We start from the raw sequence: 133,828 nt of genomic DNA, 5'->3' as shown, positions 1-133,828 counted from the left end.
TGACACCGCGGCGAGGCTGAATTAGATCAAACCCCTCTTTGATCCGCCGTGACTGTATCTGACTGTTTCAGGTGACGTGTGCTCCCCGGCGCTCGGCGTCCAGTAATGAAATAAAAACAGCGATAGATGAAACACAGCGGCGCCGCGCGAGACTCCCACGGCCATGGAAGTCAGCGCAGGAGGAAAACAAGTCAGGACGTTTGTGGGTTCAGTTTGGCGGAAGTCAAGCAGCGTGTCCCGTGGAGCCTGCGGGGAACTGCGGATGGTTAGGGTCAGGGCTGGGGGTCAAAGGTCGTCCTCCATAGCCGTCGTTTTAGGTCTGCAACGCACTGGCTGTGCTTCCCATCTTGTGCTCAAATCCGTGCGGCGACTTGGGGCCAGAGACGGGTGTAGTGTTTAGGCAAGGGGCCAAAATATCAACTACAGATTGGAGGTTGTTTACGCTACTCGCTCTGACTGGTTTCCAGCCAACAAAGCAACGTCACCTGCCTCTCAAGTCACATCAAAGGCACCTGACATCCTGATCCGGGCTCATCCTTCTGATCAGGCTCTACATTTATTTCCTTCCACAAACCTTACAGACCAAACGGAGCAGTTACACTGGAAACCATGGGGGGCAGTGTTGCTGTGACTCCCCGATACATACCTCTAATGAGACACAAAAAAGACATAACAATGGCGGGAATTCTCCGTCCTCAGTCCTGATATATTTAACAGCCTCGCTGACCGCCACCTCCGACAACGCTGCCTCTGTTTCATATTTCATATTTCAATACTGACTCCACAGTCGCCATCTTTGTTTTTGACTGAGGGCTGCTCCCCCTGGTGGATATACAGGTGAACAGCAGCACCAACGTAATGGAAGCATGTGACCACACCAGAGAAATGTAATGAGCGGCTGCCGTAGGATAAATAAAAAATATTTCAGCGACATTTCTCTCTCTAAACAAAACAGAAGCGACAGAATGAGTAATTTTCTCCGAAAGCTTTTGGGAAAAGATGATGACACCAGCTGTGTGATTTTCAGAGGGAACAGTTTGAAACATGCTGCCATATGGACGCAATTACATCCAGGCAATTAAAAAAAAGTGGAATCATTTGATAAAAAAAACAGTGGTTTTTTTCTGCTTCCAAAAGCTTTTGCTGGAGAGATTTACGAGCGATCGGCAGCTCTGGAGCTGGAATACGAGGTAGAAAACCTGCGTGAGCCGCGACACAGGTGAGGGACGTGGATGCTGGGAGATTTGTGTCACTGTAGCTGCTGTTGGAGCTTTGCATCGTGGCGATGTCTCCACGTGCTGTCAGCCGGGACGCAGAGGTTCAGTGAAAGAGCGGCGTGTTGGTGTGTTCTCTGGGCAGACTGAGGGACCAAATATGAGCTCTGCTCTTTGAATCATTTCAAACTGAAGAAGGGGACTGTTGCAGGCTTTGGATCAGTAGGATGGTTCAACCTGGCTGCGTCATCTAAGTCTGAGGTCGGCAATTCCATTTCCTAGGGGTCCAGGTTATGTACTGTGACCGTTGAAAGGGGCTGTCAAAAAAGAAAGGAGGGTAACAGGAAATTCAAAATAAAAATCAAGGGATCACATGAAATCGCCCTTAAAAATGCCCAGAAAATGTCAGCTTGTTGTGTTTTATTTAATTTAAACCACATTCCATTTAAAGATTCTCGATGTGTCTCATATGTTTCAAAATCTACTTTCAATTCTGATGTATTTTAAGGGACAAGAAATACTCCAGAAAAACAAACAATTATAGAAAATAATCAAACGAGAAAGTTATGTTTCAGTTGCATCTTAATGAACAAAAAACAATGCACAAGACAAAAATATCAGAGACAAGTTCAGTTTTACAGTTTGACTCTGACTCCAGGAGGGCCACATAAATACAGCCAAAGGGCCGCATTTGCCCAGGTCTGACCTAAGTGGACCCCCAACCATAAAGGCGTCATCACGAGGCCCTCAGGGTCCTGCACCTCTCGCCCAGCCTGCGTTTGCCAGGCACTAGGGGCCATAAACAGCTGAGGGACACTCACCAACCGCTTGAACCTGACCACCAGTATTGCTTCCCAGAATGTCAGAGTCGCATGAGAAAGGACACGAGACGTTGTGGGGGACCATGGACCAGGCGCCAGAACCCCTCGCTCATATTCTCAGAACTAGAGCATCAACCCTTGTCCATCATCTCTCAGGAAGAAGGCTCAGGATTGGAATCCAGCTCTGGACTGTTCTGGATGGAGTTTGCATGTTCTCCCTGTACCTGCGTTGGTTTTTCTCCAATTTCTTCCCACGGCTCTCAAAGTAAATTGGGCATTGCCTATCACCCAATGCCACCCAGGACAGGACCAAGCGCTGGTTCGCCGAGGGCTTCTAGACTGGACTGGTTTTCCCAGCTAGCCAGGTTCACATGGGTCTGTGGCCCAGATTTGTTTGTTTTGGACCATGACACTGAGACGTGCTCCCCGGCTAGCTAGCGCCACTGCCCTGGACAGGTCCCTGGATCAGCAACCAGGAGAGTCTTTAAAGAGAGTCCAAATGTTAGTTCAGGCCCACATTCCTTGTGGGTTAATATCACCACGTCTGGTGAATAATTGATGTTCATCTCTGTGAGATTCTGCTGTTTAATTCAATGAAGCAGTTGGGTTTAATCAACACATCTGAATTATTAAGCTCATTCACTGCAGCCTCGCTGGGAAAAAAAAAAAAACCTGAAACAAAACCGCTTCTAGTTTCGAGCACGGTTCATCAGCAGGTCAAAGCTTTGAGTCTCTTTCCAGCGTTTCACTCGGATTTTAGAGATGATCATCGACCTGCTGTTAACCAGAGCAGCGAGGGCTGTTGACCTGTCTGTCGCTCTGACAAGACACGACTCGACTCCTGGAATCCTCCTGCATCGGTTCAAGTCAGCCGCTTCTTTTCCCGCAGCTCGAGTCCCTCAGCAAGAGAATTGCTCGTGAGGACGGAGTCACGCCTGCTGAGACTCAGGTTTAAGAGCCATTCTGACTGGATAAAAGTCAAAAGTAAATGCAGAAGAAGTGAAGAGTCAGTAGGGGGCGCAACAACTAGAGGCGCCCGTGCTCAGTCCATGCCTCTGGATGTGGGAACACGAGAGATTTTACGATTCCTGCGAGACCACAGGTGGTTCTGACCTTCATTCGCAGGGTTCTGCTGCAGCTGGTGTTGGGTCACACCATGCAGAGAGGTGCCAGGTCTCGGTCTGAGGAGCAGGTGGCGCATCCAGGAGTCGACTGGACTGTGATCCACCTTGAATCCTTTCCATGTCTTCTCTGGTTTGATCCTGGACCCAGGACAGTGGCGCGGTCTGTTCTGGGACACAGAACTAGAACAGTGTGAGAGGTGAGAGGACGAGCTGGAGACCTGGAGAGTGAAGCCTCACCTGATCCAGCCGAGGTGTATTTCAGGTCGTCGGATCCATATTTCACTGCGTGAACGAGTGAAGCACAGACCGACTTCATCCACCATTAGACTGAGCTGCGTGTGATTTATTTACTGTATTGCGCCTCTGAACAATGTAGAAAACACCGTTACAGAGAAGCCAAGTGACGGCACGCATCGCCATCTGGAGCAAGTCCAGCCGCGGAAATGGCGCGCGGTCACCTGTGTGTGACGCTCCTGGTGCCGCTGGTGATTAAATATGGATGTTCATTAGCTGGTTAAGAATGGGACGTGAGGCCCAACCTGAGCGTCTCCGGAGACTCGGCGAAACTGGGAGTCAGAGCCTGTTTTCTTATGTTATTTTGGCTGTGGTATAAATTATTCACCGAGCATTGCCTTGCATTTATCTGAGATGTTCTCCGGCTGCTGAGCTCCCTCCTCCTGACTCCATCTGTCTCTGGCTTCCACAGCAGCTCCGTTCAAACAGAAGATAAGATCAGTCTTTAGCTGCTCTCAGGGGGACCTTGGCAGGGCCTCTCAGGAATATTGATCATGACACGTGCGTGTGGCGGCGCCGGCAGGATCTTCATGTTCTGAGCTCGAGGGCCCGCGAAACAAGGGAGAAAAGCCCGAACAGAGTCGCCGCATCATCTGTGGGGTTTGGGCGGATTTGTCCCGGAGACGTGAAGCCGCTGAATTATTAAGCTGCGCTGCAGCCTGCCTCGACCTGAGCTGAACATTCAGGCTGATGTCGACTCTGCGCCCGCGTCACTTCTGAACCGACTCTTTTGATGAAGTAACCTGTAATTACGGGACGCTCTCGCACGAGGCACTTACTCTCATTAGGCATTTCCAGCTTTTCCTCTCCTCCCACGTCTTCAGGGAACAAGACGTTTGGTTGTTTACAAGAGGGACTCTTTCAAATGAAAACAACCGCAGGTCCAAAGCGCGGCCTGGGGACCCCTCTCTCTCTCTGACTGTATTATTCGTGGCCCCTCTGTGATGTTTAGGGGCCGTTGTTGGACCCAAGTGTGAAAAACACACTATGTAATTCACTTCCTGTTTGAGAGATCCAGAATCCTCTGTTCCTGGCTCCACAGTCAGCAGCACATTAACATATGTTGAGTTATCTGCAGACAGACAGAGGGTCACATGACCTCCTTGGCAGTGGGTTTAGTGGGTTCCACTCTCTTCAGGACCTCCGGGCGATCCTTCAGGAAAGCGTGTGAACTTGCCGGTGGCAGCGGAGGTACTGGATTATATGAAGAGGCTGAGAGAAATGGTTTCCTTTCCTGGACACATTCTGGCTCCCCATGTGCACCTGGAGCTTCAGGTTGCTGCAGAGTCTTACTTAGAACCCGTGCAATCCCGACATGGTGGAGACCTTCAGAGCTTGTGGGTCTGCTGCATCTCTCCATAAGCGGTTGGGGATAGACCCAGGTGGAGTCCAAACTGGGGACGGGTGGTGTCGGACTCCACAGCCTGGAGACAGCAGCTTCAAACTGAGCTGACATCTGGGCCACTCCCCTCCTTCCTCCGAGGAACAAAGTCTCTGAAGCTTCTCGAGCGCATCATGAAAGTGTTCTGTCGGAGCGCGAGTCCCGTCGGGAGTTCTGAGCTTCATCTGGACGAATCAAGGACCGAAGAGTTGACTGGACAGGTTTTGATTCTGACACTCGACCCACAAATGTGGCGCCCAGCGGCCAGCCGGCCCCCAGATGGGAGCCCCAGCTTTGAAGTCAGCAGAGCCACGCGCAGAAGAACATGCCAGCTCAGCAAACACACTTGAAGCAAAGTTCAAGCCAGTTCATCGTGTGACAATCTGTGCTCCCTCACCGCCTCTCGCTCTTCAAACGGAAATAAAAAACAAAGATCCAAAAAATGTGAAAAAAGTGGCCTAAAAAAACGAAATGAAAGGTATAATATATCCATAAAGCCAATGGTAGAAACAAATAAACATACATCTAAAAAGCTGATGCCATTAAAAAGTCAATTACAGAGTAGGAAAACGTTCACCGCAGAAGATAAATGCTGAAAAAACCCAAGTAAACTGGTGCTTAACAGGCTGAAAAATACCACAGTAGAAAAAAAGAACTGCATAAAAACAAATAGATGTTTTTAAATAATAATCATTCACAGATCCACTGTGAAAATAAGTGCATTTTGCCAAAAACCCAAGAAGAAAAAACAAACAAAAATCACTGAAATCTTCAGTGGATGTCACTATGATCCGAGGAGGGTCTGGTGTGTTAGAACAAACTGGCTGAAGAATGTCTTAGGCTGGTGAGGCTTCATGAAACAGTGTCCATGTTTTCAGAGCCCACTAGAGGGCAGTGTAGGTTTAGAATTGTTGTGAGGTTTCATTGAAACGGTTGTTCACTTCCTCATTTTTCTGGGCAGAGAGATTCCATTCTCTCTGAGGACACTGTTTCATGAAGCCTCATCTGCCCATCAGTTGTCACAACTTCAGTCTCCTGCACGCTGCCAAGGAAAGTCCTCCTGAGTTATTTTTGAGTTTGGGTCGAAGCCACGTGTCTGTGCTCAGGGCCCCGGGTCGGCAGCCTGCTCCACCCAGGATGCACTGCGGTGCAGGCAGCCACGGCAGGCCAGTGGCGACCGTCCAGACCGGGGCTGTTCAGATGGGTCGCCGCGGGAGGTGATGAGAACCTTTGAGCCTCTCAGTGTGACGCAGACCAGGTTCATTTATCAGCGCTGACAAAAGTGTAAAAACGCTCGCTTCCATTTGAGCAAGTGAAATGATAAAGCGGGATGAAAGGCTCCACGGACGTCTAATTCCAACCCGTCCTGGCGCTTGCCGTCGCAGCTGCTGCGGCGTGAAGCGACCGCCTCTCGTGAGGAACCTGCGATTATCCAGGGAGCTTGTTTGGCTCCCGCCGACACCACACGGCTGTTAGGGAAATACACAAACACGTGGGCCGGGTGTGAAAAACGCAATCTCCTCGGCTGAGCAAGGGAAATGACACTCAATACTCCCCAGTGTTCCTGATGAACAGCGTGATCTGGCAGGATCATAAATACTTGTTCATGACGGGAGGGAGGGCCTCACGGGGGCGCCGCTGAGACTCGACGGGACCTCAAGTCCTGTGCTGAAGAATGATGCAGGGCGGAATCAAACAATTACGTCCAACTTTGTCCTCTAATCCAGGTCACGGGGGCAGCAGTCTAAGGGAAGAAGCCCAGATTCCCTCGTCCTCTTGGAGGAGCCGCGGGGCTACGCTGCTGGATGACTGGGCTCCTGTCCCTGCTGAGGGAACCAGCAGCTCTGGATGTCCTTCCAGCAGAGACCACGCTTCAAAACACAGCCGACCCAGGAGTGAAGAATGACTCGTAAAAATGAAGGTGAGGAGGAGGTAAAGAGAAAGACAGCTACAGACGGAACATCTCAAGGTGACCGGGGGGTCGGTGCGTCTCAGGTCAAAGCCGAAGGTCTCAGTGGGAACTGAGCCAGAGACAGAGCAACACCAGAGTTGCACGGTCGAGACCAAGACTGGGGGCCACAGGCAGCCCAGTGGTTTTGTAACCGGGTCCGCGGTGACAAATGTTCCGCAACTTCACCACACTTCAACTCACCACGCTTGTTAGCTTTGTACTTCATTCATCTCAGTTAATAACATTTTGACTGAATTTCAGATGAGTTTCACATGAAGTGAGAAGTGAGGTTGTGCCCGTGATCGATCCGGTGACGTGTAACCCTTCACTACAACAAGATGACAGGACAACGTGCTTGGTGTTTCTGAACCTGAATTTCCTCTTACTTCACCCATGGATGTTCCCTCTCTGACGCCATGATCTGATCCACCATCCGAAAACCTGATTGATGTTTTCAAACAAATCTCCAAACAAGACAAAATGAATGAGTCACAGCACCAGCCTCAACTGAAACTGGTGATGGGCTGAAGAGACTTCATGAAACCATGTTTTCAGAGCCCACTGGAGGTCAGTCTTGGTTTTAAATCGCTGCGTGGCTTCATTGAAACAGAAAGATTTTTGGACAGACGGCGCCATCTGGTGGCCTCTCATCATGAGGACACTGTTTCATGAAGCCTCATCGGCCCGCCGCCAACTGAACCGTGCACCAGGCACCACTGTCTACTGAAGTATTGCATACATTTTTAGCTGAAGAGCAAGGACAAATGACGCCTTCAGGTGCAGTCTGTAACATACAGTACTGTATATTCAAGGGATTTTAAAGAAGCCTGCAGATGTAACATCAAAATACAAGGTTAAGTAGTAGACATTGGAAAAACTGTGGGCCAACAGCTTCACACTGAAGAGAGCAACTGTATCATTGGTTTACTGCAGTAATTATTATTACTGTTACCGTAACACGACCAGCAATGCTTTGATGTCCCTTGTTCGAACGTGTCGGCGACAGAGAGGCCTGGAGCTCCTCAGCACCTGCTTCATCCAACATGAACCGGATAACTGCAGGATGATGTCAGGACTGAGCAGCAGATTATAGGAGGCATAATCGGACTGAGACGGCGGAGAGTTCCTTTCTATCCTCAAATGAAAGTGACATCAGCCTCGGCAGAGACACATGGAACGTGACGAGGAGGACGTGACTATCACAGGCTTGATGTCCGTTTCGTGGAGAGTCTCGGGGGAAGGCAGCGCTCCTCCGGGAGCTGAGCCCAACGTGGTTTCCTGCGGCGAACGCTCCTCCGGAACAGGTCGTCACGACATTCACTTGGACCCTCCAGACCCCACCGTCTGTGGGCGGCGGTGACAGGTGTTGAACGCATGATGTATCGCCCCTGCGAGTCATTACAACCCAGACCGCATTCATCCAGCCGCCGGCATTGATTCCCAATTAGTCGCGGCTAGTTTCGCGTGCCGCTCTTTCTTTACGTCCACCAGTCTTTTGTCGCAGTCCCCCGAGGTCTTCGCACGACACACCTTCATTACCGCAGAGGCGACGGAGAGTCATGGAGCCGACAGGAGAAGTGTGTAGAGGGGACACATCACTGGCTCCGTCACCGCCGGGACACCTTCATTTTCAAGACCGAGTCTCTCCAGATATTGAAGTGACGTGACACAGAGCAGACGAGATTCAAGCCTAAGATTTTGGGGCGCTGGGATCGAAAGGGTGAGACTGAGCCAGAAGATTCATGGTGTCGTTCTAAGCTAAAACTTCTGACTTTGTGGTTCGTCCTGAGGCGCCGCTGCTGTTGTCGATACCTGCTGTGGCGGGTGGCGGCGCCCCCACCTTCCTGAGGTGGTTTTAGCAAACCCTGACTGGGAAGACAGATGACTTTGACTAAGGCAGTCTAATGTAAAAGTGTGAGGCGTAACGTGGCGAGGCAGATAAGCCGCGGCCGGCCCTTCCTCTCTGGCTGAGTCCCAGTCGCCGGCCTTAAATCACCGGTTATCTCCTGCAGCCGCAGTCTAATGGTCATCACAGCCGGCCGGAGCTGGCAGGCCTCAGCGCGGCGGACGACCTTCCACCTGCCGAGGCTGTGGCTCCACACCGACTCGCAGCTCCTCTGACAGGAAGATTAGTCATTAGTACAGTGGGAATAGATTAAGGTTTGTAATCCCGCCGCTTGTGGAATAACGTGTCCTTTGATTCGCCGCGGAGCTGAACGTGCAGAGACAGTGAGGGGATGTTTGGAACCAGGTCAGGTTTGTCCTTCAAGGTGGACTCCTGAAAAGGACTGGAGAGGCTCCCTCCAGCTGAGGCGGGTTCAGCATGGCGCTGCAGAGGGGGAGCATGTGGAGGTCCAGGTCCTTGGTAGACGCGACCAAGCAGGGAGTCTGGACTTCAGCGCAGAGCTCGCTCATCCAGGAGAGACTCCAACACCTTCAACATCACCAGTGGCTTGAACATCTTGTCAGCCTGTTTGCAGGTACTCAGCTGGGAGGAGGCCCCGATCACGCCAGAACTGACCTGGGAACTCCTCAGAAGTTGTGGTGTTGTGGTGTCACGACCCAACCTCAGAGAAGATGGGTTCCTGGGAAGCATCAAGGAAAAGTCAGGGCACTCAGATCAGCTCCAAAACCTAAGCACCACCCGCCCCAAAACACTCCATCATACCATGGTGGAATTGTTGAGAAGTGTCTCACACTGTCTTCCACGTTTTTCCTGACGGCATTACGCCACCTACAGGCCCAACGTGGGCACTACATCAGTTCGTCGGACACTTGGAGCAGCTCCATTTTTTGAGGGGCACTGCTTTCAAAAGTGGATGGGGAAAAAAGTGTTTTTCAGTGGACACAATCTACTAGCTAGTTCACACGTTGGCGGGTATTTTCTATGAACAAATATCCAGCTACACAATGCTTCTACTCTGCTCCTCCCTGGACAGCTGACGGCTCTCAGAAAGTGCCCGCACCAGGGTGCTGCTCTGAGGATCTGTGACTGACATCACCACGTACTATTGCAAATGAAAAGTCACTTTAAGATCCAGAGGAATAAGTCAGCGTTGAAAGGCTGGCGCCAAACCGCGATGATCTCTCTGTTCAGTAGCGACGCAAACAGTGAGTTCACCACAGACGCAGCACTGTTGGATCAGGGTTCACTGTGGAGGCCAGGACAGGAGCCAGGCCGAACATTCCTCCAGCGATCAGGTCAATGATCAAGTCAGCTCCTCGCACGAGTCAATAGGATCAGAAGAAGATCGCCGGCTTCTGAAGCCTGCCAGGTGCTGAGGCGGTTACCATGGCGCTGCCGCTCCCACAGCGAGAAGCCACTTCCACTGCGTTCTCTTTTTCATGAGTCAGTGGAAATTAATTCAGCGGCTCCGTTTAAAGTTGGTATCTCAGAGTTTAATATGAATTCCATCAGTTACAGAGCCGCGTGAAATCTGCGCCCGCGCTCGTCGAGAATGTATCTGTCGCTCGTCAGCAGGACCGAGTCGCTATCGGAGTCTTTTGTCGAGTCCCTGCCGGAGTCAGACACGTCCGAAACATGCGAGGGGCCAACATGAGGAGTCCGGTCCAGGTGGAGGCCGAGCACGATTCAAGCGTACGGACACGACGTGATATGAATCACTGGATTAGCCAGGGAGGCTAGTTTTAGCATGATTTGTTCAGCTCTTTTCATCAGCATTTTCTGAATTTTCAAGATGAATTGTCAACATTTTAAATCTCGTTGTTACACTGCAAACAGCTGCTGTCTGTGAGGGTCACAACCGTTAGGTCATGAGGTCATTTTGGCTACACTTCACATCCCAACTGAGTTTGTGCTAACATCATGAATTTCATGCTCAGGTGGGCCACAAAAAGGACCTGGCAGGCGGGATTTGGCCCCCGGGCCTTGAGTTTGACATCAGCTCTACAGCAACAGATTAGGCTAAGGGTTAGCTACGAGTCACTCAGATAATAGAACCTCGGCGGCAGCTGAAAGACGATTCTCTTTATTCACATTCGGGGCTCAAGTCCTGACTAAAATGATACGACGTCCTTCAGTCGCCGAGCACCACGAGCTGGAGCTTGAATTTTTGACTCAACAAACCGTTTCGCCAGGAGCCACATGATCCGACAGTGTGTCGAAGATCCACAACGTTCTGAAAACATTCTGGTGTCATAGCCTCAGTCTTTCACCCCATAAGTCGTCGCTCCACAGTAGCAGTGACGGCCCACAGGCTCACAATATACTCACTTACCCACCAAGATCTGCTCACAGATCCACTCCAAAAACAAAGCACCACCCGCCCCAGGACACTCTGCATTGTCTTCGTGGAGTTGTTGTGAAGTGAGACCCACAGCTCCTTGTGAGTTTCACCACAGACAGTGTTTCAGTGATTCGACGCCTGAAAGGGCTCCATTTTTGGTGGCACTTTTTTTGGAAACAGTAGAAAAGAAGCAGCCAGTGACTGACTCCACTGAGGACAGGCCCTGGAAGAGAAGGTCTCCTGGCCACCGGAGGAACCTCCCATCAGGAGCCTCCTAAACACTGAGCCAAGCATGAATCACTCCCATCAAAAGGAGCACGGAATCAAACCGGCAGCCAGGTACGTCCAGGTCGGAGTGGAGAGGAGCGGCGCTGCGGCAGGAAGGCGCCATTCTACCTCTGGAGCACAGACGGAGAAGCTGGAGCAGGAACGGCCGCCAATTAGGGGACTAATTAACAGAGCTAACGTCTCTCTTAAACAAGCGTTACGGGTAGGTTCATTAAAGTGCCCTCCAGTTAGCACGCCGCTGAGGCCGGCGAGGGACAGAGACGTCGGGCGAACTGCGCCAACACTTGGTCAGTGTGGATTAAATTGGCTGCAGATTGTTGTCAGGCGCGGAGAGAGGAGCAATAAAACTATTACTCTTCCTCAGCGCGGCGAGAAGCTCATCCCACTGCGTGTGCAGCGCCTTCCCTTATGGGCGTCCAACGGAGCGGCGCCGGAATTAAAGAGCGATCTGTAATGAAACCCCCGGAAAGTAACAAGGGAGTCCATAAATAAGATGCACACGGGTGAGTGTGCTGGAACAAGAGGGGCGATCTGTGCTCCCAGTGAGGGGCGGGGAGCGGGCGAGGGGCGCCACTGACCACGGCTAGCGCGTGATGGCTGTGTTTGCTACGTTGGTGCTGCCATTGTGGGGACATCTGTGCAAGAGGCATGTTGTTTGAGTGGTGTCTGTCCAGGTGTGAGCTCAGAGGCTACAGTTGTTAGTGTGTGTTCGTTCATGAAGTCGTCTGCAGACTCAACCTCTGTGAGGTCTCCTTCTGTGGTCCAGACCAGAACACAAGGGCCAGGACTACATCTCTGTTAGGGTCACATTCTGGTTCCAGGCAACATGTTTGTTGGAATCATTCTCTGGTCCTGGACGACATCTTAGTGTGGGTCGTCCTCTGGTCCTGGACGACCTCTTTGTTTGGGTCGTCCTCTGGTCCTGGACGACCTCTTTGTTTGGGTCGTCCTCTGGTCCTGGACGACCTCTTTGTTTGGGTCGTCCTCTGGTCCTGGACGACATCTTTGTTTGGGTCGTCCTCTGGTCCTGGACGACCTCTTTGTTTGGATCGTCCTCTGGTTCCAGACGACATCGTTGTTTTGGTCGTCCTCTGGTTCCAGACGACCTCTTTGTTTGGGTCGTCCTCTGGTCCTGGACGACATCTTTGTTTGGGTAGTCCTGGACGACCTCTTTGTTTGGGTCGTCCTCTGGTTCCGGACGACATCTTTGTTTGGGTCATCCTCTGGTCCTGGGTGACATCTTTGTTTGGGTCGTCCTCTGGTCCTGGGTGACATCTTTGTTTGGGTCATCCTCTGGTCCCTGACGTCTCTCTCGTGCTGCTGAGCACTGAAGGCAGCAGTGATCCCTGACTCAATAAGAAATCAATTTTGCAATTGGGATTGATTCAAAGATTAACTTCAGTGACGTCTTTCAAGAGATAAAGATATTCTTCAGTGGGTGGTAATTACAGTTTTAGCCATTTTGTCTTCAGCGATTGTCGGCTCCGTGAACACTCGGCCCTGCTGCGAGCTGTGTTGTGTGTTTCACTGCCACAAACACTGGAGACGAGGCAAGTGTGTTGTGGGGCTGCGGATCCACTCCCCGACTCTGTGCGAGTGTGTGTGAGTCTCAGTTACACCACAGAGCTGTGTATATTAAAACAGATGTGGCTGCTGCTACAGAAGCTGTGTGTCTTAATGACCCAGCGTGGGAACTGTGTGTGCGAACACTGAAACCATTATAGAGGTTTAAGTCTAGTGAAGAGCGTTGTCTGTGTATGACACAGACAGGTGTGTGCGTGTGTGTGTGAGGCTAGAGCCAGAGAAGTGTGCAGTCAGGAGACGCGTCCGCTCCAGTGATCTGATCCAGTTGTGGGAGTTTTTAGTAACAATGCAGCAAAGCTGCTAGTTACTGCAGCAGGTGTGCTGAGTGTGTGGTGTGTTGCCCTCCATGTGAGGGAGTCCCAGGTGTGTTACTGGGATGAAGGTGTGTTTTTACGTGCTGGAAGTAGCGATGGGCTGATGAGGCTTCATGAAACAAGTCTTCAGGGTCCACTAGAGGGCAGCCTTGGTTTGAAACTGATGTGAGGTTTCATTGAACCGGTGGTTGTTCAGTTCCTCAGATTGTCGCCCAGAGCGCCCTGTAGTGGGCGCTGAAGAGGAGGACACTGTTTCATGAAGCCTCATCATCAATAGCTTGTGTGGGAATCTTTGACTGTATGTGTGTACTTGTTTACCCTGCCTTGTGGGGAACAATGGTCGACAAAATGCTTCCTTGTGGGGACCTTATTGCTTTGTGGGGGCCATTTACCTCAACTCCGTAACTCCAAGCCTCAGTTTGAGGATGAAGACTTCAAATGGGGTGAGGCAGTTACGGTGCCTGTTAAGTTCAGCCATTTTGGACGGTTAGGTTTAAGGCCCATTGATGCTCATCTCTCCACACTGATCCTGACGGATCCTTCTGCCCGTGCGCTGGGTTCATTTCCGTCCACAAAACTTAGGGATAGGGGCCAAACGGAGCAGTACCACCAGAAACCATGGGGGGCAGTGTTGCAGTTACTGCCCGATACATAGATCTAATGAGACAAGAAGGAGACATAACAATGGTGGTAATTCTCCATCCACCAGTTGCGATAAATTTAACATCCTCACTGACCACCACCTCCACGCTATCTCCGTTGGTGATCGATACTTCTTTCACCGTCGCCATGTTTGTTTAGCAGTTTGTTGTTGTCATAACCTTTTGAGTAAGGGCTGCTCCCCCTGGTGGAGATATTGGTGAACAGCAATACCGACCTGAAGAACGCAGGGCTGCATGTGATGAGCAACATTTTTGTCCGTAACCGGGGCATGAACTGACCATTAGGGTGAGAGGCTGAGGAGAGCATGATGCAATGTGCGGTCCCCACAAAGTCAGAGACACAAACGTGCCTGTGTTTGTACCTAAGAGCTGGCACTTCCATCTCGTGCGCTGTGTGAGATCTGGATACATCGGTGTGCGTCTCTCTGAGAGGTGGTGGCGCCATAGCGTCAGACTGATGCTGTGCGTCAGCCGGACGGACACGCGAGGCCCGCGGGTCTGTTGGGGCTCAGCAGCAGGAACAGCAGGTGAGGCTGTTGGTTTCTGGAGTTTATTTGTGGTGGTTATCAAAGACAATGCCCAAAAACATAAGTTATGAAATGATGGCGTGGAGTGGAGTTGGTGACGACCAATGGTCCAACCGAAGACTTGCTCTGCTGGTAAACCAGCGGCGGGACCCACCCAACGCCTGGGCCGGACGTGCTCGTCGCTTGTGGACCACAAACTCCACAGTTCACCGGAGATCATCAAGTGCTAAGTGAGGGGGAGGGAGGGGGGTTGGAGTGTGGACGGACCCGCCCCCCCCACCGGCTGCCGGGCTCCCGCTGGGCACAGAAACACTATTTTCAGTCAGGAGGAGTAAAAAGCGCCCCCTTTCTCACGCTACAGTACGACGCACCAGTCAATTTAAAAACACTCCATAAAAGCACGACGTGGTTTAAAAAAAGAAATAAAAAAAAGTAATTGCACATGAGACAGATGAGGAAGCACGGTGAGGAGGGGGGGCAGGGGTGGGGGGGCGTGGCAAGAGAAGCGTACAGTACATTCAGTAACAAAACAGGAGAAATAAAAGGCAAAAATCATTAAATTAATTATTTTTGATTCGACGCTCAAGTCTGGAAAGAGTTTCTTCCTTTTTTTGTTTAAAACCGATGATTCTCTACAGGCTGCTGGGGAGGAGGGGGCGGGGGTGAGGGGTCCAGTCGTCCGTGACCAACGCCACACGACCTCGGTGCAGCTTTTTTTTTTTTCTTCTTCTTCTTCTGGTGGGCTCCACGAAGGCGTCTGTACAAAAGCAGCCTCGGTCAGGAGGTTCCCTCCTTTGGCGAAAATGTTCCTTCACTTTCCTGGAGTTCACTTCTTCTGCGCGCTCAGCAGTTTGTCGGCTTCGGGGTAGGTGGGGTACTTCACCGTCTCGATCTTCTCCTTCACCTTGTAGGACGGGTAGAGGCCGGTGCGGCCCATCTTGCGGTTGATGCCTTTGGAGTAGCCGTCCCAGTGGTTGCCGGCCACGCCGATCACGTCGCCCGGCTCCAGCGGGATGTCCTCGCTGTTGCGCGGCTGGTGCGGGTACACGGCGATCTGGTTGTGCGCGTTCTGGCCCCCAAAGTAGTAGATGTCGTCCAGGGAGTAGAAGCACGACGAGGCGTCCGGGTGCAGTGTCTGCATGATCTCGTAAGCCACGCGGCAGACCTGAGACACACAAGCACAGCCTTGCTTCAGAGCGCGACCTCCATCTCTGAGGCTCGCTATGCTAGCACATATGTTAGCACCTATGCTAGCGCCTATGCTAGTGCCTATGCTAGCAGGAAAACAACATCACACATGACACACTACCAACTCTTAAACTGAATTTAAGATCGCCTGAACACTCGCATTCAAAACTGGGATTGCAACCCACAACTTCCTGTTGCATGGCAGTTAACCAGCCTCAAAATGTTGCGTACACGCTCGCACACACACACATATATACACACACACACGCTCATGTCTAAACGATGAGTTAGACACAACGCACAAGTGAAAGGCACACACTGATTTTCACACAAAAATGTCATCACATAAAAAAATAATCTGTCTGCCCACACTGAACTTTGTATTGCTATCCTTGTGGGCACCTCTCATTGTCCTAACCCTTTCCTCCCCTCCTAAACCATACCCTCCAAAACACATGACTCATCTGAACCAGGACTCGGAACCAAACTGAAACCCAATTATAATGACCCAGTTATGTTTAAGCTTTGATCCTGAAACTGAGGTTTAACCTTGTGGGGTCCAGTCAAACGGTCCCCACAAAAACACAAGGTCCAAACTAGGAGGTGTCTTGTCAAACATTTGACCCCACAAAGCAGGATAAACAAGAGCACACACACGTTTGTTTCACTATTTTTGTGGGGACCTCTCATTGCCCTAAACCCTTGAACCTAACCCTCCAAAACACATGGCTCACCTGAACCAGGACTCGGCACCAAACTTGACTTCAATAATAATGACCCAGTTATTTAGACATTTTCACCCTCAAAACTCTATTTGGACCGGCCAAAATGTCCTCACAAAGCAAACTGCCCACCAAGATCAGTGTCTCGTCAACGATTGGTCCACACAAGAATATTAATGCATGTACAGCCGTCCACACACACACACACAAAGGCTGCACGGATGGTTGCACACGCACAGAGAAAAACAACTCGAGTGTAATAAACAAGGCAAAGTGAAGAGCTGCTCACGCACACACACACGCGCGCAGTGACGCACACACCTACACGCACGCAGACAAATGAAGAGGCACAGACAGTGACAGACAACTGCAGCATTGTGCGCCGACGCACAGAGACTCGCACACTCTCTCCCACACAGGCACGGCGCTGCAGGTTGGGCACAGAAGTCAGAACCGTCCTGTCACATGACGCGGTCGCGCAGCGGAGCCTCCTCCTGATTCCGAAGTAATTAACCTCGGAGACACGACGGCTGGATTCTGCCTCCGACTCTCAGCAACACTTCAAACTGACTCTCCGTTAATTAACTGGTCATGCGTTCGTCGGCTCGCGAGAGGCTTTTGTTGCAGAGACCACTTGAACTGCAATAAAGTTCTTAAGCAGATTACGTTCCAAGAGGGAGCGCGTGGGACTGCGGAACAGCAGTCTCCTCCGGAAGGAGATTGGAAGTTCGCCGCCTTCACCGAACGGCTGGTCCCTACAGGGTACACACACGCGACGAGTGACTCCACCGATGAAAACCTGCGAGCTAAGTTGCTAAGCAAGTGCTGAAACAACAGGGTCCTGTTAGCATGGGGCTAATCTAAGGGGCTTAGACGAGTGTCATGCTAATATGCTAACATAAGCAGATACGTTCACACTTCCTGGCTCCTGGCTAACGGTAGCGTACATAGAGTACAGCTCCCTATAGACGCGCGAGGGCTAACGCTAATTCTTCCGCTCAATAGTTCTCAGGGCGACTGAGGGAGCACCAACCTGTGAGGAGAAGGTGCAGACCAGGAAGTCGGTCTGGGACAGGAAGTGGATGTCCAAGATCACGCCCCTCAGCGAGTTCTCCGTGTAGCGGTTGTGGAGGCCGGCTGACCACGAGATGGAGTTGTCGCTGATGAACTCGTAGTCTGGGTACCTGCGGAGGAAACCCAGCGTTACACAGCGAACGCGCTCGGACCACCAACACCCGATCCTGGGCACAGACTTGGTCTTGGCCTCCTGCAGCAGCGAAGGGTCGTCGGTGGCCAGGTAGACCCGCTTCTTGTCGACGTGCATCCTGCGGGCGAGGTGCTGGTACTGCTCCTCCACGTGGACCATGTACTCCTCGATGGGGTGGAAGGCCGCCTCCGTCCCCACCTTGTCCGTCCGCCTCACGTGAACCCTGAGGGAGAAGCGGAGCATCAGACGCTGGAACGTGGAGCCGCGGCTTTGTGACAATGGCGGTGAGAAGAGAACAAAGGAATGGTTTCCCCTCCTGACACGCCGGCATCTCTCAAACTGATGGATTCTGAAAAACAATTTTATTCCTCCACAAACTATTAAATTACAGAAGCAGCCAGCCTCAGCGGCTCCTGGCCTCTCGGAAAACAGGATTTCTGGCCGACTCTTCGCCACCTGAGGGCAACCCAGGACACCAGAACCATCCACACGTCTGGACCACTCTTAGGTTCGCACGACGGTCCAGCAGAGGGCACCTTCCTGACTGGAGCGCTCGGGTCTCCCCGGAGTCTCTCCCACGCTGCTGCCGCCGCCACAATAATTCAATTCATTTCTCTCTATTCATTCGACGTGTGGCGGCAGCGGGAGCCAATCCCGGCGGTGGGTGTGGGAGCGAGCATTAAACACGCGGCACACACTTGACAGCGAGTGCTGATGGAGGCAGTCGCCGACAATGAATACAGAGCAAATCAATTATTTATTAGATGTGACATCAGCAGTCTGGCAGCCTGACGGATGAACGCGCCGTCACCGGGCCACTCGTCTCTCAGCCTGTCATGTTTGAACGCGCGGTAAACAAGGTCATGTCACGTTATATCGGAACACGACGTGTGGAGCGTCTGCACGTACCGCCGTGCCAAGTCTTTGTTTTCACCTTCATCTCACGGAACCAACACTAAACCCTGAGCTTCGACGTTTGCCGCACGCTCTCTTCTACTTTGTGGAAACAGCTTCCAAAACCTTCAACAACCAACAAGAGTGTAAATACAACATATACAGTGGCAACAGTGTCTTCAACAGCCTCGAGTTGCACCTTCAAGTCCTAGTGACTTGCTGGTGAGGCTTCATGAAACTGCGTCCATGTTTTCAGAGCCCACTAGAGGGCAGTGTTGGTTTAAAATTAAAGTGAGGTTTCATTGAAACGGCTGTTCACTTCCTCAGATTTTAGAGCAGATGAGAGCTGAAAACACTGACACATTTCATGTAAACATGAAACCTCACCAGCCCATCACTACCAAGTCCTCATCTTCATCATTCTTGATCCTACACTCCCTCCTCGGACAGGAAGAAGACAATAACGATGAAAGCTGGAGGAGCTCTGGGACGAGTAGCTCGGGTCATCTGAACTATCATCGTCACTACAGACTGCAGAAATGTGTCAGGAGCTGCAGTCCTCCTCTTGTTTCCATGAACACAGGTGTGATGTTGTGAAATCGCCACCAGATGGAGCAGGCACTGGCCACAAATGAGGTTAGTGGGTCGGAGCTGCAGCGGTATCTGGGTCCACCATCGAACCCCAGTCACCTAAAATGCTCTTCACCCAAAGGAAGCAAAGAGTCCTGACCCCGTCCAGAATTACTCAGTCCAACCATAAATAGTGCGGGAGGAAACCAGAGTCTGAAGAGGAGCAGAATTGACGTAGCCTCTCATCTGTCCACCTCCTCCTCCATTACCAATCACTTAGTGGTCCAATGATGGAGCTCTTACTCTCACAGCTCTCGTCCTCGGGGAGAGGTGATGGCTGGAGGTGGGGAGGTGGTAATGACAGGGGAAGTCACCCCGCTGGTGGCATATTACCCTCACCCTTCCTGCCGCCTCCCAGCGGAGCTGCCACCAGGTCAAGGCTTGCGTGTGCTGTACGGAGCTATAACCACTGCGTGGGACCAGGGGTCCTCTCCTCTGGTCAGGGTTAGAATCCCAGCGAGGACAGCAGGGTGGAGCTCCAGGCCTGGCCACTGGTGCCACTTCCTGATCCAGTACTCATGAAATGACCTGATGTGACCTAATGTCAAAGTTTGCGTGGAAAGTAAGGAGGAGCCAGGAAAGAACCTTGATGATCCCCAAGATGAAGAGAGCAAGATCCAGAAGAAGACGAGTGGGAAAGTGAGGGGATGGGAGAGAGAGCGATTGATCCAAGCTCTCAGATGCTTCAGCGACTCGACGAGTGCAGACAAGGAAAAGACAACTTTGTTCTGCTCATCATTTAGTTTCAACAACTTTCCCTGGAGCAGCCGAAAATGAGGGGGACGGCGGGAAGAGCCGTCGCAGAGATGTGTGGCGAGAGAAGAGGCGTCGTCGTGAGCAGAGCGGGGAGTGGAGTGCGACGAATCAAAGTTTCCACGATCACAGCGAGCCAGGAAGAGCTGGGAAGGAAACCAATGAGGCAGGGAAGAGGAGAAGACAACGGGCGGAGGGGACGGCCTGATGAAACCAGGAGGGGAGCAAGAGAGGACGGTGAGGGGAGTGAGGGAACCACGGCAGAAGCCATTGGAAAATAAGAGCTAGTTACTGGGAGGAGCAGGGGCGGGGGGAATTGAACCCATAACTTCATGTATAACAGCAGTGAATGGACGGAGTTGGACTCTCCTCCCTGCTGCAGACTTGTGTATTATCTCATTTCACGCAGCTCCAGTCTAAACGAATTACCTGTGAATCATTTATTCTCCTCCCTGGAGCTGCCGGCTCCTGGTGCTGAAGCCCATCCGTCCTAGATGACCACCCACGCTAAATTATTTTGGCACAGTCCTATTTAATCTAGATTTAATGCGCCGCTCAAAGACAGATGAAATTATTTACGAGTCAGGCGGCGTGTGGACGCTCCTCCGCCGAGCAGCTGACAGGCGAACAAATGAGTAAATAAACACCTAAACATGTCCGACTCCTTTCCACAGTGGTGGGACTTTGCCGAGGGGGGGTGGTGGGATAGGACCGTCCCAAGAGACTCGGCGCTGAATCAAAGCCCATATCAAGCACTTAAGTGAGACCTCGTCGTCTGCGCTGCGACTTGTCACCGCAGCATTTAGGATTATCAAGGTGCTCGGAGACGGAACAGCAGGTTCACGTCCCGCCGTCTGAGGAAGCGTCTGAACGGCACGGCGGCGCTTTCATCACGCACATCCCGTCAAAGTCTGAGTCGTCGCGTTGAAGGCAAAAATACTTTCTCTTATGACATTTAACATCAGAGACGACAGTCGTTTGAACAAGAGCGCCACCTTGGCCTGCTGAGACACCTGAAACAATCATGTCACATTGTTCCTTTTTTTATATCGACATAGAGCAGTGCAGGGGGGCCCAAGTTTTGGGTGCAAGTTCTCTGGAACCCAACAGCTCTTTAACAGGACTGTGAGAATGAATGTAAACAGAACACAAAGACACGCGGCAGCAGCTGAAGGAGAGAGAAGACCAGACCTTCCTCCTGTTCTCTCAACTCAGAGACTTCCCGGGTCTGGCCTGGGGCCTCCACCCAGTGCCCACCTCTCTGTGGGGAAGACACCCTGAGAGCAGCCACCTCAACTGGGCTCTCTTGGAGGACCAAGTGGTTCTTATTGCAGTCTATCCTGGATGAGAATGATGCACAAAACTAACACCAGTATTGTTGCGGCAGGATATTAGCAAAGTCAGACCGACCAGGCTGGTGGGGGCGTTGAAGCTCATACCTAAATATTGATTTCATTTTTCTATTGAGCAGCAATAGGGGCGGAGTCTGTCTCAAATGTTCTATCAAAGAGCAAACCAAACCCGGAAGCTGTGAACTGGGTGTATTTCACTGAGAGCTCATGAAAGGCCACACCCAGAGACCCCCTAAAAACCTGGCTTCACAGGGACCACTGGAAGCTCTGTGGACCTCCTGCTCCCTGCTGTGGAGCAAACTAACACATTTTGTTTTCTAATTTCCATCACCGTATGAATCATTAATGACCATACAAGTCCTTGCACCTGACGGAACATGCGATGACTCAGCAGTATTTTTCAATTATGATTTCAGTACCTCGTGATTATTAGAAGCTGCAGCAGCGAATTCTGCTAATTCGCCGGAGCACGAGTCGAACACGTCTGAAACAGCGCAGCAATAAAAATGCTAATCCGTCCAAATGAAATTAAAGCAAACAAACAAACAGAGGCGGCCGGCGTTCACCTCGCATTAAATCGGCCCCCGGCTCTGGCGCTTTATTGCTTCTGTAGCTGCCATTACGACCGCCGGCTTCTCTTACCCGATGATGGGGTGTTTGAAGCCCAGCTTGGCCGTGCTCTGTTGGATCTCCTTCTCCAGCCAGGACTGAGGTCGGACCAGGTACTTGACGAACTGAGAGACCCACCAGACGGACGGGTCGCCGTGGAGACGGTGCAGGCGCGGGGCCAGGTCTTCAGGGATGGCCAGGGGCAGGTAGGGGGGTCGGGGGTGGAGGCTGTCCACGATGGGCAGCTCCACCACCTGCACGTCTTTGTCGTGGGCTTCACCTGCAGAAGTGAGTTCACAATGTCAGTTACTGCACCATCGGACTGACAAGCCCATGTGCTAACAATGCTAAAGACGGAGCTCCGTCAGAACATCTCTGGAACAACCACCCTCCTCAACCTTCTGCCTCATCCTCTCCTCCTCCATCACGAACCTCATCTTCACCTCCAACATTCCTGGTCCCGCAATGCCTCCTCTCCACAAACCATCGAACCTTCTTAACTCCTCCAAACTCCAACTGACTCCTGAGTCTCTAAACATCATGGCAGTGACCTCTGCTGTCCTGCAAAGCTTCACTTTCCAGTCCGCCGGAGTTTATTTGCTGAGTGGCCATAATCTCATGAAGCCATAACCTCCACTGTCTCGCTGCTTTCTTCCTGAACAAGGACAGCGTTCTCCTTGGCAGGACCTGCGGCTCAATCTCAAACACCCAGAAGAGTTTCATTCGCTGCGGTGGAACCGGAGCGAATGGAGGAGCATCATTTGTTTTGGGCGCTTGATCGATTAGATTAGCTTCGACCCAACACAGGCTGGCAGGAAACATGCTTCTCTTTAGCAGAGCGGTCCAAATATTGTGCTTACAACATGAGCCCTGGAGAAACTTTTAAAGACAATAAGTATTGCTTCACTTTATGACAGTTTGTGACCTCATTTTGCTTCTCACTCCAACACCGCAACATCAAATACATTTCTAGTGAAAACAGAAAAAAGTATCATTACTATCAAGTGCGGAGTTTTATAACACACCAAAGTGTTGCATGGTTTAAAGCAATATTAAAGAAAACAGTAATAATCTTAGTGACGACTGAGTAAAAAAACAACAAAAAACTACTTCTGGACAAAGTTGAGTCATTATACAGTATATAAGGTCCTTCTTGTGTAGAGATGGGCTCACGAAGCTTCATGAAACAGTGTCCTCATTTTCAGAACCCACTAGATGAATGCTATCTGCTTGAACTGGAGCAGGATGAGGATCAGCTCCTCTGTGTCTGATCCCACAGTAGTAGTAGTAGTAGAAGGAAAAGTATGAAATGTCTGGTCCAGATTGGAGACGAGAAATCCTTGCGAGGAGTCGATCGGTCGAGGTGGGTCACAAGAGGAAGCGCTCGAGTCCTACAGTAGCCACAAGGTGGTGCCACAAAGACCTGGACCCACAGATAGGAATAAGATTCCCCTACAGAATGTAAGGACTCTCTCGGTCTGAGACTCAAAGTACAGCCACTGTCCCTGCAAATGAATCAGTGCAGGTATCAGGTGTCCAACTAGGAGGCGCCCAGCTACACAGACGTCTCAGTCGAACACCTCCGTATTCCAAGCGGAGCAAAGGTTTGCATTTCAGCTTCTCAGTTCCAAGTCGACTCGGCTGCGGGGCTCCGACTGGCCCCTCCAGGCAGAGTCCTGTCTGGCAGCCGCTCGGGTCAGGAGCTTTGCTCTGGCCCGCTCTGAAGGCCGAGTCTCTGGACGGCTAGCATCCTGGCCGTCCTGCCAACTCGCCTCCACGACACACACACTTGTGCCGCGAGAAACAAACACTGGTTGGCAGCAGGGGAACAGGTGGCTCGGCAGGGATGACGAATAGGGATGTAAATAACCCAATAATAAAGAGGTTTGCACAAGGACACGCACTAATCTCATCTCACCAGCAGGGAAATGCCTGGCAGTCACAACCTCCCTCTCGCTGGCTCTTAAAAACCCAGCCGAGAGTGTAAACCGCAGATTAGCGTGAAAATAAGTTTGTCTGACTGGATGTTATTTTGAAGACGGCCTCCTCACTGTGCACTTCCACGCCGTCGCTGCGTTTAACATAAAAACAATAGCAGAGTGAGAGCAGGAGCTGCATTCAAATGGGAAGAGGCATTAAATATTGAGCAGAAAAAAATATTCCCAGGCATGTCTTTGCTTATATAACGGCGCCGGCGTGATCCGCAGAAGGGGAACGGGCATATTTTGGAGGCTTGCTCTTCTTGGCACCAGCCAGGAGACGTCTTCCTCCCACAGCTACTTAATTAGATCACAAAGCTGCACTAAATTTCATCTCTGCAACTCTGAAAAAGCCTGCGCATACATTTCCTGGACGCTGGGAGACTGGAGGCATATAGATCTCCTCGCCGTAGTTAAGTCTCCACCCGCACTGATGAATATTTCATGAGATTAACGGAGTGAGGAACCCACAACGACGTCGTCGAGACTAAACGACACGTTTAGAATTAAAACAATCTTCCACTCGCTCCTCAAGTTAATGTGGACTTTGACCTGTGAGTCACACGAAGGCTTCCACGCTGACTCAGACAGTAGTGAGGCAAGTCAGGCGCACGCGATTCCAGCATGCATGTGAGTTAACTCCAACAATTCACCAGACCAGGTCTATCATTGAGTCTGAATCACGTGTTAGCAGTCGCAGTCACAGGGACTCCCCCAGACGTGTGGGACTCACCTGGAGAATGAGTCTACAACTGGGTATATTGTGAGTAATGGGGTGACACAAAGATGTGGCGGATGATCAGACTCCATCAGAGGGGTAGGATTCAGTTATTGAGTCACAACGACTCACTCAGCTGTATCAGACTTTACATGAGTCAGAATTACTCGCAAACTACCTCCAAGTGACTCACACTGATTTGTAAAATTCAGTTATAAAAGGCTCCAGAAAAACATTGTTACACATCATGACTCACAAGGACTCACTCAGGCGTGTAGCATTCAGTGTTTTATGCTCATGAACTTATGGATCTCACTGAGAAGTGTAGGAGATGGACGTCACGCTCTACTATCCTGAGGCACTGGGACTCACTCGTGTGTAGGACTCAGTGTTGACATGAGGAAGAACCAAGGCATTAGGTCCCACTGAGACGTATAGGATTACCTGGGCCAGGACCACTTCTCAACCAGAGACATGGGGACTCACTCAGATGTGTAGGATTCAGCAATGAATTACAAGCAAGTCGAGTCACACATGACTTGACAACAAACACAAGCTTGAGTCAGACTCACATGGCACTCATGAATCACGGGTTTAAGTGAGCGAAACAGAGTCTGATCCTTGCCGCGGCCACTGACTGTACCCCCTCTGGTGCGCTCAACCTTATTCAGATTTTAATGTGAAAATTCTTGTTTTTGTTTCCATTTTCAAAACACAGAAAGGAAATCATCGGATCCCATAATGACTTGTTCTCCATCTTTGATTCAGCCCCCCGAGCCCTGCGTTCCCCGACAGAATACCGAGTCACAGATGCACACCGCTGTTTTATTTTCTCCGACTGGCGGAGTCCTGAGGGGAACACTTAGCGAGCGAGAGCTAAGCACACAGATCGACGAGGAAGGGTGGGAGCTCTGAGCACAGCCTTCACACGGAATACGAAAACACACAAAAGTACATGGGTTTGAGTCCCTGCAGGACACAACGGCAGCGAAACGTTCATGAAAGATTCATCCAAACACACCTTCCAAGTTGGTCCAACAACTGCAAATACAGTTTGAGTCTTATCATTGGTCACGAGGAGAAGGACTCGCTTCCTTTTTGAATTCTCCTATTGTGCATCTACTTCAAATCAGATTCAATACCATTATAAAATAGCCAAGTCTATGCATAAATAATGACTACAGAGAGATACATTTTAATTATCATTAAAAATGGCTTCAAATCCAATGTGAGACCATAAAGAATCACAAACAAAATAAAATAAAATAATAAAACAAATGTTGAATTTTGTGTTATGCATGAGTACTTATTTTTATTTTGTAAAAATATTAATATTTAGGGAATGAAAATCCAGTGAAATTATTATTTATTTGTACCTTTTCATTGAATTTACTCTCAATATTATTCAATTAAAATTGTTTTTGTTAATTCTTTTACATTAATTTAAAATCAGATTTTTGTTGTTCATTTGTTTTTGTTATATCTGGCGTCACCCACAGCAGTTTCATATTCCTGCTGAACACGTGGTTACACACGCCGGACCGTCGGAGCACCTGCAAGGCTGCGGCTCGCCCGAGAGAACAACTACTCGCCGCGCAGCCCTTTATGAGACTTTTAAAGGCAGCGCTGAGCTGCTGTAAACAGGCGGCGCAGCCAGATGGCATGTATGGATCTATAGGAGGCAGCAGATACGAGATTGCGAGGACACATGAAAGGCGGCGCAGGAGAAGGCGACGGGAGAGTCGGAGATAAGACGGGAGGGACCCAGGAGAGGGGAGCAAAGCGAAGGACAAGAAGGAGCGTTGAAAGGAAGCAGCAGCAAGACAAAGAGGGAGGGACAGCTGATAGCGGAGCGCTCGCTCTGAATACAGAGGTTTGTCAGCTGGGATAAGGAGCGCTGGTGCCGAGGCGGTGAAACTGGGCCGCAGACCGTGAGGCCACGACGAGGACTCGGGGGTCAGGCGGACTCTGGACCTGGGCCAAGACAGCAGCTACCACTTCATGTGCAGTCAAAACGGCATGGTATCACAAGTGGAAAAAAACACTAGCACTCTGCCTCCTGCAGTTTTGACTGCAACAGAGAGGTTTTTCTTCCACAAAATTTTATTATCATTATTTTTTCTATTGAGGGCAATTTTATCATACTGTTGACTCAGTTCTACAAGATTCTCATTATTTTTTAACAACTGACTTTTCCAAAGTAAGTTTTTGTATTTTTATAGACCAAAAAATCCTTTTTTTATCCTTATTCAATTTAGTTAGGCACCAAATTATTTTTGAGCCTATTTATTGGTCAATATTTCATTTCCAACCTTTTTTTTCTTCTGTCAGGCAATAATCTTTTTTTCCTTTTGGTTAATTAGTTTTCCCCATTGGTTCTGACTGCCATGAACGGTTTATTTATCACTTCTTTCTAAAGCTCACGGGGTTTATATTGGCAGTTTATTTTTCCTGAAAATTCAGAAATTATTTCTCTTTATTTTTCTCTGTTTTTTTCTTCAGCCAGCTTGAGACCAATTGACATTTTCATTTCACCGAAATGAAGTTTTTTCTATTTTTAATGCGGCTTAAAGAGACCTCATTTGGAGTTCAAAGTTTCTGTATAACTACTTAGATCACCTTTATTATGGGTAGATAAAGACTGGATTTGACCTTGAACTGTGACGCAGCAGTATCTTTGATAACGGCAAAATAAAAAATGAGTTTCTGATCTGGACTAATCCTCTGGGCGCCGCGTTTTTTTCAATGAAATGCCACCTTGATATCACCATTTCAAACGGCTGTAACTTTTATAGTGATTCTCAACTCTCAAGCAACAATGATGACTGGATCACAGTGTTTTTCAACCTTTTTCTGGCCACGGCAGCGTTGGTTCATTGAAAAAAATCCCGGGTCACACTTGTGCTGAAAGTCCTATAGAAAATCCCAATTCATTCGTGAAAAACTGTAGCTGCTGACACTCGGCTGTTATTTTGCCAGGCTATTTGCAGAAGCAAACTGCAGAAAATGGATTTCAAATGTGTTTCAAATGTGTCCAGAAAGGGGCAGCAACATGGCAAAATATATCATCATTCATTTATGAATTTACTTACTTTAAATAACTGTTTCAATTGTATCACTTCTCATTTGCATGATTTTATTGTAGTTTTGAGTTTCCAGACAAATCCTCTTTGCCTGAACTTGCTTCATAAAATCAATTATTCTTTCTCTCTTCACATTTTGGAGCACATTTATTTTGTTGTGCATTTAGTTTTTCGCCAACTTTTAAACCACAGAGCAAACTTTGACAGTCCATGAGTATCAATAAAGTTTTGAAGTGAGACGTCACGTTAGCCGTTCTGCGGTGCAGACAGTCTTTGGTGTTGTGGCTCCAACAAGGATCCCTCCCTCCCTCCATGGTTCTGTGGTGAAAATGTGCCTCACCTGACCAGTGTCCAGTGGAGGCGCCGGAGCGGTCGGTGCAGCTGTTGCTGACGGGCAGGAAGACGGTCTCCCAGCCGCCGGGGGCGTAGCGCCAGTTGTGCGACTCCAGGATGAGCGTGCGCTGCGTGCCGTAGGCGATCATGAAGCAGTAGACCACGTGGTGCAGCTGGCAGCCATAGCCGCAGCCCTTGTTGATGTTGCACACCAGCTTCCTGGCCTTGCTGCAGTCGCTCGGGTTCTGGGGGGAGGAGAGGACGACTGCGTGAGAACAGCAACGCGTCAAACCCGCGATGCGAAAGCTCTGATCTGTTTTGGAGATTCAGAAGTGGCATGAACCAAGCACACACACACACCATTATAGCAACCAAACAAGACAATACAGCGCAGACCTCTGCCAAGCAGCTTGCCACCGGGATTCAGACCTGTGAGCAGCAGTCCTGCCAATCTAAGATCCAGTTCAGAAAGCAACAATACTCTGTCTCCAGCTCTGTTTCCACTGCAGCGACTGTGAATCTGGAGCAGACGGGAAACAAACAAGGACTTAAACCCAGAATCTTCTGGGCTCCAACAGCAGCGACTGTGAGGGATAATTCGCCGGAGACGCGAGCAGGAGTGCGACTAACCCACTTTTGAAATTTCCTCTTTTCATGGAATTTCTTGACAATAAAACTATCTCCTCTTCTCCCTCCACTTTCATCCTTTTCATGTGGCTGTGCTCTCCTTTGTGGCGCAGTATCCCCCTCAATCTTATTATTCCTCCCCACTGGCTGACCTTCTTATTTTCCATCGGCTGTACGTCCTGCTCTTCTTTGTGATTTCCCCGCCGCCTCTTCCATAAATTAGCTTTGATATTACTGCTCTTCACATTCCGCAGGAGGAACCTGCCGAGAGCGTCGCGGTGATGCGGCGTGGCCTTGGAATTGGCCCAGCAGCGGCTTGCTTCCGTGTCGCACGTGCGACCCAGCTTCCTAAACAGCAATTATCATCTGATGGGAGAGTTTTCCTCATTAGACTGCTGCAGCTGGATCCTCGGAAATCAGGCCTCCCACCGGCCGAGGGTGCCGATCAGGCTCCGCGGGGGGCGGGAGGGGAGGAGGATGATGATCAGGAGCCTCACACAAACGTCACAAGTGCCCTGACGCCGTCGATGCCGACGCCACGGCGCTGACCCCGCAGTTGACCTCCGGTTATTCAGCTCCAGTTGGCTCTTTACAGGACGCCAAGCAGGACTCAAAGATATGATGGACCCGCAGATGTGGGCGGAGCAGGCGCATGGGCCACCTCCGGCCCTTCCTCTGCACCAGCACGGCCATGGTGAGGTCAGTCAGCCCAACAAATATGAGACAAATGCTTTCGATTTACCATGCACCGTATTCAATGAAATATATATATTTATCGTGTTTATTTTGATATGATGATATACATACTGTACATACATATATATATATAGTTTCTGTAAGTATTATGAAGATTTTTCATTGTAATGTCCATCCATTTATATTTCATTTCTACAAAAGAACAATCATTTAATTATCTAAGTAAATTAATTAAACGCGAGAGCATAATTTATCACTCCATACTAAATATTTTACGGTATTATCAAACTCAAACAAGTATTTTTTGTACCATCCAGATCCTTTGACTAGTGTCTTTTATTGATAAATAAATAAATAAATAAAATAAATAAAACTAATTTTTTTCCCGAACTTCACCAAATTTCTTTATCTTAACTTTGGAAGTTTTTTTTAATATACATATTTGGAACCATTAATGGGGGGGAAAAATAAAGAGCATAACATAAGAGCACAGCAGAAACAAAATGTAAAGATATTTATATTCGACATCTTTTAAATAAAATATAAGATTGCATGTCCTTCTAATCTTATAATGTATTAGATTTCTAATATTTATATTGGAAAAAATTGAAATAAATGACACAATTTTGTGCATTAAGTTTGTAAAGTTTTAAATCTTGTGTGTAAAAGGAATGAATAACGCACAATGAAAAAAAAGTTTTTCTTTCTCTTCACTCAAAAGTAGCGTGTACAGATACTGCATGTGAGGAGTTTGCCGTTGCTCCCAGGGTGTCCAGTGCCCCCCACCCTGAGTAACTGGGACAGACTCCGCCCTCTGAGACGCCTCCCCGTGGTAGAAAATGAATAAGAGAATTCTCGTCCTCATGACAGTCAGGTAGACAAAACCCCAGTGAACAGATAAGTGAGTTCAGAGTCTTATTTCAGGCTGTCGCCACCATCAGAGGTTGGACCCTGGAAGAGACTGGGAGGATAAGTAGCGTGAGCGAGGGAGTCGCCTCAGAGGTTAAGTGGTGTTTAAAACACTTTCCACTGCGAGCGCTTCGCCTCTTCGCTGCTGGTTCTGGGGACATCAGCTGAGCAGGGAAGTGGGAAATGCAGTGTGAAGTTCAGGTAATTATTCACTGTGATTCCCGGAGCCGAACCGAGCGCCAAGGTTCTAAGTGAGACTTCATTGTACAAGTACAGTAAAGCGGATTCACTCTGACAGGCCGATACTTCGCATGTGGACCCAGCTCTCAGCTCATTAAAGTTTCCGGAAGAATCAACTTAGAGCAGAAGCGTCTGCGAACAAATCCACGCTGGCAGGAGCGCTTCAAGTGCCCTCGCTCGCTGCGGAGGAAAGACCTTTGCATCCTGACGTGGCTGTCAACAGGAAAAGCCCCACCAGGAGGACTGGCTCACGTGAGACTCATGTCCTGTTCACTGGTTTCATGTCATGAGACACTGCCTGGAGCCGGAAACCAACCACTATGATGATTTTAAAAAAGGAGGAGGTCCCATCATGTTTGTCTGAGTATTCAGCAAATATGACAAATAAATCAGATATTTCAATCAGATAAATATAAATAACAACCAAAATCAACAAATAAATTAGTCGCCGTCGGGTTCACTAGTTGACTCGTCGTGTTGTTGTAATTTTCATAGCAAAAGTCGTAGTAAGAAAGATCAAAGGACACAAACTTTCACAACACATTATGAGCTACAAAATTCAAATATTACGTTTTGAAACATTTAATATTATACAAGTGTTCACAACAATTTAGATTATATGGCCTGTATTTACTTACATTTTTTTAAATGTACATTGATTTATACTCTATATACAACACTACAATCTTGTTGCTGTGTGCTTCACACATAATATGCTGACTAGTCGACTTATCATTAAGGTAGTCTGTGACTCGTCAACTATCAAAATAAACATTAGCTGCAGCCCTAAAATATTTAGACAGATATTAGAAACAGCGACAAAAAAAGGCGACATTTCTACTTTCATTCTACGGAGGTGATGGGTGGGCTGGTTGTATCCCAGCTACAGCGGCAGACACCTTGTGGTGACATGAAGATGGACCGACTGGCATGTTGAATTAAATGTATGTCTCACAACTGTGGGAGGAAACTAGAGTTCCAGGCGTAACCTCCACAAAATAGCAGCTAAATTTGGCCGGAGAGTTGCCTCTGGCTGGAATTGAACCATCCATCTCCTGGTGAGGCTGCCACACTGACCACAACCAAACCGATACCAGAGAACGTGGTGAAGAAACCCCATCTGAGGCACGGTAATTGTTCCCCTGCTTGTGGCGCCCGGCGCCGTCTCCTCGCGTGCCGCCGGTCGTCGTTCAGATTGGGCCGAAAACAGATGAATTTGCGATTTTGCCTCGTCGTGGCAAATTAAAAAGTCGCCTCCATCAGCAACCTGAGGCTGCGGCGTCACCGGCTTTAATCCAATTTGCACAGGCAATTTTCTGCAAAGCTGAAGCGGCAATAAACACCAGATTTAACCCGGGCGTAGGTGGCGGGGGGCCGGGGTGGGCGGCGGTTAGTTACAATCAGGCTGGTGGGTAGTCGGCGTGACGCTCGTGTCAGAATTAGTTTGGAATTAAAGCTGAATTATGCAAACATTTCCAAAGTGACGGCGGCTAACAGTGAAAGTGACACCAGCGAGCACTAATTGCTGATGTGGGTGAGCCGAGGCCGGTTCTGGCCGAGCGAGGAAAAGATTGGAAATTTCACATTGAAATGGAAAAAATCTCTCTCTCTCTCTACACATGTATTTTTAAAACCTGGTGCCATTTCATACAGAAAAGTTTCAATTATCTATTTAAATGAAAAGAAACAAATGAATTCCATAATACCAAATCCAATATCCAAATATAGATATAAATAACACCTAAAAAAATCAATTTAATATTATTTTCTTTACAAAAAATTTAAATGTATGTATGTAAATAACCCAAGAAAATAATACCAATTATGCCAAACAAATCTGATGGATCCCTGTCTAACTCAGTGACGGCATTTTTTTACTTCATTATTCTAAAGACTAAAATACAATCTGATATAATATATGAAACACACATGGTGAAATAATAAAATACACATATCTAAGTTAATAAATGTAATATAAACTCAATGAAGCTCTCACCTGCTTAGAGGAAACGCTACACTAGATCATGTGAACAAGCCCCAGTACGTCCAGAGCTCAGGAAAACAAGGAGACACTTGATCCAGAGTTTTGGTGCCCTGAAGGGCGACAGAAGTCGTGGGATCACACGGCTTCTCTCCGCTGCTGGCCATTAACTGAATCATGTTTTTGGAAAGTTCCAATTTAACAGATGGAGACGCAATCTGTGTGAGCGCCGCAGAGTTTATCAGGAAGGAAATCAGGCTGTTTGAAGCAGAGCGCAGAAACTTGAACGGAGGAAGAGGAGGAGAGTGAAGCGGCGGCTGATGCTGCGTGGACATCTGGAGCCGCCGTGGTGATGAAGTTAGTTACAGGAGGAACGGGGCGAGGGGTCGGCGTGGGGGGGCGACACATGTCACGTCACCTGGGGTCTCCACATCCACGCACACACTTTGTGAGTCGGTGCATAAAAACGGCGCTGCGCAGGTGATTTTGGCGAGGAATTGGCGGCGGCAGCTGGTGGAGCGGCGTGATCCCTCAGCGGAGGTGACAGCAGCTGTTAGCGCTGCATCCCCGCCCCGCCAGACTGACGTGGCGCTCTTCATCAAACACACCGGCTCATTAATGCTGCGTGTCCGGCCCACGCGCCCAGCGGAGGGGCAGGAGAGTGTTCCAGAACACCAACACTCACCATGTGCTCCTGAACACTCACTCACTCTCCTCAACTTTAGACCGTTCGGAGGGGTTTCAACTGAAGAACTGAACCTGGGATCAGACTGCGGACCACCAGGATCCACTTCCTCTCAGTAGTGTTGTAAATACTTGCTCATGATAAAGTGAATCATGATTGTGTTGGTACCTGCAGGTAGGTGATCCGGTTCTGGACCAGGTCCGACAGGTCTTTGGCTTCCTTGATCCTCCACTCGCCCACGCCGTCCGCCTGACTGAGGTAGTACAAGTCCGTCATGATCGACCTGCAAACACACACTGGGTGAACATCGGAAACTCTGACAACACATGGATCTTCCGTCCATTGAGGCAGTTTTCTTCTGCGAACTTTGTCTCCTGATCAACTCTCACTCCCACTTTCCACCGACTACGCAAGTGGTGGGGAGGTGGAGCTAAAGGTTTGTCAAACAATATTTCACTCTGTCCATTTCCGCTGGTTACCACAGTTCTGTTTTTGCTGAGCTCCACACAGCACCGAGGCGGGGAGACCTGTTTCATTTTCATTCATTTTGAAGGTCGAAGGTCGGCCCATTCTTTAAGACACTCGTCAGAAACTCTGCATTGCCTCATTCCAACTGCGAAGTACAATTCTCAAGTGGATGAATTGAAAACTCTACTGCAGTTCTGCGCCAACTGCGTGTTCCCTCTGCCGCTGTATCGGGTGGCACTTCAGAGTGACTGAACCCGTCAAATTAAAACCCTGAGGTCCTTCCACACGTCACAACAAAAACTGAGCTGCGCTTGGCTCAAGGTCAAACTTATTCTTCCACCAAAGAAAAGTGGCCAAATATTAATTTTGCCATTATAGTGTCGTGTTGCTAACAGCTAAGTCAGAGAGACTCCCTTTTAACTGATTGATTTGACTGTATACATGCTGTACATGAGGATAATACTGAGTGTTTATCGGCGCTGTAATGAAGTGTAACTTTCTCACTGGAATCTGAAAAATTATACTGCAGACACTTCATGATATCTGTCATGGGGATCTAGTTAAAGAAGAGGTAGAAAGACAGAGCAAGAGGAAGAGAAGTGAAAAGGGGAGAGGAGAGAGTGTGGGGGAGAAGAAGAATAAAGAAAAAAACAAGGAGGGCCAGTCAGTGAGAGAGTGAGAAATAGAATAAGAAAGGAGATTGCTTTGAAGATGAAGGAATAGAAAACGCATGAGGGCAACAATGAGAATTTAAACTAGCAGAAGACAAAAACAAGACAAAGAGGAAGCTAGGAAAAGGATAAAAACAGAAAAAGCAGAAGAAGAGAAGGAGAACTCTGTAATCTAGCTTGGGAATGTCTCAGTGGCCATTTGAATCCAGTATCGTGGACACTGACTGGTTCTGCCAAGTCACATGACTGAGCCGCCATTTCAGGACGCAGCATCCCGACTTGTCGCCAGGACGGTGATGCACCTCAACTTGTTTAAGGAAAGCACGCGTGGGAAAGGTGAAAGAGTGTCTGAAGTAGAGGTGACCAAAGTGCAGCACAGGGCCACATGTGGTCCTTCGCCTGTATTTCGTGGTCCTCATGAGGTCACGACAAAAGTACAAAAGATATTGATAGATACTAAAGCTAGAGTTCTGTCACCAAGACATGTACAAAATGAAATTACATATCTCAAGCATATAACGACATGCTACAGACGTATACCTAGTTTCTCCTTATGTGACATTCAAAACTCTAGTTCTCCAGTTGTGGCCCTTCCAAGAGCTCACAGTATGTGACCCCTAAGGAAATTTAATTGCCCACCTCAGGTCAAATATCCCAATAAAAATATAGGGTTTCTACTTTCACTGCCATCATTAGCAGCCGCCAGAAAATTTGAGAGATGGTACTTTTCACTCGTGCAACTCAATTAGTGCTGGCGAAAGACGTCTACGAGGAACCAGTCCTCACGTCGCCCTCCTCCACACTGATGCTGCTGGGACAGGCTTCAACCCTGCAGAGGCAGAAATGGAGCGAGACGATTGGCTGACGCTTTAGGTGGTGTCTTACAACCTCCATGCCCTGTTTAGTGGCGCCACTTCCTGTATTATGGAGACGGAGCTGGAGAAACGCAGCAAGTTTCTGGCCGGAGTTTAATCCCGAGGCGTTCAATATTAGACGGATCTTTGATCATAAAGTTGTTTTCCTGTCTGAAATTAAAAAGTTCCATTTGCATCTAAAAAAAGAGGAACATGAGTTCTGGACTCAATTGCAAACATCTGGATTTGTTTCTCGACAAAGCGCTTCAAACAAAACTGCCTTTCATCATCACTCCAGGAATTTCTGTCCTCCTCCTCTCTGGCTGCTGCTGGTGGATAAAAATATCTCCCCGTCGGCATATTTGTGAAAAGATTACTGTGTATTGTAGGTGTTTGTTAAAATGATAAGAAGTTTAGCTCCCGGATTTTGTGACAGCGAAGTTGTGTAACCGCCAAATATCATGACTTGTTCACTTAGGAAAGTGACCAAGAGCTGTGATATACACAGCTGAGAGACAGCCACACACACACATACACACACACACACATTTGTGCAAGCTTAATTTATTGCTCACTACTTTGACCTAAATCAGTCACTTCCTGCCACTGAAGGATTTGGTGCAGATATTCCAACGCATGCATGCACCGACAGTTGCTGTGTGGTGGAAGAAAACAGATTTGAATTTTCCTGAATCAGCTCAGTGGCATAGAAGATCCTATTATTTAGCTAATTTATTCACTCAGTCGCTAATTCAGCTGTAAATACGAGGGTAAAAAAACGAAACAAAACAAACAACAAACAAAAAAATCTAATTAAGCTGTCCTGGAACAAAATGTTGCAGGGTAAAATACTTGTAAAAATAGAAGTGGAAGATAAGAAGCAGAAGAAACACAGGATGTGCGCCACTGAAGGGCAGAATATTTTAATCAGAGGCCATGGTTCTCGGGAGGTCCTGTCCAGATTGGAGAGGAGATAGAATAAGAAAAAACAAAAAAGGAAGCACAAACAAAAGAAAGAAGGATGGAGAAGAACTGAAACTAAAGAAACAGAGCAAGAGAAAAAGAATAGAAAGAAGAGTAAAAAGTGAAGAAGAGAGAGGGGGAAGAAGAAAAACTGAGCAGAGGAAGAGCTAGTCAGTGGTACAAAGACAGTCAGAAAAAGAAAAAGAAAGAAGAATGCAAAGAAGATGAAGGAACAGAAAAAGAATGAGGACAATAATGAGAGTTAAAACAGGCAGAAGACAGACAAAAAGAAGAGGAAGAGGAAGCTATGAAAAAAGATAAAAGAAGATGAAAAAAGACAGAGAAAGAAAAGCAGAAAAGGGAGAACTGGGCACTCTAGCTTGGGAATGTCTCGGTGCAGCCATGCATCTTCACCAGGAAACAGATGAGCCAGTCGCAGCGAAGGGGATCATGAAACTCCTCTTCAGAAGAACTGACCGCGGAGGAAAGAAACCAGCTCACAGTAGCTTCATCAAGCTTCCTTTCAAGCGTCCTCCGTCTCATCTGCGTCCTTATTAGAGGTCGACGCCGCCACTGATGTCGGCTTCAATCACGAGCCTCGGCTTCACAGTCTGCTCGCTGGGCTGTGATGTTTGTCAGCGTTCTCCGGCTCCGATACTTCAGCGGTCACGTGATCCACCACTGAACCCCCAGCTGCAGCGCAGGTCGCCCCGAAGGTTGCGCTCCGCCGCCTGATTCTAATATAGTTGTCTCAGCTGATGACTTTTTTGGACAGAGAGCAGTCGTGAGTTGAAGAGGAAAATCTCACACCGGTTACTGAAAGTGGCCCGACTGTTGTGTTGCCAGGAAACAGACGGATCCACGAGTCTGACAAGTTCATGCCGAACATGACCTAAGCTCTGATGTCTTAAAAACGCACATCTTTGTGAGCGACACAATGATTCTGTTACAGCAATACAAAGTGCAATAACACACTACAAACACGCACCACACTCTGGAGCACCACATCTCAGCCAGCTGCAGCGCCACCTATCGCCCGCCATCTTCAGACCCAGACTTTGTTTGTCAATGGGGCGGTGGTTCTCGTTTGAGTGTCTCCCAGATGGCCGAGCTTCTCACTGACCTCAGAGTGGAGCTCCTTTCCAACTCCAGTCAGGGTGATGGGGGCAGCAGCCAGAGCAAAGAGGTCCACCCTTCCCTCCCCCTCCGGGGGAATACGGGGGTTTTCCCAGCGTGTCCAGGCTCTGCCCTGGAGCCTCCTAACCTCCAACCATGCCCGGAGGCGCCCGGGATGCTCTGCATGCTCTTTGAAAACAATCCGACACACAGGAATAATGAAACTGTAATTCCGTGCTAATAGCAGGACGCCAGTTTCCGAGCTAATTACCCCACATATACGTTTGATCTATAACCTAACGAGCTGCAACCAACAATTATTTCCATCTGTGTTTATGTTCTCTTTCTTGCGTAATTTGTTATTGTATCGATCTCCCGAAGCCTGCGGGGCATTTTAAGCACATTCATTTGTTAACCCGAGAAACTGAGAGGGAGTAATTATTTATCCTGACCGCTAATTTGCTCCCGACCGCTCTGATCCTTCCTAGCATGTGTTCCTCGCCTGTAGAAGAACAATGCACACAAACACTTTGGAGATGAGGAGGTTCAAGGGGTCAGACACTGAGGGCAGCTGCGTGCTGCCCCACAGAACCACGAGCTCATCCTCACCTCCCTGGCTCTCTGTGTCAGAGTCTACAGTTGTGAGACAGTGGCAAGCGCATCGTCCCCAAAGTGTTCCCAGGTCAACTGAGCCATTTTCACCCTTGGTCTGTCCCGGGGCCTCCTCCCAGCCAGGGTTAGGGTGAGCCTACTCGGAGCAGCTCTGCTGAGTACAACAGAACAAAAAGTGATGACACAGCGATGTCACCGGGCCGGACGCCCTCTCTACCCATAATCCTTATGGACCACTCCCCCTCCATCATACCTCCAGCAAATGCCATCAAATTCTGTTTTGTTTGCAGGGTCAGCGGATCATTTTTCCTCCTCGCTTTATTAGACCCGGGACAACCATTCTAAGCCTCATAAATAAGTATAAAAGTCGAACCTCTTGTTACGCCTTTCCTCACCTCCGCTCATCACTTGACCTCTGACAGAAGCATTTCAAAAGAAGGAGCTCTTCCACCTCTGCTGTGTGTGCGAGTCTTTGCAAAGCTGCTTAGGCGGCGATGAGTAAGACAATGGCTCCTCTAAGCCACTTCAGCAGGATTACAATGAAACACTTGGTGAAGTGACACCAAGCCCTTTCCTCCTCTGCGCTGTGAGCACGTCTGCCTGCCACACATCAGACGGGGCGTGGCCCTGCCCTTTGACCTCAGCAAACACAGACAGTCTGCACTCGTGGGTCCTCACTCTGACGTCTGACGTGAGTGAAAGGAAAGCTCTGCGACTTCCATAAGACGGGTCAGTGAGCTGCATGTCATAAGACCTCATGATTCTAAAGGTTAACTGAATCTTCCTACTTTCAGACTTCAAATGAATGGACTGCATATTTACACAAGCAGCTACAGAACAGGAGCATGATTTCAGAAATCTATTTAAAAATTCATGATTGTATTGACCTCTGAGTCACGAGTCTCCTTTTGCAGAGACTCAGAATCAGAGTATTTCTGTGAGATGAGACATATTATTATTGAGGTCTGCAGTGACTGAGGTGGCCACCAGAGGGATGAAAAGAAAGTAGCTAATTTCACTGCTACTCAAAAATCCAAAAGCTGAACAGTGAGTTAGTGTAGTCTGAGATGTTAGCGAGAAAATGAATCACTGAGTGAGTCCTGTGAGTCAGTCACAGTACAGCCAGACTCAACTTCCTCAGACAAACGTGGCAGATGGAGACAGCAGCAGTTACAGCATGGCTCATCGTAAAACTAACAGCAATGATCCATTCATGAACAATTATACGTAGGGACGTCCTGATACCAGTGTCGGTACTCACTCTGATACTGACTCGCTCCGCTTGTAATCAGCACTGGTTCCATTTTTGCACGGCACACGGTGTCCTTCTGACAGCCAGTGAAAAGTGAATCGGACATTATTCTCATTTCACTGTAAAAGCGCTAAATCTAAGCGTCTGCCCTGATGAGACTGCGGTGTCTTTGCACAGCTGATTTCTGACCCACTTCACCTCTGCTGCGAGAGAAATGACTCAGCTCCGTGATCGTGTTTAATTCAAGAAAACGCAGAATAACTTAGGTGTCAGTCCCATGACATTAGCACTTACAGAGACTTTGACTTCATCTGATGCTCTGCGATAAATACTGAATGTAACCGCAGTTCAATGAATATGTGTGTACCGCTGTAATGTTAGAGGGCTGAGCACATATAGTATGACATTGAACCAGGGCCACATGAAGGTTCTGATGCTTCCCTCCATTGCAGCACTTCAACTACTGCGTCTGGTTCCGGAACGTAACCGATAAACCAAGGGACACTGGACAAGTAAACCAGTATGCAAAACCAGGATCTTATAAATTTCATAACAGCATATACATAGACTGCCCAGTGTAAACTTGAAATGTTCAAGCGAAATCTGTGGTTATTATTAAGTAAACGTATCAGTACTCAGTAAGTGGTATAGGGAGTTTCCTAAATAAGTCGCATTGGAACTTCATGATTTTACCCTCATCTGTGTTCAATAATTCCAGTTAATATTTAACGGACATCTCATCTGATCTAGCATGATGCGCAGCAGCAATAGATGTAAAAGAACCAGTAAGTACCTGGTGTTGAAAGCAACTGGGGCTGAAAATGGGGAAACAACTCGTTTCAATTATTGGATTATTAAAATGGAGTGTTACCACCAATAAAATTAGAAAAAAAAAAAACAAAACACGTCTGCTCGTGGAAAAACTCCTCCAGTCCAGAACACAGTGAAAAGAAAAGGTTCCTCGCACCATAAAAAGCTCTTGGTGAGCCGGGGAGGTGATAAAACACTTGTTGTGTTTGATTAACAGTAGGCTGGTTTAACCGCAGCGCGGTTATGACCGCCTTCAGGTGGCAGTTAAAGTCGCATGCAGCAGCAGTTGGAGGCTTTATGAATGCGCGTTATTGTTTTAGACATATTCAGGAGACGCTTCGCCGTCCACCTCCAGGCAACCTGATGCCAATGACGGAATAAAAGAGGAAACACGCTTTAATAACCACAATTCTACTTTTTCAAGTGAGAGACGTTCTCTAATCCAGTCTTTATGGATTACTCAAACCGCAACCACGGTGTGTCGCTGCTGAGACAAGGCCAGGATGAGAATCTTGGATTCTTCAAAAGCCTGGGAGCAAGGTCCTTCCTCACCACCTATCACCCAGATGGCTTGAGTAAATAGACCCTGAGGTCTAAGTGGGCAACTTCTCGCTGGTGCTAATCGAGGGGCGGGACGTTGTCTGGGGTTGTTTGTTCTACCACAACACAAGCCAGATGGGGCATCTGCACCAGTGTTTGCCCCCAGGGGTGTAGTGGCAGACTGAACCTAGATGTGTGGCAGCCTCAGGACCTGTGGCTGGTCCAGAGGCAGCTCATCCGGTGCCATTGTTTGATATGGAGACGCAGAGAGTAAGAAGTGTCCTCATTGGTTGGACTACAGGGAACTTGGTTGTCTTGAAAAATGCATCATGTATGTATCATAAATGAATCCATGCAGCAAAAGGCTGTCGCAAGTGCCCCAGTTTGTGGGGCCAGAGGGCTGTCGTCGGAGCTATGCGGTTCAGCGGACATCATGTCTTGGTTTTTAACAGCTTTTCTGACAGGTTTCCGTTTGTCTCTCTACTGCTCGGGGTGCACAGATGAGTAGCTGGATTGGGAGATATTCCAAAACAAAAGTAAAGCTCATTTATACATTTTGATCCTCAGCGGAATATTAAACGAACAGACGAGAAATCCTGAAGTGATGCTTAATTCATTAAATGTTGCTAATTTTGCAGTGCAATTAAGTCACAGGAAATCCCAGAGACTGATAAAACATTCATTCACACAATCAGACCCTGCAGCGGTTTTCGGATTTGTAAACTAGCGCAGGGATCGAGAGAGAACCGAGCGGGAAGGCGAGGAGGTGCAAACATGCAGACCCGGCTCACTGTGTTGGTCAGGAAAACAACCTCCTCCCTCCTGATGGAACTCACCTCTCCTGGTTTCCCAGATCCTGCAGCAAAGTGTCGGCATACTTCTGCCTCTCGCTCGTCTCCATGTTGGCCAGCTTCTTCACCTCGCTGCGGACAAAGTACCAAAACTCCTTCACGCCGTTTTCAACCCTCCGTCGCAGCTCCTCTTGAGTTGGCCCTGGTCCTGCAGAAGGGACAGACACCATTGGTGGTTACTGACTGGGTGGTGTGAAGATCGTCCAAGTTAAAATGGGCAAAATGTTTGCGCTCATCTATCAAGGCACGTTGCATTTTTACGAGAACACTGGTCACGACCCTCTTCAATCTCTCTTTCCTCCCTGTCTACTTATTGTTTCTGTTTCAAATTGTGCGAGGACGTCTCATCCAAAGCTGCCAGAGCATAACATGCCTGCGTTGAACGGGTCAGCTCTACTTCCAACATTCCATTCTTCCATTTGACTCTACAAATTCTCTAGTCTTTCCAGGGTCCTCCAATGATTTTTTTTCCCAGCAAGAGGTGTCGGAGTCGGTATTCAGTGGAATAACCAGTCTAGACCTGGTGATTTTTTCTCAATCACAAATGTCCGCCCGCCCGTCCGTCCATCTTATTGCGTGGTATTGTGGAGGCGTTGTGTGGTCACCCATGCGATCGAGCTTAAAGGACAGGTCATATCAACCCATCTTTCAACAATTCCGGCAGAAGTCTTAAGAGTCAGAGATGAGGATACTGAGGCACTGAAATAAAAAAAAAATGAGTATATGTGCGAGTAAAACGTGCAACCATTTTGGAGTTAGGAAGATGGCGGTGGCAATGGTTGTGCAGAGGAGAGACCGTGTTGGTCCAAGAATTTTGGCTATGAAGAGGAGCAGTAAAAGTGACGAGGCTCATGTGGTGAACGAGGACAAGAGATGGAGGACTTGCTCTATGGGAAACCAAGACTTTAAGATATAGACAAGTCATATCAAACTGAGACACCTGGCATGTACTTGCATGAGTTGAGGTACTGGCAGGGCTCACATCCTTGTTTGACCCCATGAGTGAGCTGTGAACTGTAGAACAGATGCTGCTGTGATTTGGTATCACTTCTGTTTGCTCAACACCTACGTGTCAGACAGAATTGAAGAAGGGCTGAGGAACCAGGTCGTCCTCCACAGGTCTAACCTAGCTGGTTCTGCGACATTGAGGTGAGCTAGAGGAAGAGACGGAGGCCAGGAGAAAGTCTTCTCCACAGCGTGCGAAGACACTTTGGACTGAGAAATGTGTTTGAAAATTTAAAAGCCTTTGACTCCAAAAGAATAAAATATTACTGAAGCTACCGGACGTTTGGAGTCCAGCACATGGGCTTTGTTAACAAGCAGGAAAAAACTTTGATGCGATGAGCATTGTCTCCTCCGACCCCGGGACTTTCCTTGACCTCATTAGCACGCACTTGATCACTGCTTTTTGTGGTTCTCTCACCGCTCTAACAACGGGAAGGAACTCTAAACTCCACCCGAGACAAACAATGTGGAGGAACCCACAGCTGCCTGCTCTGGTTTCTGAGGTGGGGGCAGCCTGAAGCAGAAGCTATTTTTCACCTCCCCATCCAGCTCTCCCGCGCTCCCCTCACTGAGTGGAAGAAAAAAATCTGCAGGGTATTTTTAGCTTTTTCTTCTCCTGCGGCAAGATTGAAAGACTGACCCTGCGCTGCCCTTCACGCTCGCATGTCCTTTATTTTCTCACCGTCTGTCTTTCTTCCCTCTCTTCTCACCTCCGTTCTGCTATTAAACTGCTTCCACTTCATTCACAAATTCCCCACTCACCCGATACCTTCCCCGACCTTCTGACCGCTGTGAACACACACACACAGACCTGCCCTCGCTTTACACCTGCGGCTACATCCTGCTCGAGTGCAACAGGTCAGAGGATTTACACCTCTGAATCACCCTCAGTTGAACTCATCAGGTCCTTCCTTGGTAACTGGGTTACTGTAACATACATAGCTCATACCTGGATCACCTTACAAGCTCACGTGACCCGTCATGATGACCCACTTGAGAGATAGGACATGTGCTTCAGTACACAATTCATAGTGTTTTGGCTACATGGACCAATATAGGAGACCTGAATTGAAACATGGGTCACGATTCATTGCACGTTTAAGACACAGGTCATGACTCAAGTTTAGCTTGAGATGTGCCACAATAAAGAGGCCCAGACGGGGAATACCAAAGTGAAAAACAGCATTTCCTGGGTCTGCCCCGAGTCTTCCTCCCAGTTAAACCCCTCATTAGGGAGGCGTGGAGGTGACAAACATGGGTCATGATTCCGTTCTATCGTGAAACGTGGACCATGATTCAGTACAAGCTGAAGACACGGGTGATGAGTCAGTACTAGCTCTAGATATGAGTCTGTAATAGCACGAGACATGAGTTGTGATCCAAGACATGGGTCTTGATTCAGTTGTAACATGTGACACAGGGGACGAGTCAGTTCTAGCTTGCGGTACGGGTCACAATTGAATACCAACGTGTTCGCAGGTCACATGAGTGACACCATTTCGCCAGCATGTCAGGGTCTGCCCCAGGTCTTCCTCCCACAGCCATATCAACACGGTGGTTCCTGTTTGAGCCAGCTACGAAAGGTTCAAGTGAGAATTGAAGGTGCTGTTCTGACAGTGCCAGCAGAAGCATCAATCATCTGTGAATAGCAGGGATGCGATCCTAAGGTGACCAAAACAGAGTCCTCTCTCACCCTGGCTGCACCAAATCACTCAAGTAAGAGGTTTTGCAGTGGGATGAGGAAAAAAAGAAAAACATTCCAAAGTCGGTTTAGTGAAAGGGAGCAGCACCAGAATAGAAGCTTGTACTTTTCAACTCTGACAACGTACCGTCTCCAGTGAGTTTCTGGAAGCTGTGGATCTTCTGCTTGGCTCTGGTGAGTTGGTCCTCCAGGGAACGTAGTCTCTCTGCAGCCAGGGTGCCGGCGTCTGCCTGACCCTCGGGTATCCTGCAGGGGGAGGAAACACGAGTCCTGTCAGCATCTCTGTCTTAGCTTCTCCGTCAGCATGAATGACTCCACTGAAACAAGCTGAGACGATGATGCCGTAAGTGCTCTCACAATATTGACAAGCCGAGCGAACGTCTTCATTTACAGCCACCTCCTCCCACAAACATTCACGCAGATAAACAGTCAGTTTTTTAACATCCTCTCTGTTTCTCTTTGTTGACACAGTTTTAAAGTTTGCTGGTTTCACTCGAGCTGAGTCGCTTTATCATCAATGCGCCTCGATCATCTCATTCTCCGTCCATCCTTCCATTCTTCTTCCTCTCCTTTCTCACCCATCAGACCCTTTACTCTTCATATCTTTCACCTCTTTCCCTGCCCAACTCTATCCTCCCTTCCGTTCACACACCCTGCTAGATTGACACCTCAATTTTCCCTTTCATCCCTTTCTTTTTTGTTTCCTCCCCAGTACATCCTTCCTTTCTTTCCTTACATTCATATTGCGTTGTAGGGCTCACTTCTGCTTATCCCCCCTTCCTTTTTGTCTCCTTTCTGATTCCACCTCTTTTGCTCTCCTCCTTCCCATACATCCTGCATTCACGCCTTCCTTCCAGCCATGGATGCTTCTTCAACACAACACTCTTCTACCTCCTTCTGAATCCAAACATCATCCATCTTCTTAGCCAGACTTCTTGCTTCCTTCGTTTTAAACACCTTCTTCATTCCTGTTGTACGTCCTTTGAACACCCTTGCCTCATCCTTTCTTCCCTGCTTTCTTCCTTCTCTTTCCACACTTTACATCCTCCATACATCTTAACCTATATCCCTCTCTTCATCATCAACGATATTAAGCGACAAATTACATTCTATCAGTCAAAGAATCGCTATCTATTTATTCACGGCAACAATGGATACATGGTTTTACAAACGCAATGCTGAAATACAAACAAAAAAATATAAAGAAATGCTTTTAAAATATACAGTTTTCAAAATGAATCATAATTTATGTTTGAGTTTTTAATGAAACTGCTTTTGGAAAATGTCCTATCAAATCACAAATAAATGCGTGTAAATAATGTAAATAACTAAACAAAACAGTACAATAACTACTAACCTAATATTTTTGATCAGTTTCAGCTCAAACAAGGAGTAAAAAAAATAGAAAATGTAACTTGCTAGTTTGGCATTTTATAAAATATTCAGAATACACAGTTATTAAAAGAATTTTGCAGTGAAAAATAAAAATCCTTTCATTAACCTTGAAGAATAAAGTTGACATTTTGACAACAAAACAAAACACTTAAATTTACATGGGATGTCATTTAACACACTGCATCACATTTTCAATCCAAACAGCATTTGTGTTTTAATTGACATTAAGTGTCTTCAGTCTCCATGACGACAGCAGACGACGCATTAACGATCCGAACAGATGAGGAGCAGTGTTCCGCAGTAAAACAAAGTGCTGAGGCACAAACAGGAAGAACAGCATATGTCGCGATGAATTAAAGCCCAAAACTCTTTAGCAGTGTTAAAAACCCGTCACCGCTCCGCGGGCAGGTAAACACCAAACACAAACAGGGGAATCTCAAGAGAACCTGGAGGAAGCAGACGCGGCAGCAGAACAGACGAGGAAGCCCTGGATCTGGAGACAGACGTGTGTGTGTGTGTGTGTGTGTGTGTGTGTGCGTGCAGGGGGCCCACCTCACGGAGCCAGACAGCAGGTGAGGTGCAGCAGCGAGCCCAGATTCCCGGCTCTATGTGACCCAGATGGCTGTTGTCAACCTTTTCTGCCATCAGACTTCCACAATTACAATCAGAGCGTCTCCATTGACATTTCCAGTTTTGCTCACTTCCACCTTGAGTGGGCAAATTGCCGTCATCTTCTTCAGTGAGCACTTAACGCGCTCCAGATTTGGCACTGCTCTAATCAACGCTCGAACTTCTACAACTGGAGTCTCAGTTCTGTCTCCAGAGCACAACTTTTAAAACTAGTTTGGTGCTTTCTTGAGGGCTGAACTGGCAGGTCCCTGCAGGGACCTTTGGGTTTCCTCCGAAAAACACGCCTGGCATGGTGACGACCTCTCAGGTCTCCAGTGAACCAAAGTCCAGCAGGAATGTGGTACCTTCATTGTCCAACCTGCACCTCAGGGTATATTTTAACATGCAACAAGTGCCAGTCCCTGTTCCAGGTGGTGGAGGTTGTGGGGACCTCCTGAACACTCTTTGCTACATGGGCCACAGCTCCTTGTTAATTAGCGTGGGTACTTCTCAAGAGAGGTGGGGACCTTCAGATGCCAATGGAAGTTCAGGTGCTAGCTCCAAAAAAAGCCACATTTCGGGTGCTGTCCACATTGTACCACCTTCAACTTGTCGTCTTAGGACCTCCAAGAAAACAGTACTGTATCCTTCCTTCAGAGGAGCTACTTGATGACTATCTAGAAGTGGAGAAGCAAGTTGAGTCTTCATCTTCACAGAACCTTTACGAACGTTCAGTAACAAGATTCTTCTTCATGTGTACCAGGAGTCGTGAGATGCCCGTTGGTATTAGGATTTCAAAGTGCCTGTACTAGGAATGAATTGCACTGGATTAGTTGCACGTTCATTCAAAAATCTTCAGCGTTCGGATCCAAAATTGAGACATGGAATGAAGTCTGTGTGGGAGATGGTAGTCCACGGGACTCCACTAGAATCCTCAGATACAGCAATTAGCTCATGGTCCAGAACCATAATGGAGGTTTGAACCTCCATGTGACCTGCTGGTTGGCTATTACAATAGGAAGCAAAGATCTCAAAACCAGCATGTGACTGGATTGTAGATATTAAGATTGCTCAACGAACAATGATGATCCGTTGTTACAAATCAATTTTGTCTTCTGAGAGCTTCAGAAGAACATGTGACGGCGACACAAATGATGTTTGTTTCCATCGCCTTCATCCACGAATCAAAGACTGTACGTGACATTTCCCTGTGAACTCAGTCTTCAGCATTTGAGACACTTCAAGCTGCTGAACCTCAGGAATGTGGCAGCGGGAAGAGGGAAAGTAAACATCTGAAGAGAGTGGGAACCTTGTGGAAATGTGTCATTACCATGAAAAGCAGTTCAAATTCAGGTCAACGCCCTCCTCACCACGGTGAGCAGAACGGAGCCCAAACAAACCCATGATACTGTAGGAGATTCCACACTGTTTAACGCTGGAGTCCATCGGAGCTGTGAAGAAGTATGCGAGGTGAATCGATTTATCTCCACTGCTCATCTGCTGCCGAGTCCTCACTGCACAATAACATGTAAACGGATTTGGGAGCCTGCATTCCTCGGCTGGCTTCCGTTCTACTTAAAGAAATGGTCACGAACAGAGATGCTATCACGAGTCCCAGTCCACCTCGCACCTTGATCCTCACACACGATCAAGGAAATGCACACATCAACAAGACAGAACAGAAGGAGCATCAGGATTTGTGACCATTCAGAGGCCCTCGATGACACCACGAGGCCAGCGCAGCAAGTAATCATGTTCGTTACGGTGTATTTAGATACGCTAGTTGTCATCTGTGAACCGAGGGAACTACATGATACAGTTGATTCTTTCCACTGTATTCTCTTGTTAACTTCTGAGCTGTCCGTCAGCAGGTCTTGACTTCAGTGATTCTCAGAAGAATTGCAATATTGCACGATACTATGGCCTATCAAAGAGGACAAGAAACAGAGTGTTTCACTGTACAGATGTGTTTCGCTTGTGTGCGATTGTCAGGACACGTCGCCACAGCTGCAGTTCACTGTCTCACCATCGAATAGATAAATAAATAAAATGGCTACGCATTTTTAGAACCATGGATGCATCCAAGCAGAAGCACTGAGCGCTTGGTGGAGACATCAACAAGATCTCAGTAACTAAAATTGATGGCCAAATTTTGGCCCATACCGATTGACCCAACAGACCGATAACGCCAAAAGTCTGCTTGTCCAAAACAATAAGCTCCATTAGCAGTGGTTTAGCCTGCGGTTAGCATTCATTTGTTAGCCTCTTGCTAGTGCTCAAATTCTGCGCAGTGATTTGAAGCCAAGTGTCTTGTTCTAATGCTACGCCTGAGTCTGTCCGTGGGTGCACATGTTCTGAACTGCAATTCGATGGTCATTTTTTGGAATTGAGGGATTAGACCTTGCAATGTACCTTAGCTTCACACTCATCACTGAGCTCACCGTACTCAACGACCAGAAGAGTAGAAACAGCAGTTGACCAAGCTAACCATGACCAACCATTGTGGCTATAGGACTGATCAGGAGGGGAGCAGCTTCCACTTACAAGGGCAAGCTGGACTACAGCTGGACCCCACTCCAGAGGGGACACTGCCTGGGCTAGATCCCCTTCATCAGATAAAGATGTACAGCACCGCTGAGTCAGAGTCAAAAGCTTTGTCCTTGCACTGCAGAAGTTTCCAATATTAGTTAGCAAGACTTTAACAGTGAGCCGACTTCTTGTTTTGAAGAATCCACCTGCATTGTTTAGCGAAGCGCGATCATTATCCATATTTAAAGTTATAGTTATCCATTTCATGGGTGAAAACCATTTTTCACTCTATTACACGTTTAATATTTAAGTAGTCGACGGCAAAATTGACTCAAACTGCTGAATAAAAGCCCCAGAGGCACATTACCCCCCTCATGTGAGGCAACAATCAATTACGGCGTCAAAATAAAACACCTATCCGGTGATGACGGCAGTTCATAATTCCACCTACTGTGGCAGGAAAACAGCTAGTTAGGATCATTAAATCGCTCCGGGATACCAAGGCAGTGATTTGTGCAGGAGCCCACGTCAGCTGCAGAGTGCCTTGTCACGACGCTTGGCTGCTAATGTGTTTACCGTCATTAAAGCACCTGAGAACCTGCAGCACGAGGACCGGAGAAAAAAAACAGCCCTGTTGTAATTAAGAATATAATGTGGACTAATAACACTTAACGCTGACATCTTCGCTCGGAGACAAGTGAAGGGCGCTCTTAAAGGCTGACAGACGGAGGGTGATGAGTCAGAGGAGTGTGGAGGACTCATTTGGGAGAACTTGACTGCAGACATCTTCTTCTGAGAGCGTTGTCACGCGCGGTGCATGCCAGATATTCCAGTGAATTACAAACAAAAATGAGTTTTGCGATGAGTGTGGTCCGCATTGACGACTTGCGAGGTTCAAGTGATACCAAGGCTCTTGATTTGCAGGCCTCAGATGTGATGAGGATTGTCTCCCATAAGTCTGAGACGGGAAAATTGAAGACGAAAACCTACTGCAGGTGAGGAGATCAACTACCATGTGGGAGGGAAGGATGGCGATGGACAGACAGACCATTGCAGCATTTTTATGTGTAAATCTGTCCATTGTATCTCCCCACCAGTGGTCACCAGCTTTGTAGACCCAGATTTCTCTGCAGGACTCTCTCAGAAAGAAAGAAGCCAAATCAGACTCAGAGGAGAACTGCTGCTCCTCCACATGAAGAGAAGGAATTTGGGGGGGCTCGGGCGTCGTGTCAGGGTGTCACCAATCAGGATGAGGCCCAGAGCACTATCAAGACTTCGCCTCTCTTAGAAGACCATCTACCAAAGTTCCGGCTTCCTTCTGGAGATGAGGACCAAGCACTTTGGTTTGCGAGTCCAGAAGACACAGAGTTCCACAGGGAGGAACTTACAGATGGTCTGTTAATAGTTGTGTGGCACATAAAAAAAGCATTACTAATGCATAGGCATGACTTCAGCAGCTGCCGCCTCCCATTTCCTCCACGCTGCACTTTAGTTAGTTCAGTCTTCACAACATCCATCATCCTCCCTCTGCATCCCCCCGGTGCCTCCCCCTTCTCTCTGCTGGTCCACCCGGGGGATCGATCAGGTCCTCATCGCTCAGCCCAGCTGTCACTCTCACCCGTCTCCCCTCGGTCTCGGCAGGAGCCTTGGCGCTCAGCCTGCGGTGAGTGACAGTTGCGGGGAGGGCGGAGCTACAGACACAGATGGGCTCACCTCTTGTTAATTGCAGCAGGAGGGTCGGTGGGCGGGACGACTGCGCGTCACTCATGAATTCATCGGCGGCTCAGCGGAGTGATGCTAATTTGAATCCCAGCATTGATTGATAGACTGATGAATTTTACATGGCACCCGCTCGCTGAAGAGACATCTTAAACTGGATCGACTCAAAATTCAAACCTCTTGCTTCCTCACGAAAGTGGCTGAAGTGCTAGCTTCCTCACTTAGCAGGGCAGCGCTGATTCAGACTCCTGCCACAGCGGCTCTGGAAACAACTTCAAGAAATTTGTTACAATTTGGTGACTCTGGACAAGGCGGCGTTCATCCAGGCGAGTGGAGCAATTGGGCGGCAATAATACACCTTTTATGGTTGTGAATCTTCGCGCCGTCTCATAAAAGCCGTCTCCATAAAGGTGAGATCATTTGTACGGCGGTGTCTGACTGGTTTTATCAGCTGTATAAAGCGTCCGATCACACCGCTGCTAATTTGGCGTCGGCAGACTTGTGAGCTTGCTGCACCTGATCGTCACTGACATAGACAGGCGCTAGCCTAATCGATTAGCGAGCTAGTGAGTTGTTACAAGGCGGGTCTGTGACAACCTGTGGGCTCAGGGAGTCTGGCTGGGCGCCGCGGCTCTGTCAGCAGATTGGAGATGGAGCAAGTCAGTAGGGGAGGGAGGGAGGCGAAATGAGGAAGAACGTGAGGCGGGGCTGCGCCCGGATGATGGGCAGCTTAATAACAACCTCTTTGCGTCTATTAGGCTCTAATACAAGGAAAAGAGACAGGATGAGGCCCGCAGAGAGTTTTCTCTGCCTCTGAATCAGACTGCTGCCACGCACACACCAGCACTGCAGGGTTTAGCGACTAGCTACGCAATCTACATGCAGATTTGATGCACTTCCAATGGTCATTCTTTAGATCCGACAGGTCTCAAGTAGAGGTTTCAGTAAGTGCCAGCATCATTAGGGGTATGTTACACTACTGTACAGGTTTGTTTGATGCTAACTGTTCAGTATATTTCTGCGTTAGCTTATGTCCAGCACGACTGAGTAGGATGGAGAAGCATAGAACAACAAGCACATTTGCAAATTAGTTTATAGCTAGTACAATTTGGAGTTAGTCTGGGGCCAAAACAACTGTCACATCAGCTTGTGTTAAGTACGACTGTCAGCTAACTTGTGTCCAGGTTAACAGCTCGTGGGTAAATATGACGCTGTCCTCAGAACTGGGAAATTCGCAGCTCCACTCCCTTGATGATGTTACTTGACGTTGGATTTCCCAGGCAGAAGGTGGGACAATTCTCACCACCCCGAGTCCTCGATCCAAGATGGCTTCCCCGAAGGTAAACAGGAAGTAGAAGTTTAGACTATATGAAATACACCAAAAGAAACTATTTTCCTTTTTCCTGAGAGTTTTCTTGTCGTAAACAAAACGCATTGTTTAGTCACACAATGCACGCTTTCATGGATGTCGCCACCTTCCTTTCTGACCTTGATAACCGGAACGAACTCAACTCGCTGTGACGTCTTTCCTAGACTTCAAACTTTCGATGCAACTGGAACGCAGTGGAACTAATAACTGACAAGTGAGGAAGACTCACACTAGCTAATCGGTTCAAGAACTGCAGTCTTGCAGCAATGCTGTAAACAATTGCGTGTGTCCCAGATCCACAACAACAACAAGAGCCCGGGTCTCATCTGGGCCAGGGTCTGTTGAAAGCTGCACTCGTGTTCTCATGCCACAATTTCCACCTTTGTGCTCGGGCCAATTCTGAATAATTACAAGAGCAAGGGATTTAATCAACGACGGCTGTCTGAAGTGACGCACTTCAACGTTTGCGGACGTAACGTTCAGGCCCGACTTCAAAGTGAATCCCGATATCACAGGGAAGCAGCGTGAGAGACATCTGAGGCCCGGGGTCCACATGAATATGGCAAACATCAGCTCTGTGGAGGGAAACGGACCGAGAGAAGTCGGTCATCTGCTGTTATTTGTCACAGTGGAGGAATGTATGTGTCTCTCAAAGTCATAGTTGAAGAACAACACAGTAACACACACACAGTAATGTCTCCAAAACCCCTGACCTCATTTGTAACAACCAACTTCACCGTGAAAAAGCTCCAGTACTTTTGTTCCATCTCTCACTTTCTTTTGACAGAAGAAAGTCTGCAAAAACAGCTTTTGTAAATGGACATCAGACACTTTTACAATTGTCTTTTTGAAGGTTTTTTTAAATATTCTTTTCAACTTATACTCAACAAATGCTACAGCAAAAACACCCAGGGATAAAAATAATAAAAAAGAATCCTCACAAAGCTCTGTACATTTTGCGACCATGGTTTCAGGAGAAGCAAAAGCGAAGCATAAAGGACAACTGTAACATAAAAGCCAGTTTTCGACACTAACCTGAGCGACTCTGCCATGCGCCGAAGGTCTTCATTCTGCTGCTTCAGCCGCTCCAGCTTGGCCAGGATCTTGGAGAGTTCTCGGCTCGACCTCTCCGGATGCTCGCTGTCCCTCACAAGGTGACCCCCGATGTAGAAGAGGAGCGTCCCCCAGGCCAGCAGCACCAGGGTAATCCAACGCCACGATCCCGCCCAGGGCCGCATGGTTCTCCCGCCTGGCAATACGTCTTGGTGCACACCCGCCGTCCACTGCGGCCTTCCTGCCGTCCGTGCACACTCACGCACTCAACAATCCGTCACCACAAGTGGCACGACGCCAACCCTGGCGTGGGCATGTTCCTGTGCTGCTGAAGAGGGCTCGTGTGTTGCAGGTACTGGACGTGGAACAGAAGGCCAGCAATCAACCAGCTTTTCCCATGGGTGCTAGAGCGGCACTACCATGATCCGACATCTGACGGAGCGTCTTCTTGTGTGGACCCCTTCTCCACGCTGTCCTCTCATTCAAGTCGAACCTGTAAAAACAAAGCAAAGCACTTATTACTCCGAAAACGCTGACAAGAAACAGGCTTTTCGACAGAGTGGAACTCTTGTGCGAAAACGGTGTCATAGAGAACCGCAGCATCTAACGTGGCCGACTGAGAGGCAGCCGAATAGTTGCTGACTCGTCCTGATGTGAACCGTCTCAGCAGACTCCACGATTGATTATCATGACACTGCAATTTGCGTTTGGCCAGTGATGTGCGGTCCCTCCACTATTGCTGCTGCAGATTTGTCAGGGCGGGAGATGTTCCATCACACACTACCAGCAAACCCACATATTTTATTTTTGTCACAACTGCTTCCAGAGCTACTTGTTCCAACGCAGAAGTGATTAGAAGGCTTCACTGCATTGCAAGTTGCAAGTTGCAAGACACAAAATGCGGAGAAGGATGTGCCATGGATTCTTTGGTCAACTTGTTTTCCAAAACAAAACCAATACGCTAAGTGAGGAGTATTTTTGCTTTTGCAAATTAAGGAAGTACAGTTAGCGGTGGTAAATTAAATAACTATTGAACCTAAAAAAAAAAAATCATAATTTAAGTGTCAAAAGTGTCAAAATGCAACAGAACTATTGGTTTTCTTGTAGAAAAAAACACAAAGATATCTTTGCAGAGCTCAACCCATCTTTACTCCAATGGTATAATATAACCGTGCCCTCATTTACAACAACCACAAAGTGTGTCAGTTGCCGTCCTCCTCTCCTTCTTCTTCAGTGATTCTATCATAAGGTACTCTGCTATGATAAGCTAGTCTAGCAAGCTAGCCGCAAACTCCAGACGACTCCTCAGTGAGCTGAAACGTCCTGACTGTCCTGAGACGGAGACCGAATAATCCGGTGTCACCAGAGCTTTTCTCCACAGGAGACTTCAGAGGGTGATGAAGAAACTATATTAGCCAGTTTGTGGGTCAGCATGAAGAACTAGCACACACATCAGAGTCAGGAAAGCCATGAAGCTGTTTTCGTCTCACTGAGCGACGGACCTCTTCAGATGAAACGTCTCAAGCAACGTTCCTTCCCTTCTCCTCGACCGACCCCGACCCAGAGGCTCCGTGACCAAATGCGACATTGTCAAGGTGATGAGATGAGCTCAGTGGAGCGAAGGGAGCGAAAAATCCCTGGATCATCTCATTCCCTTCATCCAGAAGCAGTGGGGGAGATGGAGATGGTAAAGCAACCTTCGCTGTCAACTGTCCCGACGGAGCAAGAGTGAGACTCGCTGCCTGACGGGATGAAGACTGGCAGGTGAGCTAGTGTGCTTAAAATACTTAATGGCAACAGAGAGCGAGTGATGCTGCACTGACTCTGCAGCTCGATTGATAAAAATGATTTGTCTAAGCAGAAGTGGAGTGCTCCAGTTGGTGTGCGTGCGAACCAGGCAGCAGGAGTCTGTCGCCGCCGGAGTAGGAGAAGTAGGTTAACTCTCTCGCCATGTTTACCGCGGGACGCTTGGAGATATCTAGAAGACAAACACACCCGGCTGTCACTCCGAGGAGCCCGATCATGCGGAGCAACACAAATGTGTGTCAGAGCAACAAAGGTGCAAACGATTCCCCTTCATTTCTTATTAAACGGCTCCCCGGAACACAGGCGGACGGTTCTGTCTCTGGGCTGGTGCGACTAACCGGAGCTGACAAAAGGATGCGCGCTCATTATGCATGCAGGACCAGAATGTGCTGAGCTGGTTTTTGATTATGGAAAGTAGCAGCGGCGAACGGGAAGCTCTGCACCGGCGAATTAAGGGCCTGGGGCCGAAGTCGACCCTTGGACTGGTTCTATCAACTCTACTGCAGGTCAAGGAGGAATCATTAGCAACTTTCTGTGAAGTCATTTTATATTTTTTTTGTCTTAAAATCCACAACAGAACCGCCATATGTGAGAGGACTTCCTGGAATCTACTCATATATTACAGAGTTGATAGACCCTACAAGATGCCACGGACGTAACAAATTACAAAAACAGAAATACCTCAAGAAAGCTCAACTTTCAAGACTTCTAACGATTCTCATCATGTTCCACGAGGAATTGTACTCCGAGTACAGGTTTGCGCAGTGGAACAGACATACTGAAGCACTACAACTTTGTGGTCCCTCCTTTTTATACAGGAACGACAAGGGAAGAGGTGTCCTCAAGCCTTCTGTACCATTCTGTTTTAAAGGCTATGAACCATGCACAGCACGACATCATCAACAAGCGACACACTTTACAGGCAGGATTCCTTCGCTTCATCTTTTTTCAGGCTCTCCCCAGCGGTTCTGCAGCAGAGGCGCCACCTAGCTGGTGTTTCACCTTCTTGGCTCGCGTTGTCCCAACATGGGACAGCATGGGAAAATTCCAGCGTTTTTGTCAACACGAAGCACTCGGTCACTGCCTGTCGAACAGGACTCTGACTTTTCCAGTCAAATTGGTTTAACAGAGTTAATTTGATGGGTCATGTCTGTCCAATGACGTCTGCTTCTTGCTTTACTTATGAAAATGAAATATTTTGTGCTACTACATGAGAACTCTGAACAGCCCATAGTCAGGTGGAGCAGGGGAAAGATAGGGGGTTGTAAAGGGTTTGTCTGAAATGTGTAAAGATGTAGGGCTGACCTTTGAACTCGACCGGATCATCCGGCCTTCCATACTTCACCCTCCAACTTCTGTTGTTTTTAAGCTTGTTTAAATCATTTTGCAACCGTAATCAGGCTCCAGAGAAGAGCACTTGACTCAAGGTACGAAAAGAAAATAGAGTTTTAGAGCTTTAAACAACCCTGTGAGTAATTACGAAAAGAAAAATGCGCATCAACTCTGCTGAGTGACACTGGAACACGACTGAAGCCTCCTCTTCTCTCTTGACCCTGTCGGCGGTGACTCGTCAGAAGATACGGTAGCTTCAGACTCTGCCACCAGACTCCCGTCCAACACTTGTGTCAGCAGACTGTCGATTAAAAAGGAAATTATCTGCAAATGTATTCGGCTGATGACGATCTGCCGGCCTAGTCCGGCAGCGGAGCGTTCCTCGGACCACTCACATCTGCCCTGCAGGCGGCGTGAAGCGATATAAATAATGGAAATTATAATAATGCCGGAGAAATATATAAATAAATGTGAGTGGCACAATCATTTCAAAGCTGGACAGACTCGCTGACGGTGGGATTATAGATGAGTTCTCCATATAGAGCAGTGGAGCCTTTTATCCTCAATACTTTAACCAGAGACTTCTATCGACATGTGCGAGGAAGCGCACACGCGGAAAGATAAACGCTGAGGAAAACATGCAGATTAAGCGGTAAAAATGGAGGCTGACACAGCTCTCAAACTTTCCCAGCGTAGGGGGTGTCTTTGAAGGAGTGGAGGGGTACGGCGACGACGAGGGCTGATGGGGCGACAACAGAGAGCAATGGTCTACTGAAAGGTAGCGCTGACACTGTGAGTCACTCAACTACAGGTTGATAAAAACAGCGGAAAATCCCAGTGTAGAGGGCCTCTATGCTGCTAAAGCGCTGGGGAAAACCATGATGCTAATATGTATAAATAGGTAAAAACCCAAATCCAAATTAGCATGGTAACACAAATGAGGAGTTATATAGAGACAAACATGGAGACATATCCAGGCACCCTTGCTTGATATACACAAAGAAAGGTGACAGACAGAATCATAAAGATCCACCTATTAACACACTAGCAAACATGCAGACGCACACAAGAACGAAGATATGAAAACATAAAGTATATCCAGGCAAACAGGGTGCGAGACAGACATCAGCCTGGAGTGATGTGTGGGAAAGTTGAGAGAATTGTGGCACTAAATAATGGAGGCATACCTAGACAAACATGGAAACACAGCCAGATAATGACAGAGATACTGGCCGAGGTGCACAAAGAGAAGGAAATATATATACATATAAACACAGCCACAGCCACAGCCACACACTCCGATTTCTGGGGACACGTGCTGAAGGATTCATTTAAACGCGTAATTATCATTTATTATCCATCTGTTGTTCGAGTGCCCTTTACAGATGAGCTGTTGAGTGGTTACCATGGTAACACACTCTTATTTAAGTGTGTGTTAAAAAGGACACACACAACTGTTGATACGGAAGACAGATTTTCTCTTTTCGGAGAATGAAATGCAACTTTACGGCTCTGAAGATGATCCTCATCAGAGCTATCATGAGTACAGCACGATTGCTGCCATGGTTAAAAGATGTTCATGTTACAAGGTTGTTGACCAGGAGGTCGCTGAATAACTAACTTATCGATCAAATCATCTATTCGCCTTGCTCCAGGTGGACCGAACGAAGGGGTCTTTGAAGAAGGTTAAGTCTGGAGGAGTACACGACCTGTGGGCGGAGAGCCACCCCCTCCTCCACCGCAGACTCACGCCTCCAGGGGTCAGCAGAGATGAACCGTTTTCCATCCTCCTGTAAATCTTCTCCGCTGGTCCCGCTGCAGCAGAGGTCATCTATCAGAAGGATCTGGTCTCCGGGCAATAAGCGCTGTGATCAAGTCCACCGCTGAATTATGCATCAAGCTCAGCCTGGGACCATTACGCAAACATGAGCGCGGCACTCGGGGATGCAAACGTCATCCATATAGTCAGTATGTGTGTGGGTGTCTCTCCTGCTGCTGAAAGTTGTCGCCGCGGGCGACCCTACAGGGGGGGACCTCAACGAGCAGGGCAGTTCTGGGACCAGCAAAGTCTCGAAAAGAGTGGGTGGGAACTTTCTCTGAGTTGAGCACACACTTTCTGTCTAAGTGAAATTTTCAGAATTTCTTTATGCACATTGACAAATGTATTTCTGTTTCTGGCTTAAATTGAGAACATCTGGGGACACAATATTTGATTTGACGACAGCTCAGAGCTAGGACTGGCGGTCCTCGCACCTATCAAAGGTCCAAATTAGCCGAGGAGACTTGCAGAGTTGGAGCAGGCTGTCAAGCAAACAGCCGAGTACAAACATTTTTCCAACACAGCAGGATAAATATTTCAGGAAGACGACTCGATACATTTGTTGCCCTGTTTCCTGCCATTCCCCCAAACAAAACGCATGATTACATTTCTTCTGATTTCTCCCAACAATTCAGTTTGAATATGCTCACAGAGTTTCTCAGACACAGAGCCACCGTCTTGCTATAGCCGAGCCTCCCAGCTAGTTTGTATGCGTGTGGATTCCCATGAGTGGGCGAGGGAGTCACTGGCAGGTAGAGCTGACTGCACATTCACACACATGTACCGACATACACACACACACAGTCGCACATCAGAGTGCGCTGAATATTTCATGAGATGTTGTTTACTCCCAAACATTTCTAGGCAGATTGTGCAGGAGTCCATTAAGTTTGGCTAAATGGCGGGTGGGAAGCCCAAGTCAGGAAAGTTGAAATTCCACACAGCAAACTAGTTATGAGAGGGGGGGAGGCGGCAAGGCCAACAAGTCCATAAAGATAGGGCTGACGATGACATGAAAAGAGCCTTCAGAGAAGAACTTTCTCAGTTTTCTGACCATGAAGAAGCGCTAATACAACACCAACAATAATCTTGATAAATGCGGTTCCTAATTAGACCTCTGAGGTTGTTATCGAGTTTGTGTTTAATTATAAGGACGGTATAATTTGGAGGTCAGCCGTGGTAAGCAACACCGTCTGTCTTTGATTCCCATGGGGAGCAGTCAGCAGCATCTGCATGGATCACACCTCTCAGAATCAAACCTGAAAATTGGTTAGATGTTGGCTCACGCTTCAGTCAAAACATAGCTACACCAGACTTGGACAAGACCTCAGAAGCCTGCCAGCAGCTCAGCCTCTTGGAGTTCATGATATGCTGCGAGGACACAATCGCAGGGGCAACGTTCTCTGTGCGCCCATCGAGGTCGGATCTGCAGGGTTCAGATGAACAGCATTCCCTGGATCAGCAGAAGATGGGGGGGATCGAGACTTAGAGAGTGTTCAGTCACTCCCATGATGTACTATGTTGACGTTGGGAAGTGGATGTATGCGTCCTATAGAGACGCCAGAGGCAGCCATCCGCATTGCATGTTGATGCATGGATGTTTAAATGCAGGAATAAACACTGAATTTAGAAATGTTTTTCTTTTTCTGTTTTTTACATTGGGTGACACTTGCCATATACAACCCCTGATGTGGCCCTACTCCTTACTGACGGCTGCCTGGAAGTCACCGTGACTGAAACGCACAGCAGTTTGAAGGGCTTTAGATAGCAATTGAAATGTTGTTACACCACGAATGAAAAGAGCAACATCCCATATCTAACCTTACTCCAACCTCCACCTTGCTTTTACGTGTTGCACCGCATATGGCGTCCGGACATGCTGCGGAAGGTGGAACGTGTTTCAGTTGAAAACCTAATGCGTCAACAAGCAATGCTTAAGACTGCCTTCAGCGTCAGTATAGGACTCAAAGTCCACTTTTCCCAACCATAGCTCGCCTCAATGCATCTTTTGGATTAGATTTCAAAGCGCAGAAAGGTCTTCCAAGTTACAGATGCACAACCGCTGAGCAAACTGCCGCCTGGCATTCAGGATCTGAGTTAAGCATGCAGCCTCTCCTTCAAGGTTATCTCCGTGGAGAATACGCTGACTGTGGGATTTTACCCTGGCAGCGTCACGCGCATAACGCTGGCGCAGGATGGGGCCGTGACGTGGCAGGTTTGTATCTTTGCTTAATGCAAACAGGCTTTTAATTACTCGAGTGGACATATGATGAACAGCAGCTCTCCTTCCCCTCCTTTTATGACTTTTCATGTCCAAATAAAAAGTCTGACCTGGGCGGGGGGGGGACTCAGCTGTCAGCCCGATCCGTCTCCTGACGAGCGGAGGTGGATTTCAAGGCCTAGACTTGGTCAAGGACGACATTGTAAATTCAGCGTGTCACTGTGGGTGATGAACTGGTAGTGCGACGTCTGTGTGTGTGTGTGTTTGAGAGAAGGGAAGAGAGCACTGCATCATGCCAGGGACAAGAGGACAAGAATGTGTTTGAGCGTCTGAGATGGATGTTAAGAACTGGACCTTTCAGAGTCAATCATTTCCATTGTACACAGCTGAAAAACAATCCTCAGAGAAAAGCCAGTGCAGCAGCCTCGACCACCGCCATCGCCATCAGACACAGATCTACAGTCTGTGACCGGCTGTTAATACGTGTCACAGGCAGCCGTGTCAGCACTTGTGCAGGAATCACCAGTGACATACTGTAGCTTCAAACGTTGACCTGATCAAACACTGATCTTCACTATGATAAGTGGATTTGTACAATAAACATTATGAGCCACGCACAAGAGTGCTATAAAACGTGTCCTGATGCTTGATGCTATGCTAATGCTACTATACTGTGTGTCTAGAATATAATATCAAAGTTCAGTTAGATCATAAATATGGGCTCAAAGAAGCAAACTGACTGTCTCTCCTGATGTTGACATCATCATCTGCTACTGTAGCTATATCAACACAGCAACACTCAAACACAAACATCGACGCTCCATAGCAACGGTCGTTTTCACTATGCTAATTCCAATCTTTAGAACAAGATTGAGGTACAACTGGTAGAAATGAGCTGCCTTATTATGGCTGCTGCCTCCTCGACTGGCCTCAGCAACAACACATGACACAGCACAATGCACTGAGGCTCAGGGACCACTGCAACCCAAAACGTTGAAAACATCAAACCATTTCCCAAAGGACACATCAAAGGAAACATACCTTTCACACCACAAGGATTCCAAACAGCCTTTAACACCAAACAAACCTTGACAACATTTTATTTACATTTCTATATATTCCATTTACACCACAATCAGCCATGTTGGCGCGTTCATGAACCCATACACATCGTGTACCGATTAGTTGACTATCAGAATATTTGTTATTTGCAGCCTTAGAAAAGAGTACAGGAAATAGACGGATAGACAGAGTGAGTAGTCATGAAAACAAATAAATTCTCAAACTCAACAAGTCTCTGTTCAGGACATTGAACTTGTCAATCAAAATTCCTGACATTACAAATCCTTGTTTCAGCTCGACATGCTGTCGAAATCTTTGTTTTTATTCATGTGAACGCCTGCATAAACAACAGAACAACAAAGTCAAAAACCAGGTGATTAAAAATTAAAGACTTCTCAGTCAATGAACCCAGTTACCTTCAACCTGCGTAGCCGCACTAGTCACACATGGATTCACACACAAAACCTGTCTGATCCAATTTCCCTTCCTCCGAATAAATCTAAATGACAGCTGACCTTTCACGGCCCGGGGTGCCACAGATGAGCTAGTGACGTGGGGGGCGGTGAGCGATGGCTGAGGGGTCGGCGCTGACCCTGTATACCGAGTGCCAAACTTCATTCAGTCACTTTCTGATGAGTGATTGGACGCCAGGAGAAAATGAGGAGCGGATAAAGGGCTGGGAGAAAAGAGACTGCGCTCGTTTGAGGGATTTTATCAGGAATCATCAGTGACGGCTAATGTGAGCAGCTCAGATCCTTTGGATATGGATTTGGTTCGGGCCTTTGAAACGGCCTTGGATGTGGTCGGACTCGCGTTGCGTTTGAAGTTCCGTGACGACTGGAGGAGGAAGATAGCAGGGTTGCATTTCAGTGGGAAGATAAATAAATAATGAGGTTTACCTGAAATACATGTCGAACATTTGCTGGGAATGCCTGACCACAGTCCCATTTGGACAACAGAAGTCAGGTGGTGGTGCTGGTGTAGCTGGCAACACCAGGAACACAGAGCAAGCGTCTCCGCGACAGGCCACGCCCTGTAGCATCAGCGGGTTAAAAGTTGAGCTCCGTCATGGCTACGACTGTTGACGGCCCGAAAGTGACGACCGGCTGCCACGAAAACCTAAAGAGTGGACTCCTCAATGCGAAGAATGAATTACAGTGAGTGTGACAGCGCTGGCAGCCAAGTAAAGAGAGGAAACCAGAAATGACACTGCAGTGAGATCAGACAGACGAAGGATGTGTCTGAGGTTAACGTCGACAGTTAGGGAACGCCAGTCACAAAGGACGGCGCTGAGAGAAATCGTCCTCATCTCCTATTCCCATCAAGGCAAGGAAGCAAAGATTGACGAGGACCAGTGACTCGACAACAGTCTCCGGAGCCTACAGAGCTCACTCATCCGATATTAAATTTAAAGTGAGTGGATGGTTTTCACAACGATGAGGAAAAACCAAAGCCGTATTAAAACCCAACCAAACTTTGGCTGACGACTCAGAGGTCACCCTGAAGCCCACCGGTGCCACAAGGAGGCAATATGAGAGATAGAAAGATCAAATTTCAAAGCGTTCACAGTAACCCTGACGAAAAGAACAGCAAATATAATGGTGAGGTAAATTGTTTTTACTCGCTTGTATCCAGACATGACCTGGAAAGTCGTGGAAGGAGGTCAAGGGCAGACACATGGACAGGTCCCCAACTGGCTCTGCAGTTTTTTTTTGGTTGTGAGCAGCATATTGCAGTCCAGTAAAGTTCAAGATCTTCCAAACAAAGAGCTGAATGTCCTTGTCCTGGATGTGCATGGACGGTTATTTGGATCTTCAAAGGACGCAATGGAGAAATCTGCATAAAGCCTGTAAGTTGACCTTCTTAAATTAGTGTTCCAGTTGGATATCTGAAAACATGTCTTGTTTGACCAACTCCCTGGTCCTGTTGCTTCACCTTCAGGTCTGAAGCCGTCAACATGTCAACACCCCCAAATCCACCAGACAAAAACGTGTAGTTCAAGTCCACAATTTGTGAACAAAAGCAAAGGCCAAACGTCAATCAATCATTAAAAACAGTGACGCCATGACTGAGATGAAACGCAGTGCACTTCAGTGGGTTATGTTCCGAGGAGGGTGCTCTCTAACGTGAGTCGTGAGTCACATGGCTCATATCTCAAGTCGTAGCGGAAGAAGGAAATAAAAATAGGATTTGCGGTCTGAGAAGTGGAACCCAGGGAGGAGGTAATGGGAAGAAAGATGGTGGCTGTGCGCGCAGAGACGAGGCGAGTTCCCAAAGGCGCCTGACTAATACGGAGAAGTTCTATAAACAACAACAGATTCATCCCTCTCTGTTGCGCCACCTCAATGTTTTGGCTTCAACCTCTTCGCTTGGTGACCTCGAAATCCCTGCGCAGTACAGAAAACACCACAGGACAAACGGAGTCTTTATTTCTGTAACACACAGAGGGGAATAAATAAAACTGATTGTAGAAGATGAAAAGATAGATTTGAAGAACTCGATTGCGTAAGAAGTTCAACTGACTGTCATCTTCAAGTTCCTGTCCCCGAAAGTCGTTCTGTGCCAGCTATTAGATCCCTCACGGTGCGGCAGTTTCCTCCCACACTGGCGAGACCCTCAGTTGGGTTGTAGCGATGCCTCCAAATTGCCTGCAGATTGCTCCGTGTGCATTCGCTTTGAGTGTTAAAAAAAAAACGCAAAAAGTCAACCCTGGAATTAATCATTGCCGAGTTGATATGAGGTTTCCTTGTGCCGAGAAACCCGGCCGTCTGCATCCCCGGCTGTCCTCTCAACTTTCCTTTATAGTGATCCCCGGCCGACGCTTAACTTCATTTTCACTCCTCATCATCTTCACAGATTTGTGATGGAGCACGACATTTAAGTTCGGGAGGTGACTGAGCCAGAGGCAACAGCAGAAATAACACATTCTTCGGAGTAGCAGGCGACTTTTGGGGAACATTCCGACAGTGCAAGACAATTAGAAGCAGAGGGATATGATAGAAATTCTGTACAACACCAACTGTCGGCCAAGAAGTACCAATGAGAAAGCCTAAGTAACCCTTCTCCCTGCCTCTTGTCTAGCATCCTCCCCCACGCAGCGGCGGCCTACGTGCGTCATAATAAGAAGCACATTGACAGAAGTCATCATCCCCGTCAGGTTGAGTTTTCTGCTCGAGGCTCGCACGCTTTCATCCGCCTGACTTCATGTCTGCTGCTTCTAGTCATCTGCTTCCGCTTCAATGCCACTTCAGCTCACTGTGTTTGGATCCACAGTCGATGTATAGTTCGCGGCCATGTCGCACAGCGGCCCTGATTGTTATCCACCGACGTGAATACAGTGAGAGCTTAAGTCTTAGCAAAAGCAGAGGTAGCTTCAGTAACATGAGGAGGCCCCGGGGCTGACCCAGGACACGCAGGAGAGATAATGTCTCTGTTGACCTGGGAACAGCTCAGCAGAAGAAGAGCTGGAGGGTCTGCACAGACCTCTTCACTTTAGCGGCTGCACCTGCGACTCATCCTCAGATTAGAGGAAGAAAGTGCATATCAGTAGAGCAATTTAGCTAAAATAACTACTAGCAGTCGCATGAGTTGTGACTTTTACACTGTAGTTACGCCTCAGAACACTTACTGAGGCTAAATGCTTGAACCCGGGCGTTTCTCCAGAGCCTGATAAAAAGACTCCTTTCAAAAAGAGAAGAGAGAAATCCACGTCTCCCTTCAAGAAGATGAAATCTCCTAAATGCGACTAAAAGAAAATACTAGCCCACTTTCTCTCCCGACCCTTATTAGCGGGGAGAGAAAAAAGGACGCCACATCTTTCCAATCCACCGGCACTAAACACGGGCCGTTCTTCACAACGCATTAACTAATAGCAGATGAAGCTGTTGAAGCTGATGCAATCAACCTAATTCCTGCTTCAACGACTCTCAGTGGAATTTAAACGGACACGAGGGGGGCTGGATCGGTTCGTGGTCGGCCCTTCTGCGCAGTTCAAGACTAATTATTGACTGTAAATCCCGAACAAAAGTTTAGATAAAGAGTCGACGCTCTGCAGGGATGCTTACGTCAAACTTTCATCACACTCCTTGGCTACAAAAGCACATATACACGTCGGGCCGGAAGATTTGCCATGGTAATGACGAGGGATTCTTGTACGGCAGACTTCAGTTCCACGACTTCTGTCGCTTCTCTCAATGATTCTGGCATAGCAGCAGTGGATATATATCGGAAGTGATTACTGCCTTAAATTCAACTTGTTTATGTCAGTAACTCCAACTGGAGTTGTAAAATGTGGTAAAGATTATCATCGCTACAAATGTCTCCTGAAACTGCGATTTGATTTTAGCCTTGCTAAACTCCTAACAGTTCAGTGCAATAGCATCACCAACACAACGTTCAAGTGCCCCTCACGCCTCCTCCGCATTCCCGACAACCTTTTAGAATGCAACAATAAGTTACACATCTCTCTTTAAACACCTCAGCGTGAACTGTTTTCTGGCGTCTGTTTGCTGATTAAAGCTTGCAACAAAGTAGAGAAGAACAAGGCCACAGACGTTTTCATCGTCTCACCAAGCATTCTCTTTGTTGTCATATACAGCATGCGACTGCATAGTTAATGGCACACCTCAAGATGCAACATTAACACATCCTTGGAATGTTATTTACTTCCTTTGTGAGCCGGCTGTGCATCCGACCATGTTTGCTTTGGGCTGTCATTCCACAAGTGTACGACCAACCAGTGTTCGCAGCAGGAATGTGTCAGGTAAAAGCGGAGCAAGTGACATTCGTTGTGTTCAATCTTTCCTCAGGGCTGACGCACTGCAAATGAAGGATGCTCTACTGACTGATGGCGTCTGTTTATGACAGCGCGTTCGAGCCTACCTTCTCTCTTCCCTCACTCAAGTTTAGGAAACGGTGACGATTTTCAGGGAGTTCTGTCAAGTTTGTGCAGCTTTACAGGCTTGTTGGGGAACTCTAGCAGGACATAAGGTGGGTCAGCTTCATAATAAACAGTGTTTGTGCTTTGGCTCAGCTCACATCCATTCAAGTGCATCCAAAGAGTGGTGGCAGCCAAAGTGAAGTCAACAAAGTAGATGAATCAGTCAAGATCGTGAGGAGACAGCGAGCACGGACGATGGTCAGAACAGACGAGGGGCAACATGAGTGTGGGCGGACTTGGCACAGCATTCAAGGGGAGTGACTGGCTACCATTGTGTTGAGCCAAAATATTTCACTTTCAATATTGAAACGTAAACAAACCATGTCCTTGGTAAGCAGATGGTGCCGCATAAAAACATAAGAGAATAAGGTTTATCGTTTGCTTGACTTTTTATCTTGCCACCATCTGATGGGGGGAAAAAGGGCCAGAGAAAATGTGCCTGCTCTTCTGAACACTGGTTCTGCCCTTCCAGTTGAGCATACCTGGAACACCTTCGCAGGGAGCCACCAGGAAACAACACTGTGCCAAGCTTCTCTCAGTGTGGACAAACAGAGGATTGACTCTGATCCCCGCTCCAAATGACCAAGCTTTTCACCCTTTCTCACAGTGAGACACCTGGCAGAGGAAGCGCTTCCTAGCACCTCTGTGACCATGGCAAGCATAGCGACACAGGCTGACAGAACCTAGCGATCGCATGCTACGGCACACACAGGGTGGCTGAATGCTCACATTACGGCAAGCACAAACTGTGTTCTACCAAAGAGGTCGGAAGACAAGTATTTCAGTGACGGCGGATTTTTGCTGCCGATCACCGTTACCGATGAGCTAGAGTGCCGATCATCGATACCGATCACATGGATTGACAATGAATTTATAATCAAACTGATATGACCTTCTGTGTACATGATGTGAAAAAAATCACTTTAAATCGTTTTAATTCAGACATGTTTTATATACCTCTCTAAGGTGGCAAAAATAGAAAAAGCTTGCGGAATGCAGCCTTGCAGTTAACGTAGTCAAAATAACAACTGAAAAACATTTAATTTGATGTGAGACATCGCAGGTGAATCTCTAGAGACTATTTACATACTGTAGCAAGACTCCGAGTCAGAGAGCACTGCATTCATGAAAGTTTCCTCTCCGGATGATTTCAAAAGTTTCAGATTCAGGTGGCTCACAAAAGCTGCATCTGACTCCAAAAGGAACCTACAGTCTCACTTTCATGAGCCCAGAAAACTCTCCGTACTTTGTCAACTGCTAGCGCTTCAAATGCACAGCATTTTCCCGTGTGCTGCAGGATGCAAACTTTACATGACAGATTGAAAGAAATTCTACAGCAGAGGTGCAGCTGCTTAGCGAGTAGCAGGTAGGGAGGAGCGGACGCATCACAACCAGCGGGGCTTCATCAGTGCTCCGGCTGTCACAAGTGGTCACTTGCTGTGATTGGCAGTGACAAGTAGTGATCGGCATTCACCGATCATGCTGCAATCGGTCCATCATGATGATGATGATGACTGATCGATCAGAGCATCCATAGTGGTATCACTTTCATCTTATAGTGCCAAAACTTGTGAATGACCTCGAGTTCATATTGCAGATAAAAAGTAGGATCTTCTGTAGTTTTCATTCTTGATCAAGAGAAGATCATCAGTACTTCAATATCATTGCGCTCTGCATGGAAAAGAGGCACCTGGGAATACAACTACAGTCATCGTAAAACCAGCCCAAACTAAATATAACCAGTTTATTAGTGAATAAAATCGTGAAATCCATTTTGCTAATCTGACTCCAAATACCAAGACAGCAAGTCGAGTAAGAGGCCAGTCATTGGGGTTGTGCATGACTGTCAACTGCCGCAGCACAAGCCAGAGCAACCACCGTCCAAAGACACATAGGAGGCACAAGTCATTGAGACGACAACCATAAAATGCATTATCAACAACACAATTGTCTACAAAAAAATCTTCCCTCCCGATGAGTCACATCCAGTTGCCCTTTCCTGGCCATTCCAGGTGATGTGATTCAGGGTGTGTTGACAACCACAAATGGCCTTGTAATACAGATGGCCGATGTGACTCTCTCTCTGAATTATTGATCTGCTCCTGTGGCACGCAAGCACAATAAACAGTTTTGATAACACCTCTGTCACGCCACATGGGACGCAAATGCGCACACACGTCATTCCGCAAAGATAAACATAGGCCATCTGGAAAGCACTAAAGACATTCGCCCATAAAAGGCGAATCAAAACCATAAATAGCTTCCATGAAAGACCGCGTAAATATATCTTACGATAATCGAATCGTAATTGATCAATAGACATCGCCGGCACGGTTTAGAGAATTGCACAATATGACGAGGCATTGATCTTGGCGACGTTGGCTTGCATTGATCAACCACCAGCTCCCCACCAGCCAGGGTTGCTTTGGCCTACTTCGCTTCACGTCTTTGGGATCTGATTCTGCAACAGCTTTTTTTCCCGGTGTCTGCTTCTGTTCCCCATCATGTTGCCGAGTCGAGGGCCAGCGAAGAGGAACAGGCTGCCAGCGCTTCGGCCTGGTCGCCCAGCTCCCCACAGCCTAGTCATTACTGCTGGCTAACAAGCAGAGAGCAAGGGACGTCTGCGGCTGCAGTTTCCCTTAACTACCAAAGAGAAAGACCTCACGGGGTAACTGTGGCAGGAGCAGCATCGCAGCCTCCTGCTGGAGCCATTATAGTGCTTTCTCATTAAAAGATGTCGCTCGGGAAAAGGAAAAAATGTACATGCTGAGAAGCAGGTTCTTTCATCTGTGCATTGTGGGACCACAGTGGGGAGAAAGATGAGACATGTCCTGAATATTCAGGTGTGTTTTCTGTAAGGGGAAACAGCTCCTTTGGCAACAGGAATTTCCTGATCTTGGAGATCAACAGTGAGGGAGACTCTAACAGCAGACAAATGTACAACAACAGATTTAAAACCAAGAAACAAGCAAATCAGAGCATGTGAGATATTGTTAACTTGTTTTGGCTTGATCAAATTTTGGCAATCTTGAGAGTCTTGTCCAAATATTTATTGGCTCCGACAACACTAAAAAGTAACACTTCACTTTTTGAAGGCTGACTCATTCAGCTTAACAATTGCCATCATACACACCTTCTTTTTGCTTCATGGTCCTCAGCAGAATGTGAAGTTTGAGACCTTTCCTTCCCCAGACAGCGTAGTCACCATACCATATATACACACAAGTTGACATTTGGTCAGAAGCTACGTGTCGAGACTCCATGAACAAGACCACTACATCAAGTCAATGAAGAGCAAGTCAGAAAAGACAACCTGGAGTGGGTATCACTGGCGCTTTCTTTGTAATAGCCCCTGGTCTTTCACAAGCAGTAAAAAATATGCATTCAAAAGGAGAACAAAGTCAAATAACAAAAGCTGTCACTCGCACTAAAAAAGTGAAGCATCTGACACATCAAAACAGCGTCTTTCATTTTCAAAAGCCTCACCACCCTCTCTCCTACACAATCCACTACACCTCTATTCACAAGCCTTTGAACGAGTCAAAATGAAGTCACTGTCATTTGGATTTTATGCCACAAAAATACTTAAGACACTGTGGTTGTCTTTGACTCAAACAAGTGACATGACACACTTGGAATTCTATCAAACATTCCGATGCACTTGAAGCTTTTCTGCCAGCCAAGGTCAAAAGATTGAATCGAGGAGCGAATGTCAATGAATAATGAAACAGTTTTGGGTCATAATTTAGTCCTACACATCTCAAAGATGTAAAGCAGAGGTGTCCAAACTGTTCCGCGAAGTGCTGGAGTTTTTGTCACAAGGACACATCACAAGGACAGTTTTTCAGGTATATCCTTATCTAGTGCCTGGCGGCCAGTTGGGGGTGACGGCACCTCCCGCCCAAACAGCCCAGATAGGAAGAAATCAGAACAGGTAATTGGATACTGGCAACAAAAGGAGCGACAGCGACATGGTTCTGACGCTGTCATTTGGCGAGTCATCAACATGCCTGTGATTGCACCTGAATAAAGGAGAGTCAGCTAAAGCTGCTTGCTCCTGTGAGCAGTAGCTCGCGTCCACCCCCATATGCACTCCAGTCACGCAGCCGATCTTTGACAGGAGCCTGCATGGTAGAACCCAGAGACCAAAGCGGCGAACCTTTCTAATGGGTCTCTGGAGTGGAGACGGGCTGGACAGGGGGATGGATGGCGGAGCTGCCGGTGACAGGGCTAACCTATGCAGCTCGGTACAGTTGTAAACTCACGGGGACCTCCCTCGAGAGCCACTCACCTCTGACGCTGTTGCCAAGGTTACATGGGCACGGGGAAGGCTGCGTTGGAATAGATGAGGTGGTGCGTCTCAGACAACCGGGAACCAAGTGACTGTGGCCGGAGGGTCGTATGGAACAGCTCCCAGAAAAGTGTGGTCGTCGCGTTCCGCTCACCGTGTTGAATTGAGGTCAGAGTTCAACATGAAGCCCTGTAGGCTTTTGTTCCATCTTTTTCCACAATCTTTCTTTATGTGTACTTTTGCTATCTGTTGACTTATTCATTTGTCTTCTGATCTTGATTTAGTTTTCCATGCCCTACAACAGTAAAACAATCTTGACTTGTAGTGAATCAGCTTTATCTTCGTACAACTGTTTTTATCAGATGCTGGAAACTTTGAGACAAATTTCACGGTTCCTCAGGTAAGTCTCTTTCTCTGAAGTCATTTTTTCCCGTAAAACAAACCATCTTTTGTAAACCGCCTTTTCTCCAGCTGACTCTGTTTCATAAAGGTGACAGTATTGAAAAATGCTTTTTTCATGACTTTTCCTCTGGTGTTATTTTTCATTAACAGCCATATTTTTCATGTTCGTATTATGAAATATTTAATTGTGGATCAATCATAGTGTTTTGGTTCTCAAATCTTTTATTTACTCTTTTACGTTGCAGATTTACGTAACATGTTGGGCTGCAACAAACAATTATTTTGGTAGTCAACTAGTCACCCACTACTGTAACGATTAGTCGTTTAGACGAGTGGGTGGACGAACATGACAACATGTTGAATATAAATCATTATGAATAAAACAAATTATGTAGTTCGAAAGGCGTGTGTCCTTTGGGAAATGGTCCCATACCTCAGGCATTTCTCCTCCCAAGACAATGATGACATCGTGACTAGTCAGCTATTGGACCAATTGGCAACTAATTTAATAGTCAATTATAGTCGTGGCATCCGTAGATATGGATTTATTTTCACTTTTTTTTTTCCTCTACCAAATTCTTTTTTGACAGCATGACTTTTTTTCTGCAGTCACCTTGTTCAGGTCAACATTTTAAAAATGTTCATCAATCCATTGTCATTCCTGTTCAAATTTATTTTCTTTCACCAACTCTGATACTATTTTAAATGGTCAGTTAAATTTTTGACAGTTTAGTGTCAGTCCAATCTTTCCCTGGTCACTTATTTTGTCTGGGATGTCTATTGACTTTTTGGGCGCAGATGCCTTTTATTTTTCTCTGTTGTGCTTTCATCTGCCGGTCAATTATTATTATCAATTTGTTACCAAAAGGTTTTCAAATACTGTGACCTAATATTTGTCGAATTTATTTCTAGCTATATTTCATCAGGATCTACAGAAGCTACAGACTTGAGTTAGAACTGACAGTGGATCAGGACTTTCCGAGGATTGCTGGATGGGGAATGCATTAAAACACAACTCCAGATAACATAATTTCTCGACAGTTCCAAGGTAAATGAATGTATCATGAACCAGTCTTGCTCTGGCTCCTTATGCACATTAGAATTCATCCTGTACGACCTAATCACACGCAGACAGCTTCAAGTAGGTGGATGCAACTAAGAAACGAAAAAAGAAAACCCATTACTCAGACTTGGGTCCGGCGTGGCGTGGGCGGCGTAGATGGGGAAGGGCTTTTAGCATGGAGTATGCAAATGTGACTGTTCTCGCTGCCAGCTCATCGGAAGACGCGCGTACCGCTTCACATGAGCAATATGCTGAAAAAACAAGGGCTTATTTCCATTTTCTGGTGTTACCTGGAAAAACATTGTGTCAGGAAAGTAAAGTAGCTTCATTTAAAGTCAGGCATCATGTTCTGTTGTTAGCGCTAACGCGACTCGCCCTTGTTAGTGAGTGTGACTCACAACAGAGCATAACACAAGCCAGGCGACCACAACACGAGTGGAAGTTGGCGTCTCCAGGGAGCAGGAACGAGGTGGGTGGTTTATTTTCCACAGCTTTTCGTGGCATTCAAATAAATACAGAAAAATAAACTGATGTCAAGAACGAATGCTTATTCATGCTAATCTTTAGATTTGGTCCGTCTTAAAAGTTCACCTAGCAAAATATGAGGGAATGAAAAAGCATTTAAACTTTATCAACCGGGGGTTGCCCAACACAGGACACAACGCCACCAGGTAATGACTCTCTTCCCAGCACTCGAGGTACACTGACTTGATGGTTTCATGGTGCCTGGGTTCACAGTGCATCGTGTTTCATCACAAGATTAGGACAAGTGAACCAGAGGATGAAGGCCGATATGGAATGTCGGGAGTGGAGGACTGTTTGTAAGCTGAAGCGGGCTAACAATGCGGATACAGGAATGAGAACCATCTGTGTGTGTGCCGACGGTGCCACGGCCCTCATAGTTGACCACCATCACACCCTCTTTAACAACACTTTTGAGAATGTTTAAACACTAATAAAACATGTTGATCTACCAGCGGAGCCAGGGAACCACCTGCTCATCTGCAGTGCAACTTTGGAGTGGCCTGAACTAGATTAACATAATCTAGGACTGTGAGACCTCTAATGCAGAGATGGTTTAATCCAGATTTCCAGTTCTGATCCCATTATATGGCAGGAACCCTTTTCTAAAGTCTCGACTCTTTAAAAATGTCTTGGAAGTGAAAATCCTGCACCTGCCTCGGATGAAAGCCCGAGTGACACTCACAAAGAACGTACACAGGTTGTTTGAAACAGTTATATTTTGAGGCAGTGTATCATCTTTCTGAGACTGTTTCTGTCGAGCTCTCTCCCACTTCGGCATCTCCTCCTTCCGACACAGCAGCTCGCTCTCGCTTCCCTCCATTAATAATCAAGCATGTGCAGATATGTAGAATTTTAATAAAAGCAAGCAGCCCGTTCAAATGCATTATCTTCTCGCCAATGTGAGTGCTCAGCCTGACGCAGCTATCCGTCTCACCGATACACGGGAGGGGGTGTCGCTCCTTCAATCTAATTTGATGACCAATGATTTGATGGAGCTGGCAACTGACTAACCTCTCCCTTTGTATTTTGGGCACCTCTCTCGTCGCAGGACGAAGCTCTACAAATGTCAGCTTCGGCTGCAAGTGTCACTGGCTTGATGCATCGCTTCAGTGCTGGCATGTCACGGTGCGCTCCTCGGCACCCACGGCTCACCAGCTATCTCCTGCCGACCGAGGGGCAAATGAGGATGACGGCTGAGTCACCCATTAGCCCAAAATTAGAACCATCCTTCCACCGTTCAAGACAAGGCCGCTGGCAAAGCTACGCAGTCGAAGCCATTACGGAAAAACACGCGCTAAACTGATTTCACTCTGCAAATACCATTAGCCGCTGCTCCGAGATTATAAATATCCGGACTGCCAATCCAAAATGGGAACGTTGAGGAGAAAACTCTGCATCAATATCGCAGGTTTCATGAAATGCCACGGGGGAGACGAGGATAGTTAAATGGTAACAACAACTATAGAAGATGAAGGAATAAACATACGGCGATGAGACAACGGTCGCTGCCGGAGCAGCCCCGCTAAGATGTATGGTTATAGATATGCAGCGAGATGGATTGTTGTTCACTGGAGGCGGAAGAATGCAGAAGTGGCTTTACAGTATTTGGCGCCGTCTGCGGCTCCAGTTCCAAACAGGAAATGGCGATCAAGTCTCTCCAGCTAATAAAGCAGAAGCATTTAGCATCTGAGCACAGCTACCAGAGGACTCATGCCGCAATGATAGCAGTCAAACCTGGAAATATAGGGAGCGCATTGACTTTGCAGGAGAGCGCTTCCGTTCTTTAGTGATTCCATCAGTCATCATACACCAATGACGAACACTCACATTTCAGCAAATACAGTGGAATCTGCGGAAATATCCAATGCTACTTAAAAATCGGAATCACACTTTCACGTGAACATATTGCACAAGTTGCCCAGGTCAGGCAGGTGAAACTTTTGTCACTTGAAAATGCTGTTGGTGAAAGCACTTCAGCAAACAGCCATCCCACATGTGGCCCACTTAGCTAAAATAAAAGCGCTACTTCAAGTGAAACTCTTATTGTGACCCATAAACCGCTGGTGATCCCCCCATGCTTCTGAGCAGACCCCTCCACGCATCAGTCACTCCAGCTCTCGCCGATAAATGCCGACATCTGTGTTGCCAAGCGACCGCGCACTAAAATGGTCATCAGTCCCGTCCAAGTTGTGCATTTGCGTCAGGAAAAGAAGGATCCTGGTGATTTCAAGTTTACAAATCCCTCGGATGATTAAATGAGGCGGAGGGCGGCAGCTATTTTCGGAGAGTGATATGAATTATAACAGAGCTAATAATCAAAGAAGCGGAAACACGAACTGGTAAACAACAAATTAATGACGATCCCTGTGGATGTGAGAATGTGAAGACAGGAGCAGGAGAGGAAACGCGATCAAACGCATTGCGTGATTTTTAAATTAAAGATGCACGTAATAAGGCGACTCCAAAGAATTACAGATAATTTAGTGAACATCAGGCAATATGAGGTTTCAGTCTATTAGCTCAAAGTGCCACTAGCATTTAGCATTATGTCTTTGTAATGTGACGTTAAAACGCAAAGGGGAGAATTCTGCTGGTCATGGAGCTTGAACAACAGGTTAAGTGGCGATGGGAAAATAACACCGAATCATGAGCGTATTGCAACAACCATCGGTTAAACCTCGACAGTCATTATAGTATTATTATCGTAACATACTGACTGTACAGCACTTTAAGACTTTATATGTTGACTGTGCCTTGGGAAAACAAATGCTATCATTGTAAATCAGCTCGTGATTACTGCCAAAGTAGCATTAGCATAGCACAGCATGTGATCTTCGCAATCATCCCTCACTGCTACGTCCATCATCCAACCCATCAGTCTGACATCCCACACTTTTTAAGGCCACATTCCAGACAAGGACCACAAACATCCTCACACTGTCGTACCACATTGGATCACACAGCGTTTTTGTTACAAGCATATAGTCACATGTATTATAGCGTTTTTCCACAGCACCTGTCTACAATTCAGAATTCAAGAATCTTCTTCAGTAAGACAGCAGGTGAAACTTCAGTCTTATTCATCGTCTCATTACGTATGTCCTCTTCATGTCCTCTTTCATCATGAACATCAGTGTTGCCTTCCACTACATCATCTGCTTCTTGGTTCAACATTGTCTCTCCTCTCCACAAACCATCCGTCCTTAATTGGTCACCTTAAGCCACTTCTGATCATGTCCTTCCTGGTACCTTCAACTGACAACAGCATCTTTATCGCAGACTCTTCTCTCATTCCCACACACTTCTACAGGCTTACAAACCTCCAGCTTCTCCTTAGTCTCTCTACAATATTTGGTATAATATACAGTAGTCTTCGAGTCCTCGAAAGCCGACATTCTTTTGTCCGACCATTATTAGGAACACCGTTATCATCCCGATAGCCGGATCAAGGAACCCTAATACGCTCCTGCCTCCAGCAGACAGGAAGACTCTGCCACCTTGTATGCAAATATTTATCAGCAGCCACACTTGGCTTCAGTCGACAGCCCAGTCTTGAATGACTCGGGACACAAAATGGTAATTACCCCTGAACCCAGCTGAAATAATGAACTTGTTAGCATGCTCCCGGAATTCATTACCCCGCTCCCCGCCACGTTACTGACGGAGCAAGACCTGATCCCTTTTCATTCCCAACAGTTCAGTAGGGACGTAGACTCCGGTTCTGAGGCGGACTTGTCCGGCAACCGCTCACACACCAGCAGAACCAGACTAATTGGTCTGGTCACTGTCTCATGTGATTACACGTGAAGAATAAATGCGGAATCCGTGGAAATCGCAGACTGGACACTTAATGGAGAGTGTGTGACAGTCTCAGCAAACACAAATTGTTCTCGTCACCAAGGAGATTCAATTATTCTTTTTCTTCATGACTGTTTCGTCTGACAGAAAACTGACTCGGTTCATAAACGATTTCAAAATCACACCGCTCTCCTGGGACCTGCACACTTGCCCAAGGAAAAAACAAAAAAAGCAGCATCATTTAAGTGCTGAAAGCAGTTCCTCACACAATCTCTGAAAACAACAGAAAACTATTTTTAAAACCTGTCATGAACTTGCTAATTTTGACTGAGCTCATGGTTCACATTAATGTGCAAATTAGAAAACATCTGAGAGGCGCGATAAGGCGGGAGGGAGGCATCGCTTCCCCTGGTTCTGCTTCAGTGTCCTGAACTCTGAAACAAGGTGGTTATCTCCGGACCCGCCCTGGCAACAGAGAAACAACCCTTTTGTTCGCCAGGGTTTTTGGAAATGTGGGATAATTATAGCCAAAATGACGCAGCAGGGGTTCAATATTGGAGGGAAAGTCACGGGAAAAATAATGAGACTAGAAGGAACAAAAGTGAGCTCTAGGCTACATTCCAGGTTAAATGTTAAAAATGGAGATCACCAGCCAATTCCATTCAAATGTAGCACCGTCATCAAAATACAGATCCCAACTGCACACTTTCACATACCGCAGAGCCTGGCCAGACTTTCGCTTTGCCAACTCCAGATCAAGAAAGACGGAATAGATCGTTTTTGAAGTTTCTCTGTGGTTCACCACCATCTCTGACAACACAAGAGACCCCCAGGTTTTTGTCAACACATGTTCTATCCTTTGGCACATTTCCTTTCATCTGCATACCTGTTACAGTGACAATAAAGGCACTGTATTCTCTTGTACTCATTTGCAGACTAATGTTACTGCCGGTCGTGATAGGCAGATGAAGCTTCATGAAACAGTGTCCATGTTTTCAGAGCCCACTAGAGGGCAGTCTTGGTTTCATTGAAACAGTTGTACAATTCCGAAGATCTTTGGACAGATAGAGCCATCTAGTGGGCTTTGAACATGGGGACACTGTTGATGCAGCCTCATCATTGCATTCGCAACTGACTGATGTGACGTTATCACCACAGGCTGGAAGAAAGTAAAATGTTTCCTTTTTCTGGAGTCACCCCAGCGCATATATATCGGAAAAGCTTGAGTACTGTAATCCTCTTGACTCAATATGCAATGGAGGCGATATAAATTCACATCAGTACTTTGTAACCATATCTTAGCATATGTTTTTAAAGGTCTTTAGGCCGCATAAAATGACATGGTGAGTTGGAGTTGGCCCAAGCAGTATGAGTTTGACAACGGAGCTCTGTCGTGAAATTGTTAAATTGTCGTGAGTTTGTTAAACTTCTACGAAAACTCAAATGAATATAGAAAAGAAGAAAGAATTTTCAGACAAAGCGCGTTGACTTTGTGGCCCATGATGTGACGCCCTCCACTATGACTGTGTTTTAGCATTAACAGCTAAAATGCAGCCAAAATCCAAGTTTCTTAAAGTCCAACATGAGTCCCAAATACGGATCAAGACAAAAATCATGGGCAAAAATAAAGGCCAGATTAGGAGAGAGGATGAAAGTCAGGATGTCAGGCGACGAACTCAGAAAAAGGTACGCTGAGACGAACATGTCCTCCTCGCAAATCATCATCTACTAGCCTTTTAGTCGCCGATTACCAATAACTTTAATTACCTGTAGCAGCCCAACCCTCTGAAAGTCCATTACTCCAATCGGGACATTAATTGATCGTAAAACTTCAGAGTGGTAAAACAGGAGTCATTAAGCCGCAGGCCAGGTAATGGCAATCACAAAGTCGGTCCTGAAACAGGTTGAGAATGGCAATAAAAATGAACTAACCAGACTCTCAGGCGGGGAGATGAATTCATCCAAGCTGAGTTGCATCAGGACACCGGAGGCAGTTCACAACATGTGGATCTGTGGATCAGCTCCGGAGGCCCTGGACACAAAGAAGGAAAGGGTTCATCCACTGCTTCGCTACATCATTCATCCATGACCTTTGACCGTGCTTCCAAAAAGCATATTAGAGAGAGCAGGCAAGGTGGAGACGACTCTGAGGGCCAGGGTAGCAGCAAGAGTGAACGGGATCACGAGCACCACAAAACTACGGAGAGGTTCCCAGACAAAAACTTGCAGCAGAGTGTGACACTTGGCTTGTTTCCTACAGTTGTGGGGACCCCCAGAAGACACCAATATACTGACAGTTCAGGTATGGACAACAGCAGGTTCACGCATCATTCTTAGAAACATTGCTGTCTGTGAAAGACTACTGACCAGAACCTCCCCCCTTGGATCCTTATTAAACTCATACAGTTGCACGAGCTACAGGAATATCCGAACGTGGTCACGGTGACTCTGGCCTGGCGGCACTCAGATATGAGAATATATGGCGGGCGGGGTGTTTGACTTGGCAGCGTTAAACCTCTCTATTGTTTACACTGCAGTTTGGATGTTTACCTCCTGAATGACCGTCCGCAATGTAATCAGCACTATTGATTGTTGTCCTGGTGCGATGGCGCGATTGACTCGACGCCGGACAAACAAGGAGGAGGGGCCCGAGTATTTTTACCCGGCTGAAGGGGACAATCGGAGGCGGCTCACCTCTAATCTGTCTTTGACACAGCTGACGGAGACGGGGGCGGCCGACCACTCGGGGGGCTTTAGGGACGCTTTGTTTCAGAGGGCGCGATTTTAAAGAGGAAGACCTCATTAATATATTTATAGAGAGGAAATGAAACAAGTGCATCAGTCTTAAGAGCTGCAGACACAAGCTCTGAGGTAACAAACATTAAAAATCCGGTCACCTAACACCTTGAAATGTAGGGCTCCTATGTACCAGGACAAAACAGAGTTTCTCTCATCACCTTAAACAGAGAGAGTGGAACATATTCATTGACAATTTTCCAAACGAATTAGTATGAACTAAACAATAAACATGAAAAGGATTACAGTACAATAGATGTCCTTTATTGGTCCCGCAGTGGGGAAAGTCGATGTGCCACAGCAGCATATAGTATACATAAAATACTGTTGCTCTGTGAGCATCTTTGTTGCTAAGATTCTGTTTATTCTATTATTCAGTATTTAAATTTACTCTGTTCAAATAAGAAATGAACACAAGGCAATTCTATGAATAAATTAATGGTGTTTTATAACGTGATTATTTTCTGTTTTACCTTTATTTGCTGCTGCAAATGTGATTAAAAACTGACAAATGCTGTTGCACCACTTAGATTTGTGATGCATTTTTAAATGGTGAAAATAATTAAGGACTGTAGAATAACTTGTTATTTCTACATTTTTTTCTTTAAATCTTCATTCAGTTTTTTTTTGTTTAAGCAAGGCTTGGACAATTCTTTAAATAAAGACTCAAATATTTTTTTTCTCTAAGCAAGACTTGGATAAAAGTGAGACTGCGAACTTTAAAAATTCAAAAACAAGATTACGCTACTTTTTTGTTTAATCACAATCAACATTCATTTTCTAGTTGTATTTAATTAAAATGAAATAATCCACCTGTTCTTTTCCTGCAGGTCGGGTCACGGGGGCAGCAGCTGAAGTAAATAGGCCCAGATCTCACTCTCTCCAGAAAACCCAACCAGCTCTTATGGGGTAAAACCGAGGTATTCCCAGGTGGACTGAGAGATCTCGCTGCAGGGTCTGCCCCAGGGCCTCCTCCCAGCTGCCAGGAAGGAACACCACACAAGCATCCAGGAAACATCCTGGCAAGGCACAGCGGCTCAATTCTGATTCTCTCGAATGCACCATTTATGATAGCAAATTATTTCCACTTAATACTGCCAAATACTGTCAGCGTAAGTCCATTAATTCTGCCTCAGACGCTGGACGGCTAATTTCTACTGTATAAAACGCAGGCGAACTTCACACCAGCAGATTCCAGCTGCACCAATAGTGCGAGCAATTATTGTGGGTTGTATCTGGTTACCGCTAAAGAGACTTGCCGGCCGTAATGGAAGCAGCTGGGCAGCATGTGGGTTAATGTGGTGGCAGCGCATGTGGAGCATAAGTGGCGCTAAGCTGCAGCGATCAGAGAGTCGTCGCCGCGGCAGAGCCCGCCCCTCAATCGCCCCGGACCCGCACCCGTGCACTTTCCCTCCCCTCTGCACAGCCATCAATTGCGGCAGGGAGGCCATCAGTGCCCACGCGCCATTTCCCCGTCTCACTGGTTGGTTAGTGTGTGTGAGTGAAGCGGCGTGTGAATGTGTGTGCAGGTCTGAAAGTGGGCTTATGCGTGAAGACCCTTGATTGGACTCCACTACAGAAAGGAGCGTTAATGAACACCACTTGTCGCAGTCACAGTTCTCTTAGCAGATCTCTCCACCGCCATTGTGAGCGACGGATCAGAGCGACCTGATCTAAATGGGCCCTCTATTACTTTTAGCGCCCGCCGGACCGCTCTGCCTGCTGGGGGTCAGCGGCTTAATGGAGGCATCTTTTAGCCTGGTTTATTCCTCCTCTGACACATTTTATATGAAATTAAAGTGCAAAAATGGAGCAGGGGGAATAAGAGTGCCAAATTATTACCAGTTGATAAAGAGGAACTGCAGAGTGGCTCCATTCTGTGACGCTAAAGTGAAGGAGTGAGTGGAACCAGCTAGTGAGGCTACCGCATGTAACCAGCTTGGGGTAGCAGGAAGAGAACCCAGGTTTGCTGAGGAAAGGGAATGGTACACCCTAGGGCAGGTGGGGTGGAGGAAGTGGTCCATCACTACACAGAACAAGGTGGTGGGTGGACCCTAAGTACATCAGGGGCGGGGTGACCAACAACTTCATACGATTTGAAAATGGCACTGCAAATCCAACAAGCAAAACGTAGGGAAGCAAGAAGCAACAGTTCGAACCCCGTAACAGATGCATGATGCATTTAGGATGCCGGGAGGGAGGGTCTGGTCAGCGTTGGCGTCATAGACTTAAGACGCCTGCGGCACCATGTTGATGTCATCCCAGCACGCACCGTCTCTGTGTGACGGGCTTTGGACAGAACGTGACGAGGAGAGCATTAAGGACAGATGGTTAAAGGAAGAGGTGAGCTGGGCAGGGAGAAGAAAGGGGGATGGGTGGATGAAGATAAAACGGTGGGTGAGTATAGATGGCAACCTCAGAGATTCCTACCTTCTCTCTAACCCTGCTACGTCTTCCTTCCCTCACAGAGTCAAACCTGGACATCTGCTTTCAACACTTTCAGAGCTGAGTGCTGCCATGTTTCCGGTGCTGACGCACACGCACGCGCACGCACACGCACGCACGCACGCACGCACGCACGCACGCACGCACGCACGCACGCACGCACGCACGCACACACGCACACACACACACACACACACACACACACACACACACACACACACACACACACCAGCAGGAGGCTTGTTGTGGATGAGGTGACAGGCTGGTATCTCAGCCGGGTCCTCGACCCCTAACCAGCCCTCCAGATGGCCCTGGTGTCGATGCCACACCCCGACTCAACCTTCCAACCCGCCATCCATAGATCCGGCCTTGCACTTGTGCACCACACAGCAATGAAGGCCTTTCAACATTAAATCTGCTCATGTGCTTTGAGTGAGCAGATTAAAGGCAGGAAATCACAACTTAACAAGGATCGAGGAGATCCTGATGGATGGATCTTGCGTCACATGAATGAAACACAACACCATTATTCATGCAGCAAGAAAGCAGGAAAAACTCTGATACAGAAACATCCTTTTTTTTAAATAAGAGAACCATGTCTTATGTTAATGTTGCATATATATATATATATATATATATATATATATATATATATGTTTGTGTCTGAGCGAACACGATCACGTTATTAAATCCAAAGTTGCAGAGAAAAGTCACCAGACAAAGGCTGGAGGTGACGCTTCATCAAAGCACGCTGCAAGGTTAATGGCAGTCTTGGAAGTGAGCACACACCAGGCAGTGTGCGTCTGCCAGCTCTGTGAGGGACCCTTGGGTGAACCAGCCGGTCCTGGGACACATCCCTGTCTATTTTTGGAAAGGTGGCAAACCACAAGAAAAAAAGATGAACAGCAGAGAAGAGCAATACTCACAAGAGAGCATCAGATGATAGTGACGTCTGATTCTATTATGGCCATGAATGCAGTGCTATTAATACCGGTTAAACTTCGGTTTCCCTTTGAGCAATTGGGTCACCTGATCCACAGCTGGTGGTGAGGGTGGCGGGCATGGCAGCAGGTCCACAAGAGATTTTACATACCCTTCCGTGACCTCAGTATTACATAATAATGACAGGCATGTTACCCAGTCCAGTGAAGCCGTGGAACCATCAACCCTCCGTTCTTCTACTCAGTCGCAGCCAAAACACTCCGAGGAAAGAAGCAGGATGGTGTTTGGTGTCACTCACCCACAAGACAGCTAACTGCTTTAGCGTTCTACTCCCCATCTACTTCAAGAAAGGATAAAAAAGAATTCACACACCAACACGTCCTTTGAAGCACACACATTTACGCGACAGCATTAATGTCCGACTTCACACAATAACAATCAGATGATTGATCTTGCTGCTGCGTTAATGAGTCATTATATGTACGAAGTCATTAGTTGCCTGATAATGAGGCTGTTAATTAAAACAAAAGACTAACCAGCCTCACAAATCCCCATCACTCAACACTTTTTGTACGCTAATGGCGGCTTAGCGGTTTAGAATAGTGCCACTATTCACGGTATGGTGCAACTAAAAGGGTCGTTGTTGGGGGCAAGGTCTGTTGAGGGGGGGCTTGGCTCTCCTGGTTTCTTCATGGAAAGGTAGTGTGGTAAAACAGAGTGGAGGTCCTGGGACAGACCCAGAACTCACTAAAGAGAATGTCAGTCAAGTCTGGGAATCTTTACAGCGAATGCTGCCCCCACGACGATAAGACTCTGACACCGCTAGAGGGACAACAATGCTGAAGCGTTTACACCGGGATCATTTGCCACAATGGTGTTCAGAAAAGTTTGTACAAACAGAACAATACTACTAGCATTTCCTCTATAAGAGCTCAGTCACATGGCTTTTACAACTTGTTTAGCTGCTTAAAAGTTATCTTGTTTCTAGCGAGAAGGCAGGTTACACAAAAGAAATAGCACTTTATTATACACTTTAACATTCAAAAGGGACAGTTAAGACACATGGCTGTTCTCAGTACAAAACATGAAATTGTGTGGGCTGAATTACGTAAATGCAGTAAACCAGAGCTCCATGGTCATGAGTGGTCGCAGGACCTGGAGCCGATCTGACAACCCATGCACATCTGGTGCTTACCCCGCCCGACTTCTCTAGGCAAGTTCACTGTTTTGCACAAGTGCCTCAAGCAAGGTCAGAGCAGGTCCCATCCACTGTTGGCTGTGTTGATTCTCCCAGCACTGACCGTGTTGTAGGTCAGAACACAATCCTGAGCCAAAAAGGTTTGCATACAAGCACCTCTTGGCTATTCGAACCCCCACCTTGGCTTCAATATTTGTGCTTTGTTTGCTGGAACAGCGTTAGCCAGCAGCATTAGCATGACGCAACCAAGCGTGGCCTGAACTGCTGACACAGTACAGATATCCAGCAACAAATCCATAACTGTCTGGAACATGAGCAGGCACTGCCTCTACAGCAGTGTCAGAGAATACGATACATTTGTCCACAACTTTGGGCGTCACCTGCAATGGGAAGTGGAGGCAGGAAGAAGGTTGGGGCTTCTAAAATAAACTGAGATCAGATACGACACATCAGAGAGCTGCCTCATTCGGAGGGTCGCAAGCCAAGCAGGAAGGAAGAGTGGCGTGAAAACGAGGACGGAAACTTGTTCCCATGTCCGCACAGCACAGTTGATTTTTTTGCAACATTCATTCAAGTCGGTCATTTTAACATCGGAGAGTGCTGATGGTTAGATAAAAGTATGAGAGGAGTTGAAGTCATGACAGCTATCAAAAAGGCTACTTCACGTCCAGCGCCACAAATCATTGCGACTGAAACATTTGAAACAATGGGCGCTAGCACCTTTCTTGCAGGAGCTTGCTGAAACGGCTCTCGCTAACTGAGCAACCTTAAGCATCACCCAGAAGACAGGTTGCTATCTAGGAAGTATCTGAAGTAAAAAAAAAGGTCATACAGCACAACACAAACGCCGAAGCATAGCTATACTTGTATCATGTAGAATGACTAACAAGGCAATTGTGGTTATACTTCCATTTAAGTTAGCTTCAACTATCATCTTCGTGTCTTGCGTCCCCCACCCACCACCAATAGCTGCTGCTTCTCAACCTTAACAGAAGTGGGCAGTCAACTCACAACTGTTCATCCATGCCTATTCTTATCTGGGATCAGGACATGGGGGCATCAATATTTCCCCAAGCCTTTACTGAACCACCATCACAGCACCATGTATGAATGAACATGGTACGGTTAAGAAGAAGCTGCTCAAAAGAGCACAGTGTTTGCCACAGTGTGGAGCGCCGATAGCCTTTGAGTCCAGCACCGACGACCCTTATATGCCAGGTCGCAGATGTCACCTGCTCCCTCAGAGCGCCCCAAACCACTTTCCCTCGCCCTGCCACTTGTAACCAGCCAGGAACAAGAAGAGTCATCCCTACGGCGTCGCATTTCCACCAGTGTTGCACCGCTCTGTTGTGGGGTAGTGGGATTCAAACACGGGTCACAGAGCCCACATCAGGGTTCAGCAGAGAGAGACGTTGCGCAGAGCTGGTGGCCATGCTATGATCTTGCCAGAGACTGACATTGCGAGTAAAGTGGATTTAGCGCTGCTGGCTGCTTCGCTGGGCCCTGAACGCAGCAAAAGAGGCTGAAAATGTGTTGGCAAGGAAGAAAACGCACAACACTGTTTGTAAAAACAGACCATAGTCTTAACCAAGGCTGTAATTAGCGCCGCTACTCAGGATTATAGGGATCCCAATCAATTACTGCGACCATTAATGGACTTATCGGAAAATAAATATGATTATTTTACGTGTCTCCACAAGGCTCTTTCATATATCTTGGGGTTCTTTTAGGTTCACTGATATGGGCACAGCGCTTATTGCGATTACACGGAGGCACCGGAACCAATCCCGACTGATCTGAGCGCCGCTGGATGTTCAGATAAATAAAATATACCGTCAATTTTTATTTAACAGCTAGACAAATGCAGTGAGGTCACAAGCACAGAAATGACAGCTCAGCAAATCCTCAAATGGTTGTGCTGACTTTAACCCTTCAGTCCTGGAGTTGAGCTCATAAAGAATTTACAGGTCACAGGAGAAGAGCTACTTTTCAAAGCGTCTTATCAAATTCACTCTACATCAACCAGGTCATGAACATCTATGTCAGCTGCCTTGGATTCGAGGTACCGCGAAACACCACGTCGGTTGTATACAACAGTTGAGCTGCAGTTACTTCTCAGAAGAAACCGAGAAGCAGCTCAACAGCTTCTTCCTTCTGCATCTACTTCAGATAGCGACAGAAAGAGAGACTGAAGCGAGCAAAGCTTATTGATCATTCATCGCCGTTTCCCGCTCCTTCTCTACCTGGAAGAGCAACAACTAACAGGCGATAAATGACTTTTCCGTCATAAAATTCCTGTTTTCATGACAGACGTGGAAAACAAATCACCAGACGATGACAAACTCTGGTAATCACTACAGCCTCGCAGTTATCTCTCTGTGGTGAAGCTTGAAATTCTCTTTAGCACGCTCTGCCACTTGTTTGCTTTTGGAGCCCAAAAATCAAGTGTGAAGATGTGTGGTCTACACTCATCCACCCACACATCAGCGCCATTCCATTAAAACCTCTTTAAATTACCACGCGTATTAGCGACGCTCTAGCAAAAGAGGCCTTTTTATTATGCCTCTAGGGTGAGTGTGTGCTCATGGGGTCAGAGTCATCCGACCCCCTCACCGCCGCTCTTCCCTTCCTCCTCTCGCCCATCTGCCAGTGGAAACAGACAAGTGTTGAGACCCTGGTGTGCTGCCCCTGTGGATCGGAATAGGACAGCGTGACCCTCTGCTGCCACACGCCTGCCTTCGCTGCCGACACATGGCGCCAACCGAAGCCACAAGCTGCCAACTGGGACCCTGCTGAAAGCAGCCGAGCGGCTCTTACAGTCCAGCATCACGTTCTCCTTTTTAAACAAAACAACGGCTCAAAGCTGGGACGATTTAACTCTTCGATGACAACTTAAGAGGCAGCGGTTTTGAGGTTTCCTCATTTCAACTTCTACTTACAGACCTGCAGCAGACACAACCTGTTCGTGACAACGTATCGGTTCGTCGCGACTCATTTCCTTTTCTGTGACATGTTAAACTGAGTTTTACGTCCAACGAAACTGATGTTTACGGCAGGTGTGGCGGAGGTGAATGAAAACAAAACAGTCTAAACTGGTCTGATACTTTCATTTCTCCTTCGCTTGCGTGGTTTTGTTTATAGTTTCACACCTCAGGGGCAAAACCCAATCCATAATGCAAGAGAACGTTATTGACAGACTTCTTTTCTCTAATATCATGGCTTTTGAAAACATGAATACCAAATACCAATACCAAGCTACTATCCTAAAAAATACAGAAGACACAAGAACACAATTTGATCTATTATTAAGCATAATAATCAATCTATCAATAGCATTAGTGCAGAGGGAGAAATTATTTTTGAAAATTGTTCATTATTTTTGCATTAAAAAAATGGAAATTGAAACAGAAATCTATCATGACAAATGTTATCAAATGAAACAGAAACAGATCTGAAGTGACACAAAATTATGTGAAACAACCTCATGTTCACCCCCCGAAGTCTGTCGGCCTCAGATACATTTCAAGCCAAATGTCTTCTAAATTGAAGGAAAACTGGCGATACATGGATCACATACAGAACAAGAGCGAGAGGTGAAGACATGACGGGAACTGTGTTGAGGTCTTGCCGCCGCTCAAGACTCTCACTTCTAATCCTGGTTAAGACGAGCCCAGCAGACGAGCCGACAAAAAGGAGCTTGGTCCAGCGTTAGTGGAATTAAAGCAAAGCTCTCCTCTTGTTATGCTAATCCCAAAGACAATGATTATCTGCACAGCCACGTTGCCACAGCGATAAACACTGCCAAAGTAGAGGAGGCGAGGTGTCGCCTGCCGCTTCCATATTCACCTGTAATTGATTTTTGATGACAAATTATGCTGAAAATGAAATGGCTTGGTGAACTCTACTGTCACAGGATGTTGCCACAGTATGATGCCAAATGCAGACCTCTGAATATCATCCAACAAATATGAATACAAGTGTGAAGCTGATGAAAAAAAAAGTTCTCAACAAGCATCATAACATTTCAACATTATAAGATGTTGAAAATATGGTCAAACTGTAGATTAAGGAGCATACTTATATTACCATAAATAAACACCTTATTTTTACATATGTCAGCAACATATTAGCGAAAGTGAAAAACAAAATCAAAATTACAGGTTATTATTAATTGTTAATTTATGTTTCCGATCCAAAATATTCTACATTATACATCCAAAATGTATGCAAAGAAAAAGTGGCTTCAAAATTAACATTTGTGACTTTGATGAGCCACCTTTGATGATGTCATGCTAATGCTAATATCGGTGCCAGGCAACCGACTAAGTATAAATATAATATATAAAAAACTGGGGGAAAATGTTTGCTTAAAGAAAATGGAGGTAAATGAACCATTAAAAAGAAGTGACGTAGAAATGAGCACGAAAACAGCGCTAACCGTCATCTGACAGTTCTGAGTGACACAAATGTTAAAAAACCATTTCTCTTCTTTGAGCGCACGGTTCTCGCCTTCGTGCTCAGTGCTGGCGACTCCTCTTTCCAGGCTCAGGAAAGATGTGCTCACAGACACACTAGTCAGCCAGAAGAGCACCCATGAGGACCTGACCACTGCTGGACTTGACCTCGCCGTCGAACGCCTTCCCCTCTCACAAGATCAACATTTCAGCAGCAATTAACTCTCACACACTGACAGGGTTAATTATTCTTCAACGAGGATTCGGCACAATTACGACTCCCAATAACAAGCGCGGCGCATGAGGAATGATAACAAGGATGCGGAGCAGGATGGCACCTCATTCATTGCCTAATGTGACAGCCTAATGATTCGGATGGATTTTGCTGTTTGTTTGAATATCAAGAGTTGGAGGACAAACACAACACTTGCCTCATTTGCAATAATCCTTAATTTACTCCATGAATCAAAGCGGGAAGGCAAACACCCTCGTCTGGCGTCGAAAAGCTTCTCGCTGAATTGTGCCGACTTCAATTCTTCTCTGTTGTCACCAGATCAAAGAGAAGTCAAAATCCAGGCTGGAGGAGGCTGTGTGCTGTTTCTGGAGCAGCTTGTCACGCAGATATACAGATGCATATTTGATAACCTGCTAGAGCGGATGACATCACGTAAGTCTCTTTGCCATCTTTATCAGAAGTGGCTTCGGGCCACTGACAGGAAAAGAACATCACGTTGGCAGAGGCGAGCAAGTGGCTACATGGAAGCTACGAATCTGATCAGATCTCGATTAAAGGGAACAACAACTTGTGTGAGGCGCAGAAATACTCGCGTAGATGCCAAGTACACACACACTATGTTCTACAAATAGTGGTCATCAGAGGTCTTGCTTCAGCTTAGCTGCTCAGTTTTCATGCTTACCTCTCACAAGCGCCAAGCCATTTTCACCCTTCAATGACAAGTCAACATCTACTGCAGCCAAAACAACCAGAGCTAATGAGTGGAGACGGTGTGTTCAAGCACACGTGGAGGGAGAGTTAGCACATGCCCACTGTATGAGCAGCACTTTGCTCTGGGTATTTGCTGTCAGTGAGAAAACAAACCATCAGCGAGGTCAATAGGAGACGATGAATTGAAAGCAGTAGGAATTCTCAAAGCTGAAGCACTCTGTTTAGCACGTTCACGTGTAAGTGTATTGTGTCCCAATACTCCTAAGACCGAGGGCACTCGTCATTCACTTGAAATGATCCGCACAAACAGAGGGGGCTCCGGAGCTGGCTTGAAACAAAGATGAAGTGTATATAGAGTCCCACGAAATCACGTTTATTGAATAATGTAACTTAAAAACAACAGGGTATAGGACAACGGGGACATTTTAGTAACAAAGACAACTCTTCCATTTGTTTACTTTCTCCTCGTATCACATGCTAGCGACCTAAAGGACGACCGTGTCCGCTGAAATGAACTGTACAACATTAATGAGTATATTGTCATTTCTTCTTAACAAACAAAAGTCAGCTAGAATTCAGGCTAACGCTAACATCGACATACCTCTAACAGGTGTTTCACTAAAAAACACAGTTGAGCCAACTTCAGCTCCGCCTATTTCATCTCTGTCGGTTCACCAAACGACTTAACACTATCAGCAGCAACACTCGATATACAGTAAACAAACCACATCTCGGCAGCCGATGACGCTTACGTTGTCTTTACACGTAACGAAAGTAAAGCGTAGCATCATGAAGTGCAGTCCTAATTCTTAGGGACGTCAATCCCTTCCCGACACAAAAAATACTGATAACAAAGCTAGCGAACATATATGGGGAACAACGCAGCAATATCAATAGCAATAGCAATTTCAAGTGCCACACTAGGAAATGGTATCATACTGGGAACACAGTAAACAACAATTCCTCAAGCATGAATACCCACAATTCCACCCAGGAGAAACTACAACAGTAACAACCACTGCTTTATGGTCTGATGCTTCTACACTCAAAAATCTGTTTATAACACCTAAAGAAGAAGCCTGAAGATCCTTTGTCTTACTGTCACACTAGTTTACACCCCCTGGGACACCCAACGTCCCTGACTTATTGTTGAGAGATAAGGGTTAGAGGTACAATGTGAATAAGGAGGCATGCTGGTTCTGAGCATCTTCAACATCTCTACCACAGTATCTCCCTCTTCTGTTGCAGAGATGAAGATGCTTATGTAAACGTAGTTTCATACTCAGACAGCTTGCTTTCTCTTGGCTGTCTGACTGTGCTGTATAATAGCACTTGGGCTGCCCCGTCATCACTATTTGCGGCATCTGACTCGCACGCTTTTATGGCTCTCCGGGAACGCGGCATGAGTAAGGGGCGATGTCTGCCAAGCACGCCGTTTGAAAGAGCCCTGTGCAATGATGGAGGTGATGGAGGGTGATGCAACTACACAACCATAGAAGAGGGAGAGGAGGAGGTGACAACACGTATAACAGCGTCCCCGAGGCTACATGATGGGAATGTCAGATGCAAATGCTTTCACGCTGGTTTGCCAAAGGCTTTGCAAGAGGTGAATGCCAACGCTGCCACTCTGACAAATGCTGAATGAGGAATAAGGACCATCAACAAGCTGACAGCAGCACAACAACGTAAATTGGGTGCGCATCAAAAGGAAAGATGTTTTTTTCAAATCTCATAGAGAAAGCCAGGGCTGGAGTGATATCAGGGATACATGCGGAATTGGAGACTCAAGTCACATGTTGGATCTGATCTGCTCCATTTGTTTATGAATTTCAAATTTCCAATACCAGCCCCTCTTTACAGAAATTCAATGACATGTTTTTGGGTTAACCTTGAAACAGGTCGTGGGAGGAACAACAAAGGCATTGCCATTGATTGTTACTCTTGTAGTTTTGTCGATAGCTGTAGTTGTTTTAGTTGTCTTGTGGTTGTTGCTAACAAACGTGTTGTTGTTTGCATAATTACTAGAACTACCAGAATCTGAGGTTGGGTTACAATCACACTAAACACAACTTGGCGACACTTGCCCGGCTGCTTGCACAGGACCTCCAACACAAGTCATGTTAAAAAAGTAGGTCAATCTGCTGGTGGCGGGTCTCAAATGAGTGGAAAGTCAACATGGCAGCTCAGAGAGCCGAATTGTAGGCTGCTATCCACCATGGAAGAATATTAACATCAATAGACGTCGCTGCCTCTGGGTGCGCTATGACGGCAAAGATGTGAATGCTAGCAGCGGCAACTATTAGCTTCTCCTGCATGTCGCTTCGTCTTCTTGTTGATGAATTTTCCCAGTCTGGTACTTCAAATGCCCTGAAGCTGCCATTGGAACCGTGTTGTCCAAAACGTGTTGGAATCTTGCCTCCATATTTTATTTATATGTTTCACTAATGTTGCTCCTCTAAATTGACTTCACATTCAAATCTTTCAAAACATCTCCAACGACCAAATCGTTGCACAACAGTTCTGACTCAGAACCAATGGAAAGCCTGATGCTAGTATTGGTGGTCGCACATTTGTCGATTCTATCCACAATATGTCATATTCCTGCTATGCTAAATGTTGCACACTGTCCAGGGCATCTTCATCATCAGAAGAGAAGAAAAAAACGACACCTTTGAAAGGTTAAAATCGTTAAACATCGACTGACAACTCCGCCACTCATCAAGAGTCGGGTTTACACAACACTGTCTCACACTTATTCCTCTGATTCAATTATGCAAATGTGACTCTGTATATTAAGAAATATGCCGCATTAAAAGAATGTAAATTTGATCAGTGAGACAGGTAATTGTTCTCCGAGGCGCGACGCGACATGAAAGATGGCAGCGGCCGGCGGAACAGAGAGGATGAGTCAAAGCGCTCAATCTTGACGCCGTAATGGATAACCCGCCAATCGACCGCTTTCTTCAAAACAGCGAGAAAGGGAGAAATCTATTGTTCGTGTTTGACTGAAACCATCTGGTGGCAAATGAGGTTTGAGCCGAGAGTTGCACATGTTGCTTTTCACAGCCGTACACATTTCCATTAGGAACTGCCACTGCAATCTATAAACATTGGCTCTGCCAGGGCAGTAAATATGTATTGATATTGCTGGGTAATAAAATGTAATATCTCTGTAGGAAGGATAACAGTATGAGCGCTGTAAATATATTTTTACGGCACAATCAATGAGCAAAGGATTGGAAATATACTTGTCAGCCATACAGCATGACTAAATACCCGGAAACTACATTAGGCAGAGGGGAAACGATTACAAGGGTCCTCAGGGAGTTCTCATTTTAAATAAAATGCTCCAGGAAGTTACTTCAGTTCAGATGCTTTTAGAAGCTTCTCAATGTTTGTTTTACAAACAAAAAAAAAAAATCTGATTTCATGACTGCACATGCGGAGGCGCTCAAAAGGCAAGTTTGGCATAGGCAGCAGGACTAAGGCCAAACTGACACTCACGACCGGGTTTTTTTCCCCCCTCACTCTTCACTACATGTTGACAGAGACAGCAGTAAAACGCTTCTGCTGGGAAAGAGATGCCGACTATTTAGATCAACATTGGAATCGTCTACATTTATGATGTTCGGACAATTCGTAAGTGAATTCGCTTAGCATCAACACGTAGCAACAGCGGGTTCAGTCCTCTTGCAAGCCAGGATTTATTTTCTCCTAACAATTGCTCATTGAAACAGAAGCTTGCCAGCATGTTCGCCAGTGGGCGGGGTCACATGTTAATGACTGACAGGTCAGCTGCTGCAGCACGCGAGTAGGTTGGTGAAGCAGAAGGCTCAAGCGTTGCTTCTCCATAGTGGTGTGGAGACGCACAGAAAAGACGACACTGTGAAAGACGGACGGTGAAATCTCAGAATCCGAAAAGTCCCAACTTTAACCCAGAAATGGACTACACCATACTACTGACAATACTGTGACGACGATGTCAACCCACTAGTCACTCGCATGCAAGCTCTAACACTGTAGCTACAGGTCTCGTACTGGTTCTGTTGTTAAGTGGTTATTGTGGTCACTGAACTTGACTCTCCTTGGTGGTCAACATCAGCTGACTTCTGAAGCGACCATAGCTGTCGCTGTGACAGCTGAAGCCGTCTCGGCCCTTGATGGCACTGTGACCACTGACATCATGGTGCCAACATGGCCGCTGATGTCATTGCAGCAATCATTTGTGTCATTATCTCAAGTTATCGTCAGAGCGGTTGACAGCGGCAGACATTATCGTGACTGCTGACATGGGCGAGCTCGCTGACATCATTGTAGTAATCACCGGGGTCACAAGCTCTCGCCGTGGCAGTTCATGTCAGCAGTCGACCAAGCAACTTTCCACACAGTCCATTCGGTTTCTAGAGACAGCGGCCATGAAGCCACAGACGAGCATTTCCCTAAAAGGGGCATGACTGTGACGCCGCCCTGCTTGTCCGCAGGATTCGTTCACTCGCTAAGTGAGCCTCCACGGTGGCGCTGAGTGATTCATGCACAGCGGTTTCTAAAGACTGATGTGTTTGTTGAAAATAGCCCGCGTACAGATGTTCCATAACTTATATCTCACTTTAATGCAGCCGCTCTTGATCAAAAACAACCAATGTTTCCAGCAAATATGCCTCTGCACAGAAGGCCATTTGTGCAAGAACATCCACCCGCAGCTAGCGCAACACTGTCGCAGCTAATGAGGCAGTGAACAATGCTTTCTCACAGTTATTCTCAGATTGTTATGATTCCCTTTTTTATTGCACCCATTGTGTTTTCCCTTTCCGATTCTCAGCTAGCGATTTCCTATATCCATCCACAGTTCCCTTCAGCAACCGCCGGGGAAGCTCCGACGTCAACGGAACACTATATATTTTATTGAGCAGCGGCGTATAGATAGCTCAGTCTCAACTCTCATATAAACTTTTCAGAATTACCTCCTTCCTGATGCAAACCGCAGTTGTGCTCATAAGTTTTTATGTCAAAAGCAGAAGCTATAAAAGGTCTGACGTTTTCAAGCAATCATTTCCTAATATGACTCATTTTATGGCTAACTGTTTCCCTTAACTCAGTGACATAAGAACCAGCAGACTAACCAATGACATCAGCACGGATGGTTGTAAACCTAAGTTTCTTCTGCGTCTCAAAAATACTTAAGTGACAAGCAATAATGTTCGCACACTTCTTCACCAGACAGAGTTTCCAAGACATCACAAGGACATTACTTCAGGACTAAACATACTCAAGGTTACTTCTTTTTCCTCTCTGCGATCATCTTTGTGTAACATCAAGACTTGTCTTCTATGATCGACAACTTAGTGACCTTCGTGTCATTTTCTACGTGAAAGCAACGACTGAATGTTATTCCACAGTTATGTTCGGTGCAGGTTTGTAGAGTTGATGGCGTTTTTAAGAATCAATGTTTATCCCCAGACTTCTTAAGTCAGATTATTTTAGTTATTATTTAGTTAGTTTTAGTGCAAGTGTTTTGTCACTTCCACGTCTTTGGTCACCATTTTTTTTTTTTCTACATACTGTATTTTATTTTTTTCCAAGAGTAACCATTTCTTCTGATTTGTCCCATGAGATACATGTTTAAAGTTAACATCTTGATTGAAGTTGTAACTCTGTCAGCATATGCAGTGTTTTTCATTATGTAAAATCTAGAACCTGACTTTGCACCAATTCTTGTGGAACATCTTTGCCAATGTGCGTTGCAGTAGGACGCAACCCCAGACATGTTGTTGTTGTTGTGACGGACAACTGTGCTAATATCCAAACGTACTTCAGTCACTGATGGATTGGATTTCAAGTCAAACTGTACCACCGTCCCTCCACCCGCCCCAGTCCATTAGACACCCTGAACACACTGTAGCACAGATGTCAACCATTTGAAGCCTGAGTAAGAGAGACACAGGTCCATTTGCCAGTCCCCCTCTTGTGACCTTCCACACACTCTTTAGGCTAAGCTCAGAGTGACCACCACAAGCACTCGACGCTGCAGCTGATGCTGCTCTCCAACATCCCAGTTGGTGGTTGGACGGATGGATCTTTGCCATCGGGGATCAATAACGTGGCGCTCTCTTGGCCACTGGAAAACAAACCCCTCAGGAGCCAGACTGGGCCTGCTGACATAAATAAAACCTCGCTTGTGAGGAAGATAATGCCGCCCTTTCATCCAGGTCCAACTGTCCAAAGACCTCCAGCTGAACCCGCCACAGAGTTTAAACGGAGGGCACTCGATGCCTGCCAGAACTCAGGTCGAACACAGGCTACTTATGACATGTGTTGAACATGAATTTGCAGGGATTTCTGCGAAAACTCACCAACTTGCACGCAGAGGCCGGCCGCCACACACCCTGTCCACTCGCAAATGTGAAATGAACCAAATCTGTCACATCAGCTTAAACTCCTGCTCCCATCCACTGATACGTCGGCGTCTTGGTGGCCCGGTGCAGCCCAGCCACAGACTGAATTTGCGCTGTTGTAATGAAGATCCTAATGACCGGCATCTGGCTCTCTGGCTGAGTTTTTTCTTCCCGGTGAGTGGGGCAGCGGGGTGAGAGTGAGGTGGGCTATCCATCTGATTGTGCCTCAAGCTGTGCAGCTGTCCCAATTACTATCTCTCTTTTCTCGCCTAATTTCCCCTCCTGTACCCATCTGGCTCTTGTGCACTCCAAATCCCTGTCCCATCATCCACACCCCCACACCCCGATGCCACCAGATAGAGTCCCTGATTACAAGTGGCTCCTGTACGAGACAGAGTTCAAGTGTGAGTTGGCGACAGTGCGCTACCTTGTCTGGTTGCTGAGATTTTTAGCATGGCTTGTCAAATACTCGCTGTCATTCTTGTGGGACAGGGCTCAGGTCTCAGAGGGGCACGAGACACTTTCAGTACAAAGGCTTAAAGTCAACTGAGAAAATCTGAAAAGCATAGAGGTCAGCGGAGGACGAGCTGGAAGGATCAAATGAATGCATTCCAGCAGGTCCGTGCCTGCTGGAACAGTGCTGAATTAATCCGGCCAACAGGCAGCAGGTACAATGAATTTGAGGTCACAGTTCTCAAAACTCAACTGCAGGAGTGATCGCAGCAGAGAACGAATCGTCGCTCCAACACAGATGTTACGCTAGCTTGTATAGTGGGAGTGTTGTTTGCTACTACGTAAGAATAAAGACAGAATATTTCAACTGTTCGTCCCAACACTCAAAAATGCTGCTGTCTACTGTCTGCTTTCTAAAAAGTGAATTCAGCAGGTTAGAGCTTTTGAAAGCTTCTCAACTACACAGAACCCCCCAGAGTTTAGGACACTCTTCGGGGAAAGATTAAACACCTGTAAGTGGCCGTATCAGGTAACGCATCGCTGGAGTCAAATGTACGGCGCTCTCTTTGCTCTGAGACTGTGTATGAAGCCAAAAGAAAGCAGCAGTAATCTAAGGGTGAAGCTATAGCCTAGAAAGGGAACGCAGTAACAAGACAGGTGGTTTGCATCACTGGGTACCTCAGTCACTTGAACCCAGAGAAACTCGCACATACAAGCTGCAAGAGAGAGACCTTAAAAGGCCACAGATCGCATCAGCAGCACATTCATATCCACTTTAATCACACAGCCCACACAAAACAAGTTTGAAACAGCAACTGATTTGCAACATCTCAATGCCCTTCACTGAGAGGTGAAGTGGCCATTGAGAGAAGAATGCCTTTCAGAATGAACAACAGCTCGACAATGAACGTGAGTATGATCTGTGAAGCTTAAAGAACCATTTCCAGTCACGGTTGAAGTAAAATGAAGATATTAGACGTAGAGTTTGTGCAGCCTGTGGAAGCTCTGACTTGAAGACGGCTCTTGTTAGCCAGGAAGAAATGTAGCTGCTGCCGCAATAACTCCTCCAGAAAAGGAAAAAGCAAGTGCAGATCCTGCAGATGCAAACCACTCAGTGTTGAAAGGACGCTGCGGGCGTGGTGGACTCCCTGTGAGGCCAGCGCACCCTTACGGGGGGAAGGGAGGTTGGATCTCTGACAGCTCACCATCACAGCAACCTTTGATGCCAAACTCAACATCCGCAACACAAGACAGTGCGTACGGACACCGTGATGCCACATGGCTATCGACTCTGTTGTCTGACCGAGTCCCTGTTTAGAACACAGTGAGACAGGATGATAAGCGATGAGACATGTCGACAGGCGAGCAGCGGGGGAAGGTCTGTCGGGGCTTTTTCCCTTTCACCGCTGCAGAGAGAATTCTATCGCCTTGAATCAGACCAGCATGCTCGAGCGGAGCCTCGCCGGCAATTTACTGCGACCACTTTTCTCCATGGAAACCTGCCCCACACTCACTCGCTGATTGGCAGGGACCATTACAGACAGACAGAGACAATGTCTTCCAATTCGGGTGATAATGGTCCTCCAGGTGGAGGCGGGCAGGAGCAGAGAGGCCGGGACACGTTCTACCCTGTTGAAGACAGAGCAGTCAAGCTTTGCATGAAACCGTACTGGAGTCGGTCAACTGGAAATGGAAATGTATTTGGATTGCACGGCCTCCTAAATGCAAATACATTTAGGCATAAAGACGTTATGCAACACTCCGAGATGGCACCACAAGACGCTGGGGAGACCAACGATTCATTCATGCACGACGCAACTGTAGACGTTTTGGCTCTGACTGGACTTGTCTGTTGTCTCAGTCCTCGGGCAACAGTGACACTTATTCACTCTGTACCAGAGAAGAATGTTGTCGGTTTAATGGCTAGGAAGGAGAGCTGGACAGCTAACATAGCATTAATCTCGAAAACAATCTCGCCTTAACTGCTACACAATTGAGTTACATAAGTAGCCGTTTTTGGTTCAGTCAAACTGACGCGTTTCCATGCTGGCATAGTAAATGACGCGGCGGGACAGTGGGACCTCCAAACTGGAATCTGATTATTTCAGCTTGCAAATGGAGCGGTTTGTGCGCCCTAAAGAAATAATAGAAAGTGAATTAATCTATCCCAGCTGGAGTCATGAGAATACTGCACGCTAAATATTTTATAACAAGTCAATTCAAAAACAAAAGTGCTTCATTGTAGAGATATTAAACACAAAACACAGACCTAAATAAGAAGGGAAATCATGGCTCCTTGCTGTCGGCGCAGCTTGCGCTCTCAGTTGCGAGCTAATCAATTTTTGGGACGTCCAGTCACCCTTAGACCACCCGTATCTTTGAGTTGAGAGCGATTGAGAGCAGCGGTGGAAAGCGTGGGAGTAGCTCCAGCTGCAACTGGCAACAACCCACAGCAAAACGCAACCACCAACACCAACCTGCCCCTCTCACACTGAGCCCTTGAACTGGTCATAATTCTGCAACAATGTTACAAGGCCCGAGAGAGTTTAGAGGTCTCTGTGTTTGTCAATTGCTTGGATTCACTTCCCACTTTATTTAATGTCTTTGAAAATGGCAAGCAACAACTTGAATCATTGCTGAAATTGTGAAGCGACCCAACTTTTGTTCAATTTATAGGAAATCAGGTATCAAAATCAAGAACCCACGGGCTCTGAGACAGTTAGCCCTGTACATATAACCAACATTATGAAGCCAACACGCCGATCTTGATGATCTATTGTAGACAGGAGCGTACGCTTGATGCGCTCAAACATTGCGATACATGATTTGGCGATATTGTATCGATATTCGCCATATTGGATTGTGTGATATAGTGTTGATATTTAGTCTCTATCAATACGCTGCGGCATTTGGGATGTGTTTTAACGCTATCGTTTTCATTTTGCACACTGGATGTATTTCATTCCTCTGTTGGAGTGTGAAATTGATCTGAATGCGATACCAATAAACTTGCTTTTATACACATGATATTGTGCTGCATTATCTGATTTCTCCAAATAAAACAATATATTGCTGAACTGACAGTATCGCAATACATTGCAATGTATTGTATCACCACTCCTGTGTCGGGATACGTATCCTATCTGAAGATACCTGCCAATACACAGCCCTGACTGTAGACCTTGCTCTCTCTACAAAATGGAGGCCCTACTGGCAGAGATGAGAGTGTCCGCTTGAACGCATCACCAGAGTGACAACACGCTTTTTCCCAATGGTCATCCCTGAAGGTGCGAAGACCAAACACCCACCACTAATCCGACTGATCTCTGGGAAATCATCTGAAATCCTGTCCATCTTAAGTGAAAGAATGGGGCCTGACGAATGATGTCATCCGACTCTGTCGCTTCAACTACTGCATTGTGTATTTGATAGCACCCAAGGTGCCAAAGAAGGCATGTGAACCGAGATGAACAACACCACAATACACGTGGATAAGTCTTCCTGATTTAGTTATTGTTGACGCAACTCGCTGCAGGGATTGCCGCATCTTCCGTAGCCTCGTCATCGCCGTGCTCTTTGTGCTTAAAGGAGGCCAAACCGGCAACACGTATTTAAAAATGCGTTGTTTGTTCTCTTTGAAACTTGATCCAGCCGCCTCGGCTCATCTGTCTGACGTGTTCCAAAAATGAGGGATGTATCTGGGACAAGCAGGGAGCAAAAGGGGATGTGCGCGCGGCACACCGAGGCCGGTATCAGGCGGTGCACACGACGTGTACACACGCCGAGCCAGGACGCTGCGATGCCTGAAATTAGAATGGTTTTTCATGCAAACGCAGAGACTTGCTGTGCAGGTGACGGCCTTCACACGCCGAGCTGAAATGAGGAAAACAAAAATCACACCAAACAACCCGTTCGCGTGTGCTACAACAGCTTTGTCGACTGATAAATCCAGGATTTACAAACGTGGTGCCGTCACGGGGAAACAAAAGGAGAAAGGCGGTCTGGTGTTTCAATATTATTTTGTTATGTTTGGCTAAACATTATGGCCACCAGAAGTCAAAATGTCGCAAGTAAAATGTATGATGCATGATGAGAGGCGAAAAAAGAATAAAAACTACAAAAGTTCAATGAAAGATAATGAACAGTATAAAAAAAGAAATCAAAGTTGAAACGCATTAAAAACAGGTGTGAAATTGTTGAGGAAATTAAGGTAAGGAAAAATCTTAACAATAGAACATAAATGTCATGTAATGTCAGTAGATCTCAATACAGCGAAAAATGTTACACTAAAAACACACCTTAATTTCTTTTTTTTAATTCTGAAAACAAAATAACTCGACCCTCATTTGGACCTCACAAGTGAATGCTAAAACAGCTGCCTACAAATCATTTTAAACACGCTGACGTAACCCTGCAGTCAAACAGTGCGGCCATGATTTATGACCTGGTGACTAAATGAGATAAATTCAGATAAAAGTACGAAGAAAGTCGCTGCATCTCCTGAGCTCGCCGCCGCCGCGCGGCTCACCTCTCTGGCAGAGCAACACTAATAAGTTTAATGAAGTCATTAGTCAGAAATGAAGACAGACTGTGGCAGAGGTGGGGGGTGGGGGGACGATGGCGGGGGGGGGGAGCGAAAGCACATCCTCGTCTATTATACATGGAGGATCATGAGTTACACTGACAACAGGGCAGCAGGTGCAGGGCACGTCCTGTGACATCGACCTGATGAGGCGAAGGGACGTTAAAAAAAAAAAAAAAGGTTAATGAATAACAATAAAACAACAGCTAATTATAGGTCAATTAGTGGTTGTGCCCAGCAAGAGTCAAAGAAGGCTGTGAAAACATGATTAAAAAAGCAGAGTTATGTCCACTCAGGAAGGAGCTAAATCAGCTGTGTTATGAGTGATGTCTGTCAGTACTTTCGTCTCAGGCCAACATGTAGACTGAACAACAGAGATGTTCTGGACCGAAGCCTCCTCATCATCGTGAGGGCTGCAGTTGGACAGAAACGCGTTCCTCTGCGTCAGTACTAAATATCAGGGTATGTTTTCGACAGCTTAAAGTCAGAGGAGGTGACTTTGAAATGAACAGGGAAACAAGCTCCACTTTGAATTCAGAAGTCGTGACCCCTTCTTTAAATTGCCCCCTGAAGCCGTGCAGTATCGATTCACTAACCTTTTCAGAAGGATCATCACAGTAAAACGGGACAGGACGCATGGTGGTTCACTTTGTTAGCTGTGTCGCCAGTCAATCATTTGGAATGGGCCAGTAAAAATGGTGGGACAGTGTTTTTACAGTACTGCACCTCCACAGGTCAAGAAACAGTTTTGGGTTGGAGCATTTCATTGACTGGTTGGTGAAGGGGATTAGAGCAACACGACAAAAATAGAAAGAAAGAGCCTCCTACAGTACCTTTAAGTTCCCCATTGTCACCAACAATGAACCACGCAGGGGCATTTGTGAAGCAAAACCACAGCAGTCAATATGGCACAGGGTTCTGATATAAGGGCCCTGGGTTTTTGACCCGCTACGCAGGGAAAAGCCCAGCATTTTTTGTCGAAGTGAAGATAAATATGACTCCAACGTCAGTGCTCACTCACCGTCAGTCAAGTCGGACTCCGCCTTTTAAGTGAGAACCTAGGCCTGAACGATTTTTGCGATTCAAATCAACATTGTGGTGTAACAGAGTGATACTTTCAAATCACAAAGGCTGCAATTTTGAAACCAAAAGCGTGCCACCGATCTGAAGTGAGCTTCGCGAGACTTCGGTCGAAAACTCTGCCAACCTGCTACAGCAGATCTGGCGCCCCATTCCAACAGTCGCTGCAGTGACTGCGCCGACTGACAAAAAGCAGGAGCTGTTCTACGACAGTCGAAGAACACCAGAACAGCCTGGCCCATGTCTCACATGTGTATTCTTTATTACTCTTTATTATACTATAAAAATGGACTGAATCTACTTGCCTACCATCGACTAACTCCATTGCGGAGTGATCCATTGTACTGAATACGCACACAGAACCCTGGAGTTTTGGTGATGCCTCTCAACACTGCGGCCAGGGTCGTGTTTGTATTCTTTATTTTTCAGGCGTAGCTGTGCTTTGCTTTCCTTTCCCTCATTTTCATAAGGCAAATGATATTACACTAATATTGGTAGGACCTTCAGCAGGACCGTGAAGGACGTACAATTCCCCATCGTCATATCGGACACATCGCTGCCCGCTTCCCTGATCAGAGACATCCTCTATGCAGAGAAAAGAACCTGTGGCAGGTTTGAGGCAAGCTAGCCGAGGTATAAATTCCGGAGAATAAAAAACTGTGGCAGAATAATGTCGTCGTTACTCAGCTAGATGTCAATGTTGTTGCAGCGGTACCACGCTAGCTTGCAGCGTTTCAGCTGCAAGTGAGTCAACCTAAAAGGACACTTTGCATCGTCACTCGTGTCGTGAGGTCAGTGGAGACTCGGGCTAAAATCTGTGAGGCCACAGCTAAAATGCAAACTGACCTCAGGAGCCAACAGACGTCAGAGGCTATGAGCCTGAATCCCAAGAGAGTAAGTCCGTAACAGCGTCAGTGAATCAACACAATAGGAAAAAAACAACAGCTTTTGAAAGCCGGCACTTAAAAAAAGCACATTTTGGGTTCTTCAGAAATGCTTCATCATAATTTATTCTGGCTTGAATGAACCGCTCTAATGCAATCATTTGCACTTTGCCAATAAAAAAGCGTCCATCCGTGGCTCTGTCTATTAATTCTGCAAATCCAGCCTGCGCCCACTTACAGCCCAAGTATGAGTCACTTTGCTTTATGTAAAATACTGTCAGGCAGACATTCAGAACAGGACAGGAGTGTGTCAGGGATCCACGGAAACCTCGCTGCTACGGCAGCTGCTCGGCGATATACACACCGTTTACTTATTCATGAACGGATCACGGCTCCATACCGGATCAATCTGCTTCCAGTTACCAGGGCGGACTTTATTAGACGACATTAATGATGCAGAACTTGTCGGTAAGTGTTTCCCCATCATCAGCAGCTACAATTCGAATGAGAACAGCAGCAGATCAAAGGGTATTGTTGCGACCGGGCGCAACACCGCCGCCAGTTGTTGTCAGATAATAAGCCATGGAAGACGAGTCATGAAAGAGAGAGTCATGAAAAGATGAGACCAAGTTCATTGTGTGGGAGTGTAGCATTGCTATCATGTGACTTGTTTACATGGTTGGACAATAAAACAGCTGGGATATATTAAGTGATCTGAGTTAACAATTATCACTTGTTCAGAAGCGATGTCCATTTTTAGGCCGGTAAAGGGAAATCACTGACCTTTCTACAGCGTTGGCAGCACCGCTGAACCCGCCTACTTCTACTTGAATTTAGTGTGTGTGGCTTATATTCGGATGCGCTCAATACTCTGGAAATAACAATAGTAACATTCACAAATCTTCAGCACTAAACCTTTTCATGTGTCAACGTTTGTCATCTGGGTCATCACACAACAAAGGACCAGTTGCCATATTCAACCTTTGTTGCTTTGCATCTAACATTTCCCTTTACATCGGTTGCTATCAAACCAAATGGTTAGCAAACAAGACACCTGTGTATCAACTAGAAGCATCGCAACTATCTTGTCTGGAGAAAAAAGTCATACACAAAATGAGTCCTACGCACCAGACTATAACTGTCGGGACAAAGAATAAACTGTTTTTCTAGTGTCTTCTGGTCACTATGAGCAGTTACCATTGAAGTGCTAACAAGAAGATGCAGCACCATATGAATAGCACACCAGGCGCTGCAATGCTAACACGTTTATTCTCCGCCAACAGCTTCTGATACAACAGGCATCGGTTTTCTCTTCAGTCTTTTTCTGATTTGTCACACTGGCAAGCACTGCTAACCGTTAGCATGATAGGTTTAGCTTCTCCCCATTAGTGTGCAGCATTAAGTCCCTGTGCTCTTATGGGAACAAAACGAAATTTGACTGAACTCAATCGACTGATCACCACAGCAAAGAACCAGAATCAGCGTCAACAGATGGAACCTTGCGGCTGACAGATGGATTTTCATACCACCAAAATATTGAGCCTCATCACATCAAACCGATTTAAGGCGTTTTTTATTAGCCTTTCGTCTCTAAAAATGTGACGTTTTCACCCACGTGTCCGCAGCCGATCTCCAGGAGGACAGGAGACAAGAGGCAGAGGCCATGGCGTCGGAACTCTGGACAGTCTTGATGTTAATAAAAGACGAGTTAAGTTATATCGCAGTTTGTTTGACAAATCAGTCAGTCAATTTCTGCCCGGGACTCAGCTGTTTACATGCATTTTAGACGTCCAAACTCAGCTCGACTGACACAATAACTGGGTCAGTTACATGTAACTGTGGTCAGTGTTTTCAATACCAAGAGCTCATCCAGAGAGCAAGACACAAACTCATCCACATACACACACAGTCTCCTTGAAAAACTCCACTGGCACTGCAGCACTGCTGTGACGGCACGCTTCATCAAATGACATGACGTCACAGTGAGACTGTTGCAGGCACGTGATGGGTCTGAGAAGAGTTGACACACAACAAGAGGGACGAGCATCTGTTGCTCTCCGCAGCTGCACAGGCCCTCACTTGCTGGCACCAGCGTGGTCCAGATGAGTGGGACCCAGCAAGAGAAGGAGGATGCTCCGGTGATGAGACGATGACGCAGGAGCTGCTTCTTCTTCTCCTCCTCATCCATCCATCCATCCGTCCGCCACACATCACAACAGGACCAACACAAACACACGCCGCTGCTGCTGCTTCTTCACCAGCGCATCCGCTCGTCAAACCCTCTCGGCGTGTCACGTGACAGCCGGAGGTGGAGGTCAAACACTTTCATCCCGACCAGCAACCACACGGACCCGCTAGCTCGATGCTACACGCTGAGTCGGGTTTAGCTCGCTGCTACTTCCACAACACGGTCACACAAGTCCACTTGGCGCCGCGGTCTTTTATGACGCTGCGCCCTAAACGCCTCGCCGAGCTCCGTCCAGACAGAAGCGCCAGCCCATGTCAACACAACGCTCGGCGCCGTGACGGGAAGCCGACGTTCCTCCTCACCGCTGTGGTGGACCGCACTCAAGCCGGCAGAGACGCAGTCAACAGGCCGGGATGTAGCGGGAGAGCGCACCGCTACATTTCCGCCACAAAGGAAACGGTTGTGCTGCACCTACCGTGGCGCGGTCCGTGGGCGTCGGAGCTCGGTCCGAGGCTGCCTGGGGGGGTGAGCCTGGTGCTGTGGAGTCCGACTACAGAGAGAGCGAGGCTGCAGAGAGGAAGGAAGGAGCTGGGAAGCTGCTGCTGCTGCTGAGGAGTCCGCGCCGTGGAGCTGCTGGTGACCGGTGACAAGCTCGCAACTGCGGGAGGACGCGCAGCTTCCGGTGACACCCTTCAAAGTAAAACAACTTTATCATGGCGATAGCAAATGCGACGTCTTTGACAACGCTATCGAGTTACAGTGCGTGCAATGCAACACCAATACTAAGGCAATCAAGCGCTACCTTTGAATTTATATTCACTCACATTTTTTCTTCACATCTCAAGTTGCTTGTGAGAATTGGTCTGCGTCTGCCCCATGGTCTCCTGTTGAACACCTCACTGAGGAGGCGTCCTGACAAGAGCAACCTCATCTGTCTACACTCGAGGAGCAGAGGTTCTACCCCGAGTCTGTCCTGGATGACCAGGCTTCTCTCCTGACAGTCCTGACAGAGAAAACTCTTTGTGGATGGAGAGCTTTGTCTTCTGGCTCAGCTCTTTCTTGACCACAAAAAGAGTCCAGGTGACTAAAGACCTTGGACTGGCCACATTTTTAAAAATTGAAAACAAACAAACAAAATATGTTAAAATAAAGCACTGTTTGTGATATACAATTTCTGTGGAATTTATGAAATAATTTATTTGACAGAAATGATATGATGAGAAACATTATTTCTAGAATCTATAATAATTATTATGTATCAATTTGTTATTTTTTGCATACATACATACATAGGAATAAACCAACAACTAGACGAAACAAGAATATTCTGTTTGTAACATAACGTCGTTGAACGAGTCTGACTTTATTTTGAAGGCAGTGCTTCGCCATTTCCGGTCCTGGCCCTGTTCTTTTCTTATCTTGATAGAGTCCGGACTGAAGCTGCGCAGCGCCCACAAGTGTCCGGCTGATGTTCCTGCAGTGTGGCTGCTCCACTGACTCAGTGACCAGAGGGACGCCTCACCCACGTCAGTCCACGCAGCCTGCAGGGTGACACAGCAGCAGCTTCCTCCTCCTCCGTCTCACTCCGAAATCTGAAAGAGTGAGACGGAGTACAAATATAATCCAACAATATGAAGGTGAGAAAGTAGAAATTATGCTTTTTTTTTCATAAATAAATAAATTGTCAAATTATCATTATCATATAGGTTTATTTAGGTTTATGTAGGTTTATATTAAAATCCAAAATATAGAATAAAATAAAATATATTTATTTAAATAAATACATAGATTTATATAAATAATAATACATAAAATCAACACAAAATATGAATTAAAAATACTTTTGAAATACTTCTATTTTAAATATTTAATTATGTTATTAATATGGCAGTAGATACATGAAAGAGTTGAGTAAATTACTAAATGGAAGGATCACTTTTTGTAGGAAATATACTGAAAGGGAAGACAAAATAAAATAAAAAATCATCAAAATTAGGGAAAGCATCAAACAGGATTGTATTAAAATGGATAAACAAGGACAACTGGGAGGGAGAAAGTTAAATACATATATATATAATATAGAGAAATAAATATGAATTAAAATGTATTTTATATTTTGGTGGTGTGTTCAATAGCATGTGTAGTAAAATAAATAAATAATAAAATTAAAAAAGAAGTAGAAGAAATGTAAACATTGTGTAAATATTATCAAAATTAATTTCTTTTTTTTTTTTTTTTTAAATAGATGAATAATGTGAAAACCGAGGCGAGTGATTCAGAGGAAGGAGGTGGTTTAGACTCATCCAGGACCAGGTCAGGTTTTGAGGGGAAAGATCCTTGAGGGGGGAAAAAAAGCAAGGTGCAAAGTAAAAAAGCAAAACTTGGCGCGGTTGTTCCTTTGTAATTCACGGTGAACTCTGTAACCTTCTTGAGATTACGGAGCAGTGGAGAGAAGAATCACAATAATCCCACGTTGCCCAGGTCCTGTCCTCACAGCAGCAACAGCCGGATTAAGAAGATGCCACTTTGGGACTGAGCTGGAGCCGGGCCCGATAAAGCCCAGGTCCGGAGTTAAACACTACTTTGGCTTCAGGTTGTGTTTGTATTCTGTCGGCATGTGGTTGTTAAAGTTGATTCAAGATCGCGTGAGTCATGGCAGAGTCATGGAGGACAACAGAGTGTGTTTCTGCCGCTGTGTCAGGGCACGGCCGGGTCAAAGAACCAGCTCGGCTGTGTGTGTGAGCTTCTGCTTTATAGTCACCATAAACTCCAGTTACGACATCCTCGATCTGCGCGCAACACAGTCGAGCACGAGTGCAGCTCTGAAGGACGACAACTGCTGAAACACATCACACACTTCACCGTCGTTGTTGTTTCTGTCGCCGTTTTGTTGTTGCTGTTGGCTTTACTCTTGTATTTCAGAGCTTCTGTTGTTTCCCTTGTTGTTGTCTTTGTTTTTATTGTAGCTGCTGTGTCTGTTGTTTTTGTTTCTGGAGTAGTTTTAATGTAGTTGTTCCTACTTCTGTTGTTTTTGTCCAGGAGATATTTACTGTAACCAAGTAGTACAGCTTTCGTTGTACTTGCAGTTGTGCTTTAGTTGTTGTGCAGTTGTTGTAGTAATACCATGAATCATGGTAGTTGTTGTAGTTACAAAAGCAGTAGAAGCACCAGTGGTCGTAGTAGGAGTATTAGAAGTAACAGTAGAAGTATTGGGAGCGGAGGAAGAAACAGTTTTGTTGTTCTGGCAGTAGAAATAGTATTTATAGTAGTGGTAGTGCAGTAGTTTTAGCTGTAGTTTGATGGTAGTGGTGTGGTATGGTAGGAGTCACAATGGTTCACGGAAGTTGTGTGAGTCTCGCTGAGTTACTCATTAAAGCAGTGTAAAAGCTGGTGAAGACAAGCTGCAGGTGCACGTCACAGCTGAGTGGACAGAAGTGTTTCACACGTCATAGACCTGCAGAGGGAGTCAGTGCTCCGGTGTTGACAGCTCTGACCACAGACTGTGGCGGCTCACACCCGTGACACATGCAGCCGCATGCTAATGTGTCCGAACTCATCGACCTCAGCAAGATGTCTTCCCAGACGGACCTCAGCTTCCATTTAACCCCGTCCAACTTTTCAAACGTTCATCAGTGTGGGTGGGCTTCACAGCGAGGTGAACCCAGGCAAACACCACGGGGCGGAAGCAACGGTTGATCCACTCATCCAAAGATCCACTCATCATTTCCAAAGGAGGGAGGCGTCTCTACGGACCCTGATGTTTGCTGATGATGTGGTGATTATAGAGTGTGCCAGCTCCTCTAAAATATTCACTTCAAAACACTCCAACTGGAATGAAGCTTCAAACTTCATAAACTTGAAAAGTCAAATGCAACAAAACAGGTTTCCATAAATTGGCAGCAAACTTTCCTAACATTGTAGAAAGTCACCAGGTGGAACACTTGGTGTCACTAAACCTGATAAACTCTCCTCTAACTCGTTTTCAAATATCCATCTTTATTGGTGCAGCGTGTGTGAGTGTGGGCTTGTTTTTCCCACCCTGCGGTTCTTGACAAAACACTATCCTTGTGAGAACCACATGACTTTGTGGGGACACTTGAGGTTAAACCCCAATTATCATCGGGTTCCGGTTTGGTTCCCAGTCCTGGTTCAGGTTAGCCATCAAGGGAGAGGCTGGGGAAAGGGTTGTGGCGCTGAGAGGTCCCTGCCTCACAGCTGGTGCAGTAGCGCCATCGTGTGGCCGCACGTGGTCAGTGACGCTCCTCCCTGTCGCCCCTCCTCTGGTCCCAAACACAGTCAGGCCAGAGCGCAGAAGCTCCCTCCTCCTGGCTGCAGCTGCCCAGAGATCTTCATCCCTCATCAGGGATGAAGCGGCGGGCGATCGATGGCTGCTGACCTTTTCAAATGGACACAGCGAGGGTCTCTAAAGGGGGCGCGCGCTGACTTTATTAACCGAGCAGACAGAAGCAGCAGGAAAACCCAGGAGGAACCGCAGAGATGCCAATTTCCATCCAACATTTCATCCAATATAATAATAATATATATAATATAATCCAATATGTATTATTTAATAAGCCCGCCCCGCTCATTTTGAGGTTATTATTATTATTATTATATTGCTGCAGTTTTTACAATGTCAATTTGGCCACTCAAAGTTTCATCCATTCATTTCCCTGCTGAATTGCTGCGCTTTAATGCTTTACTCTAGTTTTTATACATGACGTTTCTTTGAGTTATTATACTTAAATACGCTACGAAAGCCATTTTTCTTGTGCTCAGATGTTTCCAGGCTCCAGCAGATGTGGTAGGATCTAGTAGATGAGTCACACCTAAAGAGTGATTTAGAGGAGACGTCAGGGAAGAGTGAGGGCAGTGGTGAGGTGAGCTGCAGGAGCGGTGGAGAGCTTCAAGGTGAGGGGACAACATGAGCGTCTGCTCAACACCTTCATGTCGGCATGATTTTTCAATATGACTTTTCATGCAGCAGAAAAGTGTCTCTCAACACTGAAATATTTCTGCTATGCTAACATCGTACTATACTGAAAGACAAAGAAGAGTGAACCTGCTAAGCAAAATAAATAAACAAACAAAATAAAAGAGGTGCTAAATACATATCCCAATCATAAGGATACAACAATTCATGCTTTTTCTTTATTAATTTATGTTGTATTGCCACATCATGTTCAATTAATACTAGCTCAACACCATAGCACTGTTACTGACAAAATGCTAACTTGCTAGCTTGCGTTAATAAGTCTTTTTTTTATTTCATTAATGTTTACATTGTTTTTTTTAATTATGTAAGGAGTTATATTTGTTGTTTGTCTCTGTCGCTACGCGCGGGTCCGTTTTATTTTGGAGGGGTAACGGAAATGTGGAACGGTTGATTGGTGTTGACAATAAAGGAGCGGCAACGTTCGGGGCCGCTGTTCAATGAAACAATCTAGTTCTTGAGTCCTCAATTCCTCTTCTGCAGAACAGCTCGGCTACATTGGTGGCAGCGGTGGGATACCGTGCGGGTGAGAATTCGTCGCTTAAGCTGCAGTGTGGAAGTTAGAGTTAGCACCTGCTAACCGCTGTAGGTAGTGTGAAGTTTTCAGACAGCACGTGGAAGGAAAATACCGCGTGTAGCCAGGTCGTTAGTTGTTCGAGAGCTTGGACCTGAGGAAGATGTGGGAACAAGTGGACGACTCAACAGACACCAAGTTCGAACGCCGTGACCGTTACTACTCAGGCAACGTTCGCATCGAACTACCCCCGCCCTTCGCCGGAGACGAGGAGCAGGGCTTCCCATGCTGGGTCCGACAGTATGAGGTGGCCGTGAGTGCGTTGGTTGGGAATAATGACCAGGAATGTGAAGATGAACTGAGTCGCATTTTGCCAACTCGACTGACGAAAGCTGCCTTCCTACTGTGGGACAGCCTACCGAGGGCAGTGCAGAGGGACTATGCGGCCGTGAAGGCGAGATTGATGGAGGCGTTTGGTCATGGCTACTTTCTGGACCGCTTCAGAACGAATCTGTCCGCCCGGATGCGTGCCCCCGGTGAGAGTTTGGACGTTTATGCTGCGGACATTAGTCGACTCGTGCATGAAGCATTCCCAAACTATGGACAGGTGGCACAGAGGGAGGAGAAGTACCGCCGGTTCTTAGCTGGACTTGACCCGGCTTTAAGAGCAAAGTGCCATGAACAGGGGGCAACAGATCTGGAAGAAGCTTTGATGATCGCGAGCAGGTGCGAGATGGCCAGGGAAGCTCTAAAGATGGATTACGGGACCCCTTATCAACGCTCCGCCCCTGTTCTGCAAGCAGCTGGTACTGTGAATTCTATTTGTACACAGTCATCATTGGATCGTTTACTGGATGAGATGAGGGAAATGAGAGTGGAGATGAAGAAAATAATGGAGGAAAATGACAGATTGAGAAGGCAGGCAAACAGGAAAGAGTGTGAGTGGTCAAACCGTGGACGAAGGTGTAGATGCACTTGTGGAGAATTGGACTGTCAGTCAACTTTGTCCGACCGGCGCTGGCGGGAAAGGAACCGGGAACCCAGTCAGGAGAGAGTGCATAATGCTGGAGACCGAGGCCGGTCCCCCAGCCGGCGCAGTCCAGAGGCGACAGGTGGAAACACTCCGAGACGGGGAGGTGTGCGTTTTCTTTCTCCCAGGAGAGGGGAAGCGGGCAATCAGTCGGGAAATGCTCAGTAGCTGATGTTGTGGGCCAGACACCAGCTACGGTCACCAGGGGCCCTGAGTTACATGGAGACCTGCATCAACTTTCCAGGGAGCAACACTGCTGCACGTCATATATTAGGGGCAGCGTTGAGGGCACTGAAGTGAACATTTTGGTTGACACTGGGTCCACTGAGTCGTTCATTAGTGCAGATTTTCGCATGTCAGTTCCTTCTTTGCGCAAACGACCCCTACAGACTGCTGTTGTGGTGGCTCATGCTGTGAATGGACAGATGCTGGACACATTAGGCTCAATAACTGTGACTCTGCGCATTGGTGAGCACTCTTGGCAACAAAGGTTTTACGTGCTAAGAGAGTCATCCCAATCTGCAATACTTGGACTGGACTTCCTTATTTTGAATCACGCTCTTTTGGATTATACCCATCAAAGACTACAGTTATGGGATGTGGTCGTCCCCCTTATGCAGGACAAGGACTTGATCCCTTTATGTTGCAATGTCTCAGTATCATCGGACGTGACTTTGCCTCCCCTCAGTGAGACACTCCTGCCAGTAAGTGTTTCTGCTGCTGTGGGTAGAGATAAGAACATGGACTTTGTGGGGTATCTATCCCCTAACTTACCTTCTACATGTGAATGTGTTGTGGCTCATACCGTTACTCACGTAAAAGATGGAGTCACCACTGCAAGAATCTTGAATCCAACAGATCAAGACATGGTGTTGAAGAAAGGCATGCACCTTGGTGAGTTTTTTTCAAGGAACGAGACCGAAGTGCTGTCACTTCCACAACCTCTTTGTGTGGCTGAAGCAGTGATGCCAAATAAAGACCGTATTATGGAGTCATTACGGGAATCTCCAGCTGAGGGGCATCAGAAGATCCAGTTGATGGAATTACTTGAAGAGTTCCAGGACATCTTTAATGTATCGAAAGCTGTGGCAGGTAAATGTTCACTGGTAAAACACCATATTAGAACTGGTAATCATGCCCCACTTCGGCAACAAGCTTACAGAACTTCACCGGAGAAGAGAAAGGAGATTGACAACCAGGTGGCGACCCTTTTGTCTCAGGGGGTTATTGAGGAGAGCTGCAGTCCGTGGGCCTCACCTGTAGTGTTGGTGAAGAAAAAGAATGGCGACTGGAGGTTTTGTATTGATTATCGTCGCCTGAACAGTATCACCATAAGAGACTCTCATCCTCTTCCCAGGGTGGATGATACACTGGATGCATTGGCTGGCGCTTGCTGGTTCAGCACATTGGACTTTGCAAATGGTTACTGGCAAGTTGAGGTGGCGGAAGAAGACAGAGAAAAGACAGCATTTTCCACCGGCAGGGGCCTCTATCAATGGCGCTCGATGCCTATGGGCTTGACCAACGCTCCTGCTACGTTTCAACGCATGATGGAGTTGGTGTTGAGAGGGTTGCCATGGCAGGTGTGTATGGTTTACCTGGATGATGTGCTGGTGTACAGTCCTACCTTCGAGCATCACCTGTTGACTCTGCGTGAGGTATTGTCCCGGATTCAAAAGGCAGGACTGAAGCTGAATCCTAGCAAGTGTCATTTTGCACAAAACCATGTGGTGTTCCTAGGACATGTGGTATCGAATCAGGGGCTCCAGCCTGATCCCCGTAATGTTGAAAAGGTCTGTTCATGGCCCACACCCCAAAATCCTACAGAAGTCAGGGCTTTTGTCGGATTATGTTCATATTATAGACGTTTTGTGAAAGACTTTGCTTTGCATGCAGCTCCACTTCATAAACTGACTTGCAAAGACACACCCTTCAACTGGACTCCCGAATGTGATGCTGCTTTTCAATATCTCAGAAAAGTGTTGACGTCTCCGCCTGTGGTATTGATGCCTGACTTTACACTTCCTTTCAAGGTGTACACTGATGCGTCTTTGATGGCTGTGGGGGCAGTACTAGCTCAGGATCATGATGGGTTAGAAGGAGTGGTTGCTTATGCTAGTCAAGCACTAACCTCCACTGAGAAACGCTGGTCTACATTTGATAGGGAGTTGTGGGCGATTGTGTGGGCGGTGCGTCAGTTTAGACATTACTTGGGGTCGGCAGAGTTCACAATCTTCACTGACCACAGACCGCTATTGAACCTTCGTACTATGGCCATTGATAAAGATCCGTCTGGAAAGAGGGCTAGGTGGATTCTGGAGCTGGATCCATTTAACTGGGTCCTCAAATACAAAAAAGGAGAGTTGAATATTAATGCAGATGCTCTGTCGAGACGCCCTCAAGTCAGGTCGTGTGTGGTTGAGGGTGGTTTCTCACCGCAAGTCTCATCAGGGGTGAATTATGTCATGACTCAACCGGATGAGGAATCTTCTCCTGTTGATGCGGCATTATTGGACCCTTCAGCGGATGCTTCGCTAAATGCAGAGCTGAATGCTGATGAACTAACAGACGTGCCAAGTTCTTTCCAACAAGAACTTTCTATTGACAGAAATATTCTGATTCAGCGCCAACAGTCTGATCCAGATATCCGAGTCGTTGTGAAATGGATTTCTGAGAATGTGTCCCGGCCTACGAGGTTGCAGATGAGGGGCAGTTCACGATGGTTGCGTAAGTTGTGGACAGAGTTTTCACGCTTGTCACTCCAGGATGGTCTGCTCTGCCGGTCTTTGACATCTTCACTCACTGGCGAGGCTCTCTGCCAAGTAGTGATTCCCTCCTCAATGGTGGAGGAGGTATTAAAGCAACTACATGGTGGTCCGTTAGCAGCACATTTTGGGGCTGACAGAGTTTGGGAGAAAGCGAGAGTCTCCTGCTATTGGCCTTACATGTTTAAGGACATTCGTCAGTGGTGCGAACAATGTGTTCCCTGTCAGACTCGCAAAACTCCTACACCGAAGCATCGTGCGCCCATGGGGGGTGTACAAACAGGACGGCCTTTTCAGAGGGTGGCGATGGACATTCTTGAATTACCTGTAACTTCAAAGGGCAATAGATATGTGCTGGTGGTGGAAGATTATTTCACTAAATATGTCAATCTATATGCTCTGGCTAATCAAACGGCTCAGACTGTTGCTGGCTGCTTATTCGAGGATTATGTGCTGGCACATGGGGTTCCAGAAGTTCTGCATAGTGATCAAGGTAGACAGTTTGAATCAGAGGTTGTCCAAAAACTGTGCATGCTTTTGGGTATCAAGAAGACACGCACCTGCCCTTATAATCCGAAATCGGATGGCATGGTTGAACGTTTTAACAGGACTCTCATCAACCAACTGGCCAGAGCATTGCTTGACTGTGGTGGTGAATGGGATGACTTCGTGAAACATGTGGCGTTTGCGTACAACACTTCAGTCCATGCATCAACACGCTTCACTCCTTTTTACCTGACACACGGAAGGGAGGCTAGAACACCCATGGATATGCTCGTGCCAATTGGTCGACAACATCAGGGGCTGACGCACCCTGACTTTGTCACCTCATTAGCATTGAAACTTAACACTGCGTTCAAGGTGGCCCGGCTAAACAATATGGTCGCCCATGAGGAACAGAAACTGTATTATGACTCAACAGTTAGACATCATTCATATGCTGTTGGGGATTTGGTGTGGTTGAACAATCCGACAGAGGGTCGTTTGAAACTTGCTGCACATTGGAAAGGTCCATATCGTGTCATGTCTGTGTGTGAAACGCAGGGAGAAACAGGATTGACCTATCAAATCGGTGATGCATTCGAGCTGGACGGTCGTACTCAAGTTGTTCATTATGATCGTCTAAAACCATATACATTGCCTGTTCCTGTTGAAAACCCCATTGTTTTTTTGCCTTCACAGCAAAACGAGCAGGCTGAGTGCATTGAAAATGTTGGGATGGAGAGTGATAACCCCATTCCGGAGAATGCCACAAGGGGGCCTCCTCAGGCTGTGACTCGTGCAGGGAGACGAGTTAGGGTCCCATCCCACTTTGATAACTTTGTTATGTCTTAATGGTGTTCTGTTAATGTTCTGTTAAGATACAGTTATGCTTCATGTCAAACCTGTCAGACATATATCATTCCTTGGTGTGTTTTAAATCTGTCATATATCAGCTAATCTGGTATATAGGGACAGGTGGGAGTAGTAGTTCCTAATACCAAGGTTCTAAGTGATTGTGTGCATATGTGTATATATATATTCATTGTATTTCTGTGGGCACAGTGTTTGGAATGGTATTGCCTTTTCATGCGGTGAAACGGGGACGTTTCTTTCTCGAAGGGGGGGAGAACTGTAAGGAGTTATATTTGTTGTTTGTCTCTGTCGCTACGCGCGGGTCCGTTTTATTTTGGAGGGGTAACGGAAATGTGGAACGGTTGATTGGTGTTGACAATAAAGGAGCGGCAACGTTCGGGGCCGCTGTTCAATGAAACAATCTAGTTCTTGAGTCCTCAATTCCTCTTCTGCAGAACAGCTCGGCTACAATTATTATTTTGCAATCATATAATAAAAAGCGAACATATGATCAAAACGATTCCTTGAAGACGACACACAACATAAAATTGTGAACTACTATTTGTTTATTTAGTTTCAAAGCAAACCAGGCCTCTAACTGTGGAATGCCTTAAAACGCGTCAAACTGAGTTGTGTGGTTCAAAATACGATCTTGTAGTCGACATCAGTGGTGTATTGTAATGTATTAAACACCAGAGGGCAGCAAAGTATTTCCATTGGCTACCAGGGCTCCTCATACGCAAGTTGTTTGAGGAGTCGCTTTAGACTTTTAGGTGATGAAAGTAAACACACGTGAGTCAGAATCCCTTTTAGTGGTGACAGAAGCTACCTATCAAAACAGCAGAGAATCTATCAAAGACATGGGTGAGGAGGCGTCAACACTCGACCCAGTCAGTCGCACTGCTGACCCGAACGCATGACGTGTATCGTGGCGCTGAGCCTTCTGAAGAGAGTTTGACCCTCCATTTACATTAGCCTTCCGTGTCGATCCGTTCAGACACTTCATCCTCTCACAATAGTCTGAGTCACAACAACGCGGTTGGAATCAAAACAAGATCACATGAAGCTGCTCTCGTCCTCAAAAACCACTGACAAATTGGCCGATATTGTCGCTAATTCCACTGCTTCAGCGCGTCGTCCCTTCAGCGAGGTCACAAAATGGCGCCAGCGTTTCCCCCGCTGATGAGAACCTCTTCAATATCGCTGACTTTTTTGTAAACACGGAATGAAAACCCAGCACTAGTGAAGGAGCCGAGGTTAGCATGGCAACGCTAATGGTGGTTTTCTTCAGCAGGGTGGAGTTTAGCTTAGCTGTCGATGACGTGTCATGCTAGATATGGAGGCGGACGCGGGAGTAAAAGTACAAGTAAGGACTGAAGTATTTCAGAGAAGCTCTGGGAGCAGGTCCATCAGGAGGTTCCAAACACTGCGTCAGGAGAGGAACATTCAGTAAGTGGTTGCAAGTGTTCAGAAATGATGGATGGCTGGAGAATAACAAATGAAATCAAAGAACGATGTCTCTCACCAAGGAGAGGCGAAGTGATCGATGGCACGAAGCTCACTCAACTTGATTTCAGACACAATCGAAACAGACACTCCATCTTCTCTAACAATTGAAAGAATCAGGTCGTGAGTGCCGGCTCCTGAAATGAGGTATAATTTTGACGTTCTCCTTTGATGTTCACCTGAATGTCCTCGTCGCATCGATCGCAAGATTAATGGAATCTTTTAGAGCTAAACAGCCGCACGTCTCGATCAGAGGCAGAGGCGTAACTTCCTGTCAGAGTGTTGAGAGGCTCGGGCCGTGGCCTGAGTGGGGCGGGGCATCGGGGGGATGTGGGCCCGGAGGAGGAAAGTTTGGAAATGATTCCGTGCTAATAAGCTAGCAAGTCTCTATTTGCCGAGGTGGCGCAAGGTAAAACCAGATTGAGCCAGACACCTCAGCAACATGGAGCGGCAGGAATGACTGCTCCGTATTCTGGCGTCCATCAGGCGAGTGTGGGCACGAGCTCCTGCGGTTATTATTCACTTGCTTCCACAGGGTTATTAAGACGTGGCCTCACCTGTGTCAGCGCGCCGCCGACTCTTCCTGTTCTCATTACAGCCAAAATGACTTTTCCATCAGTCAGACATTCGGAGTCAACGAGGACGTGAAATAATGAGCAGCTGCGGTTTGATTCTTCCAAGTTGACTTTTGTCTTGCTTCCACAGTTACAACACGTGGAGTCTGTCCTCACTTGCTCACAGTTTCTCACTGTTGAGTCTGCTTCATACGGAGACAAAATATAGAAATACATTTAATACACATTATTATTATTATTCATAAGAAATTCTTTGGGATTCCATGTTTTTTATTTAAAACTTTATTTATTTATTTTTTTATTATTTGGTTGGCATTTTTTTTCATCTGATTTTTTTTCAAAGGTATTTTTTATACTTTTTTTTTCTGTCTCGACTTATTGTTTGTTCGCGTATTCAGTAGCTTTTTCGGTTTTCAGTGACCTTTTTTTCTCCAACTACAGACTATTTTTTTTTGTAAATTATTCCTTATATATAAAACATATATATGGTCGCAATCTTCCATGTAGGGCGTTGCTCTTCATGGAGATTGTTTTTGAGAGAAAAACAGGGAAAGACTTGGAAGCTAACGGTTAGCATTGATAATTGAACTACAAAAATCCCGAAACATTCCACGGCCTGAAGTCAGGCAACACGACGGTGTGAAGGAAGAAAGACGGAGTCGGGGCGCCTCCTCACACGACACTGTCAGAGCTAGCGGATGCTTCTCCTGCCCACACCTTGGCTAACAACCCTTCTGCTTCAGCAGCAGCCCCTGGTCCTCGGCGCGTCAGCTCCAGATGAAATAGAGGAGGGAACTGTCACAAAGCCATTAGAGAATGTGCTGAGGAGCCAGCACAGTGACGCCTCTCATTTGTGTCTCAGCAGGGAGAGAGAGACGGGTCAGACCACACCAGTGTTCTGGGAAAATGAGAAATGACGCTCAAATGATATGGAAGCTGCAAAGCTTTTAAAAACATCGGTTCACTTACACACCGTCACGAAGCGCTAACTGTTGGCTAGTTACACTGATGCTAAGTGTAAACAAATACATACATAAATGAAATCAAAATAAAGACCTGTGAATGATAATGTGAAATGTGGTGAAAATAATAAATAAATAATAATAAAAAAATTAATAAAAAATAAAAATAATAAAATAATAAATAATAAAAAAATGAAATAAAAAGTGAAGATCAATTTTATTTGTTTTATCTCTTACGTGTTTTTGTGAGCCAGTTTTGTAGTTGCTTTATTAAAAGCCAAAAAAGGCTAAGAAAAATGTCAAGATTTTTTTTTCAGATTTTGATAAAAAAAATCTTTTATTCGAACAATATTGGTGAATCAGAATAGGTGACATCTTAAATTATATATATATATATATAATATATATATAAATATACATATATATTACTAGGATTTAGGATATACTATTATTTAAGATGCAACCTTTCTGATTCACCAATATTGTTCGAATAAACGATTTTTAAAAATAACATTTTATTATATTAGTACTCATTGTTATTGATTATAATTGAAATTATAAGTTATCATTTTTGGCACAAGTCATAATTATAAGGAGAGAAAGTGAATGTAATACTCTATCAAGCTACATGATTGCAAAATAATAATTAAATAAACAACAATGAAATTAAAAAAAGTTAAAAAAAAAAAAAAACTTATTCACAAGATCATTTATTTGATTGAAAAAAACATTTAAGATTCACATCAAGATAATTATTTTATCCTGTTTATTGTATTTTTGGTCATCTTGAAACATCCCTTAGTGTCTCAACAGCAAACAACGGTGTAAAAATATACAATTAAAAGAGTAATGTGAGAACAGTTGACGTCCCTGACTGAAAGAGGACTTGTCTTTTTGGGTCAGCGACTTCACGAGACGCCCTCTGCACCACAGCCAAGGTCTGGAGCCTGTGTGTTTGTGCCCATCATTCAGCAGACACGCCACTCTGCTCCCCTCAGGCGCTTTTAGGGAGAAATAAAGCAGAGTTCAAAGAGTCAAGGTGAGGCGGCCTCCTGTTCATCACTGCAACCAAGCTGTAAAACACAGCCCTGACACGCTCACACTGAGCAGGAGAGACAGCTGCCAAACGGACGGCTGACTGGCCGCTGCCTCGGTGCGGTAATGACGCCGCCCTCGCCGCGTGGCTTCGCAGAGGAATGAAACACCACCCACGGAGACGCCGCCGCGGCAGGGTGTTTTGGTGAGTCAGACCCGCTGTAAACAAGTTCTCCTAAGATGCGTGTTCGACCACAACAACACACAGCGTGAGGTACAGCAACACGGCACTCGAGTCGCTGGACGGTGACTCAGAGCGGAGCTCACGACTCCACCTGGGCTTCTTCGCACCAACACAACTGGAGCAGAGTCAGATGATCTCCGACCCACGCCTCTGGTCCAGCATGAGTCATGGAAAACCCTAAAAACAAAAGCTGGAGTTTGACCTCGGGAGAATGGTGTTGTGCAGTACAGCGGAAGCTGAACAGTCCAGTACTGTACACTGTTGTGTCATGTGACAGAAAACCAGAGCAACAAATCAGAAATTCAAAGGTAACACAGAGTCCAGTACAAGTTTCTGGATAAATCTAGAGGCAGACGATCCCAAATATCCATGCAATAAGTGAGGAGGTGGCAGGACGATAGAGGTGAACCACAACATCACTCTGCTGGTAAACAACAGAAAACAGGAAGTACTAACAAAGTCAAAGAAGCAGTGGTAAACCATCATTTAATAAAGAAAAGAATGTGTAGTATAGTGCAAAAAAATGGAGTTGAGCAGTGAGGTGTAGTTGAGGATAGTACAGTCTAGTATAGTAAAGGACAGTGTAGTGCAGTGCCATATTTACTGTATGATCAAGCAATGTGTAATAGAGCAGTTCAGCGTTGTCTAATGCAGTAAAGAATGGTGGAACAAAGTACTACATATAGTATTACTACGATATGGTATTACATGTAGGGTTGTGTATTGGCAGGTATCTTATGCTATGATACGTATCGTGATACAGAAGTGCCGATACGATACATTGCTATATATTAAAAATGGTGTAACGAAGTACTACGTCAGATAGTAATGCTAGTGTCGTACAAAGTATATTATGTATATTATACTGTATAGCAGTGTACTATCGTGTAGCATAGGATAGTGTAGCATTGTCTTGTATTGTGTGTACAGCATGGAGCAATGTTTAAGATTATTGACGTGCAGTTCTGAGGACCGGCGTGTGCAGTACTGAAGGCGTATTGTCGTACCGTATATATTAAAGCAGTACACTGGTCCACGTCTGATCTGAGCGTGAAAGTGAAAGCCTCTCCACGTGTGACAAGACATTCCGGCGCCAGAGTGTGAACGTGACATCAGAGCTGAGCTCCACATCACAGCAGCACAAGTCGAGCTGCTGCTCACACGTCACATGTTAGCCACATGCCTGGCACGCGCTCATTAGCCCGACAATTAGCCGCCGCTGTCCCCTGTCCCTGTCCCCCGCTCGGTAGCTGCTGGGTTTTGCCTGGCAACATGTTCGACCACCTTGAAGAGACCCCCGTCACTTCCAACCGTCACTTCCAGCTCTGGTTCCTGCCAAGACCAGTCTGCGAAAGTCGTCTTCTCTTCTCAGCACATGTATTTACATATACTGAGGATGTGCTGTGACTTGTCCTATGATAAAATACTATCACAGTACTTAAATTTGGGCTTAAAATGTGAATCACATTTTTATATTCATTTTAGTGAAGTTTCATAAAGTTTCTGTTGATTTTATTGATTTATTTTTTAAATAAGTTGAAAAGAATGTTTAAAATATGTATTATTATTATTAAAATCCTTATTCATATTAAAAAATGTTGATACAATGTAAGACAGTGAGAATTATAGAGATTTTTTGACAGCAAAATTTTGATTCAACACCTTGTTGTCATGTGACGCGTCTAATATGCATCATTTAATAAAGGGTTCCACTCTATTTGAAAAGTAGATGAGCAAGAGCCAATCCATTAAAGGAGAAAAAAAACAAACAGATAAATAAATAAATCATTGCACAGCGTTAGCAAAAGCAAGTGGATCATGAGAGGAAAAAAATATGTTATGTTTATATGTATTGACATAAGAAAAAAAATATATAAATAAAAATATGAAAATGAAATATTTTTTATATTTTTGAAGAAAGAAACATCATTTACTGTGAGGATTAAAATGATCTGGGCATGAACAAAAGTGGCAGAGACAGGAAGCAGAGCATGGACGAGTGCGAGCAGACGCTGGTGATGTACAGGGGCCAGAAAAGTGCCCTCAGGAAAGTGACACCAGCGTCACAGTTGGAGCCACAGAGCAGTGATGGACTGACACGCGGACACAGCCGCAGGTCTGTTTCTGAGCCCCACGCCGGCCGGCCGCAGCGCTCGCTCCTGGACTCCACAGAAGCTCTTTTCAAATTCCAATTTGAGCCGGTTGGCTTTATTGGAAAAAAGCCACGTGGCCCCTCTGTCTCCATGCGTTCCTGTCTTTCTGCCTGGCTTCATCTTCCTCCCCCAAACTTCTTTCCTTCCTCCTAATCCTCCAACTCATCCTCCCAGGCTCACGCCGCTGCTTCTCCTCTAAAGCCCTCTCATGCTGACAGTCGACTTCCATCTCGCTCCATCCTGCACGGAAACCAGGTCCTCCGAGGGAAAAGGCTCGGGCTCCCGTCTGCTCAGATTTAATTTAGGCTTCACAAAATGATACATTCAAGTCTGTCCTCAATTCCCTTCCACCCTCTGATGATTACCATTCTGCCGGCAGCGTGTCCCGGAGCAAGGTGAGCCACGTCCGGCTCTCGCCGGCCCTCCTGAGGAGCTCCAATCGCCGGGCAGACGGCGCCTTTCAATTAGCCCGACCCAGAAGGGACTTCACATGTCAGGCGACTCCGGGTGAGTCTTTTTTTAACCTGCTCCGTCACCAGGCAACTTGCTTATGACCCAGACGTGCTCTTCCAGGAGTGAACCCGTGAGTCTCAAATGACTCGCCACAAAACAAAGAATCAATGAATAAAAATGCTGACAGAGAGAAACGGAAATAGACAGAAACCCAATCACAGCTTAAAATAAAGTTAGAAATTAATACACATATTGACCATCAGAGAAAAAAAAACTATAGTTGACAGATTGAAGGAAAAAAACTGAGTATAAAGAGTAAAAAGTAGTATAGGAAATAAAAAAAATAATAAGCTGGGAAAAGGGTTTTATAAGTTTTAATAAAAAAAAAAACCCATTTAAACATTGACAGATTGAAAGAAAAACTGCAATACGTGGTACTGGGAATAAATTGAAAAAAGAATTTGGGAAAAAATTAACCCGTAGGGTAAGGTTTTTTTTTTATAATGATAAAAAAGATGCAAATAATAATAATAATAATTAAAAAAAAAAAAGTAAACATTGCTAGATTGAAGGAAAAAAAGCATTGATAAGTGGTGCATGAAATAAAAAAAATTAAAAAAGAAGTTGGGGAGAAATGGACCACCGTGGAAAGTTTTTTTTTTTAAGTTATAAAAATATATTAAGAAATAATTAAAAAGTTAAAATACAGAAATAGTACAAATTATAACCGAAGCTCCAGCAACATAATGACAGTCTGCAACCAGTCAGAGAAAACAACACACAACGTAAGACATAAAATATTGCGGCAGAACAAATGTGTTGGGTTAAAAAAAAAAAAAAAACTTCTGTAAATTGAATTGATTGTTTTGTCACGTCACAAACAGCAGGAAGTGGCATCCAAGAGAAACGGAAGCGAGTCGAGTGGAGACAAAGACTGAGCTGAGTGAGAATGGTGCAGTGAGAAATGGACAAAGTATGAAAGAAACATGAGTAATGAGGAAAAATAATGCCTAATTATGGTAAGAAAATAAAGAAATAAAAGAATAATTTAAGGCGAAAAGTGAAGTGGCGCGACAAAGGTTAGAGCGCAGGGAAGCAGACTAGAAACAACACATGTTGTTGAGCTGGACTGCTAAAAACAGACAGAGCGCATGTAAAGCTGACAGGAGCGTCACAATACTGAGCGAAGAAAAAGACAAATGTTGCTAAACGTTACTGACAGAAACGATGGAAGAGAAAATCGAGGGGCTGAAAACTGCAGATATGTATCCACAAACAGCCGCCGAGCGCTTGTTAATCCAGCCTCCAGGAACCGTTGAAGGACGAGGTCACGACATCTCCATCCTGCAGGAGTGTTTCATTCTCTCCAAGCAAGGGATGAATGAGCCGCGCTAACAACGTCCTCTCTCGCCGCCGCTTTGTTCAGCTGGAGCATCGCTCTGGGACTCATCAAGGTCTCTGAGTGGTAAACAGCTTTTTCAATTACACCAGGACACTCATGTCTGTTTGAATACCTGAGCTGCTCGGGCTGTTCACTGCTCTCACACTGAAGGGGGCCTCACGTGAGGGCAGAGTCACTGTCTGTGACGCAGCCTCCTCACACCAGGCCGGTGAATTCAGACCCTTGAAATGGAGTCGACAGATTGATCGCAACGCGACTCTGACTCGTTACGGACTGGCAAGTCTGCTATCTTCATTAGCTGGGAGAGTCATGGACGGTCATGAGTCACGTAACTGAGATCAATCAACCACCGTCATCGAGACGCTGGGACTCACTCAGACGTGTGTGATTCAGCGAGTCACAGCGACTATCACAAAACAACTACATGAGTACGACTGACTTCCTGTGAAACGACTGGCACTCTGTGCAGTGCTATGAGTCACACTCACCCAGGTAGTAAGTAAGTAAGACTCACTCAGCTGTATGAGACTCAGCTAGATTGTGACAGGTGAGAATACTAAAATGTGTGATTCAGACTCAGTTTAATGGCGACTCGCGAGACCATTTTTCCGGCTTCGTGTCTCAGACATGAATTTGTGCGGTTCAAACCTTCAAACTTTGGTAATACGTCCTGCCACGTGGGAATAATGTGGTAAATATGAATGCGACTATCTGTGACTATGTCCCTGCTGAACTCATGAGTCACACTCACTACCTGTTTCAACACTGGATGTTTCTGAAAGCCTGAAGGAACTTGATCCAATCCGTGTCACAAAGAGGACCAGGTTTCCATGACTCTAGACAAACTCCACTCACAGTGAATCACTCAGATTTCTGAGACATCATGAGTCCGTGTCACTTCCTGTCCAGCTTGCTTGGCGTTGTTCAGTGAACTCATGTGTCACACTCGCTTCCTGTTTTAGTTCTTGACCGGAATGTCTGTGATTTAACTGACTTGTTAGATTGAACTCCAGAGTCTGACTCACTTCCTGTTAAGCACCTTGCTAGACAGGAGCTTGTGAGTCCCATCTGCTTCCTGCCATGTTCCTGAGCGACTCCCTCTCCGACTACAACGGAGATTCAGGAGTTGACCAAGCACAATGTTGGACTCAAACGAGTCAATGGGCAGATGAGCCCCTCACCTGTGACTCAGCATCTTGCGGCTCAGAGATCCTCGAGACACCTGCTCATCTACAATTCATTTTTTCTTGTTTGGAGGATAAAAATGCTTCCGCTGACGTCTCATTAATAAAAACGCTGTTAAATCATCCACAAACAGCAGCGCCATTAAAACGGAATATTCTACCGGTCGTAATTGGACTGTTGTATTTCGCTGAGCTGCCATTTCCACCGGCGGCCGAGCTGGTTTGTGTCAGAGCAGAAAGTGATTTTCCAGGCAGCGTGTAGCCGTTCTGGTGGAGGAAATGTCAGAGCAAACAGCCTGCAGCGGAGAGAAAACAGAGCACGCAGGGCGGATGGCAAGTTGAGCTGCTATTTATGAGAAAGGCGAGAAACAAAACAGGACTGTCAAATCGATGGCTTCCTAAATCATCAAAAGGAGAGAGGTTAGTCGCGGCTGCCGGGCTGCCCTCAGCCAGTTTATGGATCATCCGCCGAACACACACCAGGAAGGCTGCGCTGAACCCGAAAGACCGCATGCGTCTCCGCGATAAACAAACTCCCACGTGCGCCGCCAGGATGCACAGCCTCGTCACAAGTGGGAAACAAAAAACAGACGCCCACGCGCCCAGATTGTAATCCTCCTCTGTCACGTACGCTGCTGAAATCTAGGGGAGACAGTGAGCGCTCAGAGCTCGCTAACACAAACACGCGCTGTTCGGAGAGCCTCTTGATAGCGGGTCCAGGGCAAGTAGCGCTCATTTAGCCTGTAGCAGCTGTAATGTAAGCAACGTATCAGCAGCTTCTGTTGGCTGTCAGCCATTTGAGCTGTTTATTCTGGTGAACGAGCCAGCGCTAGTGAAGCTAGCAAAAATTAGCCACCCCACTTAAAGGCAGCCTCCCATAGCCTGCTGCAACAAGTGAGCGCGTCACCTTCACATTAGAAAGCTGCTTCACTATCCTGCCGCCATTTAGCTTTTGCTAGCCGTCCCAGCTCTTGTCCCGCATTCAGTGGCGGCTAAAGCGAATGACATCTGGTGAACTGGTTAGCCCCATTTTAGAGGGGACTTGAGCTTCAACATTCAGGAAATGTAGTAATTAAATTTTTTTCATTTTAGCTTTAAAAGTGCTCTTCAAAAACAAAGCAGTTTCTGTCGTCCACATGAATCCGACGAACGCGGTGGGAAGCGATGCAGTACATACTGTATGTCAGGACTGCAGTGGCACTGTAATGCTAACAACAAATTAGGAAGGAGACGTGGAAGCTTGTGTGCTAATGCTAGCAGAAGAGCATGACAAATTGATCATGCGAAGAGACGCAGGTGTTAACCAACGACTCGGTCTGGCTTTTTACAGTATTACGAGTCAACACTGAAGTGCAGTCACGTGACTCAATAGTTAGACAGGTTCAGTAGCTTTTACCTTCAGTCTTTAGTCCAAGTTTCTGCAGGATATACAAGTCTGTCTCATCTTTGCATGCGATAGCTGTTGATAGCTGCAGGTTTCAGTCTGACAGCCAGTCGAGCAGCCAGATCCATTTGCTCTGCAAGCTACTACTAAGCCAAACGGAAGCAAAAATTGGCTAACTAGCAAAACACATGTTTATCCTGGCTAACTAGCTTGTCCAAGGACGAACACAATAGCAAAGGGAAAAACATAAACAAATCAGACGTTTAGCAGCTCGGCCCCGCCACCAAAAATATATGACCCTCACTACACAGCAGCTGTGCGAGCGAACCGGCGGCCTAGAAAAGAGTCAACGACAGAGAGAAACCTGCACAAGTAGTTTTGTTTCTAGCGCAGTAAAGTGAACTTCTGTGTTTCGGTTCATGAACTAGTTTTTGTTCTGACTGGATACGGAACCTTTTAACTAAGACAACGCATCGGCCTGGATTCTATCCTTACACATCAGCCGACTCACATGTTCAGATGTTGAATGCTTAACGCTCCCCTGGCTTTACACTTGAGCTCCAAAAACCCAATTCGTACTCTCTGTTTTCCTCACACATTCACTCCCCACAAGCTAATCCAATGACACAACACCAGAGAAACGCTGCCAGACGTGCGGCAACAAAAACACGCGCATTCAGGTGACGGCGCTAACTAAGGCTGGCTGAGCGCCACCTGATGCTGCGGCGAAGTCATGAAGTGATCCAGCCACCAATGTTCTACTGGTGTCAATGAGCGGCTGAGGTGAACGCTTGGTCAGCTAAATTTAGGCTGGTGCCGGGGGGGTTCCGAGTCATTTCTCATCTCCATACATTATCATGATCAAGGGTGACACGGAGGCGGAGCGCGTGGGGGTTTTGTTCCAGGGAGACACTCGTGACGGAGAAGAAAGGAAGTGACAGGAGCAGATGAAAGGAAGGAGACGGGGATGGGAGCCATATTGGCAAACAAACACGGGCGGAGATGTGCTATTGAAGCTGAGGAGTTGTCACATCGCTCTGGGTGTAAGTGATAAGATGGAAAAGCGCGAGCGGCGTCCGCCAGAGTCTGGAGAGGAGGGAATCAATAGGCATCAGGAGCGGCGGAATTTACCGTCAGGTGCAGCGGGAGGCCAGACACCCCCCTGTGGCTGAGTGGAACCGCAGCAATGGAGTGTGAAGACGGCGGCTGCTGAGAGAGCAGTCAGGACGCGAGGACGCAGAGGACAGACTTCCACCACACCACGACGCCCTGAATCAGACGGTCGTAATGTCACGGCGCACAAAAACAGTCATGTTCTCCCCAAATAAGTGGACAAACATTCGGCTCATTCCAGGATGAACGACAGGCAAATATGAGGGAAGCTGCCTGGCCATCAGGACAAGAGTCTTCTGATCTAAGATCACAGATATCTGTTTCCATGAGAACACACTTGGGACCTTTCAATGGAGGGCTGCGTGCAGGTCTGAGCACCAGTGAGGAACGACTCTTTAGTTTATAGTTTTAGCTTATAATTCAGACTATTTGCAGTCAAGTTTGTTGTCAGTAAATCAATTCTGCATGAAAACACTTTGGCTGATGCGTTTGTGACCTCAACTGAGTCTCTCCTGGACGACTGAGCTTCCCTCTCTAAGAGTCCAGACAGAGAAACTGGAGTGCTTCTGGTCACCCCAAAGCTGAGAGAAGAAACCCAGCGGTCAGTGGAGAGCTCTGTCTTCTGGCTCAGCTCTTTCTCCACCTCATACAGCACATCTCCACCCTCAACAAGATAACTGAACAGCTCCGACCCGGGCCGGAAGTTCCCACGCTCTTGGACGCAGAGGAGCAGATCCTCATCCATAAGTGTATAATAACTGTATATTCCATTTTATTAACTTAATTTTCTAATTGATTAACAGATGTGTCACCCCATCCAATATTTCTTCATGCATATTTGACTTTTTTTTTTTTCACAAAATAACTGTATTCTATCTTAAAAACATCTATTTTTAAACCTGTTTTCCTTCAAAATATCTAAAAAAATGTTTTCCTTTAAATATAATTAATTGTTGGTATTTCACACCTGCGTTCTTACAAGCACATTGTTGAATTTTTGAAGAAGTAAAATTCAATTCATCAGATTTTTGAACGAAAACTGCCACAAATGTGAGCTGAACATACTGAAGAGACCAACTACAACAAGGTCCCGTGGTCTCTGACGCAGAGGAGCAGATCCTCATCCAGGCCACAACATTAACAGTCAAGAAAGGTCTTGACAAAACAGAACACGAAGGTCTACTCACACTGCGGGGAGCATCATCCGCTGCACCCTCACCACAACGTCCTGATCATTCCATGACGCACCAAGCCAAGAGGGCATTCTCCATTTCAGTCTGGCAAACACACACTTACAAAGGAAGCAGTTCCTTGTGTTGTCGTTCACATCCTCATCCACTTCCTGTAGGCGAGTGCTAGCGATGACGTTGCTAGCTCGCAGGCTAGCGAGGTGGAAGTGTTGTGAGTGTGGTTGACGAATGCAGTGAGGAAGGAGCTGAAGTGAAACCGCGCTAGATAGTAATGTAGATGTCTCTTGGTGGAATTAAAACCAAATTCAGCAAACTCATGCGGCCCCCGGGAGGACCCCGCCTCAGTGGCCCCGGCATTTATGCGGCTCCCCTTCAGCAGTCGCAGATACAGCTCTTCATATTGGCCCCGCCGGGTCCAGCACGGTTCACTTCCTCACCGCTCCACCGCCAGGCGGCAAATAGACTGCGCGCCGGCGGACGCTCCATCACCGAGGGGAGTTTGACAGTTCTCTGACAGGGCCGGCGAATTGATTTCTCAGCGCCGCGGTTTATTTTGCCATCTCGCCGTACGTACGCTCTCCTGCTCGCCGAGATTCAAGGTCCAGCGGTCTTCCCCTCCTCCACGGCTCGCCCAAGCACTTCCTGTCACCACATTGACAAAACGCCGCCGCGTTTCCACCGGCCGTGTCTCCTAAACTGTTTCCATGTGACATGACAGCAGCTGCTACAATCACACTCGGCTGCAGCGCACGGCCTCGGGCGACGCGCTGCAGCCGATGGAAAGTTCGATTGCAATTATGTCAGCCGGGTCCGTGAGGAAGAACAGGCGCCGGTCGATGGGAAACTTGCCGTACAAGCAAAGTCGTCATCTGTTGATGAGGAGATTAAAAAATGCTCACATATCGACGCCTGCGACACAGGAGCCGGATGTTTGACAACAATCCCCGCGACGCCATCGATCGCCACTGAAACAAGAGCAACCTGGAAGGTCAAGAGCCTGCATGTTCTCATGCTCTTTTTTGTTTGTCATGTCAAAAATCTATTCATTATTCAACTATATTTCAAAAAAATATTGTCATTTGGTCTTCTGCTTTTATTAGAACAGTAAAACTTGAATTTGATTTTTGTTTTTTTATCATTTAATTTTGTATCAATTTATTATTTGTCATTTGACATTGTGTTGTCAAATTAAACTTTGCTAGTTACATTTACTTTTCCCCCAAGATTTTACTCTGTTCTTCAATATTAAAATATATTTTTCCTTAAAACTATATTTTTCTTTACAATCTATTTTATTAACTCAATTTTCTAATTTATTAACATATGTGTCACCCCATCTAATATTTCTTTATGCATATTTGACTTCCCACCCCCCCTTTTTTTAACTGTATTCTATCTTAAAAAAATCAATTTTTAAACCCGTTTTCCTGCAAAATATCCTCAAAATATAAAGAAAAATAAAAACATCAAAAGAATTGTTGGTATTTAACATCCGCTTTCTAGGCTTTTTTCGAGGCTGAAATGACGATCAATTTTTTGAAGAAGTAAAATTCAATTCATGGCATTTTTGAGCAAAAACTGTCACAAATGTGAGCTGAAAGTTCTGAAGAGACCAACTACATTCTGTGGGTGGGAGACCGAATCACCAGAAACTTTCAAAACTCGAAGTCAATAACAGGAAGCACTTTTGCAATGTCAGCAATAAACCATGCGCCGCTGTTATCTGCCGGGTCGAACAGATAAACCCCTGACCTTCCGTTACTCAAACAGCGGCAGTTCTGCTTCTGCGAGACACAATTATTCTTGGAAAATGGAAACTTAACCGCCACCATTCGTCTCCAGACCTTTCGCATTTGGAATTCATGAGCGGAGCCGTAAATACCCGAGGTAGCGTTCAGGGTCGACGGTCCCCTCGGTCCTTCGGGTTGATGGTGATCCCGCTCCGAGGTTAGCCGCGGCAACAGTATCGCGATGACCTTGGAGCAGTCTCGCTGACGACCCTGACGAGACTCCCAGGAACAGAGGAATTCAAGACGCGTGAAGAAGACGTCTCCAATCGGACGCAAAAGGTCACATGGTTTCACAGTGCATCCTGGGCCGCGGTCGCCATGTTGACGCTGCAGTGTAGTTTCAGTGCAGCTGAAGAACTCAAAAACAATTGCCTTACGTTAATAAAAACACAGTTCTTTTTCCATATGAATCTATTGGATTGTTTGTTTGTAAAATTCAGTTCAGTTTCTCAGAGTTGGAGCCGCCAGTCTTCACTCACAGCAGGCAGGGCCCAACACCTCCCAGTCCAGCAGCAGCAGCCAGGTTTAAAACAGAGCAAACGGATGCCAATCCACTGTCAAAGTGCTTTCTCCGCTTCCTCTCCGGCGGCACTCTCTGTCCTGTTTTCCTGTCGCTCCGACGGCAGGGACTCAAAGTGACAAGCTGATGTCATGTGACAGGGGCGGAAGTCGCGGAGACGTGGCACTGAAGGGCCTCTATTGACTTGTGTCGTCGATGAGCTGCGCGCCTGCAGGTGGAGGAGTCCAGTCCGTCGCGCGGCATCGACCTGGCTAATTTGTTGGATTTATCGTAGCGCTCAGGTGATCCGGACCCAGAAGTGTTTTCCCTCCGCCGATGTGGGTTTTATGGATCCGCCGCCGTTTCTGTGCCAATACAGTTAAAGACTCTGATTGTTGGATTAGAGTCTTCTTCTGGTGCTTCAGCTTCCTATTGACGTCACGTCGCTGGTCTAAAATCTCTCCGGAGGAGCCTCGGCGCAGCAAAACTCCCCTGAGCTAGCGAGCAAACCTTCTCACCCGCTTAACTTTGACCATGTCTACTATACTACGAGAACAGTTGCCGTCATCGTGGGGCGCAGAGCAATTTAACTTAAAGGCCCATTTATCAGGATGGAGCCTTGTGTCCGTGCTCTGCCTTTATTTCCTCCGTATTCCTGCACGTTTCCACAAAGCTACTGGAAATACTTAAATGAATGAAAAATGAATTCCTCTTTTGTGCCAGATGTGGTCAATGCATCTTCTGTAGTTGCTAGGTTGGTATTGGAGTCTCCTTATATGTTTGCTGCGATGAAAAATTATTGTTATTGTTCAGACTAATGTAAAGCAACAGGTGAAGGCTGCCTCATTGTTATTTGGTTGCACCATCTCTCCATGTTTTCAGAACTGTGAGTGCAGACTGAGTTGCTCACAGATGCTGAATGTTGTTGAATTCCTCAGTGAGAGTGTCGACTTTACACTGTGAACTTGTATTCTCTCTCACTTTACAAAGATTATTCAATTAATATTTGTAACAGACAATTGTCTCTCCAAGATCTTTATTTTAGTCAGAAAAATCCACAACACTTGATCACTAGCTAAGTCCCCATGACAACAGCGTGGCTAAGAGGCGAGGGACACCCTGGACTGGACATCAACTGACGCCATAGCGATGCTGCTCCTTCACAACACTCGAGCCGGGAGCCGCTGAAACAGAACTGATCTTCCAGTAAGCTGGACAGAAGCACACCATTCTCCACCAGCAGCTAAAAATGCACGCTCACCCCAACAGTTTTCTGACCTCTGGTTTGTAAATCTCGCTGGCTCGCTGGACTGTGACCCCTCTCTGCGGCGTTAACCCTTATCCCCGGCCATCTTGCTGTTTTCCTCCGGTGAGGAGGAGTAGAAACCAGACAAGCGCACTTCCTGTGGTGTATCACCACATCCGGCATCGCTTATGTGATAAAGCAGCGGCGGATCTTAGCGCCTCCCCACCCCAAAAAAAACCCCACACAGACACACACACACCCTCATGAATATTAATGAAGTGGGATGTTGGCAGCCTTGGAGGGAAACTCATTCGCAGCCCACAGGGACTGGACACTTCATCTTCAGGGCCGGTGTATTTAGCGCTGGCTGTGTTTGCTCTTCTGGTTTATCCTTCCTGACACCACACAGTGAGAGTCTCTGAACACTGCGCCGCGGCGGAACAAGAGACACATCGGAATGGATCCCTTCTAATCACGTCAATGGACTCGCTCAATAAGGATCTTTGGAGTCAGCAGCTTGATAAAGGATTAGCCTTTAGCTCAGAGAAATCCAACTGGAGATGAGATCCTTCCCCAGGAAGAGGGGATCTGAGGGTCTAGTTCACGAGTGAGGGAAGGGTGGGAGCATCGATCATGAGGAAAGAGCTGGATATCTGCCCTCAACTGTGGTCACAAGCTGTAGGTAGTGACCCAGGTACAAGGCTCATATGTCATATTCTCCGATCATCTGGGAGAGACTTGAAGTAGAACCACTGCTTCTCCAAGCATCAGGTCAGGATGCCTCCTGGGCCAAACAAGGAGGAGACCTCAGGTTTGGCCCCGGAGATGCTGAGGCTGACCAGGGAACACGTCAATATTCCCCCAGAGGAACTGGAGGAGCTTGCAGGACAGGAACTCTGAACCACCTTGCTCGTGTCCCAGTTCCCCTGGTTAAATGGGGTTGAAGGGATTTTACCAGGAAGAATAAGGACAGCTATGATTCTGAAAAACATTAGCGCTAAATCCTCTTTTCTCTGTCACGATCCTTTGATTCTGCAGGTGTGAAGAGCTTGGTGTCTCCAAAATGAGTCGGGAAAATGAGCACTTTCTTTGACGATAATAAAACAAGTGCAAGACGTGATGTGATCCAGAGAAAACCAAGATTATCACACACACTGACTGGAACAATAAAAACTCTGCTGCAGCAGAACACCAAGTCTCCTTCCCTCCTGTTTCCCTGCTGCTCATCGTTGGTATCTTTGTTTTTACGGAAGACGCAACGCTGAGTGATAATGACTGTTTGTCTTCTCCTCCGTTGTTCTCCAGCAGCAACACAAGCGTCGTCCTCCTTCCGCCGCGCAGCCATGACATTTACAGGCTTGTAGTCGGAGGTGCCCGCAGTCTTAATGGAATAACTGTCAGCCAGCAGCCGAGCCGCTTTTGTCCAAATCAGGAAGAAAACACATGAATGCGACGTGCTTGACACTCGGGATCCATTTGTCCCTCTTGTGCGAACTCATTACAGGTGCATTGTGGGCTCCTTTATGTGCTGAGCCGACAGCGTCTTTAGCCTCGCTTAGAAGGTGATTCACAGAGGGTTGGTGCAGAATAAAACCTGCGCACACCGAGGAAGACATTTATCAAGATGGATTGCAGACTTCCTTTCTGACAGGAAACAGCATGAACATCTGAGACCTGAAGTTGCTGAGCATCAGCTCAACAGAAACATGGCTGTCAACCTTTGGGAATAGTAATTCGTGAAACTTGTCTTGACTGAAGTAAATGTCTCATGTACTGCGTGAGGTGAGGGGGGTGTGGTGCTGGGATGTGAAGAGACGGTGGTGCGTGCCACTTGACCTGGACCGGCTGAAGTCTCTTCACATTGTTGTTTCGTGGAGTTCCTTGGCTAGAAATGTATGAGACGTGAAAACTTGTTCAGTGAGTCTCATGATGGTTGCGTGAGATTTGGCAGCAACAGATCCTGCGTCCAAGGTTCTGTCTCCCTGGAGGAAGAGGGTCCAGCTGTGGCTTGGGCCTTTCCACAAACAAGGAAATGGAAAGACGGAACCGAACAGGAAATAACAAAATAAAAGCACGACAGAAAACGGAGCATAGCATGAAAGCCTGATGGAGCCAGGACCTGTGAAGCTGCTTTCACTTACAGCCTCAGTTGGATGGAATTACTGTAAGAGCATCACTGTGTGGGATTCTGCTGCAACGGTCACTGACCTGAACAAACTGCAGACCACACCTGAGGCTGGCTGGCGTCCATCTTCCACCCTCCCACCACCTGCTGCAGACCCGTCCTCAGACGTCACACTGGAACC

At 46.7% G+C, this 133,828-nt stretch overlaps 2 protein-coding genes across 4 annotated transcripts; one reads left to right on the top strand and one right to left on the bottom strand.

Annotated features, from left to right (window-relative positions):
- Positions 1-12,546: 12,546 nt before the first annotated feature.
- fut8b (fucosyltransferase 8b (alpha (1,6) fucosyltransferase)) lies at positions 12,547-104,787 on the bottom strand. 3 transcript variants are annotated; one of them, XM_053881745.1, is made up of 11 exons: positions 104,625-104,787; positions 77,722-77,821; positions 52,514-53,024; positions 43,985-44,103; positions 41,136-41,298; positions 33,182-33,296; positions 27,883-28,120; positions 21,796-22,042; positions 17,571-17,747; positions 17,351-17,501; positions 12,547-15,572 (listed from the first exon to the last, which is right to left on the bottom strand). In XM_053881745.1, the coding sequence occupies exons 3-11, from the start codon at positions 52,714-52,716 to the stop codon at positions 15,234-15,236; spliced, it is 1,752 nt and encodes a 583-aa protein (XP_053737720.1). In that variant the 5' UTR covers positions 52,717-53,024; positions 77,722-77,821; positions 104,625-104,787; the 3' UTR covers positions 12,547-15,233. The 3 variants fall into 3 exon arrangements, with proteins under 3 accessions (XP_053737720.1, XP_053737721.1, XP_053737722.1); XM_053881746.1 differs by lacking the exon at positions 104,625-104,787 and adding an exon at positions 102,745-104,268; XM_053881747.1 differs by lacking the exon at positions 77,722-77,821 and having other exon boundaries at positions 104,625-104,785.
- A 4,813-nt stretch (positions 104,788-109,600) lies between these two features.
- Positions 109,601-110,980, top strand: LOC128768365 (uncharacterized). Its single transcript, XM_053881200.1, has 2 exons — positions 109,601-109,668; positions 109,732-110,980. The coding sequence occupies exon 2, from the start codon at positions 109,820-109,822 to the stop codon at positions 110,852-110,854; it is 1,035 nt and encodes a 344-aa protein (XP_053737175.1). The 5' UTR covers positions 109,601-109,668; positions 109,732-109,819; the 3' UTR covers positions 110,855-110,980.
- Positions 110,981-133,828: the final 22,848 nt, after the last annotated feature.

Source organism: Synchiropus splendidus, chromosome 12 (assembly GCF_027744825.2).
Source record: "Synchiropus splendidus isolate RoL2022-P1 chromosome 12, RoL_Sspl_1.0, whole genome shotgun sequence".
NCBI lineage: Eukaryota > Metazoa > Chordata > Actinopteri > Syngnathiformes > Callionymidae > Synchiropus > Synchiropus splendidus.
This window is presented reverse-complemented; position numbering and strand designations above follow the sequence as displayed.

What these genes read in the sequence shown, in the direction of transcription:
- fut8b (XM_053881745.1), bottom strand. Translation starts at nt 52,716, where the DNA reads ATGCGGCCCTGGGCGGGATCGTGGCGTTGGATTACCCTGGTGCTGCTG. An exon ending in GATCTGGGAAACCAGGAGAG is followed by an intron (nt 33,297 to 41,135) that starts GTGAGTTCCATC and finishes GTGTGTTTGCAG; the next exon opens with GTCGATCATGACGGACTTGT. An exon ending in CTCCACTGGACACTGGTCAG is followed by an intron (nt 22,043 to 27,882) that starts GTGAGGCACATT and finishes TCACTTCTGCAG; the next exon opens with GTGAAGCCCACGACAAAGAC.
- LOC128768365 (XM_053881200.1), top strand. Translation starts at nt 109,820, where the DNA reads ATGTGGGAACAAGTGGACGACTCAACAGACACCAAGTTCGAACGCCGT.